This window comes from Phascolarctos cinereus, unplaced genomic scaffold (assembly GCF_003287225.1).
Source record: "Phascolarctos cinereus isolate Bilbo 61053 unplaced genomic scaffold, phaCin_HiC Scaffold_4;HRSCAF=312, whole genome shotgun sequence".
Classification (NCBI taxonomy): Eukaryota; Metazoa; Chordata; class Mammalia; order Diprotodontia; family Phascolarctidae; genus Phascolarctos; species Phascolarctos cinereus.
Window position 1 is genome coordinate 207,973,124 of NW_027555847.1, and position 144,179 is coordinate 208,117,302.

Below are 144,179 nucleotides of genomic sequence, written 5' to 3' on the forward strand. Positions count from 1 at the left end.
TAGGGAATGAACTTAAGGAAATCATAGCATTCTTATAGGAAATAGAAATATTCATCTTTTTGTTTTCTGATTCCAGTGTCAGAAGAAAAATATGCTCATTCCTCTTTCCCAAGATTATTGTTGTTGTTGCTATTGTTTTTGTTGTTGTTTGTCCTGTGTTTTCAAAGAGGACCAATGACATTATGGTCTTGACTTTCAGGTGAATTGGATTTAAGTGAGGCAGAGCTGCTCAGAGTCATCAGCCTCACTCTGTTCTCCACAGCAATTGAAGTCCAGTGGCAAGACAAAGGTCAAGACCAGTGTTGATGTCCCAGGTTGCAAGATTAATGCTTGGGGGACCATAGTGCAAAGAGCAACAGCCTTGAGCTAGACCATCTCCAAAATCCCTTCTAATTCTTAACATTTGAGGAATCAGAAGATGTGGGTACAAATCTAAGCTGTACCACTTAGTAGTTCTGTGACCTTGGTCAGCTAATTGCTCTCTTTAAGCCTGGGTCTCATAGGATCATAGGTTTAGAGCTGAAAAGGACCTTGAAGTCCAACCTCTTAATTATATAGATGAGAAAGCTGAAGGACATGGAGGTTAAGTGACATGCCCATGGTCACACAGGTAGTATGTGAGACAGAATTTGAATCCAGATTTCCCTACTCAAACTCCAAGGCTCTATCCACCGTACCACCTTTTGGCCTCAGAAGCCAAAGTGAGAGGTGATGAGAACTTGCACTAAGACAATGGCTATGTGAGTGGAGAGAAGGATATAGATATGAGAGATGAAGAATTAGAAATAATACATCAGACAACCAGATGTCCCAGATTCTTAGTTCCCATTGGCTTGAACCAAAAATCTCTTAAGGCTGCCTCTCAATCTGGAAGGGACATTGGAGGTGGTGGTGGGGCTATCTAATCAATCCCCTCGTCTTACAGACAATGAAACTGAAGTCCAGAGCAATAAAATTATTTGCCAAATTATTTATCATGCAAATTAGAACCCAGATTATTTGAACCTAATTCTTCTGACTCCAAAGCAATCATGCTATAAGCTTAACTAGGATGACTGTGAGCTTTTCCATTAAGACTATGTGAGCTCCTTGAGAGGTAAACTGTCTTTGCCTAGCACAGTACCTGGCACACAGTAGGTGCTTAATAAATGCTTAGCGAATAACCTATATCAAATTGCTTGCCTTCTCAATAAGGAGGAAGAAGGGGGAAGGAGGGATAAAATTTGGAACTCAAAAATTTTAAAAATATATAAAAATTCTTTTTACATGTAATTGGGAATTTTTTTAAATGCTTGCTGATCAACTAACCTGAATTAAATAGGGGTAACCATACTGACCTTCCTGACTGGCTCTGGCCAGAAATTCTAAGCTGAGTTCTAAGTCCTTGGTCACTCAGTAGTAGTGGTCAGGGGAAAAATATCTTTCCTCTGGGTAGAGGCTCAGGGAGATTGCTAGCTATAGGTAAAGTTGCTTTCTAAATCCAGATTGTTAGGAGGATCAAACAAGCCAGCATTTGTAAATTGCTTTGGAAATCATAAAGTAATACTTAAATACAAGCAAGTATTATTAAACTACGGCTAGTTTTCCTATCATGTTTACAAAAGGGGACCCTAACTGTGTAGGCTTTGGCCAGATGTTATGTATTGAGTCACCCACAGATTTCACCTGTTGTGTTTGAATTCAATGTTTGAGAGCTTTGGTCTTGTTCAGGGTAGGGGTGAGGGTGAGGAAAGGTGAGAGGAGTTTTGCTGTTTTTGTTTATTTATTTTTTTTTAAAGAAAAAATTTGTTAGCTTCCCACTCAATCTAACCACTTGCTACAGAAGGCCAAGTACTGCTTCAGGAATGGGAAGCTGCCTCTGAAGTCAGTCACAGCAATAAAAGAGAAAAGAAAGTGGTAGGAGAACATTCAATTTCCATAGTTGTCTCTGCCTTCCTGGGACTTCATTTGGAGCCAGCTCTGGGCTAAACTTACAGCTGAGTCGTAAGACCTTGGTCATTCAGTGGCATTGATTGGGAAAGAGTCTTTTTGTCTTCTGGGCATGAGGATGGGGCCCAAATCTGACCCTGTCCCCTTATTTTTTTTATACATGACATGGTGAACAGAGAGCCTTGAAACCAGGATGCTTGGATTCTAGTCTGGCCTCTGACACATGATGGCCCATGACTCTGTAATGTCACAACCTCTCGGTGGGCTAGGCAACTCTGAGATTATAGATCACAGAGATGTTGACCTGCTCTGGTAGAGGGAGTTTCCTCATTCTGGAGCTCTCTATTCCATTTTAAATCACAGGTTCAGTCCCTAACCCCATCCCACATTCTCTGGTGAGAAGGAAGGAAGAAAGGAATGAGGGAAAGAAGGAGAGAGGGAGAGAGGGAAGGAAGGAAGGAAGGTAGTAATGGAGGGAGAGAGGAAAGAAGGAAGAAGGGAAGAAAAGAAGGAAGGAAGGAGGGGGGAGGAAGAAGGAAGGAAGGAGAAAAAGGAGGAAAGAAAGAGGGAAACAAGCAATTATTAAACATCTATTATGTGCCAGGCACTTTAAGCGCTTTACAAGTATTATCTCATATGACCCTCCCACCAACCCTGTAAGGTAGGTATTATTATTTTCATTTTACAGTTTAGGAAACAGAGATAAACAGAAGTTAAGTGACTTGCCTAAGACTGCCTGAGACTGAATTTAACCTCAGGTCTTCTAGACCCAGTACCCTATCCACAGCATCACTTAGCTGCCTTCAGGTGATGCCTACCATCACCTCAGGGGGCATAAATACTTCAACTGTGGCCATTCTAAGAAGACTACTCCCTGCCCCCAGTTGTAGACAAGAAGAGAAAACTAGGGCCAGTCTTCTTCTGGAGATAAAGAACATTTGGTGGGTCCATCTCCCTCTGCTGCCCTAGAGATTCCTCAAAGACACTAGGATAGGAGAATACTGAACTTCAGTTTGAAAACTGAGAACAGCCAGCAGCCTGTTGCCCTTTCTTTGTTGAAGTATTTTCCTCTAGGGAATCTGTACAGATAGGAGTCTTCTGGGCCTTCTGAGAAGAGGCAGATCTGGGCTGCTGCCAAACACATCATGCTCTTCTTTTCTGTTCTCCACTTTTGCTCTCACATTAAATTCTCCAAATTCTCTTTCATTCATTCATCCATCAAACACTTATTAAGCACCTACTAGATACTGTTCATTGTGCCAGGAGCTAGAAGAGATAAATACAGATGTTCTATCCACTGGGATGAAATAATAATGATAATAATAATAGCTAGCATTTCTATAATACTTTTCAAGGCATTCTTACAAACATTACTTCATTTGATCCTCACAACTCCAGGAGGTAGGTACTATTTTTATCCACATTTTATAGATAAGGGAACTGAGTCAGAGAGAGAGAATAAGTGACTTGCCAAGGGTCACAAAGCTAATAAGTATCTGAGATGTGATTTGAACTCAGGTCTTCTTGATCTTAAGTCCATGCTCCATCCACCTGGTTGCTTCAATGAAAAATCCTGTTTCCATCCTGACCACCCCTCTCCTTAAACTGCTTCCTCTTCCATTATGTTTAATGACTTCCCAAACAACAAGCCCCTACCCACAGGGCAAAAGCTGATAGGATACCAGCTGTAGAGCTGAGAAGGACCTCCAAAGCCATCTAGTCGAACACCTCCATTTTACAGAGGAAGAAACTGAGCCCAAGGACATATAGGTAATAAATATCAAAGGTGGGATTTGAACCCAGGTCCTTGGACTGTAGTGCTTTTCCATTAAACTCCATGGTAGTTGTTCTACCACAGTAGGATAGTGGAAAGAAAACTGGAATTTGGATCATAAAATGGAGATTCACACATTCTGGCTCTACCACTAGAGCTACTTATTGGTCATGGGACCTTTGGGTCCTCAGTTTTCTCCTTGTAAAATGGGAATGATAATGACATTAGCACTGCCTGTCTCACAGAGTTGTTGCCAAGGACCAAATGAGTAAAGTACATTAAGTGCTTCATAAATTCTGAGAGCAGATTTGTTATTTTCTTGCCATTGCCATGTGTAGACATTCCCTCCACAAAGACAGATCACCCTTCTAGGGAATAAGATGGTCTCTAAGAGTTGCTGTGATTGAAAAATCCATCACTTTATAGTTAACCTGCTGATAAGCTGCTTAGAACTTAGCCAGGCTGGTCCTCAGACAACAGACATATAGTCTCTTCCTTACTTAAACCTGCCCACCTACTTACAGCAGGGAGGTGGTGCAGTGGATAGAGCATTCAGCATGAAGTCTAACTTCAGGCACTTAACTGCATGACCCTGGGAAAGTTGCTTAACTTTACTTTCCTCAACTGTAAAATATGGATAATAACAGCAGAAGGTTGTTATGAGCTGCGTGATCCTGGACAAGTCACTTTGCCTCAGTTTCCACAACTGTAAAAATGGGGATAATAACACCACTTGCCTCACAGGATTATTGTGAGGACCACTTAAAGAAATAATATTTATAAAGGCATTTAGGATATAGTAGGAACTATTCAAATGCTTATTACCTTTCCCTTCCCAGCTTGGTATTACCCTGCCCTCTGCACCATAGCGTTTGAGAACCCAGATTTGTGTCAATAGTTTAGTGAGGTGCAAGTTTTAATTTGATTTTAATGGAATTTGCCATAAATCCTCTTCATGAAAGTGAACAGTAAGTCCAGTAAACAGAATTATTATTATTAATATTATTATTACTACTACTACTACTACTACTACTACTACTAGTCCTATCACTTCATTGGTGGAGTAATTCCCTCTACCAATGTAGAAATTTATAATCTGAGAGAGTTGCCTAAGGACACTGAGTTCAGTGACTTGCCAATAGGTATCAGAAATAGGTCTTGAACCCACATTCTTCTGACTGAGGCCACCTCATTATGCAATATTGCCTCAATAAACCATAAGTGATAATAAATAATAAGTCATATTTATAGAGTGCTTTAAGGTTTCCTCACAACAATCCAATAAGGTAGCTAATACAAGTTGTATCATCCTTATTTTGCAGGTAAAGACAATGAGGCAAGATTGGAACTCAGATCTTTCCTGATGCTAAGTCTAGCATTCCTTCCACTAATTTGTATTATCTCTCAATTTGAAACTTCTTGTTGCTTCAAATTGTGAAATAAGAGTTAAATAAACCTACTACAGATCATCAGCTGCTAGAACTCTCTCCTCAGGAAGCCTGGCATCCCTCAATTCTCAAGAACATCTGGCGATGCCCCTGAGTCCTTGAGGTCTCCCCACAATGCAATCACCCTACAATAGCAAAACTAGCACTCCCCCTACACCACCTGGGTTTAGATGGCTTACTCATTCATTCAGTTTACACCCCTGCAGCTAGCATCTGGAACATGTCACTGGGCTCCAGGACTGGGCTGACCTGTGTCCAGAATAATCCCTGTGAATGGGAGCTGTCACAGAGCTGAGCAAGCCCAGCCCTGACTCCAGCATTAAAAGCCACTGAGAAAGAACAGGAGCACTCTTTGAAACACGAGAAGTTCTGGTTGATCTAATTTGCATCTATCTGACCTTTGCAAAATGCCCTGAAAGGAAGAGCTGAGATTTATCCCCTCTGCAGACCTCCCAATCCACACTCACCTGGGCTGATTTTAATGTCTGTTTGTGGAAATGCTTGGATAGAGAGGAAAACCAAAGAGACAGCAGCAGCCCACAGCTCCCACCTCACCATCTTCCCTGACCCTGGAGAAAGGAGTCAACAGAATGAAAGAGAAGCCAGTTCAGTAGCATACCCTTCTTAGAGATCCCCTGCTCTGGGCCTCAGACTGAGCAGGCTGGTTGGACAGCAGCCCCTCTCCCTCCTCTCCCCTCCCTTCACTGAAACTGCAACCTGTCAGAGTGACAAGTTGGGAAAGCAGGGGGAGGGGAAGGGAAAGGAAGGAAAGGGAGAGGAGGGGAACAAAAGGGGGGGGGTAGATCCTGCCCTGTAATACTATGCATTAGATATCAACTTAGTGAAATATTTTGTTTTACCAGCAGCAGTGGCCCCCATCCTTTTTCTCTGGAGTTGGGGTATCACTGCATATACATATAAAACATATATACATATAAAATGAAGTCTTATTTTTATAAGCTATAAAGTGCTATATAAATGCTGCTAAATATAAAAAGCTGCTATTAACAATAATAATAAGCATTAACATATAGGGTATCCCAAAAAATTTTAGTTCAGTTTTAAGCTTCAATAGCTTAAAACTGCACTAAGACTTTTGGAATACCCCATATAAGCAGTGTATGGTATAGTTGAAATCCTGACCCAGGAACTGCGTGACCATAGGCCAGTCTCTGAGGCTCAGTTTCCCCATCTGTAAAATGGAGATAATAATAGCACCTACTTCATAGAATTGTTGTGAGGATCAAATCAGAGATTGTACATACAGTGTCTGCCAACCTTACTGCACTATATAAATGTCAGCTATGGCTATATAAAATAGGTCTCAAGTTCTGCTGAATTGTCACTTTCTTGGGCCTCAGTTTCCTCATCTGAAAATGGTAAGATTGGGCTAAAATGATCTCTGAGACATCTGCTGGGATGTGTGTAAAATTTTACAAGATGATTTCTAGAGTCTCCTTCAGCTCCAAAATTTATAATTCTAAACTGGGGCCTATATCCAAGAGAGGAAGAAACCCAGGTTTTTTTTTTTTTAAAAAGCATTCTCTTTAAATCTTAGGGGAGTATAACAGGCTTTAAAATTACTTCCAAAATAGTAGTAGCCTGCTATTAGTTAAGCACTATGGTGCAACGGAAAGAGTACTGGATTTGGTATCAAAGGACCTGGGTTCAAATAGTGATTCTTATTAGTTACTAAGTGTGTCTGTGAGTAGGCTTCAGTTTCCTTATCTATAAAATGGGAGGGAGAGAGACTCATTGACCTCTTAGGTTCTTTCCAGTTCTAAATCTATGTTTTCCTAGTGGAACCTGGGAGCCCTCAAAACTATTTATGAGATTTATTATTCAAATTATAGAATTTCAGAGCTGCAAGAAAGCTCTTTATACTGAGGATTCACAGGACCCAGGTTTTCCATTAACTAATGATATAACCTCAGATAGGGCAAAAGTACCCTGCCCACCTCTCTGCCTTCACTTTCTTTATCTGGAGCATGAAGGAGTTGGATTCATGGTATTTAAGGCTTCTTACAGCTCTATAAGATTTATAATCTATGACTATAGATTTTTATCTAGGCTACTTAGGGGCAGGTAGGTGGCCAAGTTGATAGAACACTGGACCTAAAGTCAGGAAGACATGAGTTCAAATCTAGCCTCAGATATACATTAGCTGTGTGACCCTGGGCAAATCACTTAACCTCTGTCTGCCTTAATTTCCCAATCTGTAAAATGGGAATCGTAATAGCATCTACCTCCCAAGGTTGTTAGAAGGCAGCTAGATTGTTCAATAGATAGAGCTCGGAGTCAGGAAGACCTGAGTTCAAATCCAGGCTCAGACATGTACTAGTTATGTAACCCTGGGCAAGTCACTTAACCTCTGTTTGCCTTAATCCACTGGAAAGGGAAATGGCAAACCACTCCAGTAGCCAAGAAAACCCCATGAATACAATGGCCTACGGGGCACAAAGAGTTGGATGTTCCTGAATGACTGAACAGCAAACAACCCAGAGTTGTTGAGAGAATCAAATGAGATAATTTTTGTAAAGTGCATAGTAGGTGCTATATAAATGTTTCTTTCCTTCCCCAACCTCTTCAGGTTTGAGAGAATCGACTCAGCAAGGGTTTTACAATTAAGGTCTCCTGCCTTGTAGTTCAATGATCTATACCCCACTAAGTCTTCTGCTAGAATGAGAGCAGGGACTGCTTCATTTTTTGCATTGTTATCTCTAGTAACTAGCACTGTGCTACACAAATGCTTGTTGATTGATTCTTCAGATTGAAATGCATCCTAGGAGATTGCTCTGGGTCCAGTTTAGGCTTTTGGAAGAAGGCATTTGCTTTTATTTGGATGGTGGGAAGGTTAGGATGAGGAAGTGGTTGATTCATGTAGGCTGTTTTCCCTTAACTGTAGAATAGGCATGGATGGTGTTGGGAAGCCTATGGGAATCAGAGGGATTCTATGACAATGTCCTGACTTACAGCAGGTATGTGTGATAAAAAGGGGAGGGGAACAGAAGAAGAAAAATAAGACCCTAAAATCTCTTGTCCCTATATCAGCTGTTTCTCCCATGGCATAGTGGAAAGGACACTGAATTTAGAGTCAGAAGTCCTAAGTTTGAATCCCAGTTCTGCCCCTTATTACCCTCGTGACTTGGGACAAATCACTTTACTTCATCTATAAAATGAGAAGGTTGGGGGCCTGATAATTTTCAAAGGTCCCTTCCAGTTCTAAATCTACAATTTTAGGATTCTTCCACACATCTTCCTCTTCCTACCAAAAGGTCCAATCTAAGAATCTTTGAGGTCCCCGTAACAACCAACCCCTCTGCCTTGGCATTCATGCCTTGTAAATCTGGTACTAAAGTCGCTAGCTATGTCTGTGAAACAAGCCACCCTCATTAATGGAAGTTCAGCTTACTTCTGCCTACATGGCATGCTCTCTTCTTTGCTGAGATTAGTGTTGAAAGTAAGCCAAGGATTGAGTCAGGCTGTGAACACTAGCTCCTGTTTCAATCTCAGATTAAGGATATACCTCCCTTTACACGATGCACATGTTATTGAAAAGCTGTACATACCTGAAATTTCTCTAAATCAAATCTCATATTACATATACTGGGGAAATATGTGGGGAAACTTTTTTACAGTATTTAAATCTAACCTTGGTGGCTGACAGACCCCTTTGTTGCTCAGAGACCAGATATGTTGAATGCTTAACTTCAGACTACAGGTTATGGGGATCCCCAAAAAACCTTCCAGGGGAGCCAATGCCAAAAAACAGGATGACTCCTTGAATTCTGGATATTCGTTTTCTGTAAAATTTTCTTGTCCTCCACCCTTGACAAGTGTAGAAAAGGAGCACATTTGTCCATTCTGGCCCATCCTAAAGTTAAAAGATTCACCCTCTCCCCTCTTGCAGCACTGCTCAAGTTTCAGACCCGAAAGAGTTGCTTCTGAAGGCCTGGGAACCATCAGCAAAGGATCACTTGAGGAGAGTCCTGGTAATATAAATTAAGATAACATCAAAGCTGATAAAGGGTATTGGCAAGCTTTTCTTTAGGTCCCAGATAGAGAGCAGAAGACCAGGGATGAATAGTCTGGGGTGGTGGTCCCTGAAATTCCAGAGTTTCATGCAAGTTGGGGCTAGGAAGAAGTTCCTTGGATCAGTCAGGCCCCCAACTTAGCAAAACCCATTGCTCCATAGGACTCCATGTACATACAGGCAGGAACTCTGAGCCCGTGGATGAATTAAATGTTTCTTAAATCGAATTAAGGAAGGTGGGGAGTCGGGCTGGGGTTGGGGATGGAAAGAGGGCTGTTTGAACACTGAGGCAGTGAGGAAGCTCAAGCACCTTCTTCCAGCCATCAAAACTTTGGTAAATACAGAAGCTACTTCAAAAACCTTTCACCACAGTCCCTAACACTCTCCCTTTGCATTGAACTCCTACTGACTCTTCACCTTAGTCATTCCACTTCTCCCTGGTCACCATGGTCTGCTCCCACTGGGAGTATTGCAAAAGTGCTTGGATTTTGCTAATTAAAAAGTAGTGGGACCATGAGGCTGGGCACCTTGGGCCATAGTTTCCATGGAAGCCAATTAGCTTTCCCTGTACCTTGCCAGTGTCTATCTCATCTCTGACAGGTCCTCTCCCTTCTAGAATGCACTCTGTATTTGTACATTCTGATCTTCCACAGAGAGACTTAAGAGATCCATTGCACAAAGGATGACAGATTTAAACCTGGAAGCAAACTTAAATGTCACCTAGCCTAAGCTCCTCATTTTACTGATGAAGAAACTGAGGCCCGGAGACTTGCCCAAAGTCAAATAGGGAAGGGGAAGGATAGCTGAGACTCCTGAGGAAGGGCTCTTATCTAAGCTTAGCTGCCCTCTATCATCTCAGAATAGCAAGGAATGTGACAAGTAAAGCAAAAGACCAACACCAAACACCAAGGAAGGGAAAGAGCTCATCATGAGGAAAACCTCTCAGAAAAAGCAGTGGAGATTGAAAAAAGTGAGTAAAAAAAAGAGGCTTCAACACAATGAATAAATGTTCTAGAGTAAAACAAATAATGCAAAACCCCTAGATCAGAGGGAATAATAATAATTAATACTTATTAAACACTTACTATATGCCAGGCACTGTGCTAAGTGCTTTATAATTATTATTTCATTTGATCCCTCCAACAACCCTGGGAGGTACTAGTATTATCCCCATTTTACAGTGGAAGAAACTGAGGCAAACAAAGTTTAATGACTTGTCCGGACCACACAGCTAGTAAGTGTCTAAGACCACATTCGAACTCAAATCTTTCTGACTCCAGACCCTGAAGCTCTAACCATTGCACAATCTAGTTAAAACCCAAAAGAGATGTACTCTCCATCCATGGAGTCCTCAGTGGGGCAAGTCTCAGTGTAAAGATGGCCATGTTTGAGTCATGCCATCCACAACTGGTCCCAAAAATGGCACCAAAATGGCATCAAGATACCTGGGTAACCAAGATATAAGTCTCTGAAAGGGATTGACTCCATGTTATTGAGGAATATGTGATTTGATAAGTAGGAATGGAAGAAGATGCAGGCCAACACCATCAAAATAATTAGCATCTGGGGAGAGGCCATCACTGCCACTGAAGAGGTCTAGGACTTTTGGGGTGCTGGGACCCCAAGATCGCGGTACCGGGCCCTGCTGAATGAATTCAGCTCAAATCTTCTTCAGCCAGAGGAAAAGTTTATTAGTGATAAATCACACTGACCAGGTGACACCCGGAAAGATGAGCGGGCATGAGAGGTTCTCAGCCTTGTGGACCTGAGATTCTTAGCATCTGAATGAGGGCCAAGGTGGATCTTAAATACTAAAGTAACTTTGGGTGGCCAGAGAAGGGGGTTGGGAAAAGGGTCTAGGTAAGAATTGTAATTGGGGAGGTCTGAGAAATTGAATAGGCAATGGGAATAGCTAATGCAGGGAACAGGAAGGCAGAAGTTTGAAAGGCATCTGCACAAAATCAAGGTGGGGCTAGGACTTTCAAAAGGAGATAAGGGGAGTCGATAAGGAACAATTTGAGACCAGAGAAGGCCCTTCTGGGGCCTATAGACAAAAGGGAGCCAGATTCTTTTAGGATGCATCTGAATAAGATTAAAAGTTAAGGCTAAGGCTTTCAAAGGGAGATGAGGGTCTGGGGCCTGAGAGTCAGATTCCCTTTGGGGCAAAGGGAGAAGATCTTGGCTTGGGTCCTACCCCCATCACCACCAGCACCTAGACCTCTAAGGCCAACAAGAAGAACTCGCTTTGATGTAGTATCACAGGAAGAATGGTGTAGCAGAGAGATAGTGGGCCTCACACTCAGGAATCCTTGGACTCAAAACCTGCCTCTGACAAATACCAGTTGCATGACCCTGGATGAGCCCTTTCACTTTTCAATGCTCTAGGCAATTCTCTAATGCCATGAGCATTGGGAAATATATTGAGCTGCATCCATAGAGGGAGTTTTCTTGGGAATTCTCTGTATCAGTGCAATCTCAGATCTAGGCCCCATTCCTATTTATATAGTGCTTTGAAACTGACAAATTACATAAACTCATTTGATCCATACAACCACTTTATGATGTTGTTGTTTAGCTGTTTCGGTCATGTTCATCTTCATGACTCCATTTGGGGTTTTCTTGGCAAAGATATTGGAGTGGTTTGCCATTTCCTTTTCCAACTCATTTTCCAGATAAGGAAACTGAGGCAAACAGGGTTAAGTGACTTGCCTAAGATCACACAGCTAGTAAGTATCTGAGGCCAAATTTGAACTCAGGTCTTCCTAACTCCAGGCCTGGCGCTCTACTACTCCACCTAGATACATGGATTATTATTATTGTAGCAGTACAGAACTGTGGAACAAAGTTGGTCCTGAGGTAACCTGCCTCTGAAGAGAGGGGCTAGGGCCTAGCCACTAGGCTCTTTCCTCCCTACCCCCCCCCTTTCCAGTATACACCTGCCCTGGAGCCTCGGGGGAAAAACACTTTAACATTTAGATTTGCCTCATGTCTAAGGTGTCCCCAAAAGGCATTCAATGTACACTATAGATCAGGTATAAGACAGCTATTTACATACTTCACATAAAAGAAATGCTTAAAACAAAAAACTCAAAAGCGAAAGTGAAGCAGTAATGTATCTCACATATTGTAGGAGGCTGAGACAGAAAACATCAAGATATGAACATTTAGTGGGACTGATGATTAAACATTTCATCTTCTTCCCTCCCCCAACCCCCTCCCCTAGCTTAGCATACCCAAAACTCTCCCTCAAGGTAGATGCCTTCAGGTTAACCAGGCCAGGGGTTGAGCTACTCTCAGTGGTCATCTTCTCTGTGAAATATTTTAGGAGCTACAGGTGGGGGGAGAGGAGAAGGAGGGAGGGGGAGGGAAAACCAGAGTAGAGCTGGGACCACCTAAGGAACCCAGGAACTGCTAAACTTCTGACATAGCCATTCCAGAAAAGTCCATCTATCAGGATCAATGTTTGGGCACCTATGCTTATGGCAAGAAACACAAAGCAGAAGAGACATATCACTGAAGGCTCAAGATCTCACCATTTCTGAGAGAGACAGAGAGACAGACAGAGAAAGAGAGAGAAGAGAGAAAAGATAGACACAGAGACACAGACAGAGAAACATCTAGAGAGGAAAAGACAGAGAGAGAAACAGTGACAAAGAGAGACAGACACAGAGAGACAAAGAGAGAGACAGCCACTGGGGGAGTTGGGGGGGGGGGATGAAGAGAGGAAGAGGGACAGAGAGGACAGAGACATCCAGACAGATTTATATGGAACTAACACTGCTATTATGGAGGGGAAGGAACCAAGGTTTGCTGAGTCATCCCATGGCACTAAGTACTTCAGTGTTGAGTCAAAATATTGGAACTGGCCCCAAAATCCACCAAATGTGATGTATGTATGAGTTGGGGAGGCGTGGAGATGCTCTCCTGTTTGCCTCCATACATTATCATCCTCTATTATGTTATCAACCTCATTTTATAGGTGAGGAAGCTTGTGATGGGGGCGGGGCCCAAGCCAAGGTCTTCGCCCCTTGCCCCAAAGGGAATCTGACTCACAGGCCCCAGACCCTCATCTTCCTTGAAAGCCTTACTTAGCCTTACCTTTCAATCTTATTCAGATCTGCCAGGCCTTCCTTATCAACTCCCCTTATCTCCTTTTGAAAGTCCTGGCCCCACCTTGGTTTTGTGCAGATGCCTTTCAAGCTTCTGCCTTCCTGTTCCCTCCATTAGCTATTCCCATCATCTATGCAATCTCTCAGACCTCCCCAATTAGAATTCTTACCTAGACCCTTTTCCCAACCTCCTTCTCTGACCACCCAAAGTTACTTTAGTATTTAAGATCCACCTTGGCCCTCATTCAGATGCTGAGAATCTCATGCTTAAAAGGCTGAGAACTTCTCATGCCCGCTCATCTTTACGGGTGTCACCTGGTCTGGCTGAAGAAGATTTGAGTTGAATTCATTCACCAGGGCCTGGTACCGTGATCTTGGGGTCCCAGCACCCCAAAACCCCTAGACCTCTTCACTTGGGCTCTGAGAGGTGTCCACCTACTAAGGCTCTGAGGTTGGATTTGAACCCAGATTTTCCTTGATTCCAAGTCTAGTATTATGAAGGTCCTCAGGCTCAAGATCTCTAAACTTGAGAGCCACTTAGGGGCCTATCAAATATACTGGCCCTAAAGTCACCACCAAATGTGCAATTGCCAAGACTACCAAGTCCACGAGTCTCAAGGTTGCCAGAACTACTGACCCCACACTTACCAAGGCCACTAGCTCTAAAGCAGCAAATCCAAGATTGCTGATGCTAAATCCCCAAGGGAGAAAGGCTGCCTGTTCCAAGCTTACAAAACACAAAATTTTGTCCTTCAGGACAAAAGCCTTTGTTTCAACCTGAAACTAGTTTTTTCTTGCCATGTTTTTTGTACAAATAAAAGAAAGAAAATGGTGGAGCATGAAAAAAGGAAGTAGTAACCAGGATGCCCTCCTTACTCCCTCCATAATGGAACAACCACAAACATTTCCCAAATGGTTTAGAAGATCAGTCAGAGAAATAGTGAAAAATAAGCTTGGAAATGGGAGCTCTTAAAGATGAATTTTAAAAGAAAAAGGCAAATAGGAAAACAGATCGCTTAGAATGTGAGATGATAGATTTCTCTGAAATGCGGGCTTCTCCAACGTCTCACAGGCACGATTCAAACCTTCTGACTCCAGCTTGAGTGTTTGGTCCCACTGCCTCATGCTTCCTCTCTTGATCTGACGTCATCCTTGATGAGCTCTCCAGGAATCTTCCCTGCTTCCTTGCCTCATTCCTCACAGAAGCCTGCCCTCACCTCCATGTTAACCTGCTTGCTAAGCCCTCCTCCTGAATCAGAAGCTGAAAACATGAATTTAAAAACACAGAGATGGTGGGTGAAATAGGTACCACCCTTCAGAGAAAAGAGCATCCTCTGAGAGTGGGGAGGTGCTTCTCCCAACATTAAAGGATGTGGCCAACAGAGGGCAACAGGATTATCTTAACTCGGGCCCCTTCCAAGCTGGTTTATCCTTGAACACTCAAAAGGGGCAGGTTAATTTTTTCTAAAGTTAGTTTAAATGTGAGCATGTCCTTAAACAACTCGCAGTGACAGTTTCCTCATCTGTAAAATGAGGATAATAATATCACCTACCTCTCAGGATTGTTATAAGGATCAAATGAGATAATAATTGTTAAGCACTTAGCACAGTGCCTGGCTCATAATAAGTGCTAATAGAAATATTAGCTATTATTCTTATTGTTACTATTATCACAAATCATCAGGCCCAGCCTTGTCAATTCAATTAGCATTTTTTATTTTAATTTTTGTTGATATCTTTTTTGTTGTAGTTGTTGTTTGGGGGGGGCGGCAATTGGGGTTAAGTAACTTGCCCAGAGTCACAAAGCTAATGTGTCATGCGTTTGGTCTGAGGCCAAATTTGAACTCAGGTACTCCTGACTCCAGGGCCGCTGCGCCACCTAGCTGCCCCTGATATCTTTTGTTTTTACATCACATCCTTTCCCTTCCCTTTTCCCCACATTGCAAGCTATCCCACGTAACCAAAATCCAGAAAGAGAGAAATAAAGAGAGAGAGAGAGAGAGAGAGAGAGAGAGAGAGAGAGAGAGAGAGAGAGAGAAAGAAAGGAGTCAATCCCATATTACATAGTTTCTACCTCTATCCTTCATATACATATATCATAAATTATACAAAGGTAAAATGATTCTCTTCTTGACATAGTAATCCTGCCACCATTTTTATTTTGTGGAGCAGCAGTGTGAAACAGACTGGGTCATCTAGGATCTTAAGGAATACTGCCTTTATGTTTCTAAAATCTTTTCATTCCATGATCTAACCTTCCTACAAGTGTAGCTAAAATAATGTTTAGCCATTTTCATATAAATGTGATACCTAATTCAAAAGAAAAAAGGAACCAGCAGCCTACCATCCTGAGGAGTGAAAAATTGAATTGGCTTTCATTGATTACTTCCATAATGCCTTACTTGGGAGCCATGAAGTAAAGCAGCAAAACTGGACTCTGTCTCAGGTTACTTTCATAAATGGAAGCTGAAGATGCCACTAAGGAACCAGTTTAAGACCTTAGGAAATCTAGGCATAGAATCATAGAATTTTGCAACTGGAATGGATTTTAGAGATAATCGAGACACTACCCTGGTGCCTTAGGACCTCTGTATCTCCTAAATTCTTTGTCTTTCTCATACTATTAAGTCTTAATCTCACAGGAGGGATTAATTTCTTATTCCAGTGAAGACTTGAAGCTCCTTTGGCAAAAGATTCTATTCTGAAGAAGCAGAAATGAAAAATAGTATTTAAAAAATTAGAAATCAGATGAAATGCAAAGATCAATCTTGATTCCAAGGGACTGATGATGGAATATATTTCCCTCCTCTCAGTAAAGTGATGGTGAACTATTGATACAGAATGGTATTAACATTATTGGGTTGTTATATTGGTTAACATTACTTAACTTTTTTTTTTGTTTGTGTCACAGGAGATTTCTATGAGTGAGCTTTACCGAGAAGTCACTGTGGTATAAAAAACATAATGCATCAATAAAATATTTTAAAAGGTGTTGCATATCATCCAAAGAGTCAACAGCCAGCACAATGAAATCACTGGGCCTCAATTTCCTTATCTATAAAAGTAATCCTGAGTTTCCCTCTTTATGAATGAGGAGCAATTTCATACAGTGGATGGAGAGCCTTAGAGTTAGGAACAAGTGGGCCAAAGTTCTACTTCTGATCTTTACTGCCTAGATAAGTCAGTGTCCCAATCAGTGTCCTAGGCAATTCCCTAAGATTATAAATTGAACAAAGGGCAGCTAGATAGAGCAGTGGATAGAGTGCCAGGCCTGGAGTTAGAATCTTCCTGAGTTCAAATCTGGCCTCAGACACTTGCTAGCTGTGTGGCCCTGGGCAAGTCATTTAACCCTGTTTGTCTCAGTTTCCTCATCTGTAAAATGAGCTAGAGAAGGAAATGGTAAACAATTCTAGTTTCTCTACCAAGAAAATCCCAGATGGGATCATGAAGAGTCATACATGACTGCCACAACTGAACAACAACAAAAATAAATTGAACAATGGTTGCTGACCCGTATTGACTGAGGTAGTTTTTTTTTTTACCATGGATCACAGATCTGGACCAAAACAAAACAAAAATGTTCCTTTCAGTCCTGAGATTCTGTATTATCCACAAACATCTGCATTCTGAAAGAACTAGGAATAAAGACAGTATACGTGAACAGAATATTGGACTATAGAATCTTTTTTTATTTATGGGATAAAACAAGCATTTTCAAAACATAGTATAATAAAAATGATTGCACATGAAGCTGCAAATCTACTGTGTACAATTTGCTATTCCTTTTAAATATATAATAAAGTTATCACATAAATTCCTTTTTTCTTTTTTTCTTCCCTTCCTCCCACCCTATAGATGGCTACCATTAGACACAAATATGCATATATATGTAAAATCATTCTATGCATAATTCTTTTTATCAGTTCTTTCTCTGATGCAGATTTCATCATCCTTCACATGTCCTTTGTAATTAATATTTATAATAGTCAAAATGACTCATTCACTCAAAGTTGCTCTTACGACAACACTGCTGTTACTGTATACAGTGTTCTCTTGGTTCTGCTTATTTTGCTCTTCATCATTTCGTGCAAGTCTATCCACATTTTTCTAAGATCATCGAGCTCATCATTTCTTGTAGCACAGTAGTATGCCATTGCAATCATATACTACAACTTGTTCAGCCATTCTCCAATTGAGAGGCATCCCCAAAATGTCCAGTTCTTTGCCACCAAAAAAGAGAGTTGCTGTAAATATTTCAGAACATATAAGTTCTTTTCCTTTTTCCCTAATCATTTTGGGAAATAGATCTAGTGGTTTCGCTGGGTCAAAGGCAGTTTAATAACTCTTCAGGCGTAGTTCCAGGTTATCCTCCAAAATGGTTGGATCAGTTCACAATTCCACTGACAATGAACTAGTGTCCCAATTATTCCACATCCCCTCCAGTATTTGTTGACTATGGAATCTGGACTATAGAATCTTAAAGATGGAGGGATCTTAGATGCCATCAAGCCAACCACTCACTCCCACATAGGAATACCCTTTACAAACATGGTAAGTGGTCACTCATCTTATGCTGGAATACTTTCAGGGATGAAAACCCATTATGTCATGAATCAGTCCATTCCATTGGGAATAATTATTAGAAAGTTTGTGTTTATAAGTGAGTCCAAAATTTGACCCCCTATAATCAACCCATTGATTCTAGTTTTGCCTTGCAAAAACCAGAAGATGATTATTCTGTCTACTCTTCGTCTTCTCTTCTCTAGACTCAGCATTTCCTGTTCCTTCAACCTTTCTTCATATGATAGAATTTCAAGACCCCTCTCCATTCCAGTTATCTGACTCTGAACACAAGCCAATTTCTCCACATCCAGGGCTGTTTTGGAGACAGTTTGAACCAGCTCATGAGAGCTGATGGTTAAATTTTCAATGTGAGAGCTTACACTTTGGATATATGTGAACACTACCAGTCAGGATATGATTTATTGTCATGTTGATTGTCTAGACTTAAAAAAGTGATGGAGAAAATGCTAATGATGTAGATGAAACTTAGAAGTGTATCTCATATGTGTGTGTGTGTGTGTGTGTATTTCCCCCCAGAAAACTGGTTGTTAAACATTTGTCAGCACATCCCTGATCATATCTCTCTTAAAATACTATACTAAGAACTGAACATACCTCAAGTGTGGTCTGACCATTTTAAAGTATAGTAAGTTGACTGTCTCCCTTGTTCTAGACATTGTATTTTATTTACAAATTTTTATATTTTATTAACATAGCCTAAGGTCACATTTCATTGGCATGTGAACTCTCTTCACTGAGGCCAATCACAACTTTGCTCCCTGCCCCCCAGCTAGATCATGGGTGGAAATGATTGTCCAGGTTGCACTGCAAAGGATAGAATAGAGTAGGGTGATACTGAAGGTGGAGAGACCTATTAAAAACTATTATAATAGCAAAAGTGATGAAAACTGAACTTGGGTATTTTTGGAATGAAAAGGGAAGGATGAATGTGACTAATATTGAAAAGGTTGGAGTGATGTGACTTGGAAACTGTTTGGATAAGGGGGTGACATACAGAGTAGGATCCAAGATGACTTAGGTTTCAAACTTAGGTGTCCAGAATAACAATGGTACCATCAAAAGAAATTGGGAAGTTAGGGAGAGAAGCAAGTTTAGAGAATTACACTTAGGGCACATTGGGTTTGAGGGACTAGTGAGATATCCAGGTAAAGCTATCTTTAAAAAATATTTATTTATTTTTAGTTTTCAACATTCACTTTTATAAGATTTTGAGTTCTAAATTTTCCCTCTCCCTCCACACCCCCCTCCTCAAGGTAGCATGCAATCTGATATAGGCTATGGGGTGTACAATCATATTAAATATATTTCCACATTAGTCATGTTGTGAAAGAAAAATCAGAACAAAAGGGGAAAACCATGAGGAAGAAAAAAGAGAGAGAAAATAGCATGCTTCAACCTGCATTCTCTCTCCACGGTACTTTCTCTGAATGTGGATAGAATTTTCCATCATTAGTCTTTTGGAATTATTTTAGATCACTGCATTGCTGTGAAGAGCTAAGTCTATCAAAGTTGATCATCACACTTCATTCAGCATTGGTAAAGCTACAAGAAATTCAAAATGCAATTCTGGAGAAAGGACAGAACTGGAAATATACATGTACATACATATAGACACACATATATATGTGTGAGACACACACACACACACACACACATGTATCTGTGGATCACCTATGTAGAGGTCATAACCAAAGCCATGGAATTAGATGAGATTTTCTAGGGAAGAAGTGGAAAGGGAAGAGAAGAGGGCCAAGAACAGAGCAAAGACTTGGGTAATGTCTAACTTGAAGGAGGCAGAGAAGTAATAAGAGAGGTAGGAAGAGAACCATGAAGTGTAGTGTCTTAGAAGCCAAAGAATGAGAGCGTGAGGGGGAATTCTTAATAGTGTCAAATGCTACAGAAAGATCAAGCAGAATAAGGCCTGAAAAAAGGCCATTGGATCTAGCATTAAGTATTAGAGTGACCTTTAGGAGAGCAGCTTCAATATAGTGGTGAAATAGATAGATGAGAGAGAGAGAGAGAGAGAGAGAGAGAGAGAGAGAGAGAGAGAGAGAGAGAGAGAGAGAGATGATAGATAGATAGACTGACAGAGTATTTAGTCAGTCAACAAGAATTTCTTAAGTCTCTGGTCCCTGTCCCAAAGGAGCTCACAGTCTAATGGGAGAGACAACATGCAAAGAACTATACACATACAAGACATATAGTTGTTGTTGTTCATCCTTCATTTTCAAAGGGAAAAATCATCACAAGGTGACGTTTTTACTTGTGTGGGAATTGGATTTAAGTGAGTTACACAAGACATCAGTTTCACTCTCTCTTCCAGAGTCATCCAAGTCCAGTGGCAAAACAAAAGTCAAGATAACTGGAGGGATACAGTGAATGACCTTGGTGTCTTTCATGTCTGACCAAGCTCTAAGTGTTCCACAGTGCCTACTTCAGCCACCTTCATGGCCATTAAAACAAACTGTTCTCATCTGCCCACTCCACTGGGGTGAAGTCTTCACATGCTTGGGGGTAGATATTCCCCTAACTCACCAATGGGTTTGAGGTCCATTAGTTTCTCTCAACCTGGTTTAGCCCATCTACCAAGATGGCTACATCTTCTTGGAACCACAGGTGAGAGTTTAGTGCCAGGTGGACACCAAAGGTGGATGAGCAGCCCTGAAAAGGGCTCATCAAGCCCTCACACCAAAAGTGTCGTTCCTCTTTGAAGACCCCATACACCCCACAAGACATATACAGAGTACATGGGAGATAATGTCACATGGAAGGCACTAGCAGTAGGGTAGAATAGGAAAGACCTCCTCCAGGAGATGGGATTTGAGCTGAGTCTTGAAGGAATCTAGGGAAGACAGGAGACAGAGACAAGGAGGGAGAGTATTCCAAGCATGGGGGACAGTGACAGAAAAGGCAGAATTGAAGTATTGTGTAAGAGGAATAGCAGGCAAAACGCTCGTTCAATTACAGAGTACTTGGAGTGCTCTTGTACTATGTACAGTATAAGAAGACTTGAAAGGTAGAAGAGGGCTAGTTATAAAGAACTTTAAACACCAAATAGGATTTTATAGTTGATACTGGAAATAATAGGAAGTTACTGGAGTAATGTGGTGTATGACTGATGGGACTGAAGGACCTATATTTTAGGATGATTATTTTGGCACCTTAATTAAGAATGGACTGGAGTGGAGAGAGTCTTGAAATAGCTAACTAACCAGCAACCAGCAAGTTATTGTAATGGGCCAGGTGTGAGGTGATTAGGGCTTGCACCAGAGTAGCAGCCATATCAGAGAAGAGAAAGCATCTGTGAATGATGTTTATGAAGACCAAAACAGTAGACCTTAGCAACAGATTGGATATATTAGGTGAAAGGCAGGTGAAGAGTCAAGGATGACATCCAGGTTGAAAGCCTGGATGACAGGAACAATAAAGGTGCCTTTGATAATAGAGAAAGTCTGGAAGAAGAAAAAGTTTAGGGAAAAGATAATGAGTTCAGGAGCAGCTAGGTGGCTCAGTGGGTAGAGCACTGGTCCTGGATTCAGGGGGACCTGAGTTCAAATCCAGCCTCAGACACATAACACTTACTAACTGTGTGACTCTGGGCAAGTCACTTAACCCCATTGCCTAAAATAACAACAACAACAAAAAAAAGATAATGAGTTCTGTTTTGGATATACTAAGTTTAAGATGTCCACAGGACATCTAGTTCAAGATGTCTAAAAGGCAATTAGTACTGCGAGCTTGGAGGTCAGGAGAGAGGTTAAGGCTGGATAAATAGATTAGAGAATCATCTACGTATCATTATTTCTCTTTTCATATTGAGGTTAAAAACAAATGAGGGTTTTTTCTCAAGTTTGTGCTGGATATTTTTAGAGCCTGCCACCCTAAAATAGATGATGGTTAAACCTCTGGGCTCTCAGCTAAAAAAAGAGATAATAGAGACTCTTACATAAGTTTCTTATGAGGAAGACACATAATCAGTCAAAGACCTTTCCAAATTCAGAAGGAGAAAGCTGAGAAAAGCTCCATAATCAAACTCCCAACAAAGCCATGCCTAACGGTGACTATGAAACCGATGGGGCACCATCCAGAGATATCATGCAACAGCATGGAAAAGCAGGCCCGGAGAGAGATAACATCATTAAAAGACATCAGTGGCCCTAGGACATGAGAACTGCCTCTCCAAATGTGCACTCTGGCCACGGCCACATGTGTGTCCCTCCAAATACTTTCCTTTGGCATGTCCATTCTTCCCACTGATGGTATATGTATTTGTGAGAGAGGGTGACTCAAGTTACATGAGGAAAATGTTCTAATGCTACTTTTCTTCATTACATGCCTTTTCTTTGAACTTGTTCTCTAACTAGTTGGTTGGATGTTGTCCTTCATTCTCAAAGAGGACCAAAATAATATCGCCACATTGGGGTCAAGGTGCAGTGTGTCTGACTGTGGTTGACCAGACCACTACAAGCTCAGAAGGCTCTATGGGTGCAAATAGTCCACATGAATGTTTGACATGGAGATGTCTCTAAATTTGTGCATCTCGCGTTTCTTTTGAGCTACTGCAATACTGCTTTGCTCATATTACAGGGCATTGGAACATATTATGGCTGTTGGAACAAATTGTTCTCTCATCTGTCCACTCTGTCTTCACAGGCTTAAGGTAAACACCCTCCTAACTCACCTATGGGTTTCAGACCTGTTGGGGTGTGGCCACTGTGCATGCTACAGCTTCTTGGAGCCACTGGTGAAAGATGAGTACCAGATAGACAGCAAAGGTGGATTGGCAAGTCCCCGTACCAGAGGTGCTAGTCCTCCTTGAACACTCCATATACTTCAAGGAGTGGCTTAATGATTAGAGTGCCTGACTTACAGTTAGGAAGACCTGAGTTTGAATCCTGCCTCAGATACTTTCTAGCTGTGTGACCCTGGGTAAGTCACTAGTCCTCTCTCAGCCTCAGTTTCTTCATCTGTAAAATAATCATTGGAAGGATCAAATGAGATAACTTATGTGGAGTGCTTAATAAATCTTAAAGTGTTATATAAATGCTATCATTATTATTATTATTATTATTATCATCTATACAACACAGACCATGCCTTGAAGCTTACAATCTAACAGAGTACTAGAAAATGCATACACAAATAGCTTTGAAACAAGAGAGTAAAATAGACATAAAGGAGAGACTTAGGCAAAGTGGTGTGATAAATGTGAAAAGGAGAGATCACTTTTACCTGGGATGTAAGGGAAGCGGCACCTGAGTTAGACTTCAAAGGAAAGGATTTCAACAGAGAGGAGTGTAAGGTCCATTTTAGCTTGGGAGATAGAATGAGAAAAGCTACATTCTCAAGGTCAGGACAAGAATAGGAAGTAGAGACGGGTAGAGAACATTCCATTTTAGCTGCAGCATTGAGTACATGAAGGGAAATAGTTATAACAAGGCAGAAAAGGCAAATTGGAGGCAGACTGTGAGGGACTTTGAATACCAGCATCAGGCATTGATACAATATTCAATTGTTGTTTTTCGGTCATGTCTGACTCTTCATGATCCCATTTGGGATTTTCTTGGCCAAGATAATATAGCGATTTGCCATTTTATGCATGAGGAAACTGAGGCAAACAGGGTTAAGTTATTTGTCACAGAGCTAATAAGTGTCTGAGGCTGGATTTGAACTCAGGGAGATGAGTCTTCTTGACTTCAGGCCCAACACTCTATCCATTGTGCCACCTAGCTGACCCACAAAATTCAATAGGCAATGGCAAATGACTGGTTTTTCAGTAAAGGAGTGACAGAAAGAGAGAAATCTGTTAGGAAGATTGATCAGGCAGCATTATGGAGGACAGACTGGAGAAGGGGAGAGAACAGAGGCAGTTAAATTGTTGAGGAAGTAATTCCAAACAAGTTGAAAGGAAGGAACCTTGCTTGATATTTCCTTTCAGGCTTCTCATTTTTATAAAATTGTTACCAATGATCAGGTGAACTTTGCTATATCCCTCGATACTCCCACCACCAACTCCCCTTAACCCCAAAGAAAGCAACAACTTTGAGTGCATGGCACAAATAAATAGATCTTTAATTTCAATAAATATACACTCTCCATAGTACCAGACAATATGTTCTGAAAAATGTACAGAAACAATCAAAAGAGTAAACAGTTCTACTCTATAACTAGGCTACCTAACTTAGGGGCTGTTGAGGAAAAATGACTTTGATTCACACACAAACACAGAAAGACCCACAAGAGTCTGTCAGGGAAAGAGATTGAGTCCATTGGAGGTTTGGGAACATTTCAATCCATGACATTTCAATCCTTGGAGACTCTAAACATTTCTTCATTGGTTTTCTCTGGATCACTGTATGAGTCCACTCGAAAGAATTATTTTGCAATATCATATTCCACATACTTTCCATACAGATATGTGAATATTAGATGAGTGTGTCTCTGACAAACAGCATGTAGTTGTGTGACAATTCATTCAGAGGAGAAGGCAAGAGATCTGAGTCCCAGCATGCCATCTTCCACACAAGAGGATTTAGGTACACACACATTCACACATGTGTGCATTTAGACAAGAACATAAGCATACATACCAAGAGTTCCAGGGTAATAAGCTAACACAAGGACAGATCCATTAAGTCAGAAGTTATTTTACCACATTTTATATATATATATATGTATATATATACACATATACACACATTGGATTTTTTTCCCCAAACAGTCTAATCTACTCATCACATTCACCAAGAGAATACATAGATACTTAAACCTCTGGGAAAGAGAATTGGGTGTGCACTCACTGTCAGCAGACAGCGACTATGATAAAAGTTTCCCATTGGGCAATAGCCTCACCACACTCTTACCTAACACCAAGCAAACCAGTCAGGTAGAGGTTGGGCAGCCTTCTTCTTATTAATTCAAAAGTGCCCTTGGCATTGAAAATGAAGTCGTGGGGCAAAGGTTAGAGGGGATAGCAACATCAGAGGATGTGTCCAATAGGTCCCAGAGAAGAAACAATGGACACCACTCACATCATCTGGAAATGGGACACAGGAATGTCTTTTGAGGCGCCTTATCAAAGGTAGTCATTTTGATATCAGTAGTTGTGTCCATTACTCTCAATTCCCCAGTGATTATGTATGCATATGTATACTTATATGTATGTGTATATGCCAGCCTTTTTTCCCTCTCAGTTTTTTTTGGGGGGAAAATAAAATACCCAGGAACTTTCACGTCACCTCAAGAGAGGCAGGAGAGACTCGGTCACACTCTGCTCTGGACCGTAGGCTATGCCACTGTTCCACTGCTGTCCGGTGGGTGTTCAGCATCCGCCGCCAATGGTTGGATTCTGAGGAACCAGTAGAGTACTGGCCAATGACAATTCGCCCAATAAAGTCATTGCTGCTCTTCATATTGTGGCCATACACTGCAAAGAGAGAATGGGGGAAAGGAGGGATATAAAGGTTGTGAAGAAAGGAAAGCAAGCCAAGGGCAAGGCAAAAAGAATGTTGGGGAGGAAGTAGAAAGTTTGGTAGGATAAGGATAAGATAAAAAAAAGATTAAAAAATAGGGATAAGATATCAGTAAGAAGACTGCAATTCCCTTAAAGTCAGGAACCATCCTCTCCTTCCTAATTCAATATTTTTTTATCTTTTCTTAGGTTATGCATGTACAATCATGTTAAACATATTTCCACATTAGGCATATTGTGAAAGAAGAATCAGAACAAAAAGGGAAAAACAATGAGGTGGAACAAAAACAGAGAGAGAGAGAGAGAGAGAAAATAGCATGCTTTGATCTACATTCAGACTCCACAGTTTTTTCTCTGGATGTGGATAGCATTTTCCATCATGAGTTCTTTGGAACTATCTTAGATCATTGTATTGGTGAAAAGAGCTAAGTCTATTAAAGTTGGTCACCATACTATGTACAACATGCCCCTGGTTCTGCTCACCTTACTCAGCAATGGTTCATGTAAGCCTATCCAGGTTTTTCTGAAATCTATCTGCTTATCATTTCTCATAGCACAATTGTATTCCATTACATTCATATACCACAACTTGTTCCGCCATTCCCCAACTGATAAGCATCCCCTTAGTTTCCAATTCTTTGCTATGACAAAAAGAGCTGCTATAAACATTTTGTTTTGTGTGGAGTCATTTTCCCTTTTTTGTGATTTCTTTGGGATACAGACCTACTAGCAGTATTACTGGATCAAAGTGTATGCACAGTTTTATAACCCTTTGGGCATAGTTCCAAATTATTCTGCATAATAGTTGGTTCCATTCACAACACCTAACTCAATTTTTCAAATGACACTTGATAACAATACTGTATTTTAAAAATCAAATCCAAGAGTTCTTAACCAGGGTCAGTGAATGTTTTTTAAAACATTTTGATAACAGCATTTTGATATAATTGGAAATTATAATCCCATACATTTTATTTTATGCATTTAAAAACATTATTCTGAGAAGGGGTCCATGGGCTCTACCAGACTGTCAAAGGCTCTACCAGACAAAAAAGGTTAGGTACTCCCAATCAAATCTATGTCATTGTTTTGTCTATAAACGTTTCTGTTGTCCCACATTATTCCGTCAGACTATAAGCTTCTTGAAGTTAAGGTCCCAGGCCTATTTAACTCACGCTGACAATGTGTGAGGTGCAGCAAGTTCCTAATAATTCATTTTTGACCATGAAGAATCACAAAATCATGGAATTTTAGAGCTGGAAGGAAATATCTTTGTATAGGAGAATGAATGCTGATTCTGCAGTCAAAGGAACTTGGTTCAAAAGCAAGCTCTGCCACTTATGTGGCCAGGTCTCTTACTCTCTCTGGGACTCAGTTTCCTCATATATAAAATTAGATGACTTCCAAGATCTCTTTCACTTCTAAAGTTAAGATCTTATAACCTCAGTGATCATAGGGTTCAGCTCATATCCACTGTAATATACCCAACAAGTAGTCATTCATCATGTGTTTAAAGACTTTGAAGACTCACGAGGGGCAGCTAGGTGGCACAGTGGATCGAGCATTGGTTGTGGAGTCGGAAGGACTTAAGTTCAAATTTGGCCTCAGAATCTTGACGCTTGCTAGCTGTGTGACCCAGAGTAAATCACTTAACCCTGACTGCCTTGTAAAAAACAAAAAACAAACAAACAAAAAGACTTCTGATGAAGGTTCACACACCACTTCTCAAGGCAACCCCTAGACTTTTGCTCTAACTTTGAGAAAGTTTTTCATAGGACATAATGGGACTGTTTGTGAGAGACTATCAAGTTTACCATTTTCCAGATGAGGAAACTGAGACAAACATGGTCAAATGACTTGCCCAGGGTTACACAGCTAGTAAGTATCTGAGACCAGATCTGAACTCAACATGATGAGTCTTCCTGATTCCAGACTTGGCACTCTATGCACTATGGCGCCACCTAGCTGCCGAGCACTATATTACACCTAAGTTTGTTTCTTTGAAAATTTGCTTCCATCCATTGGTCTTGGCTCTGCCATCAGGGTCCAAACAGAACAAGTTTAATTCCTATGACAATGATAATAATGATGATGATGATGGTAGCTAACATATTTATAATGCTTATTTTGCTTTACAATTATTATCTCATTTGATCCCCACAATAACTCTGGCAGGGAGGTACTATTATTAGCCCCATTTTACAGATGAGGGAACTGAGCAAACAAGTTAAACAGGATCACACAGCTAGTGTGATGTCATGCTGAATTTGAACTCAGGTCTTCCTGACTACAGGCCTAATGCTGTATCCATGGCACCACCTGGTTGCCTTAATGATAAGGATTCTTCACATCTGTGCACCTACCATTCAATTAGCCAGTCAGTCACTAAGCATTTCTTAAGCACTTTCTAAGTGCCAGCCACAGATGCAAAAAAGAAAGGCAAAAATAGACTCTGCCCTCAATAGGCATCTATTCTAATGAAGAAATAACATTTAAATAAATAGTACATTCAGGATACAAAGTAGAAGGTAATCTTAGAGGGAAAGACTCATCACCCAATTAAGGGGAACCAGACTAAATACAAGAACAGAGAAGCATTGTTCTGTCTGGTCCACAGCTGCCCCCCTCATTGGGAGATGCTACTCTTTTTAACTTACTGTGTGTGCAGGTCGGGGGTGAAGGCAGAGAAGGAAGGACTATTAACACCTATTTAGTAGAACTTCACAATCCAATGCAGAAAGGCAGAAATATTAGATGTATCCTTTTCAGATCATGATGAAATAAAAATTACATGTAATAAAGGATCATGGAAAGATAGACTAAAAATTAATTGGAAACCCTAAAGAATGAGTGGGTCCAACAACAAATCATAGAAACAATCAATAATTTCATCCAAGAGAATGACAATAATGAGACAACATACCAAACTTATGGGATGCAGCAAAAGCAGTCATTTGGGGAAGTTTTATATCTCTAAATGCTTACATGAATAAAATGGAGAAAAAAGAGATCAATGAATTGGGCATGCAACTAAAAAAGCCAGAAAAGCTAGAAAGCAATAAATTGAAAATCCCCAATTAAATGCTAAATTAGAATCTGAAAACCAAAGGAGAGATTAATAAAATTGAAATTAAGAAAACTATTGAGCTAATAAATAAAATTAAGAGCTGATTTTATGAAAAAAAAATAGATAAATCTTTGGTTAATTTGGTTAATTACTAGCATCAAAAATGAAAAGGGTGAATTTACCACCACTGAAGAGGAAATCAAAACAATAATTAAGAGCTATTTTGACCAACTGTATGCCAATAAATTTGACAACTTTAGTGAAATGGATGAATATTTACAAAAATATAAATTGCCCAGATTAATGGAAGAAGAAATAAAACACTTAACTACATTTCAGAAAAAGAAATTGAAGAAGCCATCAATGAATTCCCTAAAAAAAAAATCTCCAAGGCCAGATGGATTTACAAATGAATTCTATCAAACATTTAAAGAACAACTAATTCCAATACTATATAAACTATTTGGAAAATAGGTGAAGGAGTCCTACCAAATTCTTTTTATGATTCAAATATGGTACTGATTCCTAAACCAGGAAGAGCCAAAACAGAGAAAGAAAATTTTAGACCGATTTCCCTCATGAATATAGATGCAAAAATTTTAAATAAAATATTAGCAAAGATATTACAACAACTAATCTCAAGGATAATACACTATGACCAGGTAGGATTTATGCTGGGAATGCAGGGCTGGTTCAATATTAGGAAAACTATCAGCATAGTTGACCATATCAATAACAAAACTAACAGAAATCATATGATTATCGCAATAGATGCAGAAAATGCATTTGACAAAATATAACACCCATTCCTATTAAAAACACTACAGAGCATAGGAATAAATGAAGTCTTCCTTAAAATGATAGATAGCATCTATCAAAAACCATCAGCAAGCATTATATGCAATGGGTAAAGCTAAAGCTAAAAGCATTTCCAATAAGATTGGGGTAAAACAAAGATGTCCACTATCAGCACTGTTATTCAATATTTTGCTAGAAATGTTAGCTGAGGCAATTAGGGAAGAAAAAGAAATTGAAGGAATTAGAATAGGCAAAGAAGAAACAAAGCTATCACTCTTTGCAGATGATATGATGGTATATTTAGAGAATCAAGTAAAAAATTACTTGAAATAATAAATAAATTTAGCAAAGTTGCAGGATATAAAATAAACCTACACAAATTATCAGCATTTCTACATATTACTAACAAAGCTCAATAGCAAGAGAGAGAAAGAAAAATTCCATTTAAAATTAATGCAGACATTATAAAATATTTGGGAGTCTACCTGCCAAAACAAAATCAGGAACTATCTATGTTAACATAATTATAAAACACTTCTCACACAAATAAAGTCAGATCTAAATAATTAGAAAAATATCAGTTGCTTATGGGTAGGCTGAGCTAATATAATAAAAATGATAATTCTATCTAAATTTACTTACTCAGCACCATGCCAATCAAACTACCAAAAAATTATTTTATAGAGCTAGAAAGAAGAACAACAAAATTCATCTGGAAGAACAAAAAGTCCAGAATATCAAGGGAATTAATGAAAAGAAATGCAACAGAAGGTAGCCTAGCTGTACCAGATCTTCAATTATATAATAAGCAATCATCAAAGCAACTTGGTAATGGCTAAGAAATAAGAGTGGTGGATCAGTGGAATAGGTTAGGTATGTGAGACACAATAGTCAATAACTATACTAATCTACTATTTGATAAATCCAAAGACTCCAGCTTCTGGGATAAGAAACCACTATTTAACAAAAACTGCTGGGAAAATTGGAAAAATGTATGGCAAAAACTTGGCATAGACCAACATCTTACACCCTATACCAAGACAAAGTCAAAATGGGTACAGGATTTAGATATAAAGACTGATACTATAAGCAAACTAGAAGAGCAAGAAATAGTTTACCTTTAAGATCTATGAAGAAGGGAAGAATTTATGACCAAACAAGAGAACACTATGAAATGCAAAACAGATAATTTTGATTATATTAAATTGAAAAGTTTTTGCGTAGACAAAGCCAATGCATCCAAGACTAGGAGGGAAGCAAAAAACTGGGAAAGAATTTTTACAACCAGTGTCTCTGATAAAGGCCTCATTTCTAAAATATATAGAGAACTAAGTCAAATTTATAAGAATACAAGTCATTCCCCAATTGATAAATGGTAAAAGGATATGAACAGGCAGTTCTCAGAGGAAGGAACTAAAGCTATCTGTAGTCTTAAGAACAAATGTTCTAAATTACTATTGATTAGAGAAATGCAAATCAAAACGACTCTGAGGTACCACATCACACCTATTATGACAAAATAGGACAATGATAAATGTTGGATAAGATGTGGGAAAATTGGAACACTAATGCATTGTTAGTGGAGTAATGAAATGATCAAACCATTTTGGAGAGCAATTTGGAACTATACCCAAAGAGCTATAAAAGTGTGCATATCCTTTGATCCAGCAATACCACTTCTCGGTCTGTATTCCAAAGAGATCATAAAAATGGGAAAAGGACCCACATGTACAAAAATATTTATAACAGCTCTTTTTGTGGTGGCCAAGAACTGGAAATTGAAGGGATGCCATCGATTGGGGAATACAAGCTGGGGTATATGAATGTAACAGAATACTATTGTGCTATAAGAAATGATCAGCAGGTAGACTTCAAAAACAAACAAACAAACCTGGAAAGATGTATATGAACTGATGCTGAGTGAAAATGAGCAGAACTAGGAGAACATTGTACACACTAACAGCCACATTGTGCGATGACTGACTTTGATTGAGTTGGCTCTTCACAGCAATGCAAGAATCTAAGACAACTCCAAAAGATTCAGGATGGAAATTGCTATCCACATCTAAAGAAATAACTATGGAGTCTGAGTGTAGGTAGATGCATACTATTTGCTCTCCTTTTCCTTTGCTGTTTTGTTTTATTACTTCATTCTTGTGGTTCCTCCCATTAGTTCTAATTGTTCTTTACATCATGACTAATGGGAAAATACGCTTAATGTGAATGTGTAAGTAGAGCCTATATCAGATTGCATGCTATCTTGGCTGGGGGGAGAGGAGTGGGAGGGGGAGAAAATTTAAAACTCAAAATCTTGTGGAAGTGAATGTTAAAAACTAAAAATAAACAATCAAAAAAAGGAGAAAAAAAACCCCATATATTTATTAGAAACAGTAGTTTTCCTGTTAGGAGCTATTACCATTTCTCCAATCTTTTGAAGGGAGGCCAGCACAAGACATTTTCTCAGGAAGATTTTCACTGTTAATATCCACAGACATTTAATTTTCATCTTGAATGCCTAATGAGATCATTAGCTTGATTTATCCTTGGAGTCATGTTAGCCCATTCTCTCTCTGTACTGTGGCATTCCTCATGATCTGCTACTCTCATGGGCACCCAGACTGTCTGGGTTATTAATGAGGGGCCATAGAATGTGATGTATCACAGATTTAACCAGCATGAGCCCAGCAAGTGCAGGATTGATCCCAGGAGGAATTCTGATGATCAAATAAGCCAGTCAAAATATGCAAAAAAAAAAAAAACCCAAACCCAGAGCTCAGATAGTAATGAAACCCTAGCTTCCTCCTGAGATCCACATCAAGTCTATGAAATTATAAAACTGGAGAAATGAAAGTAACTAAAAACCAAACCCACCACCCACTCCCACCCCTACCAAGAGGCTTATAAAATAATCAAAACAAACAAACAAAAAATAAATATCTGAAGCTAATTCCACAAAAATCATTAGCATGGTTTTGGTCTGATCTTCTCAATTAGAGCAGTGGGCTGAAATTGCTGACTGCTCATCTCCTGAAAAACATGAGATCACAGGAGTCTTAGACTTACAGCTGGAAGGAATCTCAGAGATCATCAAGTCCAATCCCCTCCATTTGTGAATGGAGAAACTGAGGCCCTGGCATTTAAATGCCTTGCCCAAGGCAAGTGAGTGATTTGAGGTCACATGTGAACCAAGGTCTTCCTGAGTCCATATCCAGGGCATTACCCATTACATTACAATACGTTGTCGTAGGTCCTCAGAAAATATGAATGAGCTTTATTTTTTAAAGAAAGTCTACTGCATAAAAATCCAAACTTATACAATAGATTTGGTGGGGAGGGAGTAATAAGGAGGAGGAAGAGATTGGAGGATGGGGGAAGAGATATGATTTCATTAGTATTAGGAATTTCCCATAAGGAAACTCCCTCTACTAATGCAGATGGGCCCCAAGGCTCTGTGTCAGTATCAGGATTTGAAACCAGGTCTTTCTGACTCTAGAGAGAGCTTTCCATCCACAACCATAGTCTGCCTCTCAACAAGGGAGATATTGTTGTTCATCCTTCATAGCTGACACCATGATGTTGGGGTTTAGGTACAGCGTGTCCAACTGTGGCTGATCAGACCATTAAGGCTCTACCACGGGTTGGGTACAAATATTCCATTTGAACATTTGGGATGCAGATGTCTCTAAATTTGTGCATCTCACCTTTCTTTTGAACTACTGCAGTTTTGTTTTACTCATAGAGCACAGCACCTTTTTTGATGCAGGCACGCCATGCTGAGTGGTCATGTGCCAGCATCTCCTATATCTCACAATTGTTACTAAAGTTCTTCAGAGAGACGTTGAGAGTGTCCTTGAACTACTTCTTCCGATCTCAGTGTGAGTACTTGCCTTCTGCGAGTTCTCCATAAAATGGCTTAAGAATGCATTGCTTTACTACAGGTGTTGCATAAACAGCCTCCCTACTGCATGTGTAAAAGATCAAGGGATCTGACTTGAGGAGAAAATTATTCCATTTATAAAAATTCTATTTTCACAAAGCTTTTTGCTAACAAATCTATCATATAAGGTGAGGTAGCCTCAGAGGATTTTGCAGCTGTTGGGTAGTAATTCTGGAAAGCAATTGTTTTGGAAACAATCTGGAAATACCAGTGGACTACAAGCTGAACACAAGTCAGAAGTGTGATATGGCAGCCAAAAATTCACACCATCTTGGGCTGTGTTGATAGACAAAGCCTTAAGGAATAGGGAAGTAATCCTGTCACTGTATTCTGCCTCCTTTAGACCTCCTCTTGAATACTGTGTTCAATTCTGGACATCACAGTTTAAGAAGGACATTGGTTATCTGGAATTATACCCTATGAGTTATTAAAATGCCCATAGCCTTTAACTCAGCAACACCACTATTAAGTCTGTTTCCCAAGAAGATATGGGGAAAATGAAAAGAACTTTTATGCCCTAAAATATTTATAGCAGCTCTCTTTGTGGTGGCAAAGAACTAGAAATTGTCAGGAAACCTGTGAACTGGAGAATGGCTAAACAAATTGTGGTATATGATTGTGATGGAATCCCACTGTGCTATAAGAAATGATGAGCTCAATGATTTCAGAAAAACATGGAAAGACACAAAATAATGAAGAGTGAAATGAACAGAACCAAGAGAATGTTGTATATAGTAACTACATTGTTTTAAGCACAACTGTAAGTGACTAAGTCATTTTTACTATTTACTATTCTATATTTTACTATTTACTATTATAAATAGCCAAATTATCTACAAAGGACCTATGAAGGAAGACACTATCTGCATCCAGAGAAAGAACTAATAAATAGAAGCATGTATATGTGTGTCTGTCTCTGTGTCTGTGTATGTGTAATGGTAACCATCTACAGTGAGGGGAGGGAAGAAAAAAAAGAAAATTATAGGATAACTATTATATATTTAAAAGGAAAAGCAAGTTGTACACAACAGACATGCGTTTCATGTGCAATTCTTTTTTTCTATTCTACTTTGTTACACAAATGCTTGTCTTATTTCTTAAGTTCAGAACTTTAAAAAAAAAAAGAACATTGCCTAACTGAGGAGTATTATGAGTAGATCAGCTAGAATAATGAAGGGCCTTGAGTCCAAGAGCTAAAGTGAAGGATGTGGGAATAGAGAAAATCTGGGGTGGGGTGGTGGTGGGGGAGACTTGAGAGCTATCTTCAAGTGTTTGAAAAGCTCTGATGTGAAGAAAGGATTAGACTTGTTCTATTTGGCCTCAGAGGGCAGAACCAGTAACAATGGTGGGTGGGAGTTGAAAAGAGGTAAATTTAGACTAGAATGCCAAGAGAAACTTCCTAATAGCTTGAGCCGCCCAAACATTGAAGCAGCTGCCTCAAAAGGTGAGGATTCCCTCTCCTTGGAGTTTTTCATGCTGAGACTGGACAATGACTCATCAGGCATGTTGTAGCAAGGATTCCTTTTGAGTATGAGTTGATTAAATAGATGGCTAGGTAGGTCCAACTCTAAAATTCTGTGATTCTGTAACATCAAAGTAATCCCTCTTTATCTTCCTTTTCATACCACTTTCCCACCACTGACCTTGAATCCAAAATCAAATTCCATACCCAATCTTAGATTCTTTGAGATTTTTCTCTTCTCTTTGGGCAAATTTCCCAAGTTCCTCCGGGTTTCCAAAGCTCAAGAGGTAGCCTGGTATAGAGTGGAGGAGTCTTGGAGTCAGGAAGATCAGAATTCAAATCCTGCCTCAGATACGTATTAGATGTGTTACCCTGGATGAGTCACTTAAATGCTGCTTGTCTTAGTTTCTTCAATTGTAACATGGGGATAAGGGAAGCTAGGTGGCATAGTGAATACATGTTGGGTCTGGAGTCAGGAAGACTCATCTTGCTGAATTCAAATCCAGCCTCAGACACTTGCTAGCTGTATGACCCTGGGCAAGTCACTTCACCTCTTTGCCTCACTTTCTTCATCTGGAAAATAAGCTGGAAAAAGAAATGGCAAAGCACCCACTCCAGTATCTTTGCCAAGACAACCCCATATGGGGTCACAAACTGGACACAACTGAAATGACTGAACAACAACAAAAATGGGGATAATAATAGCAGCTATCTCCCAGGGCTGTTAGGAGGATCATAGGAGATAATATTTGTAAAGCACACATAAAACTTATAATCCTGGAACATAGTAGGTGCTATATAAATGACTGCGAGGACCTGTACCTAAAATAAGGCCAAGGGTTTTTATATCCTATAGGTCTTGGAAATTGGGCTGCAAGAAATGCAGTCCATGGTTTCCCTTCTTCCATCAAAAACTAAAATTTAACAGCCTATGAAAGAGTGAGTGCTGGATGACTTATACACTCACTAACTGGCTTCAAACTAGGGGTCTGTCTGCTGAGCTATGTCTAGGTGAATTACAGCTCGTTGGTAGGCATACTGGCAAATATACACACACTCACACATGCCTCTCCCAGTAACTTAAAATGTAAACTATAATGAGCTGAAACAGACTAATATAAGCAGTTTTCCATTCTAATGGCTTGCCTGGAGGAATATTGCCATTAGCAAATCACTAAATTGAAAGAGGGCAGTAATAATGATTGGCTACTCTCAAATGTGTTATCTCATTTCATTTTTTCAACAAATCTGTGAGCTGAGTAGTTATTAAGCTCATTTAAAAATGGAAAGAAACTGAACTTTCTACTACAACTTCTATCCTTCTGCTAGTCTGGACAATCTGCCATCATCTATACATACCATATACTTTCCCATTTCAGTGCCTTTCCTCATGCTGTTCCCTATGCTTGTAATACCCTCCCTAACTCTCTGGCTGTTGAAAGTTTTTTACCCATCTTTTAAAATCCAGCTCCAATGCTGCTTACTATAAGAAACCTTTCCTGATTCCTTCACGTATTACTTTTTCCTATTCCTTAAATCAGTGGAGGAGACAGATGTATCTGAGTATTGTAAGTTTTGAGGAAACATATTTTCCTCAGATAAAGTAACCTCTGAGAGCAAGGAAAACATCTGGGTAGGGAGAGTTGTACTTTACTTCCCTCCTAATTGGCAACAACAATATAAATAAGAGTGATTCTACTTTAAAGAGGGGTCTCCACAATCTTAGATATCTCTTGACAATACAGAGAATTCTGATAAGACTGAGAAATGCATTTCCCATTGGAACACACCTAGCCTTTAGTAACATCTCTGATCCCAAGGAATGCAAGCTTCCCAACTTCCTTTTCCACTATGACAGACCACTGATTGGCTATGTACTCTAAACAAGCTTAAAAAGCTATAAAAAGCCAATCTTTACCCTAAGAAGCTGAAGCTGCTATCAGCCCAAGCAATCTTCCTCAGTGCACTAACAAATTTCCTTTCAGTCTGGCTTCTTGCTTTTTGACTCCCCCCACCCCCTAGACCTACAGACCTCATGGCGAGGAGATATTCCCCCTCCATGGAAATTTCAACAAGTCTCACATCTTTCTGATGCACTTATCATGTACTAATTAGGATTCTAGTTATTTGGGTCAATGCTGTATCTCCCTATTAGACAATAAGGGAAGGCAGGATCTTATCTGACCTTTGTAGCTCCCATAACATTCTGCACAGCACTCTGCAATTAACAGCCAATATGTATGTTTAAAGCCCCTACAAAGTGCCAGGCACTATGGTACATGCACTGGGAATACAAAAACTAAACAATCTCTGCCCTCAAGGAGCTTACAATCAGGAGAGACAACATATACATAAACAAGTATATACAGAATGCATTAAAAATTAAGTAATTTTGGGAGGGAGAGTAGTAAATTAGAGAGGATCACGGAAGGTTTCCTGGAAAAGGTGATGCTTGTATTGAACTTTGAAAAAAGAGGAGGCCTGGAGATAGTGCATCCCAGGCATACGGGACATCAGATACAGAGGCAGAGAGATGGTAGACAGAAGAACAGCAAGAACAGTTTGGAAAGACCACAGAGTGTGGGAATAAGAGTAATGTATAATAAGGTGGAAAAATAAATTGGGGGTAGGTTGTAAAGGGCTTTAAATGCCAACCAAAGAGTTTATATTTTCTCCCATATGTAATAAGAAGCTACTGAAGTCTGTAGAGTCAGAGAATGACATAGTCCAACTAATGCTTTAGGAAAATTATTTTTTTTTCTTTCTTTTTCTTAATTTTTTAAAAATTTTATTTATTTCTTTCTAGTTTTCAACATTTACTTTTATAAGATTTTGAGTTCTAAATTTCCCCCTCCCTTCACCCCCCCCAAGACGGCATGCAATCTGATATAGGCTATACATGTATGATCATATTAAACATAATTAGGAAAATAATTTAGCACACCATTTATGTGTGGACCTAGATGGACCTAGGGCCAGGATAATCTGAGTTTAAATCCAGCCTCAGGCATTTACTAGCTGTGTGACCTTGGGCAAGTTACTTACAAATTACTGTCTACCTCAGTTTCCTCATCTGTATAATGAGGATAATAACAGTACTTACCTCATGGAGTTGTTGTGCAGATCAAATGAGATAATATTTGTAAAGTTCTTGGCATATCTTAAAATTTGATATGAATCCTAGGTTTGATTTTTATATGGACCTTATACAATATCTACTACAATCTCTCCCCCCCCCCATCTTATAGGTGGTGAAATGCTCAGGACATTTTCTCTGGCTGTACCCCATTCCTGGAATGTTCTCTCTCCTCATCTCAGTCTACTGGCTTTCCTGGTTTCTTTTAAGTCCCAAATAAGATACCTTCTCCAATCTCTCTTAATTCTAGTACCTTCCTTCTTTTAACTATTTCCTACTTATCCTGCATATTGTTTTATATATTTGTTCACTTGTTGTTATCCCCAACAGATTGTGCCTTTTACCTTTTTGCATCCCTAGGCACTAAGTACAATGCCTAGTACCTTGCTGCTGTTGTTCAGTCATGTCTGATTCTTCATGATTCCATTTGGGGCAGTCATTTAATGTTGATTGTCTTTACGATATTACTGTTACCATATACAATGTTCTCCTGGTTCTGCTCATTTCACTTTTCATTTCATATAAGTTTTCCCAGGTTTTTCTGAAATCATCCTGCTCATTATTTCTTATAGCACAATCATATTCCACCACAATCAGATGCCACAACTTGCTCAACCATTCCCCAATTGATGGATATCCCCTCAATTTCCAATTCTTTGCCACAACAAAATGAGCTGCTATAAATATTTTTGTACAAATAAGTCCTTTTTCCTTCCCTTTGATCTCTTTGGGATATAGACCTATTAGTGGTATTACTGGGTCAAAGGGTATGCACAGTTTGATTGCCCTTTGGGCATAGTTCCAAATTGTTCTCCAGAGTGGTTGGACTAGTTCATAACTCCACCAACAGTGCATTAGTGTCCCAATTTTTCCACATCCCCTCTAGTAATTTGTTATTTTCTTTTTCTGTCACGTTAGCCAATTTGATAGGTGTGAGGTGGGTACCTCAAGAGTTGTTTTAATTTGCATTCCAATTATAATCAGTAGTGATTTAGAGCATCTCTTCATGTGGCTATTAATAGCTTTGATTTCTTCTTCTGAAACCTGACTGTTCATAACCTTGACCATTTATCAACTGGGGAGTAGCTCTTATTTTTACAAATTTAGTTCTGTTCTATCACATTTTTTAGACATAATAATCACAAACTTGGTCATTAGGTTTCCCAAGCCATATCATCTGGAGTAGTATTTACAGGTTAAAGGAAATTGCTATAGATTTGGAAAATGACAGCCAAATAGTAAGGAAAGAGACAGAAAAGCTATTAAAAAAAAAACTAAAAAAGCCTGAAAGCCATGGTAGCCGGGAGCACCAAGTAAGAGAGCTGCAAAATCCTCTATAAATTTAAATGGTTCCTAAGGGCAACATTACTGTATAATAATTGATTTTTACATGCTAATCATAAGGCAAGAAAGGATAAATTATGCTCAAGATATTCTATTTAAGAAGTCAGGGAAGAGTCTCTGCCTGATGACAAACCCATTGCTGCCAGCCAGAGATATTATCTGTATGCATTATCTCCTCCAATAGAAGATATGCTCTACCTTAGGTAAACAGGAGGCAACTGATTTTTGTCTTTGTATCACATAATAGGCACTAAATAAATTCTTGTTGATTGATTTTTTAAAAGGCAGAAAATTAGTCATAGTTTAAAGTGATTTCCATAAAAATGTTTAAGATTTTATGTTTTGGGGCTCAAAGAGGAAAACATCAGTTATATGGAAAGTTAATTTGAATGGAATAACTAATTAGAATGGAAGTTCCTTAAAGAAAGAGACTCTGATACTCTGTATCCCGTAGCATCACAGGTACTTAATAATTGTTTGTTGAGTTGAATTGAATTTCTATAATGGTGTCAATTAAATGAGGAATGATTATTGAATATCTATGACATGTGAATGAAAAAGGAAGAGATTAGTTTTATTTTATAAAAATGTAAAGAGAAATTATAATACTTAGTAATATCAGTGATTTCCCATCATCCCAAAAACTATCTCCTCAGAGCATAACATTCATCTAAGTCCATGTGGATATGCTTCCACAAGTCCTTTTCAATCATTATTCTTGCTTTGGAAAAAAGAATATAAATGCTGAGGGGGGTTGACCCAACTGAGTTGGTATGGATGGGATGCAATCTGCATTGTTGGAGGGGATACACACATTGATAAGACTGATAGTCTCCTTCTGATGCTGGTGACGTCCTCAGCAATTGCCACGCAAACTATCAACGGTGTTCAAGAAAAAAAAAAGTTTTGATTTTTGGTCTCTAACTAAGTTGCCACTTAAGAATTATATCATGTATCTGTTTCTATGGTGCTCATCACCATGGCATTTCAGAGCTCAGACAAACATTCTTGGCAAAACAAATGCAAACACACGAAGAAAATGTTTATCTGGATTCTTGGCCCTAGAAACCAACATTTGAGAGAATTTTTCTAATCACAGATTCTTTATTCCATGAGCAAGAGTCATAAGAGAATTGAAGCTTTCACAGATTTATGTGTGTTTAAAAAAAAAAGCCAGTTCTTGAATGTAACAGCTGAATTGCTTTTGGTTGCTAATTGACAGTTAAGGAAATAAAATTAGAAGAGTTGGAATGTGGGTGTAATAAACATTCCAAATAAATCTAAGACCTTCGAAGACTTCAGCAGATTGTACTGGTTACACATATCTTATGTTTCATTCACTGGGTGATATTCCATACTCAGATATGGCTTTAAATGCCCACTCCCTAAGCCAGCTTCTTTTTTGAACTTTATCCAGCAGTGACAGTCAGCTTCAAAGATATAATGTGGGATACAAATTTGCCGAAAACTACTTCTAAAATCTCTCTTCTTATGTGTTATATTGGGCTAGTATCACTCTTCCTCTAGTTTAGACCCAATGCTACTTCAGAAATCAAATGAAAGAGATAACCTGAATGCATGTACAGTTTGCACCACCCCGACCATGGACAGTTAATGGCAAATTGCAGCAGAAATATACCCAGCAATACCACTACTAGGTCCAGACCCCATGAGAAATCAAAGTGAAGAAGAAAGGTCCTCATATCTACAAAATTATTTATAGCATTTCTTTTTCTAATGGCAAAGAATTGGAAACTGAAAAGGATTGCCCATCAATTATAGAATGGCTGAACAAGTTATGGTATGTGAATGTGATGGAATACTATGGTGCTATAAGAAATGATCAAAGGAATGGTATCAGAAAAACCTGGGAAGACTCTTATGAACTGATACAAACTGAAAGGAAGAGAACCAGGAGAACAATGTATATTATAACAGCAGCACTGTAAAGATAATTTTGAATGACTTAGTAACTCTGATCAAAACAATGACTAACCACAGTTCCAAAGGACTCATGCTGAAAAATGCTATCCACCTCTAGATAGAGAGCTAATGGACTCAAGAGTGCAGACTGAAGTGTATTTTCTTTTCTTTCCTTTTTTTGGAAGGTTAATGCAGAGTTTAATTTTGCATGACTATATATATTTGTAACAAATTTTGTTTTTCTTGTCTTCTCAATGAGTAGGGAAGTGGGAAGGGTGGGCAGAGAATTTGCAACTAAAAATAAAATAAAATTGAAATTTAAAAATATATGTCAAATTAGATGTGCTTGCAGATGGCCCAAGAGGTCAGTTTAGGGATCCTCAACTCCTCAACTTCTTATGTAGATGAGTGGAGATTTTTAATTCCTTGGGCAATAGGGTCCCAGAATCTTAATCTTTGAGCCAGAGAAGCTTTGGGAGTTGCCTCATGGGTAATTTCAAGTTCAGGAATTCCAGGACTGGAGCTTCTAGAGAGAAGGAGGGGTGTGTGTGTGTGTGTGTGTGTGTGTGTGTGTGTGTGAGAGAGAGAGAGAGAGAGAGAGAAAGAGACAGACAGACAGACAGACACAAAGAGAGATAGAGACAGAGAGAGAAGAGAAGAGAGGTGGGAAGGAGGGAGGGAGGGAGGGGGAGAGACAGAGACAGAAACAGAGAGACAGAGACAGAGAGACAGAGAGAGAGAGAGAGAGAGAGAGAGAGAGAGAGAGAGAGAGAGAGAGAGAGAGAATATATCTTGATTCATTGTTCTTGGACACTGTTTTCTCTTGATTTTCTTCCTACCTGTCTAAATTGTCCTCAGTCACCTTTGCTGACAAGTCATCCAGGTTATATCTTCTAACCCTGGGTGTCTCCCAAGATTTGGTCCTGGGTTCCCTTGTCTTCTTCCTCTATACTATTTTGCTCGGTGATCTCATCAGTTCCCATACATTCAATTATCATTTCTATGTAGGTGATTCTCAGATATACTTGTCCAGCCCTAACCTCTCTCCTGACCTTCAGTCTCATATCACCAACTATCTATTGGACATCTTAAATTGGATGTCTCAGATATTTCAAACTTGATATGTCTAAAACTGAATTCATCTTCCCCCTCTTTCTAACTTCTCCATTACCCTCAAAAGTACCTCCATCCTCCCAGTCACCCAGGTTCACAATCTAGGTGTCACCCTCAACTCCACACGTCTTTCATCCCTTACATCCAATCTGTTGCCAAATCCTGTTGTTTCTAACTTCATAACAACTCTTGTCACATAGCACACATATGCTATGATACTGTTGATATCATAGCACTGAATTAACTCCAGTCTCTCCCCACTCCAAGAGCAGGTCTGACCACATCACTCCTTCAAATTCAACAAACTCCAGTGGCTTCTTGTTTCCTCCGGGGTATAACATAAAATCCTCTGTTTGGATTTCAAAGCCCTTCATAACCTGGCACCTTCCTACCTTTCCAGTCTTCTTACATCTTACTCCCCCCCTCCACAGACTCTATGATCTGTTGACATTGGCCCTATCACTGTTCCTGTCACTCCATCTCCAACTCTAAGCATTTTCACTGGCCATACTCCATGAATGGAATTCTGTCTCTCTTCATTTCTGCCTCCCGGTTTCTGGGGCTTCCTTCGAGTCTCAAGTGAAGTCCCACTTTCTACAAGAAGCTTTTTCCATTCCTTCTTAATTATAGTGCTCTCCTTCTGAAATGATTTGCAATTTATCCTTCATTCTCAAGCAGATCAATGACATCATGAGGGTGATGTCTTGACTTGTGCATGAATCAGATTTAATTGAAGTGTGGCAGAGTTGCACAAAGTTGTAAACCTCATTGTCTCCTCCAGAGTCACTGAAGTCCAGCGGCAAGACAAAGGTCAAGGAGGTAGTGGGTGACCTGTTTATATCTTGTTTGTCCATAGTTGATTGCACCTTGTCTCTCCCATTACACTATGAGCTCCTTAAGGACATGGACTGGCTTTTGCCTTTCTTTGTATTCCCAGCACTTAGCACAGTGGCTAGTACATAGTAGGCACTTAACACTCAAAGGACTGACTGTTCTGTGAATTTAAAAAGGCAGATACTACCCCCATTTTATAGACAATAAAACTAAGATTCAAAGAGATTAAATTATTTGCTAAAGGTTTTATGGCTGTAGATGGCACATTCAAGTAGAATCCAATCCTTGGCTCTGCCCACTGCATGATGCTACTTTACACATGCCATCTCCCTTCCTTCTTCCTCTCCCCTTCTACCGTTCTTCCCAATTCCTTTCTACACTCTACTCTAAACTCCCCACCTGCAGGATGATCTCTTGATGAATAACTATTTCCCACCTCAGCATTCTTGTCCCTGATTTTTAATCTATTTGTGGGAAACTATTTCCTTTTTCTAACCAGAGAATAAGTGTAGCAGGGACTGTCTACGTCTTCTCCTTCCTGGCATGCAGCAACACTGGTAGAGTGCTTGGCTCCCTGCTGCTCCCTCCACTATCTTGTCATTTCTAGCTTCACACTATTTCTTATATATGTCCCCTTCCCTCTGCTGACACAGCCATTAATTTTAATGTACATTCTCATCACCTTTGCTGGGATTCTTGTAATAGCCTTCTAACTGAACTCTCTGCCTCAAGCCTCTCTCCATTTCAATTCATCCTTAGTTCAGCTGCCTGGGTGGTTTTGTTAAGCTTAGATCAGACCACTAAGTAGGAGTACCTCCAACTCAAGAAATTCCAGACAGAGGCTCTCAAACTTATTTGGCCTACCATCTCCTTAAAAAAAATTTATTCAGCGCCCCACTTGGATATCTACTTTCTTCAACCCTTTAGCTTTTTTTTTTTAAATCTGCTTCATTTCAAACTACTACAGTCCCCCTGGATTGTTCTAGCACCCCCCAGGGGGCAGTTCCCACTTTGGGAACCCATGTAATCTAATGGCTCTTTTATTACCTCCAAGGTCAAACACAAAGTGCTTTGTTTGGCATTTAAAACTCATCACAATCTGACTCCTTTCTACCTTTCTAGTCTTTTTTTGGGGGGGGAGGCAAGGAAATTGGGGTTAAGTGACTTGCCCAGAGCCACACAACTAGTAAGTGTTATGTATCTGAAGTGGGATTTGAACACAGGTCCTCCTGACTCCAAGACCGGTGCTCTATCCACCTAACTGCCCCTCTAGTCTTTTTACATTTACTATTTGAATGCAATAATCCTGCTAGACTGGCCTTCTTCCAAGTTCCTCAAATACAACATGCCCATGTCCCATGTCCATGCCTTTGTAAACGGCTGCTAGGATGTTCTCCCTCCTAATATTGGCTTCTTAGTCTTCCTTCAAGATTCAGCTCAAATCTCATCTTCTTTAGGAGGACTTTCCCAGTATTCCTGGTTGCTAGTGCCTTTCCTCTGAGATTCCTTTCATACATAACATACATGCATGCACATACACATGCATGCATATATGCATAGACTGGGCAGCTAGGTGGCACAGTGGATAGAGCACTGGGCCTGGAATCAGGAAGACTCATCTTCTTGGGTGCAAATCTGTCCTCAGATACTTACTAGCTGTGTGACCCTGGGCAAATCACTTAACCCTAGTTGCCTCAGGTCTCCATCTGTAAAATGAACTAGAAAAGGAAATGGCAAACCATTCCAGTATCTTTGCCGAGAAAAGCCCAAATAAATCAAGAAGAGTTGGACACAACTAAAATGACTAAACAACAACAACAAATATATATATATATATATATACATATATACATATATGTATATATATGCACACACATATGTGCATATGCATATGTATGTATAAATTTAACATACATATATGTATATCTTATATACATCTTTTATATATACACAGATATATACCTATTTATGTATATGCTGTTTCCCCATTAGAATGTGAATGCCTTGAAGGCAGGCTTTTCTTTGTATCCCCAGTGTTTGCAAAGTACATCTGGATGTACTCCAAACCCCTAGAACACGTGGAATATAGTGTGGGAGCTGGGTGAACCACACTGACTCCATCTTGTGACTCAATTTTGGGTCTAGCTCAGTTCCCTTTCTACTCAATTATGGGTCTAGTCTAATTTCTGTCTTGTGAGAAAATTTTATTCAGTTGTGGGAATTGTGAGAAAACTTTATTGCATTGTTTGAACCTAGCCTGGCATGGCTGGAAGGCTGGACTACCTCTACCTGCTGCTTAGAGATCCTTAACTGAGGACTTAAGTAATGCAGACCAGGAACCCAGTCAGACCCAAATATTGATGAAAGGAATTTTCGCACAATTACATATCTCAAGCAACCCATATGTCTTAACTGAAAACTGGCCCCATGACGGTCAATTGCTTATTGTTTCCATGTTCCTTTGATTATTCGCAGATACTTGGGAAGAGCGAGATACCTCTTTTTCTGATTTCAGAGAACTGTACCTGTTCACTCTCCCCCTCCCAACTCAGAAAGTTTTTAATCTTTCCTCCAATTAGAAATCAGATTACCTAATCTTGTATCCTGGTTTTTCAGTAGTTTTTCAGTGGCATCTGACTCTTTGTGACCCTATTTGGGGTTTTCTTTGCAAAGACACTGGAGTGGTTTGCCATTTCCTTCTCTATCTCATTTTACAAATGAGGAAACTGAGACAAACAGGATAAAATGACTTGCCTAGGGTCACACAATTAGTAAGTATCCAGTTAATTGTTTTCTTTTAATTGACAATGTGGCCAGCTGGCCTCCTTTGTATTCCACACAAAAGGGGACTCAGCATACATGTCTTTCTGCTATCTCTTGTAATAAAAATAAGTTACTACTCAAATCTTTTGGAATCATGACTTGCTAGTTCACATAATGCATGAAAATCTGTCTCCCTCTGTATTGTCCTGTGACAAGCTGAGGAACCTTGGTCCTGATTTGTTATGTAACTGGTATGCATTGCTTAATAATATCCTCAGAAGCTTGAATTTTTGTTTCCTTAGTTAATATCAGATGTCACCGGTCACAACAGTATTTAATAAATGTTGACTGACTACACTGGGTGTCAAGGAGAGCAGCTCGAGATAATTTTAATAATCCCACCTAAATGGCCCCCAAAAAGCACAGGGGGCCCAAGGTACTACTGAGAGTAAAAACTAGAGGCTCTTCTGTAGGGGATGCTGATGAAGGAGGAAAGCACAAGACTCAAGTACAGAGGTGGGGAGAGGGAAACAGATTTACCACAACCCAACCAGATATTGAGAACTGAAACCTGACTGGAAGATGGGAAGGGCAATGTGCTTCTTAAGCAAGCTTCCACGAGGTCAGAAATCAATTGAAACTGTAGTGGCAGAGAGTAACCCTTATACAGTGCTGTGTTACAGCTGGATACAAAGAGGCTCCATGTCTCCAGTCAAGACAAGCAACCTCTAGAATATTCTCTTACCCCATCCCCAGTCTCCTATAGTCTTGAGAGACCTCTGAAGACTGAAGAGCTAGACTTTGAGACACTGCTTGCTAGGCACTACGAAAAATGATAACTCATATTGAGATAATCTTTCATCCTTTTTAAAACATTTTCCCCATTAAATTGTGAGCTCCTAGCGATGGCCTATCTTTCATCTTTCTTTGTATCTCCAGTGCCAGACACATCATAGGTCCTTAATAAATGTTTCTTGAGGGGCAGCTAGGTGGCGCAGTGGATAGAGCACCAGCCCTGGATTCAGGAGGACCTGAGTTCAAAGCCGACCTCAGACACATAACACTTACTAGCTGTGTGACCCTGGACAAGTCACTTAACCCCATTGCCTAGCAAAAACAAAACAACACAAAAAAATGTTTCTAGATTGATGGATTGATTAATATTTATTGACTGACTTCTCATGTAAAAGGAAGGTGTGAGAGATGTCATTATCCTCCTTTGGCAGAAAGGAATCTAATATAGAGGGCTACAGTGTATTAGTTGCCCAAGGTCACACAGCCAAGACAACAACAAAATGTCAGTCAGTCAACAAGCATTTATTAAGCACCTACTACATGCCAGGCACTGTGCTAAGCACTGAGGATACAAAGAAATGCAAAAGACAGTACCTAATAAAGTATACTGCATAAAATATGTAGGGAGGAGAAACTAAGCAGAACCACCTCACCTAAATGATTGGCTTTCCTTTATGGAGGTCACATTTGCCAAGAAAAACAAAACAAAACAAAAAGCCATGGAAAAAAAACTATGGAAAAGCTGATTTTTAAAACCTCCTAAGAGTCTTACCCAGTGACCGCTTTAAGACCTTCTTAGTCCATTAAGCTCATGTGTTCCAGCTGTGTAGTCCAGGTAGCCTGAAAACCAGATTCTGCTCAAAGAGCAACATATCTTTGTTTGAACGAGTCTTTATGGCAGAGCCATTTGAACAGTCAGCAGGAACTGTCAGGATTTTTTCTTTTTTTTTTTTTCTATCCCATTTTCAAGACAAAGCAGCCATCTCCTGCTCCTAAAGTATCCATACAAAAGCCAGGGCACAGGTGTTGGAATGATAGGTGTGATAAAACAAAGACATTTTGAAGACAATTATGGCATCATGATGTGAGGCTAAATATAAGCAACCAAGAATGTGGCTGCCCTCAGCAGGCTGAGAAAAGCCAAATCTGAAATAGGATTAGACGTTGTTAACAGGACCATGCTGTATTCCTATTATCACTTAAACTGCATTTGAGATGCACCTTGGCCACATCCACAGGTTATTGAAACACATGTACAGTGTAAAGCAAAGTCCACTGTGATAATTTCCAAAGGACTGTATGAATCCTTTTGTTATGCTGAGCAGCAGCACATGCCACAGTGGAAAGAGCCAAGGAGACCTGTTTATGCACCAGCTTTGACAGTGACTCCTGGCTCAGCCAACGGTTTCCAGGTGTGAACTTGGCCAAGTCAGTTTCTCTGGGCCTCAAGTTTCCTCCTCTGAGGGGATGGATTAATTGATCTCCAAGATCCTTTCTACTTACTAAGCTATTACAGTAATATTAGATAAATCTATATTAATGAAATTTTAATTAAATTTCTAATTTCCCTATCTTGTCTTGTATGTCCTCTCTTATCTCTATGTCTCTTGTATGTACTCTCCATTCACAACAGCCACAATCCTTATTCAGGTTCCCATGGACTACTTAAAGAGACTCAACTGATTGCCTTGCCTTAAGTCTCACCCCACACTAATACACCCCCTATTCAACCATCAAAATTATTTTCCTAAAGCATATCTTCCCTCCCCAAGTCAATAAACCCTAGTTCTTCCTATTGCCTCTAGAATCAAATATAAACTCCTCTGCTAGCATTTAAAGCTCCTTATGACCTGACCCCTTCTTACCTCCTCAGTCTTCTCTTTATACTTTACTCCTCTCCTTCACACTTTCCTGTCCAGCTGCACTGGCCCATTTGCTATTCCTCATATACAACACTGCATTGCTTGTTCATGTGTCTTCTTCCTGGCTGTCCTCTGTGCCTGGAAGGCTTCCCCCAGTTGACTACTACCTCTCAGATTCCCTGGCTTCCTTCAAGCTCAAATCCTAACTTTTCTAAGGTGCCTTTCCCAGTACCCTGCTAATGCCTTCCCTTCTCATATCTTCAGTCTCCTCAGTACAGTTATCCCTTCCACACTGAGACTTTCCCCATAAGAAATTAAATAGGAATTTGGGGAGAGTTTTGCAGAGGCCATAGATGACACGTGCAGGCCAGAAGATGACACAGAGACTATGACCAAATAATCAACTCAAATTTTACAATAAGGCATTGTAAACACCTCATAAAAGAAAAAGAAAAAATTCAGACTTCTTCTCTGGTATTGAGGGGGGGCTAAAAAGTTCTACACAGATTTCCCAGATTGTGGTGGGGGCTGAGGTAGGGCACCATGATATGGAAGGGGTAACTGTATATATCTTAGACATTTATATGTTAACTCCCCTATTAGAATGAGAGCTCCTTGAGAGCAGGGACTGTTTCTGCTGTTCTTCATACCCGCAGCACTTAGCAAAGTGCCTGGCTATAATAAGGGTGAAATTGGGCAATGCTGATAAAATCTCTCACCTAGAAGAGACTAAGAAGCCTACTTTGTGCATCATTTTGATGCACAGTGGAAGTGCCTTGGGGAGATTAGGAGCATGCAGAGACATCCTACAACTCATCATTGTCTTCTAGCCATGTATGAAGAGGAATCTTTCAGATTAGGTACACAGCCAGAACAAGAAGTATTCAAAAGGCCAGTCACTCAGAGCACCTTCCTCCTTTTGGGGCTGATATTTTCCTCTCTGGCAGCATTTAGGTGAGAGAAGAGAATCAATGCTTAAAGAAAGAGGCCCTCCCCATCAGGGGCCACAGGCAGGAGGCCTGAATACGGGCCTCAGTTCTTTGTCTTTCTTGTTTTAGATAAAGGAGAATGGCAGTTGAGATCTGGGTGTGGAGCTCAGGCCAGGTTTTGAAGCCAGTCCAGCATAGGAATGAACAGGAACCTAAGGCATCCAGTCTATTGCTAGCTAATATAGGTACTCATCCAGCAGGGATGCTGCATTGGGTCATAAACTTCATGGAACCAATGCTATATAGTCTACTCTCCTCAGAGAAGCAATGGTTTAGAAGATAGTGTGCCTCCCTGGTATTGGGAGACAGGAGGAATGTTTATACTTCTGTTCGTGCAAAATCCTAGAATTCTTTTTGTAAAAACTAATCAAAGCTAACTGATTAAATGAATAGTTAATTAATAGTAGTGGGAACATACCAGAATGGGGATTAAGCTGATACTCCAACCTCTCAGGGTTGCCCTAGAACCCTGTGGGGGTGATATATAGCTGGGCCTTGCTCTGGGAGAGTGAGGCCAGAGGATTTTCTACACAAGCATTTAATAAATGCCTCTTATGGACTAACTCCTAAATGAGCCATTGCCTTGCCAGGGCTTAGAAATGAAGAGGTTTCTGTTACAATTAAAACTGTCCCTAGATTATGAAGAATCTGGTCAGTTATCTTAAGTCCCACACATAGGAAGCAATATCTAAAGAAGAATCAGAAAATAGTAATAGCTGACATCTGTTTACATATTAAATTCACTGAGGTACCAAAGTGATTTTTCCTAAAACTTAGGTCTATGTCATTCCCTTGCTCTGCTAGGCCTTGTAGCTCCCTATCACCTCCAGAATCAAATAGAAGATGTTCTGTTTGGCATTTTAAGCTTTTCACAACCTGGTCTCAAGCTCCCTTTGCAGCCTTATTATATATTACCCCCCTTTATGAATTCTATGCCTTTGCACAAACTGTTCCTCATGTATTGAAGTACTCCCTCATCACACGTGTTCTAGTCAATAAACCTTTATTCAGCACCTGCTATGTGCCAGGCACTATGTCAAGCACTGGGGATACAAAGAAATGCAAAAAAAAAAAAAAGTCCCTGCTCTCAAGAAGCTCCCAGCCTAATAAATAAAAGGAAAATATATAAACAACTGTGGGCAAAGAAGGGAAACCTAGGTGGCACGATGGATACAGTGCCCAGCCTGGAGTCAGGAAGATTCATCTTAGTGAGTTCAAATCTGGCCTCAGACACTGGCTATGTGACCCTGGGCAAGTCACTCAACCCTCTTTGCCTCAGTTGCCTCATCTGGAAAATAAGCTAGAGAAGGAAATGGCAAACCACTCCAGTATCTTTGCCAAGAAAATCCCAAATTGGGCCATGAAGAGTTGGACATGACTGAAACAACTCAACAACAACAAAAATGGACAAACAAGATACACACAGGACAAATTGAATATAATCAGCAGAGGGAAGGTACTATAATTAAGAAGGATTGGGAATATTGTTCAGTGGATAGAGCTCTGGGCCTGAAGTTCAAATCCAGTCTAGGACACTTACTACCTGTGTGTGACCCTGGGCAAGTCACTGAACCTCAGTTTCTTCATCTGCAAAATGGCAACTACTTCCCAGGGTTGTTTTGAGGGTCAAATGAGATAACGTAAGGCACAAAGTGCAGAGCCTGGCACATAGTAAATACTATATAACTATTAACTATTGTTATAAAGTCTAGATTTTCTAGTTTCTTTCAAACCTCAGCTCAAGTAGCACTTCTTATCTGAGGCCTTTCCTGATCCCTACTGGAAATTAATGATAGCTAATAATGATGATTGCTAGCATTTATACAACATGTTAAGGTTTGTAAATCACTTTACAAATATTTCATTACATCTTCACCATAAGCCTTGGAGGTAAATGTTATTATTATCCTAGTTTTATAGATAAGGTAACTGAGGCAGAGGTTAAGTAACTTCCAGGGTTATACAGCTAGTAAATCTGAGGCCAGATTCTTGACTCCAGGTCTGGCATTCTATCTACTTCACTTAACTAAAAATTACCTTGTATTTATGTTGTACATATACATACATACATACACATACACATATATACATAAATACATATATGTACAGATATACATAGATTATTGTTGTTCAGTTATGTCTGACTCATCAGGACCCCATTTGGGATTTCCTTGGCAAAGATACTGGAGTGGTTTGCCATTTCCTTCACCAGCTCATTTTACAGATGAGGAAACTGAGGTAAACAGGGTTAAGTGACTTGCCCAGGAACAGACAGCTAATAAGTGTCTGAGGCCAGAAATGAACTCATGAAGAGGAGCCTTTCTAACTCCAGGCACAACACTTTATTCACTGCGCCATCATTTTATATGTGTATGTATGTGTGTGTATATATATATAATATGTGTGTGTGTATATATATGTGTGTATACACTACTAACACTTACATATATACATATATATATATATATATACACACACATTCTACAGATGAGGAAAAAAGAACAGAAAGGTTAAGTGACCCAGGTCACAGAGCCATTGAACTCACCTCTTGTGACTCTAAAACCCCATTTCCATTATGTTACAATAGACACTCAGTAGCTGAGCCAATTTAATCCAATTCACTTTTTTTAAAAAACCATATATTTAAAAAACCTTCTCAGGATAAGGCATTCTGCTAGGTTTTTGTTGTTCATTCTTCCTTTTTGAAGAAGACCAATGATATCATGGATGATGTCTTGACTTGATTTGCACATGATATGGATTTAAGTGAGGCAGAGTTGCACAAAGTCTCTCTTTCTCATCCTTATTCTCTCTCCCTGAGTCGTTGAAGTTCAGTGGCAGAACAAAAGTCAGCATGACTGGAGATGACCTGGAATGAAGTGGATGACCCTGGTGTCTTTGATGTCTGATCAAGCTCTAAGTGCTCCTCAGTACCTGCTTCAGCTTCCTTCATGGCCATTGGAACAAACTGTTCTTACCTGCCCATTCCTATGGAGAAAGTCTTCACATGCTTGGAGTAGATATCCCCCTAACTCACTGACAGGTTTGAAGCCTGTCAGTTACCCTCAAACTAGTTTAGCCCATCTGCTGAGATGGGTGGTTTTACTAGGATATGGCAAACTACAGGTTCTTAGAGCCACAGGTAATAATTAGGTGAAACAGGCAGACACCAAAGGTGGATGAGCAAGCCTGAAAAGGGCTCAGCAGCTCCCACACCAGAGGTGTTAGTCCTCCTGAAATACCTCATACATCCTATTGCGCTAGGTGCTGAACATGAAAAGATATGAAGAAAATAGTTCCTGCCCTCAAGGAGTTTACATTCTACTGGAGGAAAATAATAAATCAAAAGTTATATAGTATTTTAAGGTATTTTCCTGAAAACAATCCTATCTGCAAGGGGTTAGGGGGCACTAGATCTGTGATGCAATGATTTCTTCAGTAGAAGAAACTCTTGAGAGAAAATTTTATCTACCAATGCAAATAAGCAATTTCTCTGTGATTTATATAGTCTAACAGAGTTGCTAGGCGACATTAAAAAGTTAAGTGACTTACCCAGGGCATCACAGCCAGTAGGTGCCAGAGACTGGATTTAAATCCATGTATTTCTGATTCCAAAGCCTTTCTCTATCCCATGTGACCACACTGTTTCTCCACTGCAAGTGGAGTAATCTCCCTCTTTTTCAGACAAGGACACCGTAGATCAAAGAAGTCAGATCACACAATCACTAGTGTTCAATTAATTCTTTAGAAAAAAATTTGACTCTTACATTCATAGTCAATTTACAAACCCCCACGTCCCTGCCCCAAACCCAAGGAATTCCCCACCTTCCCCTCCCTCAATTCCAGGTTCCATGTTATCTTCTTTTTGTAACGTTCTTTTCCTTACAAAATGGCTAGTATGCATTTTAACCTCTTTTCCCCTGGATGACATGTTTTAGGATCAGACACATAGTATGACCTGTTCTAGAGCCCAATTCCTCCAGAGGAGGCCCTTATTCTAGATTTCTAGAGGATCTTACTCCAATAAGACTTGACTAACACTTTTATTTTACTATTATACGAGTCTGAATCAACCTATCTACATCAATGAAGAGGACATCAAAACCAAAATGGAAGATTATGGGGTATCAGCTCAATCTGCCCACAAAGCTCCATAAAGGCACTTAATAAATGGGTCAGAAAGGCTCCTCTTCATGAGTTCATATATCTTCATGAGTTCAGTATGCTATTTCCTGATAAAACCATCCATCTCAGCAGACAGGCTAAACTAGTTTGAGGGTAACTGACAGACTTAATTTCCAGGAATTGACTAAGGTCTTGTTAACAAACAAAGGTCATGAGGCAGCAAGGTTCTGCATAGTAGAAAGAGTACTAATTAAGCTCAAATCCTGTTTCTGCTACTTATTCCCTTATGTTATTTTGGTCAAGTGACTTAACCTTCATGAGTCTCGATTTCCTCATCTGTAAAACAAGAAAGTTGAACTGAGATTCCTTCCAGCTCTGGGTGAAGCAGTGAATGCTAGACTTGGAGTCAGGAAGATGTGAGTTCAAATCTAGCTTCAGACACTTACTAGCTTGTGACCCTGGGCAAGCCCCTTAACCTCTCTCAGCCTCAGTTTCCTCAGTTGTAAAATGAAGGTTGTAAGGATAAAATAAGATCTTTGCAAAGCACTTTGCTACTATTATTATTATTATTATTATTATTATTATTATTATTATTTTGATGATCCCATAATAAGAGCAATGATAGAGAATAGACATAATTATTCCATTCATGCAGCTCATATGCTGTTGTTGTTTTTAAACTAGTAAATGATATATTTCTTGAACTTTTACCAAAAGCTACTTGCTATGCAAATTGGCTATATTCTATCCTGGCTAACAGAAGGGACCAGATCCTGTTTCAGGGTTTTCTATAGGCCTGAATTTTATTGAGTTGGCACCAGCTAGGTCCCAGTATTTTAAGGATTGAGCCTTCTGGGCCATGAATTTCAGCTGCCCTGCTTGCGTAAAGTCAGGTCTGGCAGGACAACAGCCAGAAGGGAAGAGAAGATGCTTTCAGGCGATTGTTTTGTTCCAAACTGATGACATCTCAGCTGCGCCCTTTATCTGGAACCAACTGTATAACAAGAGGTGACAAGAGCAGCTCAATCCAAAGGCTGCTTCCTCTTTAGCCAGACTTAAAAGGCTGTCTCTTCTGGTTCTATTTTTTCCATTTAAAAATACTGGCTACAAGGCATGTGTTTAACAAATCCTTAACTTTCCACCTCTATTTCCCAAAGGAAACGTTCCCTGAATATCCTTTGGTTCAAATCCATTGAAAGCATTAATCAGACATTCAGATGAAAGGAAAAGCCCCAGGAGAACCTCAGTCAGTTGGCTGGGACTCACCCGAAGCTCAGTGAGTCTCAGCATTGCTAATTTTAACCAGAAGAATCTTTTAAAATTGATGCTTCTCACCTCTTAAAACTTCTGGTTGCCATACGGAGCCACTTTGAGAACAGGTTTGAAGGTCCCTAGGGGCTTAGGCACTCCACTATTCTATCTCTGGTCTAGTCTTTTCTCCTGGGTGACTTCCCTCTGCTTAAGCAACATGGTACAGTTTGGGGAGGGTAGGAGTGAGTGGAATTGGGTTTGAATCCAGATCTGCTATATACATCCCAGATAACCTAAGACAAATCATTTAACCTCCCTGGGTTTCAATTTTCTACCTGGAAAGTGAAGGGGCTGGATTAGATTGGTCATCACTAGATTGAATATAACAACTTCTGGCAAGGTATTGGTTGCCACAAATTCCAGGGTCTTTGTGGCCAGCCAACATCATTCCAGAGGTTGTTAACACCTATATTGATAAGTCATGGGATTTAGGGAGGAAAGGGCCCTTAGAAATGGGCCTACTTCAACATCCTCATTTTCACAACTGATGAAACAAAAAGCCAGAGAGAAATGACTCACCCAGGGCCACATAGGAATTCAGAAAAGGCCATTACTAGAACCCAGGTCTTTCGCTTGCAGATTTAGAACACGCTTTTGCAAGGGAACCACATTGCCCCTCTCCCCATTGTACCCTACATAACAACATAACAAAAGAAAGAAAATGTAGGGACCAAATTCATGTAATTCCTTGCTAGTATCGTGAACCATTAAATCACATCTTTCCCTTGACCCCAACCCTGCCAAAGGCCCTTATGCTTCTTACATTAGCACACATGAAATCATTAAATTTCGCCTTGTCTAAGAAGCTTTCACTGATCATCTGACCCAGAAGTTTCATGGGATTTCCATCTAGAAAGGATCTCAGAAATCAGTTCATTCAACCCCCTCAGTTCCATCAGTGAATAAATTAAGGTCTATTAACTTCCTCTTTACCCTTCTTTTAGAGTCTTCATCTGCTTGAGCAAAAATCCCTTCTCCATAAGCATCTCTTCCCACATTCTCATTCCTAGCTGAACTCTTCTCTAGTTACTAGCCTCCTCTAACCTCATCCTTCCCACTATGACCACTGGAACAAACACTCCAATCTTCCAAATTACCCTCTTTCCACCATCTGGAAGTCAACAAAGCCTTGCCATCTCCTGAAGACGTCCTGTGCCAGCCACCCTCTTCAGGGCTGACTGCCCCTTCTCTAATGCCATCCCTAACCCCACTCCCATTCTCCAACACACAGTGCCAAGAGGAGTTCATATACTTCTTTCCTAATAAATATTGGCTGCTTGATTATAAGTTCAAGGTCATGGAAGTAGAATAGTTTGGGATGAGATAAGTTCTAAAGTGTGAACATCTCCCAGTACCATTTCCAGACCCTCCCTCTGTTCATAATCTGGCACCCTTCAGGGAAGTAAAAGACTAGAAGGGTGTTTTCACTACCCTCAACCTACTCTAAGATCTATATTGTTCCTCCCACACAATCCACTGCATCCCAGGCCAATCCCAGTCATCCTGACTTTTGTCTTGTCATTGGACTAAATACAGTAGGTGTCAAGGAGAGTAGTTCCAGATAATTTCAATAACCCTACCTAAATGGCCCCAAAAGAAGCACAGGGGGCCCAAGGTACCACTGAGAGTAAAAAATAGAGGCTCTTCTGTAGGGGGTGCTGATGAAGGAGGAAAGCACAAAATTCAAGTACAGAGGTGGGGAGAGGTAAACAGATTTACCACAACCCAACCAGATATTGAGAACTGAAACCCGATTGGAAGATGAGAAGGGCAACGTGCTTCTTGAGCAAGCTTCCATGAGGTCAGAAATCAATTGAAACTGTAGTGGCAGAGAGTAACCCTTATACAGTGCTGTGTTAAAGCTGGATACAAAGAGGCTCCATGTCTCCAGTCAAAACAAGGACCTCTAGAGTATCTTCCTGCCCCATCTCCAATCTCCTGTAGTCTTGATAGGCCTCTGAAGAAAGACTGGGGAGCCGGACTTTGAGACACTGTTTGCTAGGCACTGCAAAAAATGATAACTTATATTTAGATACTTTCATCTTTTTAAAAATATTTTCCCCATTAAATTGTGATTTCCTGGAGAATATGGCCTGTCTTTTGCCTTTTTTTTTGTATCTCTAGTGCTTAACACAGTGCCCAATATATCATAAATGCTTAATGAATATTTTTGATTGATTGATTAATTAAGATTTATTGACAATGGAGCAATTAGAGTTTGGTAAGACACTGAAGAAGCCAAAGTCATCCATTGCGTCTCAGGCCACTGGATTTCAATGACTGGAGACTCTGTGCAACTCTGTTTCACTTAAATCCAATTCACAAGCAAGTCAAGACATCACCCCATGATGTCATCGGTCCCTCTTCGAAAATGAAGGATGAACAACAACAACACAACACCATCTTCCACTTTTGTGCCTTTTCAATGGCACGTGCTAGGAATGCTTTCTCTCTTCATCTCCTCCTGGCTTCCCTAGTTTCCTTCAAGACAGCTCAACTTTCCTGGTTCTTTCTGCTGCTAATATCTCTCATCTAAGATTACCTTCTGTCTATACCATGTACATGTAGAGTTGTTTATATGTGAACTCCTTAAGAACAGGAACCACGTTTTTGCCTTTCTATCTTTATTACTTAACATAGTGCCTGGCACATATTAAATAAATGCTTGCTTATTGACACTAACACCTCAAACGCAACATATCCAGAACTTAATTTATCATTTCTACTCTGATAACTGCTTTATTTTTGATGATGGTACCACTAACATCCAAGTCATTCAACCTTGAACTCTCAGATTCATGTTCTCTATTCCTCACCCCATCCCCATTCTAGGTAGTTGCGAAGTATCAAATCTTCTACAATTTTTCTTGCATTCATCTCTTCCTTTCTAATTGACTGCAATCATTCTAGTTTAGGCCTTCATCTCTTCTCCTCCAAACTGTTGTAATAGTCCATGAACCAGTCTTGTCACCCATCTATTTACCCACCTCTTAATATACTTATTGCTATTACGATGCCATTTCTTTACTCAAAAACTATCAGTGGCTCCCCATTCCTGCTGCCATTCAAATTCTCCACAATCTGGCTCCAACCCTGCAATTCCAGTGTTATTTCAGGGTACTCAATTCATCCAAACTGATGTCTCCATTCGCTGCCTCCAACCTCTCCAAAATTCAGAGCTTTGCTCATGCTATTTTCCCTATTTGAAATGTACTCTACATTCATGCATATGTACACATGGATACAATGCATACCTCTACACCTACCTCAATCTAGTAAATTCCTTCCCTTGTTTCCAAGGCCCAACTCAGGTACCATTTTCTTCCCAAAGCTTTCTCTGAGCTCTATACTCCACATGAAATTGAATTATTTGTCCTCAAATCTCACAAAGCACTTTGCTGAGTCCTATGCATTCATTATTCAATCTCCCTTATATCTTATTTGTACACACATCTCTGCCCCATTAGACTCCAGGATAGCAGGACTGGTGACATATCTCTCTTCATATCCTAGAGCATAGTACATATAAAATCTTTGTCAAACTGAAGAATATTGAAAAAGCTAAAGGAACAGGAAAGGCAAAACTATGAGGATATCCTGGTGAAGCCTGGGGACAGAGAAAAATAGGCTGTGGCTCAGGTTGCTCCTTCATACCTAGAAACTACACCCACTGCTCCAAAAAGTGCTCTAGCATCATGTGAAAACAAGAAAAAATAATTACCTTTCTACCCAATGGATTTTTATCTCTCTGCAATATACTAGGGTTGGGTATCATTCTTTTTTTTTTTAATCTTGAATCCTAGAAATCCTTTACATCCTCACCTTTAAAAAAAAGAGATTAAACTAAATTAAAAAGCTCCATGGCCCCACTCAACCTCTGTGGCTCCCACCTTACTTGACTCTTCTTGCCTTCTTCCCAAGTCACAGTTTCTGTTGCTGCTGACTCCCCCTCCCCCCTGCCCCCATCTCACTCAACCTTTGTGCTTCCCTCCTCTTCTCCTTGCTCCAACAAAATAGTGCAATACTTGCCTCTCAGTTCACAGCTGTTGCTAGTTCCCATTTACTCCCCGTCTCTTCTCCCTTCCCTGCCTAACTCAATACTTATGCCTTCCTCTCTCCATGAACTACTTCTTCCCTATGCCTCCCTCCCAGGCCACAGATGATGCTATAGCCCACCCACTCTCATCTCCCATGCCCCTGTTCAACCCCTGTGCCTCCCTCTTAGGTCATAGTTATACAGTTACTACTGCTGCTCACCTGGTATACTTTTTCTCCCTTCCTGCCCCACTTCAACCTATGTGTCTCCCCTTGATCACTTCTGCCTCCATCTCAGGCCACTGCTGCCCACCTATTCTCTGCTTCTATGCCCCCACTAAGCCCCTTCCAAACCCTCCCCAGGCCACCATTGGTGATGCTGCCCACCCACTCTCTTATTCCATGCTCCTGTTTCCCCTTGCTGTCTTCTTCCATACTCGATTCAGGCTGCAGTTACTATGTCCATCTGGTACATGTTCTCTCCATTCCCACCCCACTCAAGCCATGTGTCTCCCTTCTAGACCATAACAGCTACTTATGTTACTGGTCTCCTCCTCTCTTCCTCCTTCCTTCCCTCACTGCTTCTTTCTTGTTTTTGTAGCTTGTCTCACCAGAAAATCCAATTAACCAATTTAGTTCTGCTGCTGCAGAAGGCCAAGTAATAATAGAAAACAGAGCAAGTGGCCTTCCTTGCTCCCACTACAGATGCCTGTGAGACCTCTGAATATCCCAGTAAGACTGAGAAGCCTATGAAGTCTAGAGACTGATGCAGAATTCTTGTTGAAATGCAAAGTAATGGTGCCTTACTGACTGTTTCTTCTCAGTCTCCTTTGCCTGATAATCATCCATATCCCAGTCCCTAACTGTGGGTGTACCCCTAATCTGTCACAGGGCCTCCCCTATCTTCTCTCTCTGTATTCTCTCCCTTGGAGATCCTGAAAGCTCCCATAGGTTTAATTATCATCTCTATACAGATGATTCCCAGAACTACATATCTCTTAGCTCCAATCCTGCTTCACCAACTGCCTACCAGTTATTTCAAATCAAATTCCCAGAGGCACCCCAAACTCAATCAGAGCTCATTATCTTTTCCCACTTCTGAATTTCTTTTAATGGTGCCACCATCTTTCTCTTCACCCTGCTTTGCAGTCTCAGTGTCATCTCTGACTTCTCATTCCTCTGTACTCCACATATCCAATCAATTGTCAAATTTCATACCATTTCTACCCCTACAATATCTATTGCATCCATCCCCTTCTCTCTACTTATATAGTCATCACCTTTGTTTAAGTAGGTCTTCATCAACTCTCACTTGTATTATTAAAAAACCATCTTTACTAGTGAAGTGAGAAGAACCAGGAGAACATTGTACACAGTAACAGTAAAATTATAATGATCATCAACTATAAAAGAGACAACTACTGTCATCAATACAATGATCCAAGACAATTCCAAAGGACTCATGATGCTATCCACCTCCAGAGAAAGAACTGATGAAGTCTGAGGGCAGATTAAAGCATAATTTTTGTGCTTTCTTTATTTTTCTTGTTGTTTTGTTTATTTGTTTGTTTGTAACATGACTAATATGGAAATATGTTTTGCATGATTTCACACATATAATTGATATCACATTGCTTGCCTTCTCAGTGTGTGGGGGAAGGGTAGACAAGAGAGACAGAATTCAGAACTCAAACATTTAAAAAATAAATGTTAAAAATATTTTTTAAAAAAGGAAAGAAAAGGATCTATACTGTGCCTCAAGTCTCTCCCCTCTCCAATCCATCCTCCACATAGCTGCCACATTGGCATTCCTGAAGTACACATCTGACCATGTCATTCTCCTGCTCAATTACTTTAGTACTTTAGTGCCCAATTAAGTCTAAGATCAAATATTGTATGGCATTTAAAGCCCTTCATAACCTGGCTCCAACCTATCTTTCCCACTTTATGTATACTTCTGTTTTGCACAAAGGACAATGTCTACTAGGGTTTCTAGTCAGAGAGATTGAGCTTACTTCTCCTAAGGCCTACCCCATGTTAGCTAAGATAGATAAGGTTTGAACTTTAAAAGGTATTAAAACCACCCTCAAGATGAAGTTCCCAGGACACTAAGGCTTGAATTACTGACATAGCTTCCCAGTGGTCTAAGTAAGAAAGCCAGTACAGTCAGGAGCTCTTTCCTTGGCACCTTCTTGTCACCATGGTGAATGCTGAGTCAAGGAAGCTTTGACCAACTGATTTAATGCTGTCATCTTTGCTGAATTTCCTTTTAATGTTATGGTTAAGTAAATTTCCTTTTGTTAGCTATTAGATGGTCCTGTGAATATCTCATGTCATTCGAATCCCAAAACTGAATCACAACCACAGCAGCCTGAATTGGGCCTAACCTTCATAAAACTCTTTGCAGACTGGCCAATTTGGTCTTCTTCCTGTCCCCCACACACAACATTCTATGTCCACTACCAGCATCTTTACCCAGGCTGGTCCCCATGCTTGGAATGAACATGCTTCTCACCACTGCCTCTTAAAATCCCCTAGTTTTCTGGCTCAGCTCAAGCATCACCTTCTACATGAAGCCTTTCCTGATCCCCCCACCTGCTAGGAACCTCCCTCCCACATAAATGCCCCACCTTCTACTCCCTCCAATTACCTTGTATTTATTTTGTTAAAATTATTTACATAAATGTTCTCTTCTCCAGTTGAATAACAACAGACTCCTTGAGTCTGTTGACAGGTACTTTTTGTCTTTGTACCCAAGACCAAGGACAGTGCCTGACACTTAGAGGCACTCAGATGTTTATCCACAGATTATTTATATACATTATCTCATTTGTGTGGTACACGAATTATTTTGAAAATGAGGAAACCGAGGCCCCAAAAGTCTAAAAGTAGGGACAATATTCGGGTCTGGAAATTGTCTTATGCTCAGAATGGGTTCAGATATTGAAGTAATTCCATAGTGTGACTGCAGCATTCATTGCTAGGCATTTCCTCTGGATGATTTTGTCTCTAATTAACTCAAATTTCATTCTTTTTACCTACTTACCAGTAATAACCACCCCTGCCTTCAATTTCTTTTGATAGAATAAAGCTCCACTGAATTTTCCTCATGGCTTCTGGGCTAAGAATTTGATATTTTAGGTGTTGAATTTTTTTTCCTTCCCTACCTTCTTTTGACTCTAGCTATAGACATCACCTGACTGAAAATTACAAGAAAAGGAATCTTCTTCACACATAAAAGGAAATATTCAGGAAGCCAGGAATACCAACCAGAGCTTAATTACAGCCTTTTACCAAGGAATCTCTATGCCAAAAATTTAAACTGCTATTCAACCTCACTTTTGTGATGAAATGTTTGGAAACAAGATAATGGGTTGGATTTCAGCATTTCAGATCAAAGCTTTTTCTGTTATTTAAGAATGAAAAGCCCCAAAATTCTGTCAGTTTGAGTTCAGTAGTAATGTAGATTTGCTCAGATACCCACCAATTCACTCAATTTTTCTCAGACCATACCCTATAACTTTAATATCCTGGCTTTGTCCCAGGGGACTGACAAGCTTCTCCATCACCCATCGTAGGAGATCCTGAAACCCTGACTCCTCTTGTACTAAAAAAGTTCATAGCACTTAGTGTGTGACCACTGGATGGAATGAGGGGAGGGTGTGGACAGAGAAAGGCAACACAGTTAAGGTGATGTCACTGTTAGAGAGGTCACCAGGGTTGAGCCAGGCCCAGCCAGAGAGGAGTTCACCAGCAGCACAGCCATGAAATAGGATTGGAAGTTCCCAAGGAGTTCATAACCTTTTTGTGTGTCCTCGACCTCTTTGGCTGTCCAGGAAACCCTATAGATCCAATAATATTTTTAGATGCAAAAATAAAATACATGGGATTGCAAATGAAATCAATTATGCTGAAAAACAGTTATTGAAATATTTTTAAAAATCAGTTCATGGATTCCAGGTTAAGAAACTCTGCTGTAGGAGCATCCCTATTTTAACTAATTTTTCTGGCTATCTAGGTACTCTTTAAGAAGCTAAACTAGTAACTCAATTGTTCCTAAACTGCTAAAGGAATACAAGTGAAATCAGTTCATGAGGCAAAGCCCTTGTCACCCCATCCTAGTTTCATTTATCTTCTTTTATTTAAATACTCAATAACCATGATCCATAATAGGATTCTGAGACATGAGGTATAAATTGTTGGCATAGAGATTCCTTGGTAAAAGGCTGTAATTAAGGTATACTAGAGATCACCTAGCCTAACCCTTTTTCATTTTACATTTTACTGAGACTCAGAGGCATTAAATATTTCCCCTCCAAGCACATACAATTTGCACATAGCCCTTTGCTTATATTTACAAGGCTATTTTTCCATGTATTTAGTCCCTCTAACTTTCCAATGTTTTGTCCTATCACCCTCATATCCTTTTTTAGGTTCATTCACATGATTTCTTTTTGTCAGTCTCAAAGTTTTCCTATATCAGGGACCTCTTCTTCTTAACTTGATCTATATGGCACAGAGCCTGCAGCAACAGCTTACTAAATGGTTGGTTCATTGGCACAGAGGCCAACCAGTACATAAAATAAATACCTGACATTTACATGTGCTTTACAGTTTGCAAAGCTTTCAGTATACATTCTATCATCTGAGCTTTACAAGAATTTTTTGATATCGGAAGGTACTGCAGATATGATCATTATTGCCATTTTACAGATGTGGAAATTTAGGCTGAGAGAGGTGCAGTGACTGACTAACCCATGGTGACATAGCAAGAGATATAAATGCATGTCTTCCTAAAGTCCAGGACTTTGTCCACTATGGGACAAGCATCTCAGTGATGTAACTGTGCTCTTAAAAAAAAAAAAAGATTGACTTGCTTTCCAGGTCCTTTTCATTCACTGATGGAGGAACACCGGTCTAAGAGTCAGAACGCTTATGGGCTTGAATCCCAGCTCCATTTGTATTCATGTCATTTGGGATTGTTCTGAGCCTCTAGTGAGGAAATGCATAGGAAAGGCTCTACGAACTTAAGATATTATATCAAGCCAGGGATGATGACAATAAAATTTCCATTGGACTTCTATATTTGCCCTCCAGGGGTCTCAATCAATGTACTAGTCATCTGAAAGCTAAAGCTTTATGATTTATGATTTTTGGAGGTTTGTGAGGTTTGCTCTACCACATCTCAGGGAGAATGGGTCCTCATGTGCTGAGCCCTATCACACATGGTACAGTGGAAAAAACACTGGCCCTGGACATAGAGGCACTGAGTTCAAATCCTATCTCAGATACTATCTGTATGACCTCAGGCAATTCACTAAACCTTCCTGTGCCTCAGTTTTCCTCATCTGTAAAATGGGTGGATTGGGCTAGACAGCTTCTGAGGTGTCGTCCAGCTCAGAAGCTATGATCTTGTGATCTCCAAGCTAGAAGCTGGCTCCCACTGAAGACATTGTCCCTGAGCAAGGGCAAAAGTGAAAATGGTGACCTATGGCTCAGAGTCCGAGATAAGGACACCTACCTGTAAATACTAGGCTGGCATTTTCAAGTTCTTCCTGTGGGACCTTGAAACTGAAAGATTCATTGTAGAAAGGATCGATTGTCCCTCTCATAAAGGAAGTCTTCTTGGTCTTCACAAGCTTGAGCCCGTGTACCAACTGGATCTTCACAAAGGGATCTGGGGAGAGAGGTACAAAGAAGACACAGAAAGTCAGAGCCACAGGGACCCTTGGGGTTCCTTTAGCCCAACCTTCTCATTTTATGGAGGAGAAAAGGAGAGGTGGAGTGAATTGCCCACGACAATAATTGCAAAGCCCTTAACACAGTGGTGTTTAATAATGGGTGCTTAATAAATATTCCTTCTCCCTCCTTTCCTCACCTTCTTCCCAAAATAATTTTATTGTTCAGTCATGTCCAACTCTTCATGACCTCATTTGGGGTCTTCTTGGCAACTGGAGTGGTTTGCCATTTCTTTCTCCAGTTCCTTTTTACAGAGTTGCCCAGGGTCACACAGCTGCTAAGTGTCGGAGGCCAGATATGAACTCATGAGTATGAATCTTCCTGATTCTAAGCCCAGTGCTCTGCCGACTACACCACCTTGCAGCCCAGCTTAATAACAGGAGCTTAATAAATGGTCCTCCTGCCTCCTCTCTCTATCTTCTTCCCAAGGCTATGCAGTCAGCTAATGGAAATACAAAACTAGAACTGGGTCTCAGAACTCCCAATTCCGGCTCTTTTGCTAATGGCATAAGCTGGGCCTTGGGATGGAAATTGGATTTGAATAGGTAGAGATGGAAAGGGAATGTCTTGAACATAGCTTGTGAGAATGCAGGGGCAGGAGGGAGCAAGTCAATCCTGGGAAACATTTCAGCTGTATTTCATTTCAGCTGAAATACAGAATGAATAGGGAGTAGAGCTAGGGGATTAGACCTGTAATCTGATTGGTAGGAGGAATTCTCAAGTGAGAAAACTCATTCTACTGAAGGAAGTTAGGGCTTTGTCTGCAAACTGATTGTCTTAGAGAGTGTGCCTGTTGCACTGTATAGTTAAGTGACTGGTCCAGGGTCATGTTAGTCTGTATAAGAGGCAGGATTTTAATTTAGCTCTCCATCCACTACCCCATCTGTGACTCTAGTAATGAGAAGCAGTATGAAATAAGGCTAGAAAGGTAGGTTGAAGATAGACTATGCAGGATTTTAAATGCCAGGCTAAGGAGCTTGTATTTTATCCTTGAGGCAATAGGAGGCCCCTAAAGGTTTTTGAATAAGGGAATTACATAGTATGCTATAGGGAAGTTACTTGGGTAGCTGTGTAGAAGATGGGCTGAAGAAAGGAAAGGGAAGAGACTAACATCATAAAACCTAAGCTTTTAAAATTATCCTGGTGAGAGGTGAAGAGGGGCCAGATCAGAGTGGTGATAGGGTGAGGAGACAGGAAAAGACTGATATAAGATATATCGTGGAGGGAGAATTGACAAGAGCAATAATTGATTAGACTGGGAAAAGGAAGTAAAGGAAGGAGAAAATTCCAAGATAACTGAGTTTTTGGAGGATGGATTAACTAGGATGACAGTGGCACCATCCACAGAAATAGGGAGATTAGACAGAAGAGTAAGTTTTGGAGGGAAGATTAGTTCTGATTACATTTATTATCTCATTTGACCCTTACAGCACTCTGTGAAGTAGGTAGAGCAGGTATTATCCCCATTTTGCAGATAACAAAACCTACCTCCACTGAAGTGAAATGACTTGCCCAGAGTCATATAACCAATTCATAAAAAGCCAAAACTAGAATCTACAAACAGAACTTTTTAAAAATAAATTTATGTATTTAGTTTTAGTTTTCAACATTCACTCCCATAAGATTTTGAGTTCCAAATTTTCTCCCCATCTCTCCCCTCCCCTACCCCAAAACAGCATGTAAAATGATATAGGCTCAACATATATATTCATATTAAACCTATTTTCACATTAGTCATGTTGTAAAGAAGAATTAGAACCAATGGGAGAAACCATAAGAAGGAAGAAACAAAAGAGAGAGAGATAGACAGAGAGCAAATAATATGCTTTGATCTGCATTCAGACTCCATAGTTCGTTCTCTCTGGATGTGAACAGCATTTTCCATCATGAGTCTTGAAGTTGTCTTAGATTCTTGCATGGCTAAGAAGAGATAAGTCTATCAGAGTTAGTCATCCCACATTGTGGCTGTTACTGTGTACAATGTTCTCCTGGTTCTGTTCACTTCATTCAGTATCAGTTCATTCAAGTCTTTCCAGGTTTTTCTGAAGTTCGCTTGCTCATTATTTCTTATAGTACAGTAGTATTCCATTACATTCATATACCACAGCTTGTTCAGCCATTCACCAATTGGTGGGCATCCCCTCAACTTCCAATTCTTGGCCACCACAAAAAGAGTTGCTATAAACATTTTTGTGCATGTGGGTCCTTTTCCCATTTATATGGTCTCTGGAATATAGACCTAGAAGTGTTATTGTTGGGTCAAAGGGTATGTACAGTTTTATAGCCCTTTGGGCATAATTCCAAATTGCTCTCCAGAATGGTTGGATCAGTTTATAACTCCATCAACAATTCATTAGTGTTCCAATTTTCCCACATCTTCTCCAGCATTTATCACTTTCCTGTTTTGTCATGTTAGCCAATTGGAAAAGTGTGATGTGGTACCTCAGAGCTGTTTTGATTTGTATTTCTCTAATCCATAGTGATTTAGAATATTTTTTCATATGACTATAGATAGCTTTAATTTCTTCCTCTGAAAACTGCCTGTTCATATCCTTTTACCGTTTATCAATTGAAGAATGACTTGTATTCTTATAAATTTGACTCAGTTCTCTATATATTTTAGAAATGAGGCCTTTATCAGAGACACTGATTGTAAAAATTCTTTCCCAGTTTTCTGCTTCCCTCCTAATCTTGGTTGCATTGGCTTTGTTTGTGCAAAAACTTTTCAATTAAATGTAATCAAAATTATCCATTTTGCATTTCATAATGTTCTCTATCTCTTGTTTATAGTCATAAATTCTTCTGCTCTCCATAAATCTGATAGGTAAAATATTCCTTGCTCTCTCAGTTTATATTATAGTATCAGTCTTTCTATCTAAATCCTGTACCCATTTTGACTTTATCTTGGTATAGGAGGTAAGATGTTGGTTTCTGCCTAGTTTCTGCCATACTATCTTTCAGTTTTCCCAGCAGTTTTTGTCAAATAGTGAATATTTATCCCAAAAGCTGGAGTCTTTGAGTTTATCAAATAATAGATTACTATAGTCATTGACTACTGTGTCTTGTGTACTTCACCTATTCCACTGATCCACCACTCTACTTCTTAGCCAGTTCCAAGTAGTTTTGATGATTGCTGCTTTATAATACAACTTAAGATCTGGTATGGCTTGGCTACCTTCCCTTGCATTTCTTTTCATTAATTCCCTTGATATTCTGGACCTTTTGCTCTTCCAGGTGAATTTTGTTATTATTTTTTCTAGTTTTATAAAATAATTTTTGGTAGTTTGATTGGTATGGCACTGAATAAATAAATTAATTTAGGTAGAATTGTCATTTTTATTATATTAGCTTGGCCTACCCTTGAACTACTCATGTTTTTCCAATTATTTAGATCTGACTTTATTTGTGTGAAAAGTGTTTGGTAATTGTGTTCATATAGTTCCTGGGTTTGTTTTGGCAGGTAGACTCCCAAATATTTTATAACGTCTACAGTAACTTTAAATGGAATTTCTCTATCTCTTGATATTGAGCTTTGTTAGTAATATATAGAAATTCTGATGATTTATGTGGGTTTATTTTACATCCTGAAACTTTGCTAAAGTTGTTTATTGTTTCAAGTAGTTTTTTTACTTGATTCTCTAAATATATCATCATACCATCTGCAAAGAATGACAGCCTTGTTCTAGAGAGTACTTTTTATAAGACAGCATGATATAATGGTTAGTACGCTGGACTTGAAGCCAAGAAGATGTGAATTCAAATCCCATTTCAGATATTTACTAGCTGTGTTACTGCAGGTTTCCTCAACTGCACAATGAAAGTATTAGATTCATATAACTTTAAGTTCCCATCCAATTCCAAATCCATTTGCCTATGTAAGCTATGACTCAGGTTCAAATCCTGCCTGAGGCACTTACTAGATGTTACCCAGAGCAAGAGGGCAGCTTAGTGGTGCAGTGGATAAATTACTGGGCTTAGAATCAGTAAGATTCATTCTCACAAGTTCAAATATGGCCTCAGATACTTAGTAGCTATATGACCCTAGGCAAGTCACTTAACTCTGTTCAACTCAGTTCTCTCATCTGGAAAACGAGCTGAAGAAGGAAATGGCAAACCACTTCAATATCTTTGCCAAGAAAACCCCAAATGGGATCATAAAGCGTCAGACATGACTGAAACAACTCAACAACAACTCGGTGCAAGATATTTAAACCCTCTGAGCTTGAGAGGGGAATAATAACACCTACTCCAACAGGGTTGTATTATAGGATTAGAACTGGAAGGGAGCTTAAGAGATCATTGAGTTCAGCCAAACATGCCCATTTTGCAGATGAAGAAATTAAGGCTCAGAGAGGTACAATGGCTGCTCAATCTCACAGGGATAGCTAAGCAACAGGAATAGGATTTAAATGGAGGTCCTTTGACTCTCAATCTAGCATTCTTTACGTAACAGTTAGCTCTTAACATTTCCACTATATCACATTAGGAGAAGAGAAGGGAGGTGGGGGGAAAGCACTTATATAGCACCTACTATGTAATAGGCACTGTGCTAAACACTTTACAAATATAACTTCATTTGATCCTCACAACAACCCTGGAAGATAGACACTATCATCATACTAATTTTACAGTTAAGGAAACTGAGGCAGACAGAAGAGACTTGCCCAGGGTCACACAGCTAATATGTATCTGAAGCTGGATTTGAACTCAGGTCTTCCTGACTAAAGGCCCAGCACTCTATCCACCTAGCAGTTAACTACATTAGAGTCAGTATTAAAGGCAAAGATAAGTTTGGGCATTGCCACTTTTGCCTGAAGAGCCAATGCCCTCAGTGCTTTACAAGGGATGGATACCTCAATTATACCATCTCTGCTCTCATAGAAAAAGCCATCTCCTGATGAAATGAAACTAGGTTATTTATTCATTCATACTGCAAAGTTTGCTCTAAAATATAATCTCTGATATGATTTTTAAAGTTAAATATTACAAAATATAAATATTAAAAAGAGGCTTATTTTTGACAACCAAGGAGGGGAAAGATTAATTCTCAAGTTTTAGAGACTGAACTGAGAAAATGTCCTTAGGTTATCTGGCAAAACAGAAAGAGCTGTGGATTTAAGGGTAGATGGAGTAGGTTTAAATTTAAGTGGCATTAATTTGTATTCTTGGAGAGGTGCCATGGGAAGAATAATGGATCTGGAGAATCTGGATTTGAATCCCAGCTCTGTTACTTGCCACCTCTGTGACTTTAGATAAGTTATTTAACACTCTGGGTCTCAGTTTCCTCATCTAAAAAAGAGAAGAGATTAACTTAGATGACCTCCAAGGTCTCTTGCAACTCTAATTCTACTATTCTATATGTGATTTAGCTTTTCGGAGCCTCAGTTTACAAGATCGTAAAATGGAGATAAACCTCATGAGTCCTACCTAAGGGATTGTTGGGTAGGATCACAGAATTAAAGGAAATAGTTTATAAATGTGAAATGGCCACTAGGTGGTGCAGTGGATAGAATGCCAGTCTTAGAGTCACAAAGACTCATCTTCCTGAGTTCAAAGCAGGCCTCAGACACTTCCTAGCTGTGTGATCCTGGGCAAATCACTTATCCCTGTTTGCCTCAGTTCCTCATCTGGAAAATGAGCTGGAGGAGGAAACAGCAAACCACTCCAGTATCTTTGCCAAGAAGACTCCAAACAAGGTCACAAAGAGACACAACTGAAAATGAGCAAACAAAACTATATAGATGTAAATTATCATCATTATTAATGATAATGATATATCTGCAAACTGTAAAGTTCCATAAAATCCCAATAATGATGATGATGATAATGATTGGAATTCAGGATGTGTATTCCTTACTGTTCACACTTCCTGGGTTTTGCACATGATTGCTCCCTGTTGTCATTATTCCTAAATTGCAAAAGTAGCATTTTGAGACATCAATCTATAAGCATTTATTAAGTGCCTACTATATGGTGGGCACTGTGCTAGTCAATGGACTCACAAATACAAAATTCCTGTAGAAGTTAAATGTACATATGGAAATGTTTTATATGGTTGCACATGTATAACCTATACCAGATTGCTTATCATCTCAGGGAGAGGCTAGAGAGGGAGGGAGGGATAGAATTCGGAACTCAAAAACTTTTAAAAAATGTTAAAAACTGTTTTACATGTAATTTGGGAAAAAATAAAACATTATTAAAAATAAGGTGAGACATGACACTTATAAAAATCAGCAGACTGGAAAGGTAGGAGAGAGCTAGGTTATAAAGGGCTTTAAAAGCCAAAGAGAATAGAAATATGCATAGCATGGTTTTACATACATATATACCTACATGCCTATGCACACAATACAGACATATACACATATATACACATACGTGTCAAATGGTAGACCTCCAGTTGCAGAGAAGGGAGGGAAAAACTTGGAATTTAAAATGTAACAAAAAAAATTTTTTTAAGAAGTTGAATCTTCAAAATCATATGGGTATAGAGGCTGGAGCACTGGACCTGGAGTTAACAAGACCTGAATCCAAATACTGTTTCTGTGACCCTGGATAAGTCACTTAACCTCTGTCTGCTTTAGTTTCCTAAACTGTAAAATGGGGATGATTATAGAACCTACCTCACAGGATTGTTGTATCAAATGAGATAATATTTGTAAAGCACTTAGCACAGTGCCTGACATATAATAGGTATTTAATAAATATTTTTTTCCTTTCTTCATGAACTGACAGCATTTGTCAAATGTGGTCTCAGACATATTTCTAGTAATAGGTCTCCAGTTGGGTCACCAAGATAGTATTCACTAGCTTCCATAAGTGAGAGAAATCTGAGGTAAAAAAAAGTTCCCTCCACCATTCAACATTTTGTAAATATTTATTGTCTACAAAGCTCTTTGCCAGATATGAAGATTAAACAAAACAAAGTTTCTGGGCCCATTTCCCTGACCTGCCATTCTCCCCAAATATTTTGGAAAACTCTCCTTGTTCAACCAGGGAGAATTGGATCTGTAGACTCCCACTCCCAGGTGCTCCCTTCACGTTGAGGAAACCTCTGCCCTTTGTCAACAGATGTATCTTTACCTGAGCCTTGGCTCATGTCTGTCTGAAGAAGCTGCTTGGCTCTTATCACATCAACATTCAATCTTCCAGCGCTTGGGAGATAATTCAGTGACAGCAACAGCTCTCCCAGCTCTACTTCATTCTATGGAGAAAGAAGATAATAAGGAGTTAAAAATGATAGCCACAGTGCTTCCTGAAAATGAATAAGTCAGCAGTCTCAGCCACATTTTCTAGAGCCAAAAAAAATCCACTAAACTAAAATAATACTATATTTATCCTAGAAGAAGAGAAATTATAATCATGTCTTACATTGTTAGGATGGATCACATACTTGGAGTTGGTAAGGACCTTAGATCATCTAGCTCACCCTACTCATTTTGTAGATAGGATTTGCCCAAAGTCACACAGCTAGTAAAAGACAGAACTAGGATTCAAACTCTGGTTTCAAACTCCAAAACTCAAACTCTTTCTACTGCACTTTCCCACTTTCTCTCTCCCATTGGGTCCTCCTCACAAGTCTAAGAGGCATAAGAAAATCACAGAACTTTGGATGGCATTGGTCATTTGGTGTAAAACACAATAAAAAAGAAATCCCCTTGACTAATATAATAGAAAAGGAAAATAATAAATGTTGGAGAGGATGTAGGAAAATTGAGACACTAATGTACTGTTGGCAGAGTCATGAGCTGACCCAACCATTCTGGAGAGCAAATTGGAACTATACCCAAAGGGCTATAAGACCATGCATACCCTTTGACCCAGCACTACCACTACTAGGTCTGTATCCGAAAGAGATCAAAGAAAGGGGAAAAGGATGTATTTGCACAAAAATATTTATAGCAGCTCTTTTTGGAGTAGCAAAGAATTGGAAATTGAGGAGATGCCCATCAATTGGGATATGGGTGAACAAGTTGTAGTATATGAATGTAATGGAATATTACCATACTATAAGAAATGATGAACAGGCAGATTTCAGAAAAACTTGGAAAGATTTATATGAATGGCAAGTCATTTAACCTCCATCTGCCTCTGTTTCTTCTACTGTAAAATGGAGATAACAATAGCACCTGCTTCCCAGAGTTGTTGTGAGGATGAAATAAGATAATATTTGTAAAGCACTTAGCACTGTTCCTGGCACATAGTAGGTACTTAAATCCTTGATCTCTCTCACCTCTGGCACAATGCTTAGCACACACTAGACACCTAACACATGCCTGCTGAACTAATAAATGCAAAGATATTTCTTCATAAAGGAAAAAGAAAATCATAGACCAGTTTTCCAAACTGTTTCCAACACTCCCTCAGCAGAAGCAGTGACCTCAGAGGCTTAAAAATACATAAATAAATTGATCGTGCCCAGGAGACCACCAAGTCACCCCTTTGATTCTAATAGCAAAAAGGAGAAATGATTTCCTTTTTCACTCAGCAGATAATAACATCCTGTGTCTGGAAGGACCATAAGTGGGTTCACAGCCCTAACACAGTGTAGCATACATGAGAACTATCCTAAGGGGAGACAGCTGTGGTTTAAATCAGTAGGCTTTTTCCAAACCCCTTGGCTTCTCAAAGTTCTTTTCTACCACCCCTCCCTTTGCCCTGCCAACCCATGCACCCCCAGTCTTGGAAGCTTTAAATGCCATTGATGGCATGAAGACTAGGAGAATTCCAAGGCTTAATTCTCTCAACTCAGCTTCCTCAAGATCACTTGGACAATCTCACAGCCACTACAACAGGGACAATATCAGAAGGTAACACTTTTCCCAGAAAGTGTCCCTGAAAAATAGCTCATTTCCAGGAGAGAAGTGCCACTGAATTGTTCTGGAGCCTCAAGGAGGCATTGACTGTGCTTGTAAGCCCCAGCAAATTTTGTCCCTCGAGGGCTCATAAATCAGACTAATAACCAAGCAGGTCTCCTTTTTTTAAAAATTTAACCAGATTTCATCTTGAGATGTAATTTGTGGGGAGAGGGTGAAAGGAAAACAAGGGAAGGAAGGCAAAGGGGGGAAATGTCTAATTCAATCAATGTGGTTGATTTAACATTGAAGAAATTTAATTCTATCAATCTAGCATTGTTTGGGGGTTATTTCTTTCAGAGATGGGGCCAACTGAAGGACAATTTAGTCTAGTGAGAAATTAGCCTACATTTCAGTATAATTGCATTGGGACATGGGAGGGGGAAAAAGAGAAAATAAAAAGGACCCAGTATGTCTTAGAAAAAATTTAATTGCACAGGCAATTACTGCTTTTCAATCCAGATTCGGCATAATGCTCTCTCATCATTCTCCACATCTGTTTTCATACCCCAGGATCCCTGTCTGTGAAACAGCCTGTAGAGAACAGTTTGAAAGGCAATTTAGGAAAAAGGATTCCTTTATTATAAGGAAGGGTCTACCACCTCTACCTAACCCCAGCTATAAAATCCTGTCACCAACATTGCCTTTTCAAAGTGGCCCTATAAGATTTAGTCCCAAATAACCAACTGTTATGACTAAATCTTCATTAGGTAGAGAAAAAATTGACAGCCTCCCATCTACCCCAGAAACTTTCAGAAGTAAGGTGGTTGGGGGCAGCTAGGTGGGGCAGTGGATAGAGCACTGGCTCCAGCGTCAGGAGTACCTGAGTTCAAGGCCTCAGACACTTGACACTCACTAGCTATGTGACCCTGGGCAAGTCACTTAACCTTGATTGCCTCACCAAAAAAAAAAAAAAGGAAGAAGAAGAAGTAAAGTGGTCAATAGAGGTAGAAGAATAAATATCTACTAAAAGTACTACCTTGATTCTGTAGCTGGAAAAGGGGTCATACGCTGGGGCATATTTGTCCAGTTCACTCACTGGTAAAGTGGGAATAATAACAACAATAACCCTACCTACTTCGAGCTACTTCGAGGATGGCATCATTTCCTGCTCTCTTGTCATCTTCAGGCTCATTACCTTGCCATCCACACCAAAAATCATGCCGGTAAGAACGTCCACAATTTGGTTGTTTCTTCTGATTGGTCACTGCCTCTACAGACTACTGTGTTAGGAAAACTGTAGCCTTTACTCTTCACTTCATTCCCTGCTCAACAGACATCTGCTTCACAGTCTCACCAATTACCTTGTCACCACAGATACACCTTTTCATCACTCTTCCCCCAATTCTGGAACCTTGGATATGATCAAATCAACTCTATCATTGTTCATGAATGGAGTGTATCAATCTACTAGCCTGTGGCCCCAGTCACCATCCTGGTAAACTTCTACCTAAGTGTCCCCTCCCTGGCCACCACTCTCCTGTGTTGTCTCCCCCATTAGACTGTAAGCTCCTTTGTAAGCAGGGACTGCCTTTGCTTTTGTATCTGCATCCCCAGGACTTGGCACAATGTTGGTAATAAGTGGGAATAAAGTAATAAATGCTTTTTCATTCATTGTTGTTAATGTGATCTCATGTTGCCTATTTTTTTTTGTACTTTTGGAACTGGGGAGAGGAAATAGCAACCATGACTTTAAGAGAATTTGCTCAGTCTACTTTGGGGATTGAGAGGATTGTTAGGAGTTTCCAAGGGCTCTGAGATATGAGGAAAGCCCCCAGTTCCTTTATTGTGCCCAAGGAAACAAATTCTGGATTTCTAATGTTCAGGAACACAACTCCCAAGTATCACTTTTGAAAGCTAACCATTTGTCATTCTCATTACCCTTTTCAAGCAAGCTTAATTTTGCCTTTTTCAGGCACAGAAACAAAGAAAACCCTCTTCCATCCTATTATCTGTAGACCCTGCTTTTCATTATGCATGAATCTATAATGTGGCATCTGTTGATTTCCCAGTGAAGCATCTCATTGGCATGTCCATACTTTCTTGCCCAGGTTGATGACCTATGATCAACAACATACTCCAATTCAAAGTCCTTGAGTTAAAATTCAGACCCAGGAATAGGTGGGCATGTCAACTTCCCATGATGCTTCTCAATGTGCATGCCCTTGATATTATATGAATCAACAGAAACTCACCCCAGCCTCCTCTCCCCAAGCAAGGCCCCCACCTCATATGGCATAAGTAAAGCCATGAAGCTGGACCAGGTTAGCACACTCTGAACATCTAGTAACACCTAGACCTCTGGATCACACAGCTGGAAAAATCATCACTCTACATTCAATCAAAGAACAAGCAAGCATTTAGAAAAGAAAGCCTCTTTGGATCTCCTCTCCAAAGCTTTAGCTTGCAATGTATCTGCCTCAGGTTCCTTCCTACATTTTTCTTATTACCTACCCATCCCTGGATGGGATATACATGTCCTCTCAAGAGGTGACTTCAGAAAGTCCAAGGAAGAGCTGCTGGTTATCCCTGGAAGATCTGAAATGCAGCTCTGTGAATTATTCCTTTCTCCATCTGATTTAGTCAGGCAGGAGTAGATCTCACATGGACACACACATAGATCTTTGCAAAGAGATTTCAAAGAATCTATAGGGCTTCTAAGAGATTATTTGGCCTATTAAAAATCCTTTATACTACTTTCCCTTCCCTCCAAGTCTCCATTTACAAAATCTGGAATGTGGTTCTGTGTCTAACTTTAGCCTCAGTGGTTTTGACAATAGATTTCTGAAAGCACATGCATGTTGTTTTAAAAGGAATGGAGTATAGAGGGAGGGCAAGAGAATCAAAGGGGAAAGACCTTGACAGAGCTCAGCCAAAACCTAGCTGGATGCTGGGAGTGACCCTTTCAGCTCAATGAATCTCTCAGAACTTTTCAGTTGCCATTAGGACTTAAATGAGGCCCACAAAAAAGAAAGAACAGTTAAGGCTACTTATAACAGGAATTACAGTAACTATGTTGTTCCATGGAAAAACTTATATTAACTGATATAAAATACAGTAAGAAGAATGAGAAAAGCAGAACAACATAAGCAAAATATGACAATTTTGTAGCACTTCATGTCATGAAATTATAATCAAGTTTGGCTTCATAGAAGAAATATGAAAATATCTTCCTCTACTTTTTTGCAGAGGAAGAGGACCACAGATGTGGAATACAGTATACAAAAGACTTTACTTCTGTGGATCACTTTTCTTTCTTAGTGTTTTTTTAATTTCTTCATTAAAAGGGATGGCTTACTTGGAGGGGTAGGAATACAGTGGATATGCAGATTTTGTTTAAAAAAAAGGTATTAATAAAAGCTTATTTTTAAAAAAAAAAAAAGATATTAGGCTTTCCAGTGGCTAATTAATTCATCACATGAGGTACTCCCAGGTCACTGAATTACAGAAAGCAGCAAGGGAATATCCACCCTACATCATCAACAATAACTTCCCCTTAGAAAGTTGTTCTAAGAGACAAAGCTCAGGGATAGTGCATAAACACAGAATTCAACCCAACTTATGGGACCCTAGTGGCACTGCCCTACATATGAACTTTTTTCATTAGACAGGTATTGATGAAGCCAGGTGACCTAATGCAGCCTTTCAAATATTATCCTTATGATGGCATTTGGAGGAGAGCATAACATGTGCATCACAGGCCTCTGGTGGTACAGTGAGAGTAAAATGCTCTATTCTTAAGAACCAGAGAGTTGATCTGAGCTGTAATAATTACAAGTCTCTAGCATGGGGAGATATTTAATCATTGGGCCATCCGGCCACCCAAAAGCAAAATAATCCTTACTCTCCCCTGAAGTGACAGCATCCATAAAATTATATTCTTCACCATTTCAACAAGTAGGAACACAAATCTAGACCTAAAAGGGACCTCAGACACCAAATGGTCCAATTTTCTCATTTTACAGATGAGGAAACTGAGGTCCAGAGATGTTAAGTGACTAGAAGGTACAATGGAAAGATTGCTGGACTTGGAGTCAGCAAAACCAGAATTCAAATCCTGCCTCAGACACTAGCTGTATGACTCTAGGCAAGTCATTTAATCATTGAGTCTCAGTTTCCTCATCTGTAAAATGGGGGTAGTAATAGCACCGATCTCCCAGGGGCAGGAAGATCAAATAACATGAAAAGTGCTTTGCACACTTTTAAGCACTATATAAATACACCTATTAGTGTTGTTGTTGCTGCCGCTGCTATAGTTACCCAATGTGGGATTTGTACCCAAGTCCTTTTGCTCCAGGTCAGCGTACTTTCAACTGTACCAACTAACTCCCACCACTTGTCCTAAGTAACAGGCAGGTACCTTTTTGCCAACTTGGCCTGGTTGAAGTAAAAGAGTGTTAGTTATGTTCTTTTCTTGGCCTGGCATTCATTTCACTCAAGATCTAGAAACTGACAACGCTAAAAGACTTAGCACAATGACCAACCATGATGCCAGAGGACTGATAATGAATTCCGTTACCTACTCCTTGACAGAAAGGTGACAGTTTCAGGGTGCTGAATGGAGACATGAATTTTTGGACACAGCCAAATGTGGGAATTTGTTTTGCTTGATCATACAAATTTTTACAAGGCTTTTCTTTTTCTTTTCAGTGGGGTTGAATGAGGGGAGAAAATCAATTTTTGTTCATTAAAAAAAATCAAATTTTTAAAAAGCCTAGAAATTGCACCTCAAAAGCAATTTCACCCATAAAACATTTCCACAGCATGAACTGTAAGGGCAACAGTGAAGTGAGACTCTTAAATATTTCCACCTTCACCCACTATCAGCACAATGTTAGCACCAGGCTTGATTTGAAGAAGAGCCCAATCCTGAATTGTTTCCTACTCAAACAAATCTCTTTCTCCTCTTGTTTCCTTTCAACACAGTTAAGCTCTACTCAATTAAAAAAAAAAAAGACATCAGAAAAGTCATTTGGTATCAAAAGACTATGGGGAAAGGCATTGATCTAACACTCCTTCAGAAGTTACTTAATTGTGTGGTGCTAACAGTGGTTTCTCTGCCTTCACACTGGATTTGGAGTCTCTTCAATCTATGCTTAATGCAGCCAGGAGACAGCTGCTTTGAATATGCTCTTTTACAACCTGTAAAGGCTTTGCTATGCCTTTGTTAATGGAAGGAAGGAAGAAAGATGTGAGGAAAGAAAGTGATTCTGGAGGTTGCATAAACCTGAGCTCCAGAGCTGTATTTTCCCTTTGACATCTGAAAAGTCTATGTTCACGGCTCAATGGCTGTCTAGATTAAATCAATCCACTCCAAATCCTCTCAAGAGTCTGGAAAAAAAGTGAGGCACAGCTGCCACCCTAAGTTGGTTTTCCAGTATATTTCACTCCTCTTAGGCATCTGTTAATGGCAAACTACTTAAGGATATGTCTGCCTAATAACAAGAAAAACATACATGTAAAACTTGGCCTTTGATAACATAGAATTTGCCAGCCATGGCAAATCCGAACGCAATAACTAAGAGAATTAGGAGTGGGAGAAAAAAGTATTACCATTTCTTTCTTGTGGAAACAGTAGTATCCATGACACACTAAGTAGCTGGGACCCAAAAGTCCCATTGGTAGGCTAATAATAATAACAATACAACTAGTATTTATATGTTTTAAGGTTTGCATAGTGCTTTATAAATCTTATCTTATTTTATCTTCACAATAACCTTCGGAGGTAAGTGCTATATTATCCCCACTTTGCAGATGCAGAAGTGGGGCAGTCAGAGATCAAGTGACTTGCCTAGGGTCACACAACTAAGAAATGTTTCAGGAAGAATTTGAAGTCAGGTCCTTCTGACTCCAGGTTCAGCACTCTATCCACTGTGACATCTATATACTTGAAGGAGGCCAAATACAAGTGTCTATAAGAGGTTCTATATACGCCAAAATAGCCATAGCAACACAAAACTGGAAATAAAGTAGATGCCCATCAACTGAGGCATGGCTAACCAAATTGTGGTACATGGATGAAATGGAATGTTACTGTGCCATAAGATGCTAAAAATACAAAGGATTCAGAGATGCATGGGCAGACATATGAACTGCTGCAGAGTGAAGTAAACACAACAAGAAAATATACATACAATGTCTACTACAGTATAAATAGTAAGAAACTAATGTGTAATTAGAATGAATGAATTTGTACTCAAAGAAAGGTTGAGGAAAATACACCTGTCTCTCTTCTTTACAGAAATGGGACACTACAGGTATGGATTACTGCATATGCTGTCAGATACAGGGAGTCATTCCATTAACAAGCCATTATTAAGTACCTACTATGCACCAGGCACTTGGTGTTTTGGTTGGTTTTCTAAATTTTTTCCCCTCTTTCTTTTTTAATCTTTCTTTCACAAAGGGATGGTGTACTGAATAGGAGAGGATGATATGGGGTATTAGAAAAAGAAGATGTGAAAACAAAAGGTGAGAATAAAAAAGACAATTTTTTTTAAAGGAACAGGAAAATACTCACTGCCAGGCAGTTTTAGGAAAACTTCTGAGCTGGCTGACCATGTTTTAGCTACCATAGCCTCTTTGACTTTTAGGCTGCCAGTTGAAATGTTATGACCCATTCTCACTGCCTAGCCAAATTCTACCTATTCATCCACACTCAGCTTAAAACCTCCCCCTCCATGAATACTTCTCCAGCCACTCCAATCAGAAGGGATCTCATCCCAACTCTGAAGCTGGCAGAATATTTCTTATCAATACCATTAGGTACTGGTAGTGTTTCTCATAGTGTTGTATTGAAGTGTTGTTATTTGTTTCCAGTTGTGTCTGACTCCTTATGACCCCTTTTGGGGTTTTCTTGGCAAAGATACTGGGGTGGTCATTTTACAGATAAGGAAACTGAAGCAAACAGAGTTAAGTGACTTATCCAGGGTCACACAGCTAGTATGTGTCTGAGGCCAGATTAGAACTCCAGTCTTCCTGACCCAGGACTGGCCCTCTATCCATTGTACCACCGAGCTGTCCACTGAAGTATTCCTTGCCTCTAATTCAATCGTCATGTTCTGCATGTTTTTCAATCTTTTATTTTCCTAAGTCTAAGTCTAAGCTCCTTTAGGGTAGGGCCTCCATCTTATCCATCTTGGCAACCCTCTCCTAGTGTTGAGCACAGTGCCTTACACACAGTAGATACTCAAAAGATGTCTAACACAAATGCTGCTAAACTCTGAATTCACCCAGATAACTGGGTTTAATGTGGAGGTATTTTTGTATGACACATTAGCTTAAGACCCAAAACCCACTAGGCTAAAAACTTCAATGGTCATCTTTTCAACTCAATTAGCAACAAGCTAGCAAACTCTACAAGGTGCATATAAAACATTTAAATGCAGACTTAATTAAGTAAGGGCAGTGCAGCTTAGGAGGGGGCAGGCAGGTGGTGCAGTGGATAGAGTTCCAGGCCTGGAGTCAGGAAGTCCTCTTCCTAAGTTTAAATTCAGTTTCAGATATTTACTAGGTGTGTGACCCTGGACAAGTCACTTAACCCTGTTTGCCTTAGTTTCCTCATCTGAAAAATGATCTGGAGAAGGAAAGCGCAAACCACTCCACCATCTTTGACAAGAAAACCCCCAATGGGGTTACGAAGAATCATACATGACTGAAACAACTGAACAACAATAATAGTGCAGCATAGTGGACAAAAGGCTGACCTTAGAGTTAGGAAAGCATGGAGTTGGTTCAAGTCTTGCCTCTTATACAAACCTGGGGTGCCTAAAGTCACTTAATCTCTGAGTGCCCTAGGTGAATGTCTACGACTGAAAATTATACAGGAGTTGCTATTTGGCATCAGTGAAGGGAGTTTCCATATCAAGAGTTTATAACAATGATGAAATCACAGGTGGAGATTCTTATTCCTCCCTTCTTCCCACTCCATACTCAAAAAGGTTCTCATGGCAAAGTCTCTGGCATGGGTTGACAAAAGGTTGGAACGACTCATTCAAACTTTAGAGAGTCCACTGGGCCCCACCATCCCAGGTGAATCAAGAGGTCTTCTCTCTCAGGTCTCTTTCAACTTGCCCTCCATAGCTGGCAAACGAGGCTGTGCTACTGCTCTCCTGTCCTGGGGACCACTGTAACTGTCCTCTCTACAGCTCCCCTTACTATCTCCACTCCCCTCCATCCTCCTCCACACCCCACACTTCAGGCTGGTGCAACCAGGTGGCGCTATGGATAGAGCACCAGGCCCAGAGTCAAGAAGATCTGAGTTCAAATGTGACCTCAGATACTTCTAGCTGTTTGACCCTGGGTAAGTCACTTAACTACTGCTTGTCTCAGTTTCCTCAGCTGTAAAATGAGGATAATAGCACCTACCTCATAGGATCGTTGTGACCAAATGAGATTAATAGTTGTAAAGTACTTGGCACAGTGCCTGGCACATAATAGATGCTTAATAAATGCTTGTTACCTTCCTTGCCTTCCTTCCACCGACACACAGTTTCATGGAAATTGAAATCCTGGGAACTTCAATTAGATCCATCCTTGAGGCCCAGGGCCTCATTTGAAATACAGCCCATATGTACAAATTTATTTATAGCAGCTCTTTCTGTAATAGCAAAGAACTGGAAACTAAGGGAGTACCCATCAACTGGGGGATGACTGAACAAATTATGGTATATGAATGTAATAGACTATTACTGTTCCATAAGAAATGACGAAAGGGGTGGTTTCAGTGAAATCTGGGAAGACCTGCATAAACTGAAAAAAAGTGAAATTTGCAGAACTAAAAGAACAATTTATACTATAATAATATTGTGAAGAAAAAACAATTTTGAAAGCCTTATCAACCACAATTCCAGAGAAGGGATGATGAAGCATACTAGCCACCTTCTAACAGAGAAGTAATGGACTCAGGATTCAGAATGAGATGTATACTTTTTGGACATGGCCAATGCAGGGACTTGTTTGACTGTGCATATTTGTTGTAACAAATTTGATTTTCTTTCCTTTTTCTTTTTTTTTAATGGTGGTGGGGTGAGAAGGAAAGAAAACCAATTTTTGTTCATTAAAAAAATTAATGAAATTTTTTTAAAAAGTGTAACCCTTTCTCAAAAACTTGTCACAGTCACAAATGTTTATTGACTGATTAAAAATTACTTTCTTTGCGCCCTGTCTCTGCTGTGAGAAGCTCACTTTCGAGGGTGGGGGGAGGAGATGGGAACACTGTCATGTTTCCCAGTGTGTGGCTCAAGGACCCTATGAGAGAAGCGGACTATCTGTGTAAGGCACCATCACTCAAAGGCTTAAGTTAGCTTAGCTACTGTGTTGTCAAGGACAGTTGGGTTTACACTGCCATTTCAACTCACCCCAGGAAAGCAATTTCCTTGTTTGATTAGAGGCCTAACAGAGCCCTAGTCATCCTGAGGGTGTGAACGCCACAGGGGCCTTTGGAAAGTGCTGAATTATACTACCTGCCACTCTGGCTACTAGCCTGTGATTTGTCTTTGATCCAGCATCATCCCTGATAACCACGAGAGCTATGTAAAAAAAAAACCACTCTTCACTATCACCTGGAAGGAACAGAAGCTTAGAATCACCCTACATTTGATCGAAAGGAAATCGTGGTGGCAGCTGTTTTGGTGACTGGATAGGATTTGAATTTCAAGATCTGCCTTTAGACCTGCTTGTCCCCTTCCACATACATAGTACCTCTTTTGTCCAGTTTAATTCTAAAGACAGCCTAAGAAGCCCAAAATACAGTTCAGACACACGGGTATAAATTGAGTCAACTGACCATCATGGACCATCCAACACTGAAGCATGTGACTAAGAAATGAGCCCAAGCAAAACCCAAGGCTCTTTTATGATCCCGACATATTAAGTGACCTTTCCTTTGCTGTAGGGAACTGTGATACAGGAGTAAAAGCGCTAGATTTGAAGTCAGAGTCCCTACTGAATCCAGGTTCTGCTATTTACCAGTTGTGTGATTTTGATCAAGTCACTTACCCCTTCTGAGCCTCAGTTTCCTCATCTGTAAAGTGAAAGGACTAAATGATTTCTTCCAGCTCTAAATTTTACGATCCTATGATACTGAGATGGGAGTAAGGGACATCTCACCTCCACCTCTTAGAACCCTTAGTTTCTTTCAAAGCTCAGCTCAAGCACCATCTTTGTACATACAATCTACTCATTTTACAGATGAAAAAAACAAGGACCAGAGAGCCTAGATGATTTATCCAAGATCATATGACAAGTAGTAAAGCCAAAAATTGTAGTGCAGCTCCACCCAATCAATAAGCATTTATTAAGCACCTACTATGCCAAGAGCTGTGTTATAAGTAATGGGATTGAAACAAACACAAAAGTGAAACCACAATCTAGCCAGGAGAGAGATGTACATAAATAGATTTATGCAAAAAAAAATACAAGATAATTTTGGAAGAAAGACACTAGCAGTTGGGGGAAGGGAGTAAGGCACAGGAATCAGGAAGATTCGTATAGTAGGTGGTACTTGAGCTGGCTCTTGAAAGAAAGCAGAGATTCCCTGAAGCATAGGTGAAAAAAAGTGCATTCCAGGCATGGGCTGACAGTCAGGGAAAAGGGATGGAGTGATATATATGAGGAATTCATTGCTAATGAATGCTAAAAGAAGTATCATCTATTATATATTAAGTATATTATATATTAGTGTTCTATATTATATAGTTATATAGTTATATATTTATGACATCTCATTTAGTTGTTATATAGAATATAGAATATAATTATATTTGTATGCTATATACTTATATATTCATATTCTAGAGCTGATAAAATATAATTATACATGTGTATCCTATATAATATATAATTACACACTCATATCCTACATAATGTAATTCTATATTAGTATAATATATAATATTCTATATTCTATATTCATATCTATATAATTCCATATTAACCTTATATATAATATAATTAACTATCAGTATCCTATAGAACATATAATTATTAGCATTCTATAAAATATAATTATCTATTCATATAATATGTAATATAATCAATAGTATCCTATTTAATATATAATATAATTATCTATTAGTATCCTGTAAGTTATAACTATTTGTATAACATATAATATTATCTGTTAGTATCCCATATAATAATCTATTAGTATCATTAAATATATAATTATTGTATATGTATATATAAATATATGTACATAAAATGTAATTATACATTAGTATTCTATATTAAGGCTGGAAAAGTAAAAGGTGGCCAGGTTGTGAAGGGCTTTAAATACCAAACAAAGGCATTTCTATTTGATCCTAGAGGTAGGAGGGAGCTGCACTGTTAGACCTGCACTTCAGGCAAAGCTCTATAGCCACCTGGAGGATGAAATTGAGGAGACACCTAAGGCCAGAAGACTAACTGGGAAGAGATTCAATACTCTTTTTACCCATACCTCCCTAACTTCTATGGCTTGGTTTGCTGCTAATTAAAATTTAGGCACCTGGCTCTTCCTTAGATGTGAGTCCTCTAGAGCCAAGAGCCCTCCTGGAGCTCAAAGTCAGAATATCCTTTGAATTTCCTGAATTGTTTGTCCAGCACAGTAATATAGTTCATTGTCACGAGAGCCACCAGGGAGGCGAGTTGTCTGGTTTTGCTTGGAGGCTAAGAAATCACAAACTAGGTCCCTGAAAAAAAAAAAAGACATTCCCACCAAAGGCTGCTTTCCAAAGCCCTTTTTTTGTGTGTCCAGCCTCCTGGTGTGATGCTATTACTGAGATACATTTGCATCTGGTTACTGATATGATTTAACCACCAAAAGCAAAGGCAAGATAACCTCCCCCTGGGCAGGATGTAATTCTGAAAAAGTCAAGGCATTGAGGCTCTTCAAGTGAATCCATAAAAGCCTGCAATGGAAGGCAGCTCCAGGCCAAGTGAAAGAATGTTTTTCATTAAAAGACTGACATTTACCTTGTCAAGAACTTTGAATGTCAAGCCCTTCACAAGTTGGGAGCGATAATAGAATACCAAACACTGTTCGTTTTTATTTACCAGGTCACCATATTTTGGCCTTGCTTGGGGCACAACGTTGTCAGGTGGCTCCAAGAGCTCCAGACAGACTCTGGGAGCCAGCGACACCCTTGCTATAGTTTCAGCAGGTGGCCTTAGGCAGCTTTAACCTACAGCTTCCTCCGACAAAAACAAAGAAACAAACAAACAAACAAACAAACAAATCTCTTCGGTCCTAACAGTCCTGATGGTGTTAAGACTAAGACTCCGTGTTTACAGACCTGTTTAACAGAATCCTGAGAACAATGCCCTGGGGGCCCCAGTGGGCTTTCCTGGTTTTCCTTCTGGGCCTCCCTCCTCCCATCCATGCCACAGCTCCTGCAGCAGACTACTTAAATAGGTCTGCCATATAGCAACTTGACACCCCAAAGACCATCCTTGAGTTTGTGGTCGTACATGTTTTCCTACATCTCTGTTTCAATTTAAATTTGATTGTTACTGTCATCATTCAGCCCTACTGGGGTTTTCTTGGCAAAGATACTGGAGTGATTTGCCATTTCCTTCTCCAGCTCATTTTACAGATGAGGAAACTAAGGTGAACATGGCTATGTGACTTGCTTAGGGTCACACAGCTATTAAGTCTCTGAGGCCAAATGTGAACTCAAAGCTTCCTGACTCCAGGCTCAGGGCCGTACCACTGCGCCACCCAGCTGCCCTTAAATTTGATTACTGTAAATAGTTTCAAATGAAAATGGGCCTCTGAAATAAAGTGATAGGGCACTATGGCTGTGGTGGAAAGAGCACTGTATTTGAAGTTACAAGATCTGAGTTCAAATGCTAGCTCTGCCACTTAAACTGTCTGACTTGACCAAATCATCTCCTTTCTTGGGCCCAAGTTTCTCCATATGTAAAACGAGAGGATTTGTCCAGGGCCACGCAGCTAGTAAATATCTAAGGCCAAATTTGGACTCAGGTACTGCTGTTTCTTGGGCTGGTGCTCTATCCACTACACCACTTAGCTGCCCCAGAAGCAGGGATTCTTAAGCTTTTGTCTGGTGAAGTCTAGAGACCCCTTCTCAAAAGGATGTTTTTAAATCCGTAAAATGAAATGCAATGGATTACAAAGAAAACCAACTATATTGAAATGTAGTTATCAAAATATATATGTATACTAATTCACAAACCCCCAAGTTAAATATCCCTGGACTTGTTGATTCCTTCCTCTAAATTCTATAAAACCAGCATTTTCCCATTTAATCTTTTTAAGATTCACTCGAGGGACAGAAGAGAGGCAGTCAGTCAGCTTTATTTAAATTAATTAACCATGTCACAAATGTCGATGCTACACCCTAGCCACTAATTCCAAAATGAGAGCAGTTTTAAGATCAAAATTCCCAGGCTGAGTAACAAGGGTTTGCCCACACTCTTGTAAGCTTCATCAAAACATTTTTATGAAAAGTTCCCAAAGGAAGAACTCTGGGATTCTAATCCACACCATACCTGAAAACAACCACCCTGTGGCCCCCTTGCTCTATCACGGAAGCCTAGATTCTGAATGAACCACTCTATTGTCACAGTCATAGTACTGGAAGCACTGGTGTTGTTTGGTGGTGATGGCTATGGTTGTTGCTGTTGCTGTTGCTGTCAAAAAACTGGAAGAGGGGAAGCTAGGTGGATAGAGCACTGGCCCTGGATTCAGGAGGACCTGAGTTCAAATGTGGCCTCAGACACATAACACTTACTAGCTGTGTGACCCTGGGCAAGTCACTTAACCCCATTGCCGAAACCCCCCCCAAGAAAGAAAGAAAGAAAGAAAGAAAGAAAGAAAGAAAGAAAGAAAGAAAGAAAGAAAGAAAGAAAGAAAGAAAGAAAGAAAGAAAGGAAGAAAGAAAGAAAGAAAGAAAATGACAAATTAACATTATCTGTGTTGTACTGTGGGGCAGCTAGGTGCACAGTGAATAGAGTGCCAGGCCTAGAGCCAGGAAGACCTGAGTTCAAATCTAGCCTCAGACACTTACTATGTATGTGACCTTGGGCAAGTCACTTAACCTCAGTTTCCTCATCTGTAAAATGAGCTGGAGAAGGCAATGGCAAACCACTTCACTATCTTTGCCAAGAGGACCCCAAACAGGGTCACAAAGAGTCAGACACAACTGAACAACAGCAACAAAATGGAATATATTTGTATTTCTTTTGTTAAACATTTCCCAATCACATTTTAATCTGGTTCAGGTCTCACTGAAGAGTTTTGCAGGCCTTGAATTTGACACCTCCATTTTGGAAGATTTCTTGGGGCTTGCCCAGGATCACAAAGTCGGTCAAGATTTGAATCCAGGACTTCCTGACTCCAACGCTAGCCTTAACAACTTATTCTACACTGTCTTTCATACCTTCTGCAGGCTGAATAATATCCCATATGTGCATGCACACACACACACACACACACACACACACACACACACACACACACACACACCCTTTTCAAAAGTAAACAGCCACAGTTGGGATTGATAAAATATAAATTCATTTAAAAGTGTTCCTGAATCTATATTAGCTTCTCAATATTAATTTCTCAATTAATAAATACTCATAGAAAAATTAGAAGGCATCATGGTTTAGTAAATGAAGAACTGGCTGGCCCTGACTCCTGTGTTCAAGTCAGGCTTCTGACACGTATTGTCTGTGCATGCAGGCACAAGTCACCTAGCCTTTCCATACCCCAGCCTAAGACTAAGTCACTGATCTTCATTGCTTGTGGAAATTTCATAGAATCATAGATCCTGAGATGGAAGGGACCTTGAACCTTGTCTAGTTTTACAGAAAGGAAACTGAGACCCAGGTATCTTAAATGATTTGACCAAGTCACAGAGGTGATTAGCATCACCAAGAGTTTCCCACACTGACTAAATCACACATCTGAACAAAAAATATTCCTATTCCAAATAATTGGGATTCTGATTGCAAAGAATAATTGAAGTACGTCATTATACCCAAGAAGGCTGGAAGCCAGTGATGTGGCCTTCAAATAAAATGAAACAAAAATGAAAAGGCCTATGTCAATGCATGGTGCTATTACCCAATGGTCTTGGGTCTTGAATCTAACTGACTCAGCTCACAGCTAATCAAAATTAAAATTCACTGCATTTGAGAATTCCAGGGGTATGAAATAAAATCATCCAGCCCTCAGAGCTGAGAAGAAAAGAGCTTTACTCTTGATGGGGATTTAGAGTATCTGACTGTTCCTAAAGGCCACACTCATCCTCAAAGGATGAAGGTTTGCCATCCCTTGAGGCCTTTCTGCTTCCCAAATGGGAAAATCATTTCACTTCTTTATGATTGCTTCCTCATCTGCAAAATGAGAAGGTACAACTTGGTTTCCAAGGTTCCTTCCAGTTTTAAACATTCTACTGATCTGATATCCTACATTCAGAGAGTGATTCCCAGGAAGGAGATGGAAATATCCAGCACTATAAGCGTCAAAGACTTTGCTTCTGTGTTTTTATCCCTAGCACTTTGCACAGTATTTGGCACACTTTCTGTTGTTGTTGTTCACTGGATTCAGTCATGTCTGACTCTTCATGAGCTCATTTGGAGTTTTCTTGGCCAAGGTACTGGAGGGGTTTTACCATTTCCTTCTCCAACTCATTTTCCAGATGAGGAAACTGAGGCTAACCGGGTTAAGTGACTTGCCCAGGGTCACACAGCTAGTAAGTTTCTGAGGCTGGATTTGAACTCATGAAGAGGATTCTTCCTCACTTCAAGCCAGTGTTCTATCCACTATTTCACCTACCTGCCCAGACTAGGCCCATATTATATGTTGAATGTGTATATAAATAATGTGGGTAGCTAGGTAGTGCAAATGGGGTCATGAAGAGGCAGACACAGCTAAAACAAATGAACAACAACAACCATCTGCTTAATAAATGTTTTGAGGTTTGGGTTTGTTTTTTTTTTTTCATCCAAAGTCTATCACCTCTCAAGAGGGCAATTTTGATGGAGGCAACCCTTCTTTGGATGTGTAAATTCTAATGTATTTGGCTTGGATTCTTTTTAAATCTTCATTATTTTGTAATGACATTGTCATTGGTCTGGCTATTTCCCAGACATAGACAGCTATAGATATCACCCTGAACTCTTCTTCCTCAATCTGTTTGATGCTATTCAGTATTCTACCCTAGGCAATAAAAAGTTTCATTTTATATAGAGTAAATCTCAGCCTAATGCCATCTTATGAAACATAAATATCTGCTGGACCTACGTGCAAATATCACTTTTTAACAAAATACATTTCCTTCTGTTTGTACAAAATCCAACACTTCTCCCAATAATCTTCTAAAATCAAGCATACTGGGAATAATTTGGCTGTGGAATACAATATTGCTGTGCTCTTTTGGCTTCTCTCCAAGATGGAGTAGCCCGGTTTCCATGCTGGTCACACAAGTTGTATCTTTCAGTCTTTACAGATATCGCAGTTTTCCTAGTAGAGGTTCTTAGCCCAGAGTCTATGTATTTGTTGTTATTTTTAATATTTTGATAACTGAATTTCAATATAATCAGTTTCCTTTGTAATCCTATGTATTTTACTTTATGCATTTGGCTAACATTTATATAGTGTTTCCTATGTGCCAGACACTTGGCTAAGCACTTTATAATCATTATCTCATTTGATCAAGTAAAAACATTATTATGAGAAATGGGCAAAAGTCTTCATCAGACTACCAAGTGGGTCCATGATGCAAAAAAGGTTAAAACTTCCTGTCCTCAGGAAATGGTTTCATGTTTGAGGACCAAACCCAGATGTCAACGCCCACCCTTAGATGGGTACATATCATTGCACCTGCATGGTGCTTTAAAAAATATTTTTAAAGTGTGTTACCATTACACAATAGAACCGTAAAGTAGGCAATAATATTATTGTCATTTTACTTAGAAGGAACTCCAGGCCCCAAATGTTAAAGGACTTGCTCAGGGTAACACAGCAAATCCATGGGAGAGTACCCAGCAGTCTTATAACTCAATGGCCTTTCCATCCAATTACAGATTTTATCTTTAGACATCAAATCACTATCCTGCCTTTTAGGCAGCTTCTGGGTATTATCATTCATGGCCAATTTCCTCCAAACTCCTTAGGAAAAAACCTACTACCTACATCCAAGGCAGTATTATTTTTCAGCAACAAATGATGCTGAGCCATTATAAGGCATGGATGTATTTTCATCCTTTATTACCAGAGCCCAGGTCACCTTAATCTACCCTAATGAACAGGGTATCTCTTAATGGCTTACCTGACTTGATGTTTCTTTTGAATCACTTTTATATATGATATGTTAAACCAGATCTGATGTCCCTTCTGAAATTCAGGGGATCATAAAATGTGATTTGTTGTTGAGTCATTTCAGTCGTGCCTGACTCCTCATAACCCCATTTGGGGTTTTCTTGGCAAAGACACTGGAGTGGTTTGCATTTCCTTTTCCAGCTCATTTTACAGATGAGGTGCTGAGGCAAACAGGGTTAAGTAATTGTCCAGGGTCACACAGCTAGTAAGTGTCTGAGGCTGGATTTGAACTCAGGTCCTCCTAACTCCAAGGCTGGTGCTCTATCCACTGTGCCACCTAGCTGCCCTGTAAACTATGATAGGATCACCAAACTGTCAATGAATACTCAGCTCAAACTCCCAAACAGCTCCTACCAAAAATGTAATATTCAAAAAGTATATAGACAAGCAGGATACTATGATGACAGCCACAGTATCAATCTTTGCTGCACCTTTAAACTATCCCTTTGATTATCCTTCCCATGGCTTTTCCATGGCAGAGAATGCAGAACAACTCTAAAATTACCCTCTAAGGTTATACCCCACTCAATGCCCCCCAGTGGTTAAAAGTGAAATACTCCATGTTTTATCCACACATGACACAACCAGTTGAGCTCATCTTTTTTAACCCATTACACTGACTGGTTCATTGACAAAATTATTACCTCACTGGACCATAGATTCAGAACTGGAAGGGACCTTAGAGATCATTTCAGTCAGGCTCCTTCATTTTTTGTTGTTGTTATTCACTCGTTTTCATCATGTCTGACTTTTCATGACCCCATTTGAGATTTTCTTTTCAGAGATACTAGAGTGATCTGCCATTTCCTTCTCCAGCTCATTTTCCAGATAAGGAAACTGAGGCAAACACAGTTAAGTGACTTGCCCAGATTTTAACTCAGGAAGGTGAGTCTTTCTGACTCTAGGCCTGACATTCTATCCACTACATCACCTAGCTGCCCTTTATTTTACAGAGGAGGAAACTGAGGCTAAGAGGGATTAAGTGACTTGTCCAAAGTCACAAAGCAGTAAGTGGTATAACTGAGATCTGAACTCAGGTCCTCTGGTTCCAAAGCCACCAACTTTCCCACTTTGCCAAACCAAAGTAAGCCAGATGTATATACTGTTGTATAATCTGTACAGTTTTGATGATGATTTTATTTACATTCTCTAACATAGGCATTCCTGAGAGAATCCTTATTCAAAACAAATATTTTCTTTACTAAATGTCACCTTGAAATCAAATTATCTGGAAAAGGAAAAAAATGCAAAACGTCATTATGGCCTCAGTTACTCTTTCAGAATCTCTCTGTTAAAGCTTTCTGGAAAACACTTCAAAGAAGGGGGAGGAAAACGATTGGCACAAAATGTTTGCTCCTAATCTGGATTTAAAAGCCAAACCCTGAGTGATGTGAATTAACAATCACCTATTTAACAACCCAAACTCCACAGTTACCAGAGGCTATGTTTAACCCAGAATTAAAACTGGATGAGTTCTTCACGATATCTAATCTGTTGGAATCTATCACTGTGGAGAGATTTCAAAAAATTCACAAGGGCACCAGAATTCCCATAAAACTAACAGTCGCAAGCTCAACCTACAAATGGCAATCCAACCTTCTGGCTAATGCAGTCATCAAAATGCCATCCATACCATCAATATCAAGAATTTTAGGAGAAAGAAAAATCAATTCTAGTACTTTAATTCAACTCATAAAATGTCACCTTCAGTTCATTGCTCAGATTTTCTTCCAGAAGACAAGAAGTCTGGAATTATAAGAAACGTTCTCCACCTCTTCCCTTTGGAATGAACACTCGTTATTTCACTTAAGTGTAACTACTACTGCCTGATCAACTTGTAAATAGTGAAAAAGAAGCTTTCATTCAGCTCCAAATAGAAAACTCTACCAGAGAAATAATTACCAGAATTGTAACTGGCCAAACTTCCCTCCCTGTTGTTACTCCATCTCACCTCTGAGTATCTGCCAAAACCCCTCATGATTGCAGGAGCTGCTAATCTCCCCCATAAAACCCTCAACCAAACAAGATGTCACAGGACATAGGGCAAAGACTTGCTATTCCAGGGGTTCTTAACCTTTTCTGGATTGTGAACCTCTTGAACAATCTAATGACACCTATGAATCCCCTTCTCAGAAAAGAATTTTAAATGCATAAAATAAAAGCTATAGGACTAGTGGGTCAGTCCCTAGCATTAAATAAGCACCTACTGTCCCTAGCCAGGCAACTGTGCTAATTGCTAAGAATACAAAGAAAGGTAAGGGACAGATTGGCCCTCAAGAAGCTCCCATTCTAATGGGGGAGACATCACACAAACAATGTACAAATGAGAGAAAAACAGGATAAATTGGGAGTTTTCTCAGAGGGAAGGCACCAAGATTAAGAAAGACTAGGAAAGACTTCTTGAAGAAAGTGGGCTTTTAATTGAGACTTTAAGAAAGCCAGCAAAGCCAGGAAGCGGAGATGAAGAAGGAAAGAGTTCCAGTTGGGGTGGGGAGGGACTGAGGCAGGCACACCTACCAGCAGCTATTGAAATAATCCAAGTGTGAGGTGATGAGACCTGCACTAGAGTGTTGGCAGTGACAGAGGAAAGAGAAGGAGGCGGATTTGGGAGATTCAGCAAAGATGAAATTGAAAGGCCTTAGCAGCAGCTTGGATATGGGGAGTAAGAGATAGTGAGGAATTTAGGATGACTCCCAGGTCATGCAAACCTGAGACACTGGGAGGATGGCATTGCGCTCTATATTAGGGAAGGTAGGAGGGTAGAAAGGTTTAAGGGGAACGATAATGAGGTCTCTTTCTTCTGTTTTTATTTTCCCCTTTTTTATTATATTAATACATATTTGTGGAATAAAATAAGCATTTTCATAATATAGTAAAATAAAAAAGATGATTGTACATGAAACTGCAAAAAAAAAAAAAAGAAAGAGTTCCAGGCATGGAAGATATGGGAAACTTATCTATAACGAACAGCAAGGAAACCAGAGTCACTGGACCGAAGAGTATGTTTAGGAGAGTAAAGTAAGACTGGAAGGGGTGTGTGTGTGTGCGTGTGTGTTACAAAGGAAAGCAATTATATTAAAATACAGCTATAACAATTTTTTTTTAGATCAAGTCACAGTCCTAAGGTTAAGAACTCCTGAATTCTGTCATTTTATAGATAAGTTAACTATGCCTCAGAAAGGATAAGTGATTCACCCAAGTCCTTAGAAGCATTAAGCAGTAGAGCCAGAATTTGGACTTGGCCAGTTCATCAGCATCAGCATCAGCATCAGCATCAGCATCAACATTAACATTCATATAGTGCTTACTACGTGCTAGGCACTGTGCTAACTGCTTTACAATTATTACATCATTTGATCCTCGAAACAACCCTGGGAGGTTGGTGCTATTATTATCTCCATTCTACAAATGAGAAAACTGAGGTAAAAAGAATGACTTGCCCATAGACACACAGCTAGTAAGGGTAGAAGTCTGGATTTGAACTCAGGTCTTCCTAACTCCAGGGACAATGTTCTATCCACCGTGCCACTTAGCTGCTATACTACGTCAATCAGTCAATTAGCATTTATTAAGTGTCTATTACATACCAGGCACTGTTTTAAGTACCAGAAATACAAAGAAAGGCAAAAAAGACTCCCTGCTCTCAAGGAACTCATCATCTTCCTACATTGTAAGTCCTACCTCTACAACTAGTATCATGCTCAGTATCCAGTAGGTATATAATTATTGTTGCCTAAGTAAAGCACAATCAGACTCTTCCTTTCTCCCAGAAGCCTTCTCAGAAAGAACAGCATTTTCTCTTTATATTTGTATGAAGGGAGCTGGTATGTCTCCACTTGTTCACTTAAACTTGTGCCAATACAAGTTCTACATGAAGCCCAGTGTTCTAATTGACACTAGACACTTGCTCCTTAGAAGGAAAACTACAGCGAATCTGGACAGCATACTCAAAAGCAGAGACAGTACCTTGCCAACACAGGTCTGTATAGTCAAAGATACAGCTTTTCCAGTAACAATGTATGGCTGGGAGAGCTGGACTAGAAGGAAAGCTGAGCACTGTAGAACTGACACTTTTAAATTATGGTTCTGGAGAAGACTTTTGAGAGTCCCTTGGATAGCAAAAAGATCAAATCAATCAATACTTAAATTAATTCAAACCACTCACTGGAAGGACAAATACTGAAGCTTAAATTCTTTGGCCACATAATGAGAGGACAAAACTCATTGGAAAAGACTCTAATGTTGGGAAAGATTGAAGGCAAAAGGAGAAGAGGACAGCAGAGAATGAGATGGATAGATAGTGTCATGGAAGCAATGAACATGAACTTGGAAAGACTTCGGGAGATGCTGGAGGTGTGCTATAATCCATTGGTCACGAAAAGCTGAACATGACTGAATGAAAGAATAACAAAAAACAACATAAATGAATGGTAATAATTAATATATCTTTCCTTTTTCACTACCATCTTGGTAGCAGGTTGATGGCTGTCATGCACTTCACTGAAGGGAAGAAGAAGGGGCTGCAGAGAAGATAAATATCTTGGGAGTCCATAAACTCTAGGCTCCAGCTAGTAATGAAAAATGACAAACATATGCTGGGCTAGCAACAAATTCTAAAAATGATCAGGCATAGCAGAGGGTGAGATGGATAGATAGTGTCATGGAAGTAACAAACATGAACTTGGACAGATTTTGAGAGATAGTAGAGAATAGAAGGGCCTGGCATGCTATGGTCCATTGGGTCACAAAGAGTTGGACACATCTGAACAATGAAATTGTATAATGGGCCTGCCAACAGCCACAGAGAAAATCTGCCTCATTACTTTACGGTCATATCTCATATTTAGACAAACAGGGCTATTCATGTGCCTACCTCTACTACTTATAATCAACTAAATGCTCACAAGTTTTTAATCCTGGACTAGCTTTCCCTTCCTACTCAAAGTGAATCCAGTCAGTCATTCTACAAGTCAGTCAACAAGCATTGATTAAGGGTCTACTACTGCTAACCTCTCTATTCCTCCTCTCCACCCTCCACAGTTAGACAGAATGGCCCTACTTTGATGCAGTTAAACACTGAAGTTATCCTTAACCTAGGTATCTTAACCTGGGGTCTATGAAGTTGATAACTTTATTTCAATATAATTGATTTCCTTTTTGATACTGTGTATTTGATTTTATGCACTTAAAAACATTATTTTGGGAAGAGGCACTAAGCCTTCAGCAAACTGACAAAGAGATCTATGCCTTAAAACACAGCATTAGGAAGATAAGGATTTCAAAAAAAAGAAAGCCAATTATAATCACCAATGGTATAGATCATTCATGTTATTCATCCCTTCTAAGATTATCTTCCATCTATTCCAATAGATTATAAATTTCTTAAGGGTACAGACTCTTTCTTTTTACTTCTATTTGTATTCTCAGACTCAGCACAATGTGCTGACCCTTAGATGCTAAATTAATGTTTATTGACTGACAGGACTGATTGACTCTAAATATTTTACATGTACTTAATTATTTATCTATTGTCTACCCTTTAGAAAATAAAATCCTTGAGGGCAGGGGTTGTTTTCCCACCCTTAGCACAGGAACAAAGTAAATGCTTATTAAATGCTTATTGGCTTAATTGATCAGTACTTTTTATGATGCAAATAATAAAGCTAGTCTCTGATTTCTCTTTTTAGATCTGTAAGCTTCTAAATGGCAAAGGTCAGGCTTTTTTCACTACTCTGGCAATTCAGTACAGTATGGAACATTCAATCAATAAATAATGACTAAGAGTGACTGATGTAGTCAAGGAGGAAACAACTACTTGGTGTGTGTGCATCATCCATGTGTGTGTGTGTGTGTGTGTGTGTGTGTGTGTGTGTGTGTGTGTGTGCATGTGCGTGTGTGTGTGCATGTGCGTGTGCATGTGTGTGTGTGTGTGTGTGTGTGTGATTTAATCCCATGTTGCTATTGTTCAGTAGCGTGTGACTCTTCATGACCCCATTTGAGGTTTTCTTTGCAAAGATACTGAAGTGCTTTTCCATTTCCTCCTCCAGCTCATTTAACACATGAGGAAACTGAGGTAAACAAGGTTAAGTGACTTGCCCAGGTTCACACCTGTCCTGATTCCAAGCCCAGTGCTCTAATCATGTTACTACCTAGCTTCCCAATTCCATACTGAAAAATGTACGTATGGAAGGAAGCTCCATAACTTTAATCCAGGAAGGTAAGTGGCATAGTAGATACAGACTGGACCTAGAATCAGGAAGACTTGAGTTCAAATCTTGCCTCAGACACTTCCTATCTGTGTGACTCTGAGCAAGTTACTTAACTTTTCTCTCAGCTTCAGTTTTCTCATCTGTACAATCGGAAAAATAGCACCTACCTCCCAGGGCTGCCATGAGAATCAAATGAGATGACATATGTGAAGCACTTTGTAAACCTTAAAGTGCTATATGAATGCTAGTTATTATTATTAATCTCCCTCTGCCCCTCAATAGCACCCACTATCAAATCTCTGCCCATGACTAGCATGGCAGTGAGAAGCATTTCTACACACTTTTTATAGAATCACATAGGAGTTCAAAAAGCCATGTCTTGTTGTGAACCTTCATAGAAGACGGGAGATGGCAGGTCCCTGGCCTCATTTGCCCTCACTGTTAGATAATTATGCCACCGCTATCTATATTCCCAAGACCAGAACCTACAGTCAGCTTGCCTCAATAACTCTAATAATAATCACCCAGGAAAAGACTCCAGTCAGTGTGGGGGCTTCTTAAGTAGTAAAACATCTTTCAGGGAGTAGGGAATCAATTCCCCAGGCATTATTTATTCTTTCCACATTCTCCAAAGCTGTTTTTTTTTTAAAGACAAAAGTAAATACCATTTTTTTTACTCAATATTATTTCTATTCCTCCTTATAGATCATCAAGCAGACTTCCCTTACAAGTCCAGAATCTTTCACCCAGCTAGCAGAAGTCACAGCCACGGTTCCTTACCTGAGAACTGGGAACCAGAGCTTTCCACCAGTGCCCCCCCTTCACCAGGTCCACTTCACTTAAAGGCACAGAAACTTTCCCAATGACACAGTGACGTGAGAATTTGTCAAAATCCACTATAGTTAAAAGCAAAGTTCTTCTTTGGGCTTCTAGAAATGGGATCTCAAAGGTGTAGCGCTCTTCAAACACAGGGTTCTGGGTCTTGCGTTTGACACCTGTCTGCTTGGAATTCTTCTGGTCTGGCAAGAGGCAGATCTTCACATAGGGGTTTGAATGAGCCATATCTTGTCGAGAGCCATCATAGGAGATGGGAGGTGGTAAGTCCCTGGCCTCAATCACCCTTACTGTTAGGTAGTTATGCAGCAGATCATATTGGGTGCTGAAATGAAGCATGCCCAGCTGGTACTTGGATAAGATCTCCTCATCAGTCAGTGAGTCTATGTCATCACTGTTAGAGTCAAGGGAGTATAGTCTGGGCTCGAACTTCCTAAAATAGTCATCAGGGGTGTAGGTCCTTCTCAGCACTGATGGTTGGATGATTTCTTTCTTGGCTCCAATAATCCCAAACTCAATGGGTTTAATATCAATTAGTGGTGAGCTGGGCCGTCTGGACTCAAGACCTAAACAGGAGTCACACAGAACATTGGTGATATCACTTTGTAAATAACACAAGGTTCTTTTATGCCTATTTTATTTCACAGGTCCATCAATAAATATTTATTAAGTGACTACTAAGTGCTAGGCACTGTGCTAAGGAAGCTGCATAGTGTATCTAGTAATAAGAATATGAGTCTGAGATTCTAAAGACACAGGTTCTAATTCTGACTCTCAACAGGTGGCACAGTAGGTAGAGTACTGGACTTGGAATCAGAAAGAAACCTCTTCATGAGTTCAAATCCAGTCTCAGACATTTACTAGCTATGTGACTGGGCAAGTCACTTCACCCTGTTTGCCTCAGTTTGCTGTATGTTAAATGAGCTGGAGAAGAAAGTGAAAAACCACTCCAATATCTTTGCCAAGAAAATTCCAAATGGGGTCACAAAGAGTCAGACATGACTGAAAAATAACTGAAGAACAACTTTGGGTTGTCATTTCAATTATCTCTACCATATTATTTAATTTCCTTATTTGTAAAGTAAAGAAGTTAGCAGCATTATACAGTGAGGGAAATGCTGGATTTGTAGTTGGGGACCAGGTTTCAAAGTGTGGCTCTGCATTTACTGCCTGTTCAACACTAGGTCAAGTGATGTTGGGCCTCTTTGGGCCTCTCTTTCATCATCTGTAAAATGAGAGAGTTGAACTCTGAGGTCTCTCCTCACTTCAGATCTATGATCCCAAAATCCTATGATCTATAAAATGGGGGTTGGATTCAGAGGTGTCAAACTTAAAGACCCCTGACCACAATTACCTGCAAAACTCCCTAGTGCTGGCCTTAACCAAATTAAAATGTAATTGGGAAATGTTTAACAAAATAAGTAAAAATACAATACAATATAGATAATGTTAATTTGAGGTTTTCTAAGTCAGTATATAGCCAGCAAGGATCTGTTTCTATTTGAGTTTGACACTGCTTGATTAGATGGTCTCTCAAATCTCTTTTGATGTGCAGCTAGGTAGCTCAGTGGATAGGGCACTGGGCCTCATACATTTACTAGCTGTGTGACTCTGAGCAAGTCACTTAACCCTGTTTGCCTCAGTTTCCTCATCTGTAAAGTTCCTGAAGAAGGAAATGGCAAAGCAATCCAATAACTCTGTCAAGAAAACTGCAAATGGGGTCACAAAGAGTTGGACATGACTGAGAAAGACTGAACAACTACCAAAAAAAAAAAAAGGTCTCTTTTAGCTCTCTGAATTCAAGAGTTCAAAACCAGCCTTAGGTCAAAATAGGTAAAATTTGATACACCACTGAATGTTGGAACTCCAAGAGACTTCTAAGGAATTTCTCTTAATTCTGGTACCTTCCCTCTATGATTATCTCCCATTTATATTGCATACATCTTGTTTGTACATAATTGTTTACATGCAATTCCCCCCACCCCCACATTCCACTGTGTGCTCCTTGAGAACAGGGATTGTTCTTTGCCTCTCTTTGTATCCCTAGAATTTAGCACAGTGCTTGGCTAGCCATGTTAGGTATTTAATAAATGCTTGTTGACTTGATATTAGAAATCATTTAGTCAAAACCACTTATTTTACAGTTGAAGAAAACAAATTCTAGAAAGAATAGGTTCTTTTTGACTTTCTTTTCTTTTTTCTCCAACAAGATCTATTGTCAGGAAAGTATCTGAAAACCTTTTTCACATCAAAATATGAATAATGGGTAAGTCAATATGCCACCTCTTCCAATATGTGATATTTTTTTGCCTTACCCCCAGCAGAATAAATTGATTTATTTTTTTGTTCAGTCGTTTCTTAGTCATGTCTGACTCTTCCTGACCCCATTTGGGGTCTTCTTGGCAAAGATGCTGGAGTGGTTTGCCATTTCCTTCTCCAGCTCATTTTAAAGATGAGGAAATTGAGGCAAACAGGATTAAGCGACTAGCCCAGTCATCAGCTAGTAAGTGTCTGATGCTGGATTTGAACTCAGGAAGATGAGTCTTCCTGACTCCAAGCCCCTTGGTCTATACACCAAGTCACCTAGCTGCCTCTTAAATGAGCCTTTATCCTGTTAAAAGAACTGAGTCTCAGGTAGCCTAGGAAAAGAGGGATGGGGGGAGGGGGTCTGGTCCCCACCATCTATTTCCTGAAATCACATCACATGACATACAGCCTACTATGTCCCCATTCTATACCTTCTAGGTACCTGTGAGATGGAAAAATCATGAGAGAGAGCTAGGTATAGTGGAAAGGTCACAGTGTTCAAATTACTATTCCCAACTTCAACACACAACAACAATGTGACCAAGGGCAAGTCAGATAATTTTCCTGAGTCTGTTTCCTCATCTGAAAATGGCATTAATAGTTACTGAACTCAACTGCCTCATGAGGTTGTTGGGAAGAAAAAAATTTGGTAAACCTTAAAGTGCTACATAAATGAAAGCTGCCATTACTACAGCTGATAATAACAGTAATCAGTTCAGTCAATCTAATTAAACAACTGATCAATTCAATGAGGCAGAGGAAAAAGTCAAACAAATTCATTAGACTTGTGGTTGTGCAGGATCATGTATCAACACAACACACACACCCCTTTTTTTCAGATAAAACAGCTTAGATCAGAGAGAAAAGAAGGAAGGGAGGAAGGGAGGAAAAAGGCCAGGAAGGAAGAGAAAGAGAGAGGGAAGGAAAAAAGGAGGGAGGGAGGAAAGGAGAGGGGAAAGGATGGAAGGAGGGAGGAAGGAAAGAAGAAAAGAGAGGGGAAAGGGGGAAGGAGGGAGGGAGAAAAGAAAGGAAAGAAGGAAAAAAGGAAGGGAAGAAAAAAGGAAAGAAGTAATAGGGAGGAATGGAGGAAGGAAGGACAAAAGAAAGGAGGGAGAATACAGAGGAAGAAAGAAGAAAGGAGGGAGGAAAGGGAAGGAAAGAGAGGGAAGAATAGAGGAAGGAAGGAAAGAAAAAAAAGCATTTACTATTGTCTATTTATTAAGCACCTACTATGTGCCAGGTACTGTGATAAGAGCTTTACAAATATTCTCTTATTTTCCTCACAACAACCCTAGAAGATAGGTTTTATTTTTATCCCTATTTTACAGATAGACAGAGGTTAAGTGACTTGTCCAGGGTCACAAAGTTCGAGACTTTCTGACTCCAGGTGCAGTGCTCTAGCCCTTGCACCTGTAAAGATTTGCCTAAGGTCACACAGCTAGTCAGGGCCATTAACTAAAACCAATCAACTCACTGGGCACAGCTTTAGTCCCACAAACAAACAAAAATCCATTCCACTTCCATCAGCTTTGTTTTCTCATAATCAAGGCCAACTTGAGTGAGCCATCAATGCACTGTCCAGTCTTTCTCTCCCTAGCCCTTCCTCCTCCAGCAACTCTGCCTCTTTCTTCTTTGTTTGGGAACACTGATGTTCCTAAGCGAATCTGCTCTATCTATTCTCCTGGCAATGCATTTGATGGGATTTTAAATGGATTTACTTTGGATTTGTATACAAGCTATAAGGAATGGAGTTTCTCGAGCTATAATTTGCACACAAAGTGATTGTCTAGAAGCTTACTTGAAATCCTCCGGGTAAGGCTGTATGCAGACTTAGATGTATCTGAAGACGACCGTCTCTGATCTGGGGAGTCATCCTGTGGTGTTGGAGGAGCCTCACTGGCAGTGTGGTCTGAGTCCCCATTCTTATCTTCATTCCGGCTGCTCATCCTATTGAAGGGGAAGAGACTTCAGGACTAGCCCAGGAGAAACTGATCGCGTCCTCAGGAACTACTATCTTAATTAGTTAATGACTTGAGAAATGACAACATGGAGGTGTGCTTTGCTGTGAAGAGAAAAATATGAATTGCTCCCTTTTCTTCAGAATTAGAATCATAAGCTCAGAAGAGAGACACACAGGGTTGGAAGCATACTGTGTTTACTTCTCTTCAAACTCCACAAGGGAAGGCCTAGGAAAGCCAGAGATGGAGAAATAACTGCCATATGGCCCACCTGAAGATAGTCTTCCCTTTCACCCACCCACCCTCGGTTTTTCTAGATCTTCCTTGGCCCTTGGGATGTTTGCACAGAAGTAAACACAATATGGATACTACCTACAGATACTACCTTTCCCCTACACTGGGCATGGTACAGGATTTGTAGTCCAGAGACCTGGGTTAAAATCCTGACTCTAATACTTATTAGTTAGGTGACCATCGCAAGTCAATTCATCACTTTGAGCCTCAGTTTCCCTATTTGCAAAATGGAGGTAATAATTATGCTGACTCTATCACAAGACTGAAAAAAGTATTTTGCAAACCTTAAATTGATAAACATAAGCCAGTATTTCATCCAGCAGCCATTAGATTACGCCCATCTTCACCTAGAACTCTGAATTTCCAACCTGTAAGATCCTATCCTTTCAAGAAAGACTAGCTTTCTCTATCCTTAATTTTAACTACAACATGCTTATTTGTGTATATGTTGCACTTCCCCAGAAGAACATAAGTTCTTTGAGGGTAGACACTGTAGTTTGTTTTTTTTTCCATTCCCAGTGCCAAGTATAGTACCTGACAGTAGGTGCTTAATAAATGCTTGCTGAACTACATAAGTGCTTAATAAATGCTTATTGAATTACCAACTGAATTTCACAAAGTCTTCACTAATTCCCTCAATTTATCCCCCAAGATGTAATAATCTCAGACTCCTCTGAACTACCCCAGCCCTTAGTATGAGTTGCCTTGTATTATAATTATCTGGGTACTTGTCTTATTCCTTCTACTAAACTATGAGCTCCTTAAAGGCAGGGACCATGTCTTCTCATAAACCATAAAGCTAGAGGGGACTTCAAAGGTCTTCAAGTCCAAACCCTATATTTTACAGATGAGGAACTGAGGCTAGAGAGATTAAGTGGCTTGCTCATGGTCACACTGTAAGGATCAGAACCCAGGTCTTCCTCATGCCAGACCTCTAGCCACCATGGCATAGAGCCTTATTCATTCCTCTATTCCCCCAGAGGGCCTAACACAGGGCCTTGCCCATTATATGTCATGTGTTGAATATAAAACATAAATAAATGAAGCAGCAGTCTTTCCTGAGGTGGGAGAGATTTCACCAAAGGTCTTGAGCATGTGTCACAAGCCGTATGTTAAGTTCACATGCACATGTCACACACACACACACACACACACACACACCCCTGTTGCCCTATCTGGTACCTTGTGCCCACTGCTGTCATCACAGCCCCCCATTCGGTGCCAGAGGGCAGACTGCCTTGAGCTGAGCACAGGCATTGCATGAGAAACAGCACAGCCAGGCCTGCACACTTGACATTTCCATTCCCTGCTTGTTTAAATATATACAACTGCCTACTCAGTAAATAAATCTGGGGATGCACAAATTATAACATCATTTTAAAAGCCACTCATACCTTTCTAGGAGCATTTTTAAAAAATTATCAGACATTTAGTTGGGCCCCCAAAATACGTTAAGTATTGACCACCGTTCAGAGGGAAACCAAGTCCTCTCTTATCCTGCCCAGGTGCATTCCTATCTCTTACACTACAGGTTAAACTACAGGTCATTTACCAACTGTTTGTTAAAGAGAGAACAACAAAACCTCCCTGGCCAGGAAAGGTCCAGATCAAAGTTAACAAGCATTTATTAAGTTCTGGGGGTACAAAGAAAGGCAAAAATAGTCTCTGCCTTCAAGGAGCTTACATTCCAATGGGGGTGGGGAGACGGGACAACATGTAAATAACTCAGTACGTACAAAATACATAGAAAATAAATGAAAAGTCATCTCAGATTGGAAGGCATTAGTAGCTAGGGGAACTGGGAAAGGCCTCCCCCAAAGAGTTGGATTTGAGCTGTCTTAAAGATAATATTTATAAAGGGTTTAGTATTGTGACTGGCACATAATAGATGCTTAATAAATGCTTGGGGAAGGGGGGAGCCAGGAGGTAGAGGTGAGCAAGGAGAGCACAGAGAGTCTCATCTGCATAAAAAGGCTTAGCAGACAGATGCTTCTTTATCCCGTGACCTGCCCTGGCCTCAGCTCAACTCCACTAGAGTCTCAGGGACATAAGCCACAAGACTGGGTCTCTGAAGCATTCAACAACTGGGTTTTTGTCAGATTTTTCTTTTTTCAACAGATACTTGCTATGTACCCACACACAGCCTCTATCTGTTGGCCAGATATCTTTCTGCTTTTACCTCAAAAGATTAAACTTGGCTGTACACAACAGGGACAGGAAAGGAGGGAAGGCCTCTGTGTAGAGTAGGGGGCTTCCAGTTGGGGAGTTCTAGTTTTGGATATATAAAATTCTAGTCTCAACTGCCCACACAAGTAATATTTTTAACACTATCCTTGGGACAGATGGATGTTTAAAGAATCTGTGGAGGGCTATGAAGAAGTAGGATGTCCTAGAAGATGGACAGCCAGCCTCAGAATCAGGAAGACTGAGGTTCAAGTACCATTTTGACACACACTGCCCTGGGCAAGTCAGTTAAACTCTCATCACTCTAAGCAGATCTTTCAGACTTTAAGTTACAGAGAAGGGGTGGTAAGGGAGTTTCTTCACCAGAGTTCCCAAATGCTATTTGAACCACATTTCCAGTTCCTATCCCTACATTGGGCTACAAACCTCCAAAAACCAAGCCATAATGGACGTAATAATTGCACTGTCTACCTCAGAGAGTTGTTAGAAAGGAAAACACTTTGTAAACCAAAAAGCATTATATAAACGTGAGTTTTATAATTGATTACTTTTTAAAGAGAGAATAACAATAATAATAGCTGACATTTACATAGCACTTTTTTGTTGTTGTTTACCAAACATTTTACATGCATTATCTTATTGGATCCTAAAAATGACCCAAGTAGGTAGATGTTATTGTTATTACCTCCATTTTACAGATGAGAAAATCAAGGCTCAGAGTGGTTAAATGATGTGCCCAGAGTCCTAATAAGTGTCTAATGTGAGATTTAAACCCATTTCTTCATGATTTCAAGACTGGCAATCTGCCCTACACCATGATGGCTTTCAAGTGCATAATTAAAGGATTCCTACCCCCACCCCTCCTCCCTGATCTGAAGGTTGGCAGAGTCAAACAGAGCCTCTATGAGCCCTGTAGCTTTGCTACCTGCCCACCCTAGCCCTCTGACCACATTCCTAGTCTAGCCATGGGGAAGTAGATAGACACGTGGATCAGAAAATTCAAAACCACTTTCCAAAAATATCTGAGTGGCTGACAGATGGAGATATGTTGTATGCAGGCGCAGGAGGAGAACGAATTGGAAATAAAATGAAAGACGCTGAAGAGACCATAAACAGCGTTGCAGGGTAGGTTTCAGGCTGGAGGTGCTTGTCTCTGTCACCCTATTTCTGATGCAATTAGAGCTTGGACTGGAGAAACTGTGAGCATCCCAGGGACTACCTGTAGTGCTGACTTGTGTAAGTAGAATTAGGACTATAAACTCATTACAGAATGTGATTGTTTACAGTCCTCCTTTGTTGCCTGGAACTCACTTGACCAAAAATTCCTATACTTTGAGCATTAAAACCTCCTTAGAGGACCATGCCTCTCAGTGCCTAAAATGGGCTGAGGATCACAGGTCCAGAGCCAGAAGCAACCTTAGAGGCCAACTAGGCCAACTCCCACCCCAATTTTCAGATAAGGAAACTGAGGCCCACAGAGTTTAAGTGCCTAAGATCACACTGGTAGTAAGAGAGGATCTATCTAAACTCAGATCCAAAGCCAACACTGTCACGTCTCACTCAGTCTCACTAATGTGCTAAACACCAGGAAGGGTGGAATACAAGCTAACATGAGCATTATGACAAAGATTTTCATTAGCCTCTTGAACTCCAATTATTCCTCCTTTTGAGGGCCCCTGACTCTTTCAGGCAAGGGGGAACATGACTCAGGGGCTATTTCCAATAATGCTTAAAAATCTCACACTCACACTCATACTCACTCTCACACACATGCCAAGCACTATGCCACGTGAACCAAAGGAAGCCAGGGCAACTCCACTTACAACCAGGGTGGAGTCTGGGCAGGGAAAGGTCCCAAGATCTCAACTTCATCTTCACTCGACTGGCAGCAGCTACACTCGTAACACTTTTGACAACAGTGGCGACAGGTCCATCTACACAGCAGCAGATCAGAGATTCTAGAAAGAAAGCCCTGAGGACATGTGGAAAGAGATGGGGGACAGGGAAGGTAGGGAGGAGGAGATAAGGAAAAACAAAAAACAAAAAACCCACTAATATTAACACCAGTCTATCACTGATGGTCGATCACTGATGAGAAATAATGACATTCAGGAGGTCTGTCCCTACTGCTTAGAACAAAACGCTTTCTCATTTCTATTTACCAACTACAGGCAGCATGACAGCAAACAGAATCTTACTGAAGCCATTGAGAGAGAGAGAGAGAGAGAGAGAGAGAGAGAGAGAGAGAGAGAGAGAGAGAGAGAGAGAGAAAGACATTGCAGGTATTTTCTTTTGTAGTTTATTTGATTTCCTTCTTTGATGTGTGGGTGGTTTACACAACATTGTGGGAAACAGACAATATGTTCCTGAAGCTAAATGCATATTATTTCATCTTCTTTTAAAAAGCCAAAAAAAAAACAACACAATTCCAGTGGCATGACAGTGAATAAGAAAAAGAATATTAAATGGCAGGGGTGGGGGAAGAACCCCTTCGTGTAAACTATTTACTCTGGATGAGGTCCTCTTCCTCAAGCTGTCTTTTACAAGAACATCTCTAATTACGTAGTTATCAATGTCTGACTGTTTAATACTCTCTCTCTCTCTCTCTACCTAGTACACTAGATAAAACTCCCAAATGAAAGACAACCTCTTCTTGATTAGAAACCAGACAGAATGAATCATCCAATTAACTCACCTCATTTAATGGCTCCAACTGTCCTTTTAGGTATCCATTATGAAGCAAGGGATGGGGGTGGGGTGGGGGAAGAAAAGGAAAGAGACAAGAACCAGTTTAGCAATGCTCAGACAACTCAAAAATCCCCACATCTTTCTACTTACCATCTCGGGGGACAGAATAGAACTTCCTAACAAGGGGTTGCTATATCCAGGGCTGCTACTCCCCTCATGACAAACCACATCTAATAAATAAATGGGAAACTTTAGCCTTTCAATTGGATTTGCACCGTATGGTGTATGAATCAGAGCGGGTGGATAGATAGTTGAGCTATCCAATGCAGCCACACTTTGGGGAAAATAGCAAACCTTCCTATACAGAAATATCCAAGAAGCCAACCAAAATGTATCATTAGCTCACGCAGCAGGCAAACACATCCTGGAGGCCATTTGGTCCCCCCCCCCATCCTCCCAGAGGCCTATCCTTCCAACTTTGGCTTCTAAGGTAGAGATGGTAGGAAGTTTAATCTTTCTGATACTCTCTGAAGCCAGCTTCTGTGGAGCTTAAACTCATGCTATATTTTCCCCTCCTCTCCGCCATTCTCTGCCTCAGATATGCCCAAAGCAATACCCCTTAGCCTCTTCCTCCCCTACCTTATTGGCTCTCTAACTGTGCCCATGAGACAGGGGAGGAAATAAGCAGCAGACTGGGAATGCTTAATGAGGCCAAGTTTGGCAGGAAGGGGAAGAATGAATAAGATCTGTAACAAGCCTGGTTTCCCAGAGTTAGTCCAGCCTGGCTCCTAAGCTAGACACTGAGTTTATCAGAGTTGTTAGGAGGGAGAACAAACCACATCTGAAGCTGGATGGCAGCAATAGAAGGGGGTTTAGCATCATGATACATGCATTCAAATCCTGTCTCTGAAACCGACTGCCTGTGTGACCTTGGTTAAGTCACTTTTTTCTTTGGGCCTCAGTTTCTTCATCCATAAAATGAAGGGACTAGATGACCTCAAAAATACCTTCTAAATTTAGATTTATTATCAAAAACAGAAATAGAACTCTAAGTAAACTTAATGGACATCACTATGGTTAAGAGATGGGCAGTAGGGACAGACTTCTTGAATGTCATTATTTCTCATCAATGATTGACATCAGCAATTGACTGATGGTAATGGTAATATGGGGGGAGCCTCTGCCTCTCTACCTAAGAAATAGGGGTGAGGGGGGCAGCTAGGTGGCACAGTGGATAGAGCACCGGCCCTGGAGTCAGGAGGACTTGAGTTCAAATCCGGTGTCAGACCAGACACTTGACACTAGCTGTGTGACCCTGGGCTAGTCACTTAACCCCAATTGCCTCACCAAAAAACAAACAACAAACAAACAAACAAAGAAAAAGAAAAAAAAGAAATAGGAGTGAGGATAGAGGAATATTTAGAAGGGTATACTTTCTATATACCTCATGAAGTTATTGTGAGGATCAAATGAGGTAATGTACGTGAAAGCACTTTGTAAAGCATAAGGCACCATACAAAAAATAAGCTACTATGTCCTATCCTTATTTTAGCTATCAGGAAAAACTTCCCTATTGATGCTATAATCTTCCGGGAAATAATGAGACAAAAAGACACATATAAACCTATAGGGAATACACATCTGTGAACAGAAGTTTGGTTTCCTAAATTCCTCACAATGGAACACCATCCCCTGACCGTGTATCCTAGCTATAAAATGTATGTTTTGGTATTAGGGAAGGCAAAGATGATGAATGAAATGTATGCAGAGAGGTTCCAACCAAATTTCAAATATATTTCCTGTGGGTTTCTCTAAGAACCTACAGTTCATATCTATGTGTGGTCAAAGAAAGAAGATTCATTCAAAGTCAGAAAATACTGCCTGAGGAGTGGTCTGGAATCTATGGAAAAGGAATGGGATAAAGAATGTTCTAAAGGGAAACTAGATATCTTAAAGGAAAAGCAAAAAAGCCTGGAGCCCTCCAAAGACTGGGTGCTTGCTTAATAAATGTTTGCCGTTGTTAATGACGATAATGGAGAAAAGGAGACTGAACTGAAAAGGGACTTGAGACTTTGTAAATGTGAAGAAGCCTAGGATGGAGGGGAAGGAAAAAAGGTTGATCATACATATGAAATCTGTGAAATAGGGTCAAAATATCAAAGATAATACCTCAGCAGGAAAAATCTATGGTTGAACCCCAATGGGTGCATGGCTAGGGAGAGGAGAACTGGGCACTGAACCACCGATGGATGGGGAGATTTTATGTGAACTTTAAAATGCCAGATTTAGAGATGATGTACAAAGAGAGAGAGAGAGAGAGAGAGAGAGAGAGAGAGAGAGAGAGAGAGAGAGAGAGAGAGAGAGAGAGAGAACTTGACTAAGAATCAAGAAAACTGTTAGAGTCTCAGCTCCAAATAACTGACTCTATGACCTTGGGAAAGTCGCTCACCCTCTCTGGGTCTCAGTTTCTTCTACTGTAGTTCTCCACTGTAATATTCTATAGTTCTCTGCATTCCTCAGAATGCCAGAAAGCTTTAGGCACCCTCATGACCTTGGAGCTTACTTGAAGCCCTAATTCAGCAGTCTTGGGGATAAAGGCCACTGAACCAAGCACAGATCCTTTAGAAGGCCTGATTTGAAATTATCTCAGTCAAAGGCCATCTGCCAGGTCTCCTAACCTTCTCACCTCACCTCACCTCCTTTCTTTCTTTCTTTTTTTTTTTTTGGCTAGGCAATGGGGACCTTACCTCCTTTCTTAAGACTTCCCTGATAGTTCTCCCCTTGATTACTCAATGCACTGTCCTTCCTCACACTCTACATTTCATGTCCAATCAAGTCATTTTTGTCTCTCCAGCCCTCCTCCTTTAGCTTCCAAGCCTAGGGAGAAAGGAGATGTCCTTGTCCCTCTAGCCAAACAGCTGCACGTCTCCGTTTGGGCGGCCAATTAGCCAGAGCCGTAACCACGGTAACTGTAACTGGCCGACGACCCGCCGACTTGCCCCGGGCGGTTCTCCTTAGAGCCCCACCCTTTCCTCCCCTTCCCCCACCCCCACCCCCCAGGCTCCGATTGAGGCCTTGGGGAAGGGATACCCATTCCCCACTGCTCCACAGCTGGAGCCTAGAACTCGCAGCTGCTCCCACTGCTGGAGGCTAAAGACAAGGCACGGCAGATCCACGAAAGGTCCTGTGGGTGCCAGGAGCTTCCCTGACCCGCCCATATCGCACCACGCCCCACCCCAGGCCAGTCTCACCCAGACTGGACAAACCCACAGTCTCCTTGCAGTAACCAGGGCCTCACACCCTGAACTATCCTTCTCACCCTGAACTACCCTTCTCACCTCGACATTATTCCGCATTCTCCCTCTACCCAGTCCTGTGCTCCCACTGCCCTTCCACGTCTGCTTTGCCCCAGCCTCAACAGCGGCTGTTGGTCTCAACCACAGTGCTCCCGGGCAGCTCAAGAGCCCGCGCAAACAGGTTGCCTCTTTGAAACCTTTTATCCCCAAACTGCCACTGTCTCTCCCTTTTTCCCTCCTCCCTTGTTCTTTGGCAAGTTTCTTGCGCGTGGGGCTGAGCGCCAGCCCCACGGCAGACCGATGAGCCCAACAGGGTGCAGCTGGCCAGCTCCGGGCTACTGGTCCTGGTCCTCATCGAATCGTCCCCATTCCTCCTCTGCTGCTGCCAATGCCATTCCTACCCCAGCCCTGGCCCCGGCCCGGACACGTCCCCTCCTGCCACAGCCCTACCTGTATATACGCCATTTTCACTCGCTCTCACTCCAGCCCGGGCATGGCGCTGCTTCATCCACTTTGCCCTCTACAACAAGGGAGGTGAAGAAAGGGAAAGGGCGGGGGGGAGGAAAAAAACCAACCCAATCGCCCCAGACGTGACTTGCTTGGCTGATCAGTGGCGCCCATGCCCACCGCTCAGCTGGCCGCCCCGTCTCTTCCTCTTCATGGTCCTGCCCCTAGGCTCTCGGACCTGGGTGGGCGCCTTGTAGGCGGAGAGAGAGCCAGAGGAGGGGGCCCGCCTGACCTGCGCCCCAGCAGCACCCTACTCCCTCCTCTCTTTCCCCCGCCCCCAGGCTCTTCAGCCTGCTTCCTTTCCCTGCGCTCTGATCTTGGCCGCCAGCGGCGCCAGGAGCATCAGGCGCCTTCTAAGAGCCTCTGGCTCCCGCCTCTCACCGGCTCCGCGAAGCTCCCAGCCGGCCACGAAGAGGCCCCTGAGCTTGGACCACACTGCGGGCACCTGGTAACTGAGTCCAGGGCAGCTCTGGTGTCAGTAAGGAGCCAAGCTCAAGGGTCCACAGCCGGTCTCATCTGAACACAGAAGGAGCAGAGCTCCGGGGTGGGGATAGGGAAAGGGGATGGAGAGGGAATAGACAGGGCGGGGGCGAGAGGGGGAGAGCTGGTGATGCACAGGGTAGTATCGGTCTGTCCTAGGAGCCTGCACCTGTCTCGGAGCATAACAGAAACTCAGCCTCGGGGTTACTGCCTAGGAATTGTCTAAGCGACATTTAGGGGCCCAAGATGATGAATTCGCTTAGTCTCCCTTTCCCTGACCTAGGGGATAAAAAAGTTTCATCTACTCTGTATTAATTTGAAACCTCTCAGAGTCTGGAGGACCCAAGAGAGTTGACATAGGGACTGCGAGGCGCTTATAGGCCAGATGGTATGGAGGAGGCACCATGAGGAAAGCCTTAGAGCAGGAGTGAAGGGAGGGACCAAAAGTCGGAAGAGAAGAGAAAAGGATGTAGGTCACGCGAGGGCCCCAAAGTGACTGGCGCTCCCCAAGTCCCAAAGAGTTAGTGTTCCCAGGGCGCAACAGGTTGGGCGCAAAGAGGTCCAACAACGCCACCCAGCGGGCGCAATGCTACACTGCTTCAGAAAGAAGAGGCCAGCCCTTCAGCCTGTTGCCCGCCACAGTGTGAGTGATTTGTAGTTACAAAGTAGCCTTGTGCCTCGGAGGAGCTATAGGCAGCAATGGGAAAAGATGAAGGAGAGGGCTGGTAGATATTTGAAAGGTGGGTCAAGGCGAGGTAATACAGAAGCTGACCACAGCAAAAATTGTGGCAAAAGTCCGAAGGTGCCCACAGTGCCACTTTCACCCTCCCCTTCCCCATTAAATATATGTATGCATGCATGTATGAATGTATGTATGAATGAATGAATGAATGTGTGAATGTGTGTGTGTGTGTGTGTGTGTGTGTGTGTGTGTGTGTGTGTGTGTGTGTGTGTATCCCTGCCAGATGTCACAGTGTCTGAAATCTCATCATTAGTTTGTCGATTTATTTTGGATTCAAGATTGGTCTCAGGGCAGCTAGGTGGCGCAGTGGATAGAGTGCTGGCCCTGAAGTCAGGAGGACCTGAGTTCAAATCCTCCCTCAGACCAAACACTTGACACTTACTAGCGAGTGACTCTGGGCAAGTCACTTAACACCAATTGCCAAAAAAAAAAATGATTGGTCTCATGGCTCTTTTAAACTACACCTAGTGCAAAGTCACTAACATCTTAAATTAGCTTTCCCAAACTAATTTCTTCACAAACCACTTTGGTATTTGAAATATATTGATGAAACCCATAAATGTTCCAGAGGTGCTGGGGGCATGGAATTCCTTCCCTCTCTCCCTGTAAAGTGGATGGCCATAAGCATAGAATTGAGAAAATTGAATCTGTTTTTATTCTCCCAAACTATTGCAGATAATGCATATTTTTGATATATACATTATTTCACATTTTAGAGGGGAAAATTTCGTTAGTATTGAAGTTTTCTCACAGAAACCTTATTAGTGTCCCATGGAACAACTAAGATTCTGTGAAAGACAATTTGGGAAATGCTGCCATTAGTAAGAAAATTAGTTTAGCATCTCAGGCACTGGTGGAGCCTGAGGAGGGGAGAAGGGTGGGTGGGTAGAATCTAAGAATCCTTGGCACTTGCTCATGAGGGTGTTAGAAAGGTGAGACAGAGAGCACTGGAGAGAAATGCCTCATTCACAGTTTTGCTTAGGGCTTAGTCTCTATGTACTTGGGGTGAGGAGTTAGGTATATGTCTGTACTCTGGAGTTCTTGATAATGGATAGAAGTAAGGCTAATCCTAAATAGAATTGTGAAATAAATTGTCTTTGGGATTGCCCAGGCTGTCCCCTGGTAAATCCTCATCAGGCCATGTAGCACTCTCCCCTTTTGATCTTATGTGAGCACATCTCTCTAGGCAGAGTATACCAGATTCACAGACTCTAGGAGATAGAAGGGACCTTTCTCCACTGCACCCTACTCCACCTTCATAGTGATTGTATGTCTCCCTTGGGATGACTCAACTCTCTGGTCAACTCAATGATTGCTGGGTCCCTGCCTGAACCCAATATATCATCACAATATCCAGCCATTATGTGCACTCTTCACTTTCAGTTAGCTCTTGGTGCTGCTCCACCTCCATAGTGGCTGCCTGCCTCTTCCTCACCTACCTCCATTTGCATACTTTCTTCCCACTCTCCCTTTTCAGCTCCCCTTTATGTTTTGTCTTCCTCTATTAGGATGTAGGCTTCTTAAGAATAGGGACCCATTGAAAAGGACCTACATGTAAAAAAAATATTTATGGCAGCTCTTTTTGTAAAGGCAAAGAATTGGAAATTGAGGGGACATCCATCAATTGAGGAATGGCTGAAAAAGTTGTGGCATGTGAATGTTATGGAATATATCAAGATACTATTAGGATATACCCTGTTTTCCATAGCTAAGGCCCAGCAAGCAAGCTGTGCTCTAAGCTTAGCATAACAATGATCCTTTGAGTTCACCTTCTGGAACTGATAGTCCCTAAGCTTGGGCAAGCACCAAGAGGTCCAGACATGAAGCCTTGCTATGAACTGACTTTTTGACACTAGACAACCTTGCCTTACTGTTGCTGTTGTGCCTGACCACTGTTGCTACATTAAATTGTGTGATTCTTTATCTAGCCACAAGTACATAAATCAAGGTTCAGCCCCACTGCCTTGAATACCACCAACTAGGGATGGGGCCCCAGCATATGTGTCCTTGCTCACAAGCCATTTCTCTCACTTTGAAATTAAATTTGTTTGATTCCTGACTCTCCTGTCTCTAGCATGTTCTGTTGGCTCCAGCCACCCACAGGTCAGAGGCTGGTTCAGTTCAGTTGACATTAATTGGTCAGAAGTGGGACTGGATATGGAACTAGGCCATTGGACTCTCCTGTTCCAACAGGAACAGACTAGGTGCCACAGAAGATTTATTTCTTTAAAGTCTGACGCCTCCCCCCTGCCCAATCTAGTGAGTCCTGTGCTCTTCTCTTTGCTCCAATAGAGGAGAACTCCAGGGCCCCTCCAGTAACTTGATTCATCTCAGATCACTCTGGTAGGGACATCCTTTCTTAAACTATAATTGCGTTCCTCTGTTTTTAAACTGCACTCCTTGGTAACTGTGTACCTCTGCCTAACTGGTTAAAATTAGAATTTTAATTGCACTCTTTGTTAAAACTGTTTGTGAATGTTTGTATCTGTCTTGTCATTTTGTCTGTGTTTTGTAAAAAGTAATATGTCCGTGTTGCATTTGTGTTGTGAGCCAGATTCTGTTACCTTGAAAGATTTAAAATTCAGCCAGCCAGAAAAACTTCTAAGGGCTATAGCCAAAGAATTTAGAACACTGGGAAAGATTAATGAACTTTTATACCTGAAGTAATTATCCCAATAAACTGGACTAACTCCCCACTTCAGGCTTTCTGCAGGAGATTAGGTTATAAGAAAAAAAATCTGCAGGACAATTTTTTCTGTCATTTCAGCTTTGGTTATGCTGGAATTACAGAAATAAAGTCAGATAATCAAAATGTGTAGAACTGCTAAAAACATCTTCATAGATTAAGAAGTTTGAAGATTAATCATTTTAAGATTGCAGAGGAGAACTCCTGGGATTTGCGGTAATTCCAGGAATTCACTCCCTTCTGAAATATCTTAGTAAGTTTTGGGGTATAAAATCAGGATTAGATTTTGTAGAAGTATTAAAAGTAAATGACAAGGTTAATAGCTTCATTGTTCTTGGATAATGAAGTTTGGCAGGTAGTTTGGAAGTAATCCCAGAGGGAAGAAAGAAAAAAAATAGGTAAACAGTTTGCACTTTGTAACAACCCCTTGTTAACCCTTCTTTGACCATGCTTGTAACTCCCCCAGGTCAGAGACCCTCTCCCTCTTTTTCTGTTAACCCCTCACATCTCAGATCAGATTCCCAAATAAAGGTGTTGAAAAAAATGCTGGAAAATGTAAGGAAACTTGAAGTACATTCTGGTTGCAGAAATTTATTAGCTATATAATCTTAGACACATTATCTTTTCTCTGTTTGCTCCAGTTTCCTGATTTGAAAAGAGAAAAATAATAATGGTACCCACCTCCCAGGGTTGTTGTGAGATCAAAATAATATAATAATTGTAAAGTAAACACAGCATATGCTAAGCACAACATTATTTCTTTACTTGAATGTAATTGTTACATACCTGATAACTCTAAAGTTGTTTTAAAATGCCAAAGGGAATAAGATTAATAATTTTTATGTGGGATAATTTGGAAATGCAATTTATGTCATCTAAAGTTTTGTTTCATGTATTAAATACATTATATTGTTTATGTTATTATTGTATTTCTAAATTCTCTCGTATTATGAAATTTGAGAAACCATTATAACAGAAATGCTATTAGACAAAACAACTTTTAAATTTGAATGGTATTACACATTAATTTGGCTTTTAAAAGGATGCAATAAAAATAGATATTTGAAAACTTAAATATTTAATGATTTTTGTTATAAAACAGATATAATATTTGCTATAATAGCAAATTTCTATTTGAAAATTTTGGCTATTATGAAAGTGTATATGGTAGTTTAAAGATGTAGCTTCAACATATTAATGATGGGTCAATTATTACATATTTGCTTATGTCTGAAGCCCAAGAATATGGGTAGATTTAATTTATAAGTAAAGATTAGTGAAAGTTTACTATTTAAAGTAAAACATTTTTAAAGTAAAAATTCTTGGGACTGTAATTTACTATTGTTTTGAGCTTTGATTACAGGGATAGTTGTCTGCATTGTCATGAAGCCAATAGTAGAAAATGGCATGTGCTGTAGTCTGGGAACAGCTTACGGCTGTGCCTGGGAAAAGTTTTGGGGATGACTTTGGCATAGCCCAAAGTAGAATCCTCCTGACTCTCCACTGTGCTATTTCCTTCCTGAAAAGGAAATTTCCCCACTTGATTAATCCTGAGCCTTGCTGTTAATACCCTGTGACTACATGATTAGCTGTCAGATATGACTCATGCTTGGAATCAAATGGAGCTAAGGGAGGTTTTCCCCTCTGTTATGACATATGATATTGTTATAACTATATCCTTCTTTCTTCTTTTATAGCAAATTTCTATAATCAGGAAGTTTCATAAGTACAATATTAAATCTATTAAATAATAGATTGATACTGGAACATCTCTGAGTTACTATAATAGGATGCACGTATGAACATCTTGCAATTTTAATCTGTATTTGTGGTCAAATTATAACATAGGGATGATATCCTCCTAAGTGGGAAATGATTAGCAAAGTAATAAGACAAAGATGTAATGTAAAAATTTTCTAAATAAATGGACTAGTAAAATTTGAGAAAGCAACAGGATTATATGATTGGCTTCCAAATTCATCTGTCATGGAAATTTAGGTTTTGAGTATGTTTTAGTAATAAGTTCTCAAAATCAGATTAAGGATTTTGCACATAAATCATACTGATAATGGTAAAGAAAGTGAAATTATTTTTCCCATTTTAAAGTGTCTGTCTGATAATTTTAAAAAACAGAAAGACTCATTTCTTGGACCCTTATGAATTTTTAAAAGATTATTATATTGGGTAAAGGATTTAGGTAAGGATACAAACAACAAATGGTATATAAACTGAAATTCTCTTAAGTTTCAAGATTGAAAAACCAAATTTAAGTGACTGTATCAAATTATACTAGCCAGAATTATTTAGGAACTTCTAGATTTGGAACCAGCGAAGCAGAATCCCTTTAGAGCTGTCCTGAGAATAAAGCATATTGTTCAAGAAAAGATATCTAGAGACCAGACGATTATATGAGACATCTGGGACTCAAAATGTGCTAGTTAAATGGACATTGAGAATAGGTTACTAGGATACAAGGAAACTTGATGTTAATTAATATTAGTGATAACTATTGCATTGCTTTGCATGGCTTATGTTTTAAGTTTTCTTGGTTACCTTAGTGACATGTAAATCTCCTTTCTCGAAACTCGTCCACTATGAACCCTCTAAGTAGTTTGATCTGTGCCTGACAATGTAATTATGCAATTATGGGAATTGTGAGAAAACTTTATTGCACTGTTTGAACCTAGCCCTGCATGGCTGGCAAACTGGACTATCTCTATGCACTGTTTAGAGACCCTTAACTAAGGACCTATGTTATGTTGACCAGAAACCTCAGATTCAAAGATTGATACAAAGAGTTTTATCACAATTGTCAAACCATATGTCTTCTAAGGGCCCCTACCAGGTCCTTCTGACTATTCCCACAACTGTCAAATTTGTGAGTGTGTACTCCTGGATCATCTGAAGAAAGCCCTTGCCCCTGAGTAGACAGTAGAACCCTCCAGAGACCTCAACGTGTGTTTAGTACAGACCCAGAAGCAGCCAACACCTAGAGGAAACAGCTGTCCCAAGATTCCAAACATGAGCTGAGTATACTTTCCTAGTTTTTTTTTCCCTCTTCCCTCTACATTCTTGGACCCCTTTCTTTTCTTCTTACAAGCAAACAATGACTAGACAAGACCTATTCAACTCAATATCTCATCCTGGCCCAACTGGTCTCTTGTGGCATCTTGGCTTAACCTGCCTCTCCCTTATTGGCCAGAAAGGTAGCAGTTCTTTCAATCCCCTCCCTTTGGCCAAAAGGAGGAAATGTCAAGGTACTATTATGAGATACCCTTTTTCCAGAGCTAAGGCCCAGTAAGCAAGCTGTGCTCTGAGCTTGGCATTAACAACAATCCTTTGAGCTCACCTTCTGGAACTGATGGTCCCTGAGCTTGGCAAGCACCAACAGGTCCAGATGTGAAGCATTGCTATAAGCAGACTTTTTGCCACTAGACAACCTTGCCTCACTGTTGCTGTTATGCCTCACCACTGTTGCTACACTACACTGTTTTATTCTTTATCTAGCCACAAGTATACAAATCAAGATTCAGCCCCATTTCCTTGGGTCCCCCCAACTAGGGGTGGAGCCCCAGCACATGTATCCTTGCTCACAAGCCATTTCCCTCACTTTGAAATTAAACTTCTGTTTGATTCCTGACTCTCCTGGTTCTAGCCTGCTCTGTTTGGCTCCAGCCATCTACCGGTTAGAGGCCAGTTTGATCTGGTTGACAAATTCTATTGTGCTATAAAAAATGATGAGTGGGTAGATTTCAGAAAAACCTGGAAAGGCTTATATGAACTGATGCAAAATGAAGTGAGCAGAACCAAGAGAACATGGTACACAGTAGCTGCAACAGTATGATAATCACCTATGAATGATTTAGGTCTTCTCAGCAATATAATGATCCAAGACAATTCCAAAGGACACATGATGGAAAATGCTATCCATATCCAGGGAAAGAACTAGTGGAATCTGAATGCAAATCGATTTTTTTCATAGTTCTTTTCTTTTGGCCTGTTTCTTCTTTCACAACATGATTAATATGGAAATGTATTTTACATGATTGCACATACATGACCTATGTTAAATTACTAATCTTCTTGGGAACAGGGGAGGCAAGAGAGAGAGAGAGATAATTTGGAACTCAAAATTTTTAAAATATGGATGTTAAGAATTGTCTTTACCGGTAATTGGGAAAAAAATAAAATACATGAATAAATTACATGGTTTAAAAAAAAGAATAGGGACCATTTTATTTTCTTTTTTTTGTATCCTCAGCTCTTAGCACAGTAAGTATCCCCAGCCTGGCATATAGTAAGCACTTAATATTTGCCCTATCCATCCATCTATCCTTTTTTTTTCTATTTATCCCTCTACCTACATCTCTATCTATCCATTGATCTCTCCATCAATCTAGCTCTATCAGTCTCTGTAATTATCTCTCTATTCATCCATCCAATTATCTGTCTGTCTGCCCATCTGTTATCTACCCATCCATCCAACTATCTATCCATCCATCCATCTATCCAGCTATCTCTATCTATCCATTGATCTCTCTACCCATCTCTCTATCTCTATCCATTGATATCTCTACTTATCTCTGTCTATCTATCCATCCATCCATCTGTCCATCTAGCTGTCTACCTATTGATTGTTCTCTTTATCTCTATCCAGTCATCCATCCATCTATTTATCGCCCTATCCATCCATTTATCCATCCATTCATCTCTCTCATTCTCTCTCTCTCCACCCCCCCCATCTCTTCCAAACCGAACAGAAACACCCTTTGCAATATCCCCAATAAGTGGTTATCTAGCTTTTTATTGGAGACTGAGCAAGGAAGAATCCACAATTTCTGTTCCACCTTTGGACAGCTCTAATTGTTAAGAAGTATTTTTTCTCATATCAAATCTAAATCTGCCTATTCACAACTTTCACCCATCACTCCTAGCATCACTCCCTGAGGTCAAGCAGAACTAATCAAATCCCACTTCCTAACCTGGGCACTCTGAAGCAGGTCCTTCTTAAAGTGGAATATTCTGACCCCACTTTAGCTAAGCCCCTTTATTTTGCTATCCACCATGAAGAACCCTGACTGTGAGCCCTAACCAACAAGACTGGTTTGTGTTTCAAAGAGACACCTAATCTTCCCATCCTCCAGAAGTCTATAAAGTCAAGTCCTGCTTGACCTTGCCACATAATTAAGGCAAAAGGAGAGATAGGTACATTTCCTTAAAGTAGATCAGCTACATCTCCATGATGCCAGGTCCCTAGAAAGAGAATCCATAGGTTCAGTTGCTCTCAATTCCTGGAAAAGCATCAAAAATGCCACTATGCCCTTAGGCCTAAGTGCTTCTTAGGGAATTTAAAATTTGAAGACTAGGAGTGCAATGAACTCAATACTCTTGCAATATTCCCTCACCAGTTAACCACAAGTGGACTCCAGCATTGGTACCAAGCTAGAGAGGTTTTTGAAAAAAAAAAACAATCTGGAGAATTGGTCATGAGGGTCACAGAGAATTAGTAAAGGCTGATAACATATTTAGGCAGGTAGGGGCACAGTAGATGCAGACAGGATCTGGAATCAGGAAGATCTGAGTTCAAATCTAGCCTCAAACACTTGCTAGCTGTGTAATCCTGAGCAAGTCATAACTTCTGTTTGTCTCATTTTCTTCATCTGTAAAAAGAAGATAATAATAGCACCTACTTCCCATGGTTGTTGTGAAGATCAAATTAGATTATAATTATAAAGTGCCTGGCACACAGTAAGTGCTATAGAAATATTAGCTATATTTGCCACTGAAGTTACTGAATATAACTCATATTGGCTAACCACCAGAGGGAGCCTATGAAATAGCTAAGAAACTAGAAAAGAACCAAAAGGCCCTCCATGGGTGATATCCACAATGAAGTGTCTAACAAATGGCTGATTTGAACTGATATGTTTACAGAAACAGAGGGGTTCATGTATGTGATATAGGTCATTGCTACCAAAATCTATAGAAAGCTCAGATTTATTAACTGGTAAAGACTTTGCAAGAAAATTATAGAAACTGTACAATATATCACTGTAGTTTGTAAAAATTTTGCATTTACTAAATCCCTAGAAAGATGATCAAATGCCCTGAATTGCACACAAGAGTAATTTACTAATTCTCCACAAACGAACAGATGACAAATCATCGTTCTAGAAACACAAATCTCAAAATACCTTTGAGAATTCAGAATTCAGCTAAGTGATCCAGAGTTCTGGACTTGGAATCAGAATATGTGAGTACAAATGCCCTCTTAGACATTTACTAGCTGTGTGAGACTAAGCAAGTCACAACTTCTCAGTCTCAGTTTTCTCACATGTAAAATGGGGATAATAATAGCACCTACTTCACAGAGTTATTGCAAGGATCAAATGAGACAGTATATGCAAAGCACTTTGCAAGCTTTACAGCATTATATAACATAAACTATTCTAATTATTAACAAATAAACTACTGTAACTGGAGTATTATCACATATGAAATTGCTACCTATAATCTCCCAGACAAAGCACTGAGCCACAAAAATTAAAGAACATTTTAATAGATGTTTTCATACTAAACATTCATAACATTTAAACTATATGGAATGAAAATCTTTCAACATATAGACTAGGAGAAGAAATTAAAACCAATTGGCAATAGGAAGAAGTATATGCCATCCCTGTCAGTCTGTCAAATCAGTTAATAAGTATTTATTACTTACTCTGTGCCAGAGACTATGCTAAGCACTGGGGATACAAAGAAAGGATTGTCCTGAGGACACTTTCAGCAAACCTACAGGAGATAAGCCTGTGTCCTAATATTTTCATTCAGTTACAAAACAATCTTTTATCTACCTATGGAGTAGTTTGCCTAATATTAAACATATAAGAATAGCAAGATAGCAGCTTGATCCAGGACTATTTCTATCTGAGTTCCACCAAACATAAAACTGAGAAGAATTAAATAATAATAACAACAACAACAACAGATATTTACATAGAACATTAAAGTTTCTAGAGGGAGACAGCATTAAGATAGGAGTGTGGGCCTGGTTTTCAATGAAAATAAAATGAAATGAAAATGACCTCACCTCCTTTTTTGACTTTCTGTTCTCATCAAGTTATTTGCATACCAAGGCAGAGAAGATCTTGGGAATTTCAAATTCTAAGTCAGATGATTGATTTTTTTCAGTTGTCTAGGACAAAGAACAATGAGCTCATCCCCAGAAATAGATGTTACAAGAAAATATTTAACCTTGGCCTGGCAGCATCCCTAGCTTTTGTTAAAAGTCTACGGTAGTTCAAAGCCTCTATGATAAAAGAGCTTTTATTTTGCCCTAATTAGGGAGAGGCTTTCTAGTCACTACACTCCCAGAACACTATAGCTGAAGGGGGTATCGGATGCACCTGAAAAGATGAAGCCCAGAAGCCAGTAGGAGGAAACAATGATGTCCAGCAGCAACCACATGTTCTAGCAAAGTAACAAGCCCATTAAAGAACAAAGAAATCCGTATTAAGAAAGATAGAGAACACCAAAGATAGAACACCCAGAATGGAGCAACAGTGCCATTCTATAACAACCAATTACTAGCCCCAAAGGGAACATCACTCAGCATGGAACAGGCCCAGAAACAACAGGTTAATGAGATTGCCCTGTATCTTCAGAGAAGTGAGTTGTCCTTCCACCCATATGTCCCAATCACAAGTATTCATTCTACACGTGCCTCTCCATATGTTTGCCCTAGCCACATGTATTCCCTATATGTATGGTCTCCGTCATGCATCATCTCTATATTTCTACCCTTCCTATAGATGGTATGTGTATTTGTGAGGGGAATATGACCCAGATTTATGGGGTGATTTTCCATTGGTATTTTTCTTACTATGCTATTTAAATAAATTCTTTTGCTTTGAACTAGTTGTATCCTTTCAATGCCTATTAAAAGTAAACATATTGGTAGGAGGTCATAAGCTACAGTTTTGAGTGGGCATGGGCACAAATCCACAAAGTAGTCCCGACTTATATAGCTTTTCTTCTTTTTTAAGCAATAAGGCATGCCTTAGGTGCTTCATCTATAAAGCACTTTATAAAGATTTTCTCATTTGAGCCTTGCAACAACCTTGTGAGGTATTACAGTCATTTTTATCCCCTTTTTAGAGATGACATTTTACTGGGATGCAAAGACATTAACTTACTTGCCCATGGTCAAATGTGTTAAAGTCAAAATTGGAACCTAAGTCTTCTGAACTCCAAGTCTATCATACTTGGTGTTGTTGTCCTTGGGCCACAGTCTTCAAAGAATGTAAGTTGAAGTTCACCCAAAGAGCAATAGAGGGGGCAGCTAGGTGGTGCAGTGGATAGAGCACCGGCCCTGGATTCAGGAGGACCTGAGTTCAAATCTGGCCTCAGACACATAACACCAGCTATGTGACCCTGGGCAAGTCACTTAACACCATTGCCTAACCAAAAAAAAAAAAAAAAGAGCAATAAAGAGAGTGAGAGACATATGGTGGGCATGAGTAGCTTCCAGCATATTACAAAAGAAAAGTGGTAAGGAGAACAAGCATTAAGGACATTATCAGAAAAGTGTATACTCAGAAAAGGAAGTGAACTGATAATACAGGGACAGCGAGGAATAACCAATTGATAAATAGTCCACATGCTCCACTGGTACACACACAATGTAAAGAGACTAGAGGAAGCCTCCAGAACATGGGGTGGATCCTCTTGTGGAGCATTTGTGAGAGGACATGGATAAGAGTTACATCAGCTAAAATGATGAGGATGGTTTCTGACCTCTACAGTTGGACAGTGTACCTACAAATCAATTCCATCAATGTAAGAAGTTTCTAAAGCCACTAAAGGTCACGGTGACTCACTCCTCTCCCCTGGTACCGATCAAAGATTTACCTTGCAAGCTTACCACAAAATATTCTTAAGACATAGCCAACCTGCAATCTTTGGACTAAAGCCCAAGAGAGACATACTAGTAGTTTTCTCTTTGGGTACATTAGGAACATAGTTAAAAGTGGTCATGCAAACCACAGTCTTTATTTTACTAATTTTAATTAACAAGAATTCCAATGTCAAATGCAATTTCTGACATCCATATGGTGAGTCCAGCTCCTTGATGGATGTGCTATTTCAGCACTAAACAGTCTGACAACACTTGTCTCCTAAGTCAATTTAATTATATCACTCCCCCAGCATGCCATGATGATCCAGTTTTAAATGACCCTTTAACCTTAGGCAGCATCACAGAACACACAGGCAGACAATGGCTCGGGACTGATTACATAAGGCTTTTGGAAATAATAAAGGCCACTCCCTATTAAGAATAGTACTGATACAGGATAAGATGGAGCAATGTATTCCAAGCTCTCCTAACTTCACATTATTCCTGGGTTATATTTCGGACAGTTCAGTCTTCTTGTGATTTCCCAAACTCAGCATTTCATCTATCCCTCATGCCTGGAATGTAGTCTTAGAATCCTTCCTTCCTTAGCTCATGTACAACCTCCTCAGGAAGCCATTCCTGATTCCCTTATAGTTAATACTCTCTCCTTTATTAAATAACTGTGTGCGTACTTATCTGTGTATATATTGTACGCCTTTCTCAACAGAACATAAGCTTCTTGAAGGCAGGGATTATTTTTCATTTTATCTGTCTTCAGAGCCTACCTAGCACAGTGCCTGGCATATAGTTAGAACCTACTGAAAGTTTGTTGTGTTCTACCTACATTTGCCCACGTTCCATAATATGGGGACTGAATGCCCTCCTTTTGTCTGCTAGCCAAAACTAAAAATACTTAGCAGGTTCCAGAGGAGCTAAGATTGGACACAAGGTTATCATCATCATTGGCAAAATGACTATATTAAATACCTTATTTCATGTGGGATTATGCTAAGGTGCTATACTAAGAGACTTTTATAGCTCCAGGCTCTACCCACTAAGTGTTTATACCACTCTGTCAAATTAGAAGAACTGATTATCAACAGCAAAGATTACCCTGGATTATGGAATTTCTTATCCCAGAGATCTTTAATACACAGTATTACTTAAGCTAGAAGGATTGGGAATGGGAAAGCAGGAAGAGGGTCTCCTAGAGACAGGAGGATGAACAATATAATCTCAAGAGGTCCCTGGCAACTAAAAAATACAAATCTTAATAAGAAGCTTGACTCACCCTTGTAGTATTGACTTGCACAGGTCCTTGAATCCCAGAGATCTCTCCACCTTGCATATCTGAGTGATGACACCACTATTCTGAGTCTTGAAGAGATACAAAGGAATCTGTTGGTCCAACCTGTGAAACTTGTGCAATCTCCCCTAGCCAACTGCGTTTCCTTCTTGGAACTCTTAGGCTTAAGAATTTACAAAGAGAATGTCCTTAACTAAGGCTGGTAGCTATGATTAGCTAAGTCTTCTGTAGCCAGCGATTCAGTGCAGGGGAGCAGAAAAGAGTAACTAATTATTTAGTCTAGAGAAGGAAAAGCTGAGGGTGACTTAATAACAGTCTTCAAGAATATGAAGGGTGATTATGAGGAGGCTGGTGACCAGCTGTTTTCTGTCTTCACAGAGGCTAGAAAAAAGAGAATGGGAGTTCAGTTACAGAAAGAAGGGTCTAAGGAAACATGAAGAAGAATCTCTCCTACTGTTAAATGTCATAGGATCATAGCATTTTGAGATGAAAGGGCCCTCAAAGATCAGCTAGTCCAACTCCTACACTCTACTGATTAGGAAACTGAGGCCCTGAAGAATTTATACAACTAAAAAGTGGCAGAGCTGAACTTCAACCCAGGTCAACCAACCTCAAATTCAGTGCTGTTTCCATCGTGTTACATTTAAATAGTAATACAAATTTCCAAGGGAGAAAAAATTGACTAAGATGAAGTTCATTCCAAACCAGGGATCTCTAAGATGAGGAAAGACAATTATTGATAATTTGGGATCTTTTAATCAATCTTCTCTGAAAGGAGGGAGGAGGTCTTAATACTCTAGAACAGTGGTCTCCAAAGTGGCTTGGTTCCAAGGGTTGTGTGATCAGCCAATCAGAGGTGAGAAGATGGTTTGTATCCCACCTTCCCTGGGAAAGCCAATCATGGGGCTTGTTGCTAACATGCCCTTCAATGTTTTCCCTCTCTGCTCCCTCCCTATGTAAGCTCCCAAACTTTCCCTTTCAGAGCAGAGCTAAACAGTTATAATATAACCATCATCCAGGCACCCACAGCAGCACCTGCCCTCATACTTTTGGGAAAATGGACATGCCCCCAGTGCAGCTTACCCATCTCCAACAATGCTGGGGCTTTGGCAGGCTCTCCTTAGGGAGCAGATTATTCCCTCTGGAGCAGTGACCAATGAGTAAGAGTGTTCTCTCCCTTTCATTTTTAGATGGGATAGAGTAAGTCTCACAGGATGAACTGGCATAGGTGAGTTATCATCCATATAAGTGACTTTATTACTTTATCTTTACCTCCCTCACCAAAATCCAGCCCCTTTCTCTATAGTGACCCTATGCTCCCCCTAACACACTCCTCACATGCAACCAGTTGCCAAATCCAGTTATTTCTACCTAGACAACATCTCTCACCTTTATCCTCCTCTCCACTTAGACTGGCACTATACTAGTTCAGCCCCCTTTAGCCTCTCCTCTGAACTTTCACAATAAATTCCTGAATGGTCTCACTGCCTCAATTCTTGCCCTTCTCAAATCCACATTCTACACAGTTGCCCAAGTGACTTTCCTGAAGCACAGGTCTGACCAAATCACTCCCCTCCTCAACAAACTGCAGTAGCTCCTAGTGACTATAAGACCAAATATTATTTGTCTTCATTTTCTCCTTTTGAAATTCCTGCTTTTGGACTTCTGCTTCTGGAAGCCAAGATGGCGGAGTAAGAAGTAAGTTGCTCTCACCCTCCCTCATTGACCTCTGAAAACCTAGAAAATATCAACCCAGGAAAAACCCTGAGCCAGCAAAAAGACAGGGCACAGCAGTGTATTAGCCCAGGAAGCTTGGGGGATTAAGGGGAAATGCCCCTCTTGCTCTGCGTGAGGGGGAGCAGTACAGGACTGGAGGCGTCCCAGCAAGCCAGTGGCAAGCCCTTCCTCAGCATACCAGGGAGAGATCCTGAGACGCCGGTTAGTGGAGCAGGCAAGTGCCAACAGCAGAACACCCCCCTTTCCCAGACCCTCCCAGCCTCAATACAGGCAGGGGAACTGGTAGACACTAGCTTGGAAAACCACCACAGGTGACAGTGTTCTCCAGCAGCAAAAGCACTCAGTGTCTCCATACAGCTCTGGGAAGCACAACTCCAGAAGGCAAAGCTCCACACTGACAGAAATCCACCAGCATCAAAACATCTCTGTGCAAGGCCCTGGTGAACAGAAAAGAAGCATGGGTAAGTGCCCCTTTCGCTCCAACAACCTATTTTTTTTTAAGTCAGAAAATAGGCAAATAACCATCAACAAAAAGCAGAAATGGAAAATGATCAAAGATTCCTATTTTGGGGAAAGGGAAGATCAAGGCACAAATTCCAAAGAGGACAACATTGTTAATATACCCATGTCCAAAACCTCAAAGGGAATTTGAACTGGTCTCAAGTCCAAAAAGCCTTCTTGGAAGAGCTCAAGAAGGATTTTAAAAGTCAAATAAGAGAGGCAGAAGAAAAATTGGGAAAAGAAATGAGAGGTATGCAAGAGAAAAGGAAAGAAAAGGAGGTACAAAAATTAGCTGTAGAAAACAAGTCCTTAAAAAGTAAAATTGGCTAAATGGAAAAGGAGGCACAAAAACCCACTGAAAAGAACTCCTTAAAAAGTAAAGGTCCAAAAAAATGAAAATAAAAAGCAAAATAGGCCAAATGGAAAAGGAGGTACAAAATTTAATAGAAGAAAACAACTCGTTAAAAATTAGAATGGGGCAAGTGGAAGCTAATGACTCTAGGAGAGAGCAAGAATCAGTGAAACAGAAACAAAAGAATGAAAAAAATACAAGAAAACATAAAATACCTCATTGGTAAAACAACTGACCTAGAAAACAGATCCAAGAGAGACAATTTAAAAATTATTGGTCTAACTGAAAACCATGATGAAACATCCGTCAGGGAATTATCAAAGAAAACTGCCCTAAGGTCCTAGGACCAGAAAGTAAATTCACCACCAACGAAGAAGAAATCACAACAACAATTAGGAGCTATTTTGCCCAACTGTATGCCAATAAATTTGACAATCTCAGTGAAATGGATGCATACTTACAAAAATATAAATTTCCCAGATTAAGGAAAGAGGAAATAAAATATTTAACCCCATTTCAGAAAAAGAAATTGAACAAGCCATCAATGAACTCCCTAAGAAAAAATCTCCAGGGCCAAATGGATTTACAAGTTAATTCTATCAAACATTTAAAGAACAACTAATTCCAATACTATATAAACTATTTGGAAAATAGGTGAATGAGTCCTACCAAATTCTTTTTATGATTCAAATATGGTACTGATTCCTAAACCAGGAAGAGCCAAAACAGAGAAAGAAAATTATAGATCAATTTCCCTCATGAATATAGATGCAAAAATTTTAAATAAAATATTAGCAAAGATATTACAACAACTAATCTCAAGGATAATACACTATGACCAGGTAGGATTTATACTGGGAATGCAGGGCTGGTTCAATATTAGGAAAACTATCAGTATAGTTGACCATATCAATAACAAAACTAACAGAAATCATATGATTATCGCAATAGATGCAGAAAATGCATTTGACAAAATATAACACCCATTCCTATTAAAAACACTACAGAGCATAGGAATAAATGAAGTCTTCCTTAAAATGATAGATAGCATCTATCAAAAACCATCAGCAAGCATTATATGCAATGGGTAAAGCTAAAGCTAAAAGCATTTCCAATAAGATTGGGGTAAAACAAAGATGTCCACTATCAGCACTGTTATTCAATATTTTGCTAGAAATGTTAGCTGAGGCAATTAGGGAAGAAAAAGAAATTGAAGGAATTAGAATAGGCAAAGAAGAAACAAAGCTATCACTCTTTGCAGATGATATGATGGTATATTTAGAGAATCAAGTAAAAAATTACTTGAAATAATAAATAGATTTAGCAAAGTTGCAGGATATAAAATAAACCTACACAAATTATCAGCATTTCTACATATTACTAACAAAGCTCAATAGCAAGAGAGAGAAAGAAAAATTCCATTTAAAATTACTGCAGACATTATAAAATATTTGGGAGTCTACCTGCCAAAACAAAATCAGGAACTATCTATGTTAACATAATTATAAAACACTTCTCACACAAATAAAGTCAGACCTAACAATTGGAAAAATATCAGTTGTTCATGGGTAGGCCAAGCTAATATAATAAAAATGACATCTCTACATAAATTAATTTATTCAGTGCCATACCAATCAAACTACCAAAAAAATTATTTTATAGAGCTAGAAAAAACAATAACAAAATTCATCTGGAAGAACATAAAGTCCAGAATATCAAAGGAACTAGTGAAAAGAAATGCAAGTAAGGTAGCTTAGCTGTACCTGATCTTAAATTATATTATAAAGCAGCAATCATCAAAACTACTTGGTACTGGTTAAGAAACAGAGTGGTGGATCAATGGAATAGGTTAGGTATATAAGACACAACAGTCCATGACTGTACTAATCTACCATTTGATAAATCCAAACACTTCAGCTTCTGGGATAAGAAATCACTATTTAACAAAAACTGCTGGGAAAACTGGAAAAATGTATAGCAAAAACTGGGCATAGACCAACATTTTACACCCTATACCAAGTCAAAATAGGTACAGGATTTAGATATAAAGACTGATACTACAAGCAAACTAGAAGAGCAAGGAATAGTTTACCTTTCAGATCTATGGAGAAGGGAAGAATTTATGACCAAACAAGAGAACATTATGAAATGCAAAATGGATAATTTTGATTATATTAAATTGAAAAGTTTTTGCACAGACAAAGCCAACGCATCCAAGATTAAGAGGGAAGCAGAAAACTAGTGTCTCTGATAAAGGCCTCATTTCGAAAATATATAGAGAACTGAGTCAAATTTATAAGAATACAAGTCATTCCCCAATTGATAAATGGTAAAAGGATATGAACAGGCAGTTCTCAGAGGAAGAAACTAAAGCTATCTATAGTCATATGATAATATGTTCTAAATTACTATTGATTAGAGAAATGCAAATCAAAACAACTCTGAGGTACCACATCACACCTATCATAACAAAACAGGACAATGATAAATGTTGGAGCAGATGTAGGAAAATTGGAACATTGTTGGTGGAGTTGTGCAATGATCTAACTTCTTTGGAGAGCAATATGCCCAATGGGCTATAAGATTGTGCATACCCTTTGACCCAGCAATACTTCTAGGTCTGTATCCCAAAGAGATCATAAAAATGGGGAAAAGACCCACATGTACAAAAATATTTATAGCAGCTCTTATTGTAGTGGCAAAGAATTGGAAATTGAGGGGATGCCCATCAGTTGGGAAATGGCTGAACAAGTTGTGGTATATGATGTAACGGAATACTATTGTGCTATAAGAAATAATGAGCAGGCAGACTTCAAAAAAACTTGGAAAGACTTCCATGAACTGATACAGAGTAAAATGAGCAGAACCAGGAGAACACAGTAACAGCCACACTACGGGATGGCTGACTTTGATAGACTTGGCTCTTCACAGCAACATAAGAATCTAAGACAGCGGGGCAACTAGATGGCACAGCGGAGAGAACACCGGCCCTGGATTTCAAATCCAGTCTCAGACACATAATAACACTTACTAGCTGTGTAACCCTGGGCAAGTCACTTAACCCCATTGCCTAGCCAAAAAAAAAAAAAAAAGAATCTAAGACAGCCCCAAAAGACTCATGATGGAAATCACTATCCACACCCAGACAAAGAACTATGGAGTCTGAATACAGATGGAAGCATACTATTTGCTCTCCTTTTCTTTTGTTGTTTTGTTTTATTGCTTCATTCTTGTGGTTCTTCCCATTAGGTCTAATTGTTCTTTACATCATGACTAATAGGAAAATATGCTTAACTTGAATGTATATCAGATAGTATACCATCTTGGGGGGGGGGAAGTGGGAGGGGGAGAAAATTTAAAACTCAAAATCTTTTGGAAGTCAATGTTGTAAATTAAAATAAATTAATTTAAAAATATTCCTACTTTTGTATATGTTTTATAATACATGTAATGATTAGTACTTTAGTACATATGTACTCCAAAAATATACTCAAATGAATCTGTGATAATCATAAATGTGGATATTCCTTCTAATAATGCAGAATACAATTCATCCATGCCTGCCATCTTCTGAGACTATTGTCCATTTTCTCCCAAAAGTGCTCTATTTTCACTGTTAGGGGTATGTGATCATACAAGTTTGGAGATCATTGCTGTAGAGAACACTTTATATTTCATGATTGTGCAAATGCCGTCTTCTTCCCCAAGTATTGTTCCTGAAGTGTGGAAACAGGGGAAGCTTTAGAGTCATAGACTCAGGCAAAAGCAAAGTTCATCCCCTCTGGGATCAGTTCTCATCAGGGGCTGTCACCATAAGCAATTTGATAGGCTCAGGACAGTACTCTGTCTGTAAAGTGACGGGAGATCAGGGTTCCTTCCTTCAATTTTTTTAAAAACTTTTTTTAACTCACAAATTAACACTCTGTTGGAGCTACTTTTCCCTATGTCCCCCAATCTCCTAGAAACACAAAGATATACCTCCCTGGATTGATTTAGAATGGCTGGACCCCAAGGGAGACACCCAAATTCACACATGAGGGAAGAACAGAGGAGGATCCCAGGATAATGCAGGCCTAGAATTCACTGATTTGCACAATTCTGCTTAAGCGCTGAAATGAGTAGCCAGAATTAGATTACAGGAATCAGAGGAGTCCCTAACACTGGCTCTTATGAATTAGAATTTAATGTTACCTTTAGGTGATGACAACACATTGGAACTATGCAGCTACTGCAACTCATCCATTCCTATCTGCCACCACCCGCCAGGATGCCATCCAAGAATCATGGTGGAAATAATCAAGAGCTATTCATGACTATGGCTCTTCTGGGAAATCCAGTGGGGAGGACTAGCCCTAAATGGTCTTAATCAATCAACTAATCAATATTTGCTCTTGCAATTATTACAGTTCTAGACAGTAAAACTCCATGAAAGCAGGGAATATGCCATATCTGAATTTTCCATCTCCTCCCATGCCTATCACAGTATTTTGCACACAGTAAGTACTTAATAAAGGTTTACTGAATGGAGAGCACTAATGTTCTAACCCAAATATTTGATAGAACAAGAACAATGTGGATAATTCCTGCAAGAACAATGAAGAATTTACTATGTATCCATATTATCTAAGTGGCATAAAAATCTAGAAATATTCTCATTCCCACATTGCTTCACTATATGTATAGTGAAGAACATTCTCAACAAAAATGTCAGTCAAAAGATGGCTACAGTCCATCTGTCTTGTCAGAAGATAGTGTTTTATCAATATTTCATTGTCATCAAAAAGCACCACGGAATAACTACTTATGATGGAGTGGGGAAGGAGGTAAGGGAGGGGAGAGACCAGAACCAATGTAAGGAAAAACAATATCCCTACAAATGAATTTTCAGATTGTCTTATCACCAATCTCCCATTTTTATTCATAATTTATTAATATGTCCCAGCTCTAGGCATTTTTACTGGCTGTCCCCCATGCCTGGAATGGTCTCCCTCCTCATCCCCAACGCCTAGCTTCCTTTAAGTCCCAGCTAAAATCCCATTTTCCACAGGAAGTCTTTGCCAATCCTCCTTAATTTTAGTGCACTCTGCTCTCTTGCTAATCTTTAGTTTCTTTTAAACATGGATTGTTTGTACATAGTTGTCTACATGTTGTCTCCCCTGTTAAACTCTGTGCTCCTGGAGGGCAGGGACTGTCTTTTACATTTTTTATATACCCAGTGCTTAAAACAGTGCCTGCCACATAGTAGATACTTAATAAATGTTAATTGACTGACTGACTAACTAAAGAAAGGAAGACAGAATCCTGAACTTAAAGCCAGGAAGACCTAGGTTCAAATTCTGCTTCTAACAATATTTAAAATAGCAGCTAGGATTTATATAGTGTTTTAAGATTTGCAAAGAACATTACATATATGACCTCATTTGATCCTCACAACTGTGAAGTAGATACTATTATTATCCCCATTTACAGTTGAGGAAACTAAGGCACACAAAGATTAAGTGACTCACCCAGAATCACACAGCTAGTAAGTGTCTGAGGCTGCATTTGAACCCAGGTATTCCTGATTCTAAATCCAGCACTGTATCTACTCTGTACTACTCACCAGTGTTGTGACCATGTTACTTGCTTTCTCAGAGACTCAGTTTCCTCATCCTTAAAATAGAGTTAAGAAACCTACTTCAGAAGATTGTTGAGAGGCTTAAATAAGCTAATGTGTTAAAGTGCTTTGTAAACTTACAAATAAATCCTAGCTACATAAAGCTACTGTTTGGATGTTTGGTAAAGTAAAAAAAAAAATTACCTTTTGACTTGTGCTAAAGTGGTAGAGTCAGACAGACAATGAATTTTATGTGCTCTGACCTGCACATCTTGCTCAGTGCAACCACAGTAAATTCCTTGTAAACTCAATGTATAGGCCACACTTCAAAGAATCTGTTAAACATTACAGAAAAATAGGCCCATTTGGAAACTTTTATTGGCTATTATTTTGTTTCAAAATGTTTCAGACTCAACCATAATGTGAAATTAGCTCCAACTGATGGGGCACTAATGATGGACCCCTGAAAGGCCCTAGACTTTTCCATATGGCCCAGGTCCCTGACCTTCACTTCGGGCACCCAGCCCTTCTGGGTCCTCTTCTTTTACCTCTCAGTCACCTCAAGCTACTGGCCACACCATAAAAAGGTCAGTCTCATCTACCAAATTGCTTAGATTCCTTAAGAGTCTGGCCCAGTTGTATTCTTATTACAAAGGCTCAGATTCTTAAAATCTGATCAATAGTGCGGATTCTTAAAATCTTGCCCACCCCAATCAGTGTTTTAATAAACCTCGTCTCTGACTGAAAGAAGGCTTGAGTCTAATTCATTCGAGGCAGGACCTGCACCTTCTGCCCTTGAATTTCAAGGCTCCCAGCACCCCTAGACCTCAACACAACCTTCCTTCCCAATCTTTTTCCACATTATTTGCCTTCACATACTCTATGTCCCAGCTAAACTGATCTGTTTATTCTACCTTAAATTTGACATTTCACATCCTGCCTCCTAGCATTCATATAGGCCTATAGGTCCCTATGACCTCCATGACCTTATCTCTCTCTGTCTTTTAGAATCTTTCTTTTCTTGAAAGGCTCAGCTCAGGTGTCACCTTCTCTATGAAGCCTTCCCTGATTCCTCCTCAAATTTTTCTAGAGTACTTAATCTAAATCTCTTTTGTCCCCGTAATAGCTAAGCATTTATATATCACTTAGAGGTTTGCAAATATCACCACATTTTATCTTTACAATACCCACACTCATACTCACTCCCAAAATTAAGTGAATAGTGCCTGGTAGGTACAGAGTAGGCACTTAGTACTTTTTTTTGACTGACTGACTAACTCTATGCATAGCTCTACCACACCACTTAGCTGCCTATTATCAGTGTAACTACTTATACAAAGAACCAACTGCCACTCCAGAGGACCTGTGATGAAGTATGATATCCACCCTCTGACAGAGGGATGATGGAATATATCTAAAATGAGATACAGGTTTTTGGACATGACCAATTTGGGCATCAGTTGTCCTATGCTTGTTATCCAAAAATTGGTAAATATATACTTAATGCAAGCCTCTTGAGTGCAGGAATTATGTATCATTTTTTAAAAATGTACTCTATATACAATGACTTGCATACTTTGAACATTAAATAAAAGTCTGTTGAATCAAGCTTTAATTAAGTACCCTTGGCTGATGATCAAGATTTTGTTACAATCAGTCAAACTAGACTATAGAATAAAACAAAGAGAGACTGGCAGTCAAACAGGAATGTGCAGTGGTAAAGTAAAAACAGAGATAGTCAATAATTATTTATGAAACACCTACTATGTGCCAAGCCCCCTTGATACAAAGGTGAAAGAGTCACTCTTCTCAAGCAGCTCACAATCCAGTGGGGGAGAAAAAAACTATGGACAACAAGCTATTATAATAGGATAAATGGAAAATAATCAGCAGAGGGGAGGCAATGGCATTAAGGGGGATAAAAGCAGAGATAAAGGATCATAGACTTTAAACTGATGAGATTATCTAACCCAGCCTTCTCATTTTATAGAAGAGGAAGTAACGGTCTAGAAAGTTTAAATGACTTGCCCCAGGAAGCACAAATGGTAAGTAGCCTGCATCACCTTTGAACTCAGAGATGCCTCTACAATGCTCTCTTTACTACTTTGGTCAATGAAACACCCAAGAGACATAAAAACATGCAGGATACAGAGATTAGATTAGATTGTTCCCTTTCAGCTCTTAAATTCTTATTTTACAGATATGGAAACTGGGGTCCACAGTGGTTAAGGGACTTATTCAAGTTTACCCAGGCAGTTAATGGCAGAGTCAGGGCTAGAAACTCGATCCTATGACTCTCAAGTCAATATTTATTCTGGTGCGCCATGCTGCTGTTTTCTTGATGGGGTTACCTGATATTTCTCAGGTTCTCTTCAAGTCATCACTCCCTGATTTTGGTCAGTCTGTTCTGGGATTGAATGAGAGGAATTGTCACCACCATATCATATTCCACTCAGCGATACTGGTTTGACAGTTTTAAGAAATTTACAGAGGACAAGAACCTCAGCAAACTGCTTTGCCTGCAAAGTGCCTAAACAAAAGGGATCATCCTGAGAATTTTGTGATTCTTTCTTCTCTGTCACTTGAAGACTTAATTCTGCTTATATTATTCCTGAGTCCCAATGAGCTGGCCCTTCTGTTAGAGGAAGCTGGGGCATTTTTCCCCATTTAATCCATTTGTAGGCTCCAATTGTTTTCCCTAGCTAAGCATCTGTCAACCAAAAAGGATTTTCTAATGGGCAAGGCTGCCATGGAAGCTATGAGGTAAAGAGCCCACATGTTTTCTCAGAACTCTCTACTTTAGCTTTTCAGTAAATGAGCATGCAAGCTCTTTCTATGTTATTATGCACTAAATGAGGCCTTCATCTTTGAAAACATATCTTTCAAGTCATTAAACTAACATCTGAGACATGTATGCCTGTGTCCCTCAGACGAAGGGTGTGTGTTTGAAAGACAGTAAATGTAGTTGAGGATACTAGAATGTAGGAGCATTTTTTTTAAGTCATCAGGATTCCATTATGTAAATTCCCTTGGGAACAATGTTTAAAACCTTAAAATTCAGTAAATAACTCCACCCACTGAGGAATTGCTTAAGGGCTTGACATGTCTTGTGACTTTCCTTAAATCAGGAGACCTTCTGGATGAGAAGTAATTTTGTGATTTATCCAAAATCAGGTGACTTACAAGCAGATGAATCTTAGCTTTACAAAATGGTGGATAAAGACAAAATGGAGTCAATAATGTTCTTTTTAATGTAACAGGTTGGAGGAAAGGAGACAAATTTAGAACTCAAATTTTTTAAAAATGAATGTTTAAAAAAATTCACATGTAATTGGGAAATAATTAATAAAACAAATAAAAAATATATTTTTAAAGATTTTTATTAATTAATTTATTTTTAGTTTTCAACATTCATTTCCACAACATTTTGAGTTCCAAATTTTCTCCCCATCTCATCCCTTCCCCTACCCCAAGATGGCATGCATTCTGAATACCCCCTTCCTCTAATCTGTGCTACCTTCTGTCTCTCCCACCTTCTCTTACCCTTCAATTTTCCTGTAGGGCAGGATAGATTTCTATACCCCATTTCCTGTATATCTTATTTCCCAGCTGCATGTGAAAATTTTTTTTAACATTTCTTTTTAAAACTTTGGGTTCCAAATTTTTTCCCTTCCTCCCTTCCTACCCACCCTCATTGAGAAGGTATACAATTCAATACAGTTTATATATGGGTAGTCATGTAAAACACTTCCATAGTAGTCATGTTGTGAAAAACTAACAATATTTCCCTTAGTCCTTTCCCGCCCCCCATTTACTCTATTCTCTCTTTTAACCCTGTCCCTCCTCAGAAGTGTTTTCTTCTGATTACTCCCTCCTCCAATGTCCCCCCCTCTATCTTCTATCATCCCCCTGCTCTCTTGTTCCCTTACCCCCCTATTTTCCTGTAGGGTAAAATAGATTTCCATACCCAATTGAGTGTGTGTGTTATTCCCTCCTTAGGTCAAATCTGATGAGAGTAAGATTCACTCATTCCCTCTCACCTTCTCCCACTTCCCCTCCACTGTAAAAGCCTTTTTCTTGTCTGTTTTATGTGAGATAATTTACCCCCATTCTATCTCTCCCTTTCTCCTTCCCCCAGTATAGTCCTCTCTCACCCCTTAAAATCCAGATATCACCTCATCATCTTCAACTCACCCTGTGCCCTCTATTTATCTATCCATCTATCTATATACATATATATAATTTTTTCCCTCCAACTATCTTAATACTGACAAAGGTCTCATGAGTTACAAATATCATCTTTCCATCCAGGAATGTAAATAGTTCAACCTTAATAAGTACCTTATGATTTCTCTTTCCTGTTTACCTTTTTATGCTTCTCTTGAGTCTTGTATTTGAAAGTCACATTTTCTATTCAGCTCTGGTCTTGTCATCAAGAATGCTTGAAGGTCCTCCATTTCACTGAACATCCATTTTTTCCCCTGAAGGATTATACTCAGTTTTGCTGGGTAGGTGATTGTTGGTTGTAATCCTATCTCCTTTGCCCTCCAGAATATTATATTCCATGCCCTACGGTCCTTTAACATAGAAGCTGCTAAATCTTGTGTTATCCTGATTGTGTTTCCACAGGACTTGAATTGTTTCCTTGTGGCAGCTTGTAATATTTTCTCCTTGACCTGAGAACTCTGGAATTTGGCTATAATATTCCTAGGAGTTTTCCTTTGGGGATCTCTTTCAGGAGGAGATCTGTGGATTCTTTCAATTTCTATTTTGCCCTCTGGTTCTGCTATATCAGGGCAGTTTTCCTTGATAATTTCTTGAAAGATGATGTGTAGGCTCTTTTTTTGATCATGGTTTTCAGGTAGCCCAATAATTTTTAAATTCTCTCTCCTTGATCTATTTTCCAGGTCAGTTGTTTTTCCAGTGAGATATTTCACATTGTTTTCTAATTTTTCATTCTTTTGGATTTGTTTTACAGTGTCTTGATTTCTCATAAAGTCACTAGCTTCCAATTGCTCTATTCTAATTTTTAAGGAAGTATTTTCTTTTGGACTTCCTTTTCCATTGGGCCAATTTTTCTTTTTAGGGCATTTTTCTCCTCATTGGCTTTTTGGACCTCTTTTGCCATTTGGGTTAGGCTATTTTTAAGGTGTTATTTTCTTCAGTATTTTTGGGGTCTCCTTTAGCAAGCTGTTGACTTGTTTTTCGTGATTTTCTTGCATCACTCTCATTTCTCTTCCCAGTTTTTCCTCTACTTCCCTTACTTGCTTCTCAAAATCCCTTTTGAGCTCTTCCAAGGTCTGAGACTGATTCATATTTTTCTTAGAGGCTTTGGATGTAGGAGCTTTGACTTTGTTGTCTTCTTCTGGTTTTATATTTTGATCTTCTTTTTCACCAAAGTAAGATAATATAATCTGATTCTTTTTGCGCTGCTTTCTCATGATCCCAGCCAATTACTTGAGTTATAAACTCTTTGTTAAAGTAAGAGTCTGCTTCCAAGAGAGTGTACTGTCCTAAGCTTCAGGGGTTTGTGTAGCTGTTTTCAGAGATACTTCTAGGAACCTGTAAGTTTTCAGTTCTTCCAAGGTGGTAAGATAAGGGGTGAGGTGTTTACTCCTTTCCTGGCCTGTGCTCTGGTCTATGTGTGACCACAAGCACTCTTTTCTGCCTTGGAACTGTGAAGAAGATTTCCTCTCATTACCACTACAAGCTCCACCATGCCAGCACTCCTCTTCACCCTAGGACCGCCACCCAGAAGTGTGACCCAGATCCAACTGCGGGCAAAGCAAAAGAATCCTGCACCAGCAAAGAGATCCCTGTAATCCCCCTCTGATCATCCACTTGACTCCCCCTTCAGTCTGTGGGCTGGAAGCTCCAGAAGCAGCTGCTTCCCTGGGGCTACATGGGGACTGGGGTTGGGACCAAGCTTCTCTCTCACAGACTTTTCCTACTGACCTTCTAAGTTGTCTTTGGCGTTTATGGGTTGAGAAGTCAGGAAAGCGCCACAGCTGCCCATGATTCAGTCCTCTGAGGACTGCTCCAGGTTCACTGAGCCCTGATTTTTGACTGAGTGGCCCATGCTGAACTACATTTCTCTCCCTGCTCAGTGTGATATACCTTTCTGATCAACCACCCAGGTTGTCTTGGTCTGGAAATTTGTTTCATTCTCTCTTTTTGTGGGTTCTGCTGCTTTAGAATTTGTTCAGAGCCATTTTTATAGGTATTTAGAGGGGTTTGGGGGAGAGCTCAAGCAAGTCACTGCTTTTACTCCACCATCTTGGCAGACTCTTTTAAAAGAGTCAGTTATGAGTAATAGGCAGGACACAGCTTTGAGAAGTGTGCAATTGGGCAGCAGAGAATAGAGCCAACTGTAGAAGAACACAGCTCTTCAGAGAGAATCATTCTTTGCCTTGAGGTGATAGGGGAGAGGGGAAGGGTCTTCCTCTTCTCCCCAAAATTGGCCATGATGTCTTACAACAGTGTTACTCACCCAATAGGAAATACCACACTCAACAGGAAACAGCTCATCAGTCAAGGCAGGAGATAGCCATGAGGAGCATAAGTGATTGAATAGAGAAAAGAGCCATCCCTGGCACTGGGAGTTGAACTGTGAAGAACACTGGGCTCCAGCAAACCCAGATGAGTGACAAGAAGTATAAGAAGGCAAAGGATATCAGAGCCCCAAAATGCCCTCATGTGAGCTAGCCAGATATGTTACCTATACATGTGCCTTTCTACAAATGTACTCTATGTCAGTCAGCTAGTCAACAAGCATTTAATAAGCTTGGCTTACTATGTGCTAAACACTGTGCCAAGGGCAGGGAATATAAAAACAAGTAAAAAGAACCCTCAAGGAATTTACATTCTAATAGGAGAAGACAATACATAAAAGGAGCTCAAAAGGCAAAAAGAGGAGGAAAGGGAAAGTTGGGCATATGATGGAGATCAGATTGCAGTCTGATGAGAAAATTTATATGTGTTTCCAGTCTTCTCACTAATGCTATGTGTAGCTGTGGGAGAGTATATCCTAGGTTTATGGGTTAGGATAACTGGTTGCTATTGATCTCACAATGCCATCTTAATAAATGCTTTTGTTTAAGCTAATTGTGTCTTTTTAGTTGTTATTGTTGTTCAGTCATGTCCAGTTTTTTGTGACCCCATTTGGGGTTCTTTTGACAAAGACATTGCAGTGGATTGTCATTTCCTTCTCCAGTTCATTTTACAGATAGGAAACTGAGGCAAATAGGGGTAAGTGACTTGCCCAGGATCACATAGCTACTAAGTGTCAGAGGCCAGATCTGAAGTTATGAGGGTGTCTTCCTGACTCCAAGTTCAGTGCTCTAATATCTAACTGTCCTAATTGTGTGTATTGGCTTGTTATTAAAGACAAGGGCACTAATGGAAGCTCAGGAGCTATAGTTTTAGGAATGTTGACTCCAGGAGCCGGAAGTAGCTATCCTCTAGGGGACCAAATCATTGAGTGCAATTTATAAAGGGGAGTCCAGGGGGAACTCTACCAGAGTAATGAAAATAAATCCAAACTTATATCAAACAATACAAAAGAAAAAACAAGAAAAAGCAATTTCCAAAAGGGATAGAGTGCTGACAGAGAGAGGTGAAGAGGAGTAGGGGAGAGATCAGGGAAGGCCTTATACAGGAAGTAGTAGCAGAACTATGCTTTGAAGAAAGTCAGGAATTCCCTAACTCAGATAAAGATCAAGTACAATCCAGAAACGGGGACAAAGACACAGACAGAATGTCGTACAAGGGGGAATCACTAATAGGACAGTTTGATTAGAAGTTCAAGCATGTTTCTGACTTCACCCTCAGTCCCCTGGCCCTAAGAACCTAGTATTCTGGCTCTCTGCTCCAAAAAGAGTCAAAGACCACTTTCCACCCAGAGTTTGAAAACCAATGCACTACTGAAGCGCAGAGGTCAGAATTGGGCCAACACTTTGAAAGTTTGCCCATCCTGGATCTATCATGAATAATAATTATAAATCTACAATCTGTTGATAAGTTCAGTTCTTCTTACCAGTGAAGTAAACAAATTTCACTGGACAATATGACATCATTTTCGACATCTTGTACAAGGGCTTTTTAAATGTATCCTGGGAGGAAAGGAGATTCATGCAAGAAGTTAATAATGCATAGGAGAAAAGTATAGGGAAACGCCATCTGAATGTAGTGGGTGTGGGCACCCTTCACCCAATTCACAGGGTGGATCAGCTAGTTAGATAAGAAAGATATGTTACATATCCACTCAGAACGATAACTCACCCCTACAGATTTGTTTACCTTTAACAGTCAGAGAAAGGGAAAGGCAGAGGAGAGGAACAAGCATTTATTAAGTACCTACTACATGCCAAGCATTTACTACACAAATATTATCTCATTTGAACCTCACAACAACCCTGGGAGGCAGGTGCTATTATTATCCTTATATTACAATTGAAGAAACTGAGGCAAACACAACTTAAGTGACTTACCCAGGACCACACAGCTACTAAGTGTCCAACGCTGGATCTGAATATAGGTCTTCCTGACTCTAGGCCCAGAGCTCTATCCCCAACACAACCTAAGCAAATGCACTTGATGAAATTCCCCCCCATAAAAATGGGATACACCTTCCCACAAATACATACTCCATTTGTAGGAAAAGTAGATACACCGAGGAGAGTCTCCAACATGGGGAATATCTATCTCCAGGATAAAAATACATATGGGGCAACTCATGCCTCCCATGCTGCATGCAGGGCACTGATGTATTCTGGTGATCATGCTACTTCTGTCAGGCTTGCTCCCACCTGGCCTCCGATGGACATATGGGCTCCTCCAAACACTACTCTGCTGTTCATTGCTATGTTGGACATGTTTCCACTGGACACATCTCTACTTTATGCACGATGTGCCATCCTTGGCTTTGCCAAATACTGCTCTCCAGGACACTGCCTCCACCATGCACTGCCTGCCCATTCATGGTCCTACTTGGCAGTTCGTGATTGCACATATTTTCTCTGCTTCTAGACTTTGGCTTCAGCTGCTATGTTCTCTTAGTTCAAAGCCACAGGCACATATACATACATATATGTATATAAAAACACATGTGTGTATGCATATGTGTATATATAAGTATATATGTGTGTACATATAGATAAAACATTTACACACATATATATTTATATCTATGCTTATATATTTATATAAATAAATTGAGGCAATGGGCTGTTTTTCTAAAGAAGGTATCAATACAGATAACCCATTGCCTCAGTTTGAAGATCAGAACCATCCCTAGTCAAATGCCTTTCTTGGCTTTTTCACTCATACAATTGCCCATCTATTCCTTTCCAAAGTCTTGGCTAGGAGAAATGTTGTCTCCAGTAGGAGACAGTTTGTCTCACATAAAAAGTCTTTAAGAACACAGATCAGTGTTTTCTCCCAGCTAGCTAATGCTTTCAGGTTAAAATTGTGGGGGGGGGGGGGAGCCCCACTTCCTGGTCCAGGAGGTTGAGTGTTTCTGTCACGCTTCACCCTAGCTTATTGTAGGCACTCTCTATGGCTCCTGATTTTAACCTCTGAAGTCTGGACATTATATCTGGACATTATCCATCCAAGGTTTGTTTGGCCAATTAAAAAAAAAAACCAAACAGATCATCAGTTCAGGGGTTTCTGTTTCCCAACTCCAAACCATTGTCATTCTCCCATGTAGATGAGTGAAAAAAAAACAGAGACAAAGCTCAACCCAAGGGACAAGGTCATTGTCTCTTAAATATGCTTGGTCACATTCCTGGTCTTTTCCTATGTAGACACAGTCAGATAAAGAGAGCCTAAAGGAGCTCACCCTTAGACTACTTCTTGTCCATAATCCCTGAAATGCTTCAGCTCTTAGCATATAGCTAAGAGTGCTTAGTAAATGCATATTTAGTAAGACTAGAATATAGCAGGTGCTTAGCAAATGCTTATTGATTGACTGTTTAAAACCATCACGATTCTTTTTTAGGAGACCTGCCCAGAAGTCCAGCTCACAAAACACTCCTCTTCCTCATTTCTCCAGCTGATACTTATACTAACAGTCTCCACCCCCTTCCTCTTTTCTCTCACTTAAAACTCTGCCTCATTGCAGTTATGGTAAAGGAATATTATGAAACACTTGCTTCCTTTCTCAAAGGACAACAGCACACTCCACTTGTAAAAAGGTAGTTCATGTGACAACTGACTGAAGTCTGCAATTCAAAAGACAAAACACTACAAGAGAAGTCCTCATATTCAGAGGCTGGTGGGAGCCTCTGTTAGTTAGTGTCTTGGTGGTGCCAGTTCAGATGTTTTCTTTTCAGGATTGGTCAGGATATTTTATTTTCAAGGGCACCAATTCACCTATAACCAGATGTCTAAGTAGTTGAGGCACAGTGTCAACTCTGGATAAGGATGCCTGATATGAATAAAAATAGAAAGGAACTGTGAATTTTGAAATTACAAAACACTGCAGGCAAAGTTCCATTTGTTTTTCTCCAAGAAAACCACCTGTGCTCAATATGCAGCTGTAAAAAAGAGTAAAACTGGGGAGTGGAGCCAAGATGGCACAGTAAAAGCAGTGATTTGCTTGAGCTCTCTCCCAAACCCCTCCAAATACCTGTAAAAAATGGCTCTAAATATATTCTAGAGCAGCAGAACCCACAAAAAGAGAGAATGAAACAAATTTCCAGCCCAAGACAATCTGGATAGTTGATTGGAAAGGTCTATTGCACCGGGCTGGGAAAGGGGCACAGTTCAGTGTGGGACACACAGGCAAAAACCAGGCCTCAGCAAACCTAGAGCAGTCTTCAGGAGACTGAATCAAG

At 40.0% G+C, this 144,179-nt stretch overlaps 2 protein-coding genes across 3 annotated transcripts in view; both read right to left on the reverse strand.

Moving 5' to 3' along the window:
* The window catches only part of CLEC19A (C-type lectin domain containing 19A), a 23,346-nt gene extending 17,566 nt beyond the window's left edge, over positions 1-5,780 (reverse strand). Inside the window, exon 1 of the mRNA XM_020965390.2 lies at positions 5,619-5,780. Coding sequence (XP_020821049.1) covers positions 5,619-5,709 — 91 coding nt within the window. The 5' untranslated portion in view covers positions 5,710-5,780. The remainder of the gene's footprint in view (positions 1-5,618) is intronic.
* An 18,144-nt stretch (positions 5,781-23,924) lies between these two features.
* On the reverse strand, positions 23,925-111,604 carry SYT17 (synaptotagmin 17). Of its 2 annotated transcripts, none has more exons than XM_020965299.2 (8): positions 110,989-111,604; positions 107,250-107,267; positions 106,378-106,526; positions 101,917-102,065; positions 97,758-98,377; positions 71,668-71,788; positions 64,364-64,519; positions 23,925-25,303 (listed from the first exon to the last, which is right to left on the reverse strand). In XM_020965299.2, the coding sequence occupies exons 1-8, from the start codon at positions 111,001-111,003 to the stop codon at positions 25,107-25,109; spliced, it is 1,425 nt and encodes a 474-aa protein (XP_020820958.1). In that variant the 5' UTR covers positions 111,004-111,604; the 3' UTR covers positions 23,925-25,106. The 2 variants fall into 2 exon arrangements, with proteins under 2 accessions (XP_020820958.1, XP_020820956.1); XM_020965297.2 differs by having other exon boundaries at positions 107,250-107,272; positions 110,989-111,602.
* Between the last annotated feature and the right edge of the window lie 32,575 nt (positions 111,605-144,179).

Coding starts and splice junctions, on each gene's coding strand:
- SYT17 (XM_020965297.2), bottom strand. CDS start 111,046: ATGAAGCAGCGCCATGCCCGGGCTGGAGTGAGAGCGAGTGAAAATGGC. Junction 107,273..110,988: donor TGAAAATGGCGTATATACAG/GTAGGGCTGTGG, acceptor GATACCTAAAAG/GACAGTTGGAGCCATTAAAT. Junction 64,520..71,667: donor AGACATGAGCCAAGGCTCAG/GTAAAGATACAT, acceptor CTCTCTCCCCAG/ATCCCTTTGTGAAGATCCAG.